Raw genomic sequence first — 142,331 nt, 5'->3', positions numbered from 1 at the left:
GTAGAGATACTGTTGGGCAAAGGGGAAGAATATATATAAATAAATTAAATAAATAACAATATGGGGATGAGGTAGTTGGATGTGCTATTTACAGATGGGCTACGTACAGTTGCAATGATCTGTAAGCTGCTCTGACAGCTGATGCTTAAAGATAGTGAGGGAGACATGAGTCTCCAGCTTCAGTGATTTTTGCAATTCATTCCAGTCATTGGCAGCAGAGAACTGGAAGGAAAGGTGACAAAAGGTGGAATTAGCTTTGGGGGTGACCAGTGAAATATACCCCTGCTGGAGCGCGTGCTATGGGTGGGTGATGCTATGTGACCAGTGAGCTGAGATAAGGCGGGGCTTTACCTAGCAAGGACTTATAGATTACCTGGAGCCAGTGGGTTTGGCAACGAATATGAAGCGAAGGCCAGCCAACGAGAGCATACAGGATCCCGTGGTGGGTAGTATATGGGGCTTTATTGATGAAACGGATGGCATTGTGATAGACTGCATCCAATTTGCTGAGTAGAGTGTTGGACGATATTTTGTAAATGACATCGTCGAAGTCGAGGATCGTCAGTTTTACGAGGGTATGTTTGGCAGCATGAGTGAAGGATGCCTTGTTGTGAAATAGGAATCTGATTCTAGATTTAATTTTGGATTGGAGATGCTTAATATGAGACTGGAAGGAGAGTTTACAGTCTATTCAGACACCTAGGTATTTGTAGTGTTCCACATATTCTAAGTCAGAACCATCCAGAGTAGTGATGCTATGCGGGTGGGCAGATGCGGGCAGCGATCGGTTGAAGAGCATGCATTTAATTTTACTTGCATTTAAGAGCAGTTGGAGGCCACGGAAGGAGAGTTGTATGGCATTGAAGCTCGTTTGGAGGTTAGTTAACAAACAGATCACCGACCATTTCGAATCCCAACGTACCTTCTCCTCAATGCAATCTGGTTTCCAAGCTGGTCATGCATGCACCTCAGCCACACTCACGGTCTTAAAACCTCTTGTACTACCCATCCCGGGTCCGGGAGAGTTGTCATCAACTGACACTAATTAGCATAACGCAACGGACATAAATATTACTAGAAAATATTCCCATTCATGAAATCACAAGTGAAATATATTGAAACACAGCTTAGCCTTTTGTTAATCACCCTGTCATCTCAGATTTTGAAAATATGCTTTACAGCCTAAGCAAGACAAGCATTTGTGTAAGTTTATCGATAGCCTAGCATAGCATTATGCCTAGCTAGCAGCAAGGCAACCTGGACACGAAAATCAGAAAAGCAATCAAATTAAATCGTTTACCTTCGGATGTTTTCACTCACGAGACTCCCAGTTAGATAGCAAATGTTCCTTTTTTCCCCAAAAAATATTTTTGTAGGCGAAATAATAACGTGTTCTTCACGTTTGGCTGAGAAATCAACCGGATATTGCGGTCACGACAACGCCAAAAAATATTTCAAATTAGCTCCATAATATCGACAGAAACATGGCAAACGTTGTTTATAATCCATCCTCAAGGTGTTTTTCAAATATCTATTCGATAATATATCAACCGGGACAGGTGGCTTCTTAGTAGGAAAGAGATGTAATGTTCGCATTTGTCCTTTACGCACAAAACACTCTGAGAGACTCCAGCTGACCACTGACCCAATGTTGTCGTTCAGGCTCATTTTTCAAAATAAAAGCCTGAAACTATGTATTGTGACACTAGACACATTAGGGAAGCCGTAGAAAAAGGAATCTGGTTGATATCTCATTCACTGCTCAATAGGGACGCATAGGAACGCAGAGCTTTCTAAATAAGAGTCCCTTCCTGATTGGATTTTTCTCAGGCTTTCGCCTGCAATATCAGTTCTGTTATACTCACAGACAATATTTTTACAGTTTTGGAAACTTTAGAGTGTTTTCTATCCTAAGCGGTATATGCATATTCTAGCATCTTGTCCTGACAAAATAGCCCATTTATTTTGGGGATATTATTTTTCCAAAAATGAAAATAGTGCCCCCTAGATTCAAGAGCGATATCATAATCGCCATCGACAAAAGACAATACTGTGCAGCCGTATCCATCTACCTGTCTAAGGCTTTCGACTCTGTCAATCACAGCATTCTTATTGGCAGACTGAACAGCCTTGGTTTCTCAACTACTTCTCAGATAGAGTTCAGTGTGTCAAATGGGAGGGCCTGTTGTCCAGACCTCTGGTAGTCTCTATGGGGATGCCACAGGGTTCAATTCTTGGGCCGACTCTCTTCTCTGTCTAAATCAATGATGTAGCTCTTGCGGCTGGTGATTCTCTGATCCACCTCTACGCAACGAACACCATTCTGTATACTTCTGGCCCTTCTTTGGACACTGTGTTAACTTGGCTTTCGAAGACCTTAGAAAGGCAGGGTAGGATATATATAGGTCTGTAACAGTTTGGGTCCAGAGTGTCTCCCCCTTTGAAGAGGGGGATGACCGCGGCAGCTTTCCAATCTTTGGGGATCTCAGACGATATGAAAGAGAGAGATTTATCGATGGTGACAGTGTTTCCTAGCCTCAGTGCAGTGAGCAGCTGGGAGGAGGTGCTCTTACTCTCCATGGACTTTACAGTGTCCCAGAACTTTTTGGAGTTTGTGCTACAGGATGTAAATTTCTGTTTGAAAAAGCTAGCCTTTGCTTTCCTAACTGCCTGTGTATATTGGTTCCTAACTTCCCTGAGAAGTTGCATATCGCGGGGGCTATTCGATGCTAATGCAGTACACCACAGTATGTTTTTGTGCTGGTCAAGGGCAGTCAGGTCTGGAGTGAACCAAGGGCTATATCTGTTCCTGGTTCTACATTTTTTTGAATGGGGCGTGCTTATTTAAGATGGTGAGGAAAGCACTTTTAAAGAATAACCAGGCATCCTCTACTGACGAAATGAGGTCAATATCTTTCCAGGATACCCGGGCCAGGTCAATTAGAAAGGCCTGCTCGCTGAAGTGTTTTAGGGAGCGTTTGACTGTGATGCGAGGTGGTCGTTTGACCGCGGACCCATTACTGATGCAGGCAATGAGGCAGTGATCGCTGAGATCCTGGTTGAAGACAGCAGAGGTGTATTTAGAGGACAGGTTGGTCTGGATGATATCTATGAGGGTTCCCGAGTTTACGGATTTGGGGTTGTACCTGGTAGGTTCCATGATAATTTGGGTGAGATTGAGAGCATCTAGCTTAGATTGTAGGACCGCCGAGGTGTTAAGCATGTCCCAGTTTAGGTCACCTAACATTAAAAACTCTGAAGATAAATGGGGGGCAATTAATTCACATATGGTGTCCAGGGCGCAGCTGGGGGCTGAGGGGGGTCTGTAACAAGCGACAACAGTGAGAGACTTATTTCTGGAAAGGTGGATTTTTAAAAGTAGAAGCTCGAACTGTTTGGGCACAAACCTGGATAGCATGACAGAACTCTGCAGGCTGTCTCTGCAGTAAATTGCAACTCCACCCCCTTTGGCAGTTCTGTCTTGGCAAAAAATGTATACACATACATAGAGGCATTTTTCAGCTATGATTTTACCACTCAGAATCCAGAATGGATATGACAATGGGGCCAGCACAGGATGTAATACACCCTTACAACAATCTAATTTTTGTTCTTCTTGACTTGTTATCTGGTGAACTGCTACTATGTGTCAAGAAAAGAGCCCCAATTAGGGGTTAGTGTACTCCAGTAAAAAAGGGCTGGTTTAGATGAAAAACTATTTCCCTGTGTCCTCGTTCATAGGGCCATGAAAGACTAGTCAGTGGTAGAATTGAGTTGGCACTTTATTGGCCCAAACACCCATAGACCCACAAGGTTGAGGTTACTCATGGACAGTAATACATGTTTTTTTTGTTGCATTGATGCATTTTGTCTTCTAACTGTCCAAGAATAGGATCCAAAGTGTTAGGAAATATTTGTTGCCATAAATACAAAGGAGGATGTCTCTCCTCATACCTCTGGCACTTTAGTCAGACTGCCAGACTGTGTAAAAACTTTATGATGGAGCTGGCAATGGAGTTCCCATTGACTAATCAATCAGGAGAGACTAGACCAATCAGGTACAGGTCAACGATGCCAATTGAAAGTCAAGGGGTGTGTCTGTCCCTTTTGGATTACTTTCTCTTTACAGAGAACCCCTGTGGTTCAAGTCTGCTCTGCGCATGTCTGAAAGTGACAGAGCCAGCAGCCAAGAGAGTTTTTCACAGTATGTCATAAAAAAGTATTACACTTATGAATGTTTGTAAAATGCTAATATGTATTAGATCCAGTACAATGGAATAACTAAGAACTGAATTTGAATACAGCGTGTTCCGATTCCTCCTTCTCTTTCTGTCCAGCAGGGTCAACCAAAAACACTTGGTCTGATGGTTCATGCAGATACTGGGGAAGCAATATAGAAATGTATTGATCCCTTAAATGATTTTACTATTAAATGATCCATATCACAACTCTCATACCTCTTCACAAAAATGTACCTAAATCAATTTTGGAAAAAGGATTTTACTCACAAAAGACGTAGGAATTTATTTTTCCAGTTAGAAATAGTAGGCCATGCATCAAATAACTATTTTCATTAGAAAAACTAACCCTCAAATGCACTATTGTCTGCAGGTGGCTTGTTGTGAATGGTTATGTAAACTACGTTCTAATACTCAACGTAGAAGGATTTGTCTTTATGTACAGTATATGAAAGTGATGCTTTTATAAGGATTATTTCACGTTATCACTGCAGATCACTGTGACCGACAAATCACTGCATATTACTGTGATTAAAAAGAGCACATGAAACAGTGTTTTTCATGAGGCCTACCTGTGTGCCTTCCTTTAAGCACCTCTGTTCGAACACCTCTCCTGTCCTTGATCCATTCCAGCAGAATTTGTGGATCTTTTCAGTGTCCATGTGAAAGATAGTTGTTGCGAGGATGGAACATTTGTTGACTTAAAAGTTTTTTTTAAACACCCATGTAAAATTAAGACCTGCAAAGCTTACAGATTTAAGTCTAATAGCACGAGATGAACATAGACAAACAGAGTGTGCAATGTGTAGGTCCACTGAGTGGACATTCTAAACCTTGTTTGAAGTCACTAGGTTACATGACCAAGGAGCTATTGAAATTCTACATTTTGAAAAATTCATGTAAAACCATGTGGGATGAAAATGGACAAACTCAAGGGTGTGCAATATAGACGGGTAGTCAATGGACATTCTGAAACTTGTTTGAAGTCACTAGGTCACATGACCAAGGAGCTATTGAAATTCTACATTTTGAAAAATGAGTGTAAAACCATGTGAGATAAAAATGGACAAACTAAAGGGTGTGCAATATGTAGGCCCACTCAGTGGACATTCTGAACCTTGTTTGAAGCCACTAGGTCACATGACCAAGGAGCTATTGAAACTTTACATTTGGAAAAATTCATGTAAAATCTTGTGAGATGAAAATTGACAAACTGAATGGTGTGCAATATAGAAGAGTAGTCAGTGGACATTCTGAACGTTGTTTGAAGTAAGTATGTCACATGGTCAAGGAGCTATTAAAATTTGAATGTACAAAAAGTTTGTACTTTGTTCACGCTCCCTAACTAATTCAACTTGGAATACAAGACGCTGCTCACATTTCCACGTGTTTATTAGCTTTGGAAAACAAATGGTCTAAATCGGGAAAATAAGATGCAATGTTTCCAACATCATGACACTTATTTTGGAGTCTGTGGCTCAAGTGGTTTGAAAGCTATTGAGGTTTGAACGCGCGAATATCCGTCGAATATCGAACTTGAAACTGTCTTTACCTCGGTGAGCAAATAGACGTTGTGCAGGAGTAGTTTTGGGTAGTGAATCAGTGTTTACCAATTGATCTGAGATGTCTTTACCGCTAGAATACGACCAAGGTAGGGTCCGAAAACATTACCGATACGGTCAACGGATCTTAGAATGTGCCAATGTTTGTGAACGATTCCCTTAATTTGTTCAGAGCACTTTGAAAAGCAGGTAGTGAGGACACAAGAATGCTTATTTTTGAGACTTTCTCAATGGCAGTATTAATCTGACAATTTTTGTACCCCCTCTCCTTGAATTTTCTTTGCGTCTCAGCCATATTTCTGTTCAAATCCGATAGTTTTTTTTAACCAATTATTGTGATTAGACAGAATTGGCTGCAGGGAAAACTGTTTTTCAACGGAAGCGGATGACAGCTATCAGCCTTCAACAAACTGTTACAATCAGTAGGTGTCCTGTAAAGATCCGTGTATAGAACATTATCCTCAGAACAAAAACAGAAGATATAGATAACTGATTTGACGTGTGTCAGATTGCATAGTACATTTCAGGTGCTACCTGATCATTTTAATTGTATGTCAAAATGTATTATCACCGTGATTTTATCACCAACCAACGATTTTGCTGTATTTATACATTGCAGGTTGTTGTATAAATGTCATATCAGCATTTTCGTTTTTTTAATCCAATTTTCAATTGACCAAGTCTGATTTGTTAAAACATCTTTAATAAGCGAATATTATAAATAAAAAGTGCATAGAAAAATTTAAAAGGTTTAGAAATATGTATACAATTATTTGCAAACTTAGTTTTTTTTTGTACAAGGTAACAAAGACAAGTTCACACATTTTCTTATGTCTTTTACACTTTGTTATACTTTAAAATAACCCTACCATATAGAACATACAGCTTTCTGAACCAGTTCTGGGAGAGATCGTCATGGTAACTTCAGGTTTCCAACTAGTGCTTTGTATGCTTCATCGAACACACAGGCCAGCTCTGCTGGATATTCATCAACGAGTGGTTGATGAAGCGCGCCGCATTGCCGTGCATGGTGGCGTCCACCACGTCAAAGTCATCGATACGGAACATGTAGCAGCCGATACCCTGTGGAGGAAGGAGGGAACAGAGACAGGGAACTTAGTTTTAGTTTAACGTATTATGTTGGTATCAATAACATTTATTCATTCAAGCCCACAATTAGTGGATTTTAAAAAAGTCCACCAACTAAGGTCTCGTTGGGACAAACCATAGTTATGTCGTCTCAACCACACTCTGGACTGATTGATCTCACCTTGCCATCGTAGTACTTCTCCCGCTTGTCTGTGAGCACTGAGCGAATGACGATGCCGGCATACTCGATGACCATCTCCTGAGCATCGATGTTCCTCTTGCAGAACAGACCTCGGCCGTGGATAGCAGACCTACACCAGACAGAGATGTCAAAAGAGGCCCAAGTATGAACAACAGTTTCCATAGCTAATCTCCTTGGCAATTAAAAGGATGCGATGATCACATTATTTATTTATTATCTGATCCTGAGTCAATGGGAATTCATGTTATTCATTTTGTAGCAGAATAACATAATAGCAGAAAAGGGAGAGGCAGGAAATATAAACCATGCCTCAGTTTCTAGTTTGCTGTGATAGCTGTAGAGAACCGCAGTGACGACTTCCTGTCCAGACAGACTGCAAATGATCTATTGTGGGGTCAGTTGGCACCCCACTGAGAAACACATGAGCTCTTCAGCCCAGAATCATGATCATAGTCACAGGCTCTGTCCATAGTAATGGCTTTGACCTCAGTGCCTCAGGGGGGGATGAGGACTAGTTGTGTGCTGACCTGTACACGCCTACAGCCTCCTTAGATGTCCTCTCCAGATGTCTGAAGCGCATGGCCATGGGGAGCTCCAAGCTCGTGGCACGTCTAGGAGAAAAGGGATAAGCAAAGAAGATGACGATGTGCTTCTGACCTTTCACGTTGAACTCTGAGAAAAGAGTCACTAGAGACTCAGACACAAGAGGGTAGAACATATTTTTAACGTTGCTTGTTAGGAGGTAGTTGCAGAAATGACGGAATGGTTTAGTCCAACCACAAAGATCACTTTAGGGGAGTTACAAATACTGAAATGGACAACATTTCAATAGTGAATTAGTTACAGCTATAAAAACGTTTATGTAAACCTGTAGTTGTACAGCTCCCTTGTCACTCATAAGTCTGAATGAGAACATTGATATGTTATGTATACAAACTTATACATGGATCATTTGTTGATGTGAAAGTTGTTTTTTAAAGGAACAACACTTGCGGCCATGTACAACAAGTTCTAAGAATGTTCCGCGAGACAATATCTTTCATGCACTAGCTCCTGCAGTATTTAAGCCAAAGCATCCTTTTTTAAGATGTTAGCATTTAGCTAGCTTCCTTTGCAATGGCCAGCATACAATAACTCTGTAATCCGACCTTGTGGATTTGAGTGGGACTTCATCTTCTTCCTCATCGTAGGGGTTGATGTCAGGCAGCTGGCGGTGCTGGGAAGCCAGGAAGTTGAACATGTCGAAGGTGGACTTCCTGTAAGAGAAGACAGGAACAAGGTGTCACGTTAAATGTTACATCATTACTTTCTTATTATTATTGCTTTCTTTATCATTGTTTTTCCCCCCAGCATTGGTGTAGAATTTGGGATGTGGACGTCACCCACACACTCTTCATAAGTTAATGAACGGAGCAGCATAGACGTCATACAGGTCTTATTTCTAGCTTACGCAGACTGTGGAGGTAGAGATGACGCTCACATAGAAACAAAACAGCCACAGCCCTTGTTCCTCTAAACCTGACAGATGTCTACATTCAAAACATACATTCCACCAATACTCTACACAGAGAGACTAGCTTCCACTTTGAAGTTGAAAACCACCTACAGAGGGGAAAACCCAGATTCTCCAGACATTTGCTAGACAGTGGTATGGGTTGACCAACTGCAAGGTAAGGACAAAGTAATACCGGTTCCCACCATTACACTATTGGTTAAAATGTTTACAAGATATTTAAGATGAATCTGTCAGACAACTCGGACTCAATTTCCGAATGACATTCCAAAATAATGACTTCCCTTATATTTTCTATATTTAACTTCCAGGGCTCCTGTAGTGAACAGACACCGGGACACTGACCTGAGGTGGACCTCAGAGCGGGCGCATCCAGAGGGGTTGACAGGCAGGTCCTCCTCTTGGCTGATCTGTTTAAAGAAGCGGAAGGCGTGGCTATGGCAGCGGCGGGCCCCCTGGAGCTGCTCCACCAGGAAGACCACTGTATCGTGGAGCAGGCCCAGCATATGGGCACCTGTCATCCCAGAGAAGGACAGCTGCCTAAACCTGGCCCCCGCCCACGCCTCCTGGACACAGTCTATCACTGCCCTCCAGGCCTCTGAGGAGGGAAAGGAGGGGGAAGAGGAATGGTGAGAGAGATAAGTAAGGTGTGAGTAACACAGCATAACACACAAATGTAATCAATCTGCAAATTAAGCCAACATTTTGTGCTAGATGGTTTATTACACAATTTCATTCTAGCCAAGTACGAGAAGGAGTATATTTCATCATGTTATGTTTACTCATATGTAGAAATAGTGGGTATTTGTGCAGAAATCATTGCCTTGAGTACTGGGTAATGTAATTATTTCTAAACTAACATTATACAGATAACAGACACATGAAGTCTATTCATTTGCCCTTTCCTCCCTGAAACCTCACCCTCTACGCTGTCTGCCTCCACACTGAAGCCGTCATCGCTTTTGATCTCAAAACGGAGGTGGGGCTGATCTCGGCTGGGGGGACACTCATCGTCTGAGGGCAGCAGCTCATCATCTGAGCACGATACAGCACCTGACAGGATGGAAATACCACAGGGTATTTTCAAATCAGGCACACTTGTTTACATTGTACAGGTATAAGAAGTATCATCAGTCATCATACAGACATACTGTTCATAAGGCACTATTACACATAAGTACCTGAGAATGTGTTCCAGTCAGGCAGGGCACTGGGGCCCACTGCCTGGGGAAAGAGTCCTGAGGTAGAGTCATGTTCCCAGGACATCGGACAGAGGAAGCACTTTGACCTCCGACAGGGCGGGCAGATGGGGAGGATATCAGTAGCATCGAGGGGAAACAGTGGAGAGGTGGGAACGGAGGCCTTGGGATACATGGAGCCCCCAGTGTAGAGGGTGATTAGTCCAGCTGCAGTGGAAGAGCCGAGGGGTGCTAGGACATGTCCCTGCGGGTTTGGGAGTGGGGGCTGTGGCGACGTGGGCATGCACGTCTCCTCCAGGTCACTGATGGTCAGGATGTGGTGGGGTTTGGACTTGGTAGCTCCTGCGGAGGAAAAACAGATAGAAGTAAGACAACTGAACGGACACACAAACAACCAATGCTTTCTGGGTAATATCCATAAATCACTCAAAACCTGACAATTAAAAGTCCTAACAAAGTTTTCTATTTTTTACCCAGAGGTGTCCTAAAAAACAACATTAGCCAACCACAGAACAGTTACCTGGGGAGGGCAGAGGCTGGAACAGTCCTCCAGCTAGTCTCCTGATTTTGGGCCTTGCCCCTTGGTCAGGTTTAGGGAGTGGAGCTGAGAAGCTGGGTGTAGTGGGTCGGGAATGTGCCACGTCAACCTCTTGGGCATCAGATTCTAGAGGTGAAACAACAACAACAACAACTCTGTTTCCTATGCCACGGCTAAGTCTTGGGCATCAGATTCTAGAGGTGAAACAACAACTCTGTTTCCTATGCCACGGCTAAGTCTTGGGCATCAGATTCTAGAGGTGACAACAACAACTCTGTTTCCTATGCCACGGCTAAGTCTTGGGCATCAGATTCTAGAGGTGACAACAACAACTCTGTTTACTATGCCACGGCTAAGTCTTGGGCATCAGATTCTAGAGGTGAAGCAACAACAACAACAACTCTGTTTCCTATGCCACGGCTAAGTCTTGGGCATCAGATTCTAGAGGTGAAGCAACAACAACAACAACTCTGTTTCCTATGCCACGGCTAAGTCTTGGGCATCAGATTCTAGAGGTGAAGCAACAACAACAACAACTCTGTTTACTATGCCACGGCTAAGTCTTGGGCATCAGATTCTAGAGGTGACAACAACAACTCTGTTTACTATGCCACGGCTAAGTCTTGGGCATCAGATTCTAGAGGTGACAACAACAACTCTGTTTACTATGCCACGGCTAAGTCTTGGGCATCAGATTCTAGAGGTGACAACAACAACTCTGTTTACTATGCCACGGCTAAGTCTTGGGCATCAGATTCTAGAGGTGACAACAACAACTCTGTTTACTATGCCACGGCTAAGTCTTGGGCATCAGATTCTAGAGGTGACAACAACAACTCTGTTTCCTATGCCACGGCTAAGTCTTGGGCATCAGATTCTAGAGGTGAAGCAACAACAACAACAACTCTGTTTCCTATGCCACGGCTAAGTCTTGGGCATCAGATTCTAGAGGTGAAGCAACAACAACAACAACTCTGTTTACTATGCCACGGCTAAGTCTTGGGCATCAGATTCTAGAGGTGAAGCAACAACAACAACAACTCTGTTTACTATGCCACGGCTAAGTCTTGGGCATCAGATTCTAGAGGTGAAGCAACAACAACAACAACTCTGTTTACTATGCCACCGCTAAGTCTTGGGCATCAGATTCTAGAGGTGAAACAACAACAACTCTGTTTACTATGCCACGGCTAAGTCTTGGGCATCAGATTCTAGAGGTGACAACAACAACTCTGTTTACTATGCCACGGCTAAGTCTTGGGCATCAGATTCTAGAGGTGACAACAACTCTGTTTACTATGCCACGGCTAAGTCTTGGGCATCAGATTCTAGAGGTGACAACAACAACTCTGTTTACTATGCCACGGCTAAGTCTTGGGCATCAGATTCTAGAGGTGACAACAACAACTCTGTTTCCTATGCCACGGCTAAGTCTTGGGCATCAGATTCTAGAGGTGACAACAACTCTGTTTACTATGCCACGGCTAAGTCTTGGGCATCAGATTCTAGAGGTGACAACAACAACTCTGTTTACTATGCCACGGCTAAGTCTTGGGCATCAGATTCTAGAGGTGAAGCAACAACAACAACAACTCTGTTTCCTATGCCACGGCTAAGTCTTGGGCATCAGATTCTAGAGGTGACAACAACAACTCTGTTTACTATGCCACGGCTAAGTCTTGGGCATCAGATTCTAGAGGTGAAGCAACAACAACAACAACTCTGTTTACTATGCCACGGCTAAGTCTTGGGCATCAGATTCTAGAGGTGAAGCAACAACAACAACAACTCTGTTTACTATGCCACCGCTAAGTCTTGGGCATCAGATTCTAGAGGTGAAGCAACAACAACAACTCTGTTTACTATGCCACGGCTAAGTCTTGGGCATCAGATTCTAGAGGTGACAACAACAACTCTGTTTACAACAACAACTCTGTTTACTATGCCACGGCTAAGTCTTGGGCATCAGATTCTAGAGGTGACAACAACAACTCTGTTTACTATGCCACGGTTAAGTCTTGGGCATCAGATTCTAGAGGTGACAACAACAACTCTGTTTACTATGCCACGGCTAAGTCTTGAGCATCAGATTCTAGAGGTGACAACAACAACTCTGTTTACTATGCCACGGCTAAGTCTTGGGCATCAGATTCTAGAGGTGACAACAACAACTCTGTTTACTATGCCACGGCTAAGTCTTGGGCATCAGATTCTAGAGGTGACAACAACAACTCTGTTTACTATGCCACGGCTAAGTCTTGGGCATCAGATTCTAGAGGTGACAACAACAACTCTGTTTACTATGCCACGGCTAAGTCTTGGGCATCAGATTCTAGAGGTGACAACAACAACTCTGTTTACTATGCCACGGTTAAGTCTTTGCCAATATCCACTTTGCAGTGTAAGAAAGCCAACAGTTACACATTCACACTAATATTTTAAACTGAACAAAAATAGAAACTCAACATTCAACAATTTCAAAGATTTCAATGAGAGACAGTTCATAAGGAAATCAGGCAATTTAAATAAAGCCATTAGGCCCTAATCTATGGATTTCACATGACTGGGAATACAGATAAGCATATTTTGGTCACAGATACCTTAAAAAAAGGTAGGGGCGTGGATCAGAAAACTGGTGTGACCATTATTTTTGCCTCATGCAGCACAACACATCTCCTTTGCATAGAGTTGATCACTAAGTTGCTGACGACATAACAGTGGTAGGGCTGATGACCGACAACGATGAGACAGCCTGGCAGTGTGGTGCCAGGACAACAACCTCTTCCTCAATGTGAGCAAGACAAAGGAGCTGATCGTGGACTACAGGAAAAGGCGGGCCAAACAGGCCCCCATTAACGTCCACAGGGCGGTAGTGGAGCGAGTCGAGAGTTTCAAGTTCCTTGGTGTCCACATCACCAACGAACTGTCATGGTCCAAACACACCAAGACAATCGTGAAGAGGGCACGACAACACCTTTTCCCCCTCAGGAGACTGAAAATATTTGGCATGGGTCCCCAGATCCTCAAAAAGGTCTACAACTGAACCATCAAGAGCATCCTGACCAGGTGCATCACCGCCTAGTTTGGCAACTGCTCGGCATCTGACCGTAAGGCGCTACAGTGGGTAGTGCGTATGGCCAAGTACATCACTGGGGCCAAGCTTTCTGCCATCCAAGACCAATATACCAGGCGGTGTCAGAGGAAAGCCCACATTTTTTTTCCAAAAGACTCCAGTCACCCAAGTCATAGACTATTCTCTCTGCTACCGCACGGCAATCGGTTTCGGAGCTAAGTCTAGGACCAAAAGGCTCATGCTCATTGGGTGACTTGTCTGGTTAATATTCAGTGCATGGAAGAACTGGGACATGTTCCGCTTCCAGGAATTGTGTACAGTTCCTTGCGACATGGGGCCGTGCATTATCATTCTGAAACATGAAGTGATGGCGGCGGATGAATGGCATGACAATGGGCCTCAGGATCGCGTCACGGTATCTCTGTGTATTCAAATTGCCATCAATAAAGTGCAATTGTGTTCCATGTCTGTAGCTTATGCCTGCCCATACCATAACTTCACGCCACGATGAGGCACTCTGTTCACAACGTTGACATCAGCAAACCACTCGCCCACACAACGCCATACACATGGTCTGCAGTTGCGAGGTTGGTTGGACGTACAGCCAAATTCTCTAAAACAACTTTGGAGGCAGCTTATGGTAGAGAAATGAACATTCAATTCACTGTCAACACGTCTGGTGGACATTCCTGCAGTCAGCATTCCAATTGCACGCTCCCTCAAAACTTGAGACATCTGTGATATTGTGTTGTGTGATAAATCTGCAAATTCAAGAGTGGCCTTTTATTATCCCCAGCACCTGTGTAATGATTATACTGTTTAATAAGCTTCTTGATATGCCATACCTGTCAGGGGAATGGATTATCTTGGCAAAGGAGAAATAATCACTAATAGGGATTTAAACAAACATTGCTATGATTTTTACATGTTGCGCTTATATTTTTGTCAGCGTAGCAGTGAGGGTTTTATGCAGTGTTGCATTACCAGGACTCTCACCTGACTGGGGGCAGGAGCTGTGTGCTATAGTGCTATTCTCTCCCTTATCAGGCATGTCTTCAGCAGGTTTCTCAGGGACAGGCAGTCGGATCTCATTTGCATCGCCACAGTGGTTTCACCATGCTCCAGTACCAGGAAGAACACCTGGGGAAAGGGGAGGAGTTGAAAGAAAGGAAGTCATACAAAACCATGCATATTTCTGTTTCATTATTAATTATGAATTGCTGCTACTTACTGGAAACCCACGGGAAGAATTGTCCTTGCTTTGCCTGAATTACACCAGGAACACACAATCCCTCCATCAGTGCTCAGACTGTCCGCAAAAGGCTGGACTGAGGGCTTGTAGGCCTGTTGTAAGACAGGTCCTCACCAGACATCATCGGCAACAACGTTGCCTATGGGCACAAATCCACCGTCGCTGGACCAGACAGGACTGGCAAAAAGTGCTCTTCACTGACGAGTCGCGGTTTTGTCTCACCAGGGATGGTGGTCGAATGAGCGTTACACCGAGGCCTGTACTCTGGAGCGGGATCGATTTAGAGGTGGAGGGTCCATCATGGTCTGGAGGTGGAGGGTTCGTCATGGTCTGGGGTGGTGTGTCACAGCATCATCGGACTGAGCTTGTTGTCATTGCAAACAATCTCAATGTGGTGTATTACAGGGAAGACATCCTTCTCGCTCATGTGGTACCCTTCCTGCAGGCTCATCCTGACATGACCCTCCAGCATGACAATGCCACCAGCCATACTGCTTGTTCTGTGTGTGATTTCCTGCAAGACAGGAATGTCAGTATTCTGCCATGGCCAGGAAGTGCCCGGATCTCAATCCCATTGAGCACGTCTAGGACCTGTTGGCTAAGGCCATTCTCCCCAGAAATGTCTGGGAACTTGCAGGTGCCTTGGTGGAAGAGTGGGGTAACATCTCACAGCACGAACTGGCAAACCTGGTGCAGTTTATGAGGAGGAGATGCACTGCAGTACTTAATGCAGCTGGTGGCCACACCAGATACTGACTGTTACTTTTAATTGTAAACCCCCCTTTGTTCAGGGACACATTATTACATTTCTGTTAGTCACATGTCTGCGGAACTTGTTCGGTTTATGTCTCAGTTGTCGAATACTATTATGTTCATACAAATATTTACACATGTTAAGTTTGCTGAAAATAAACGCAGTTGACAGTGAGAGGACGTTTCTTTTTTTGCTGAGTTTACATGCAGAGCTTGTCTGATGCTTTAAGCACACTGTTTGATAAAATAATTAGACGGCGAGTCTCTCTCTCCTCCCTGCTGCAGCAAACAGACACCACTGCACAGTAAGTGTTTATTGCGCTGTACGTGCCAAAGCTGCAACATCATTACAGCGATTTTGTTTCTTACTTGTTTCTCAAACTGAAAAAGGTTCTGTTCCCTATATACCATTTGTTTAGGAAAAACATATCGATTCCTCAAACCCTGATCTCTTTACGTGAAACATGTACAGTGGGGGCAAAAAAGTATTTAGTCAGCCACCAATTGTGCAAGTTCTCCCACTTAAAAAGATGAGAGAGCCTGTAATTTTCATCATAGGTACAATTCAACTATGACAGACAAAATGAGAAAAAAATCCAGAAAATCACATTGTAGGATTTTTTATGAATTTATTTGCAAATAATGGTGGAAAATAAGTATTCTGACAGCTATAAGAACCGTTCAGAATAATGATAGGGATCTGAAGGCTTTGTTTAAAGACTACAGACCTCCTGGAATGAGAAGAGATGAGAGCTCTCTGGCTGGCATCACTCACACTTTTTCCTGAGTATGGAGTATCATATGCGTTAGATCAAATTCAAGACATCTCCAGACACAGAGACAATTGGCAATGCTCCTCAAAATGCCCTGGACGAATTAAATGGGGAAATTAAATAATTGCATAAACAGAGAGCCCCTGACTATATTTTGGCAGGTCAAGGGGGCACTTGTGCAGTCATTGGTGATGAATGTTGTACTTTTGTCCCAGATCACTTTTCAAATGTGACTGATTTTGCCAAATACATTGCCACTGTTGCTAAGAATAATTCTTAAAAACCAGATTGGACGCTTGCAACTTGGTTTGAATCCCTGTTTGTAAATTGGGGATCCCAAATTGCCCAGGTCAGCATGTGTTTTTTGTTTAGTTTGCTTAATTGTGTTATTAACATGCTGTAAGGCGATTTGTGCCTGTCTGACTGGCAAGATTTCAGCCGTTATTATGTTGTTTTCTGCTCCTCCAGAGAATGGTGAAACTAATGAGCTGCCAACTCTGGATGACCTCCCATTTCCCCCTTGTAGATGCAGACGATAAGTAATGATTGAAGTTTGTTTTCTTTTAAGTTGAGGGTAAGGTCATCTAAACCCTTAATCTGTTTACCATTATGTGGAACACTGAGCTGATGATCAAGGTCTTTGCAGAATTGTTAAACAATAGGGTTTTATATCTTGACTAGGTTGATGTCCCAGGGACAATTAGTGAAAAACATCGGTCAATCCAACCAGATGGTGGAAAGAGGTATGGAAACCATGGATAACATTGAGAGTTGTTCACCTCTGAATCGATAGATCCCTTGTGTATGTATGTTTTTATATACTCACTCACGTTGGTTATAACTTCTTGATTGTAGATTTGAGCTTTATTATGATTTATGAGATCATTTTAGAGAACCTCCTTTGATAGAAGCTCAAATCACACAAGTGTTAAAAGGGTGGAATCTTGTGAATGAAATGGACTTTGTGCATCTTATCTTTGGTCTCATAAACAATCCTTGGTTCCTGCCTGTATCTGGTCAAGAGAAGAGGGGGAGGGCCCCCTCCAGAGGAACATCTGGCAGAACACCCAGAATATGTTCTTTAAGTGAAGATAGAGACGGAGCCATTCACATGTGTGAACCGATCCAATAAATCATGTTTATGTAGGTTTAGATGGCAGTATAGAAGGCTCTATGTAAGGATCGTCCTTTTAGAGCTCCCTTCAGACCGGTACTTATGCATCAAAGTTTGACTGTGACCTCTCCAGCTTGCTGACAATAAAGAGTGATTCATTTAATATTGACTTTGAGTGTCCTGGTATAAGAATTTCCACAACATATACTCAGCTCCTAACCACACTTTCCACGGGTCACTCCCCACCCAGCCCTCCCTTCGCCTCCCTCCCTCCCTCCTTCCGTAACTGAACACAGAGTGTGTGACCCACCAGTGGCCTCCACAATCCCTCCAGGAGGACAATGATCTCAAACTGCTGCTTTCTCAACTGTTCATGGCCATGTGGCCCTCCCTCAGGTTACCCTGTTGGAACATCAGACACAGCTGGTCATCACGGTTGGCGATGATGCAAGTGTGGCTGAAGAGCAGCGTCTCTGCTCTCTTCTTGGGCCGGGAGATCTGGTCTCCTGAGGCGGTTGGGCAGACAGGTGGAGTCCTCAGAAGAACCGGAGAAGAGGACCTATTCCCGGGCAGCACGCCACCTGGCGCAAGTTGAGAGCAAGGTTTGAAACCCGGACTCATCACACTCTCTCACTCAGAGAGTGACCCACCAGTTACCTGAGAGGCCTTTCATTTGTATATCTCCCCTCCCCCAACCTTTATTAAATAACTACTTTGTTTTGAGCACCATAAATCGGTCTCCTGCTGTCTTATTTTATTGTGAGTTTCACCTCTGACTCCCCTGGGCTGCCACATTTGGCGGAGAATGAGGGCACATCCCTCCCTTGCTCTGAAATCACAATAAAATAAGAAATCATTACGGAAGATGCTGTAACTCAGCTGGTGCAAGGCCAAACGCAGAAAACTCAAAGCCATTGCACTTCAGGAGGCCGTAACACAGCTTATCCAAGCCATGGTCCAGCCGGACCGAATGACAGAACCAGGCACGGTCCTCACCAAGCTAACTGCTGGAGAGGACATTGAAGCATATCTAGAGGTATTTGAGCACACTGTAGAAAGAGTGATGGCCCAAGGAGGACTTGGCTGGCCCAGAGGACTATAGAGACTTGGCGTTGGCGGACATCAACAACTATGCAGCTCTGAAAACGTGCATCTTGGCCAATAATGGGCACAACCTACCAACCCGGGCCCAAGGGTTTCCTTCCTGGGCCTATAATGGCCACGCCCCGGTGAGACCACACTGGGAGATACGATAAGTTACCCCACCAGCCGCGTGAAAGTGCAAACCCCTCAATGTAGCTTTGTGATTGTAGCTGGGGTAGTAGAGAAAGTGCCAGTAGATGTCCTACTGGGCCAGAAGTGCCAGATTTTCCAGAGATTCTGGAACAGAGGTGCCACAGCCCCTAGGAGAAGAGCTTAGGGGAAGAGAACGGTTTTCTGACATAGAAGCATCATACCAGTCTGTGCTGCCGCTTCCCCGCCCACCTCCTCAGACTCTGTGGAGGCCCCAGCCAGAAGCTTGAGGAGGAGAATTCCCCAGGTGAAATCTTTTCAGTTTCACTTTGTGGATGAAGGAAAAGGAACTTCACCGGGACAGTTCGGCACTGGGAGACGAAGTGGTAGAACAACTCTTAGTTCCCAAATGTTACATCTCAAAAGTTCTATACCTAGCCCACTCACATTTTCTTGGAGCACACCTAGGAGTGGAGAAAACCAATGATCGGATCCGGGCTCGGTTCTACTGGCCCGGAGTGAGGAGGGCAGTCCAGGATTAATGTCGGCAGTGCGAGGAATGCCAGAAAACAGCCCCAAAAGGTAACCTATAGTACAAAACTATTGAGATTTAACTTAGCGCATGCCATATACACGGATGTTTCCAGTTATAAATCAGACCCGTCCTGCAACTGTGGGCCTGAAGGAGGATTCAAACTCGGCCTGAAAAACAACTTTTTGGTGACAATAATGCCCTTATTGCTGTATACTTTGGAAGTTTTGGAATTAGGCACTTGGTCAAATGTCTTTATAGGTGTTGGCAGAATGTTTCATTTTGCAGTGACATTTGCTGTATCTGATGTTTCTGAAATACAAATACAATTGCAAATTGTTGTGGACCTGTAAACAGATAGTTTGAATTCAATAATGTTTTGCATTTAATTTTCCCCGAACCTATTAGTTTGGTGAACGAGGATGCCTGGAAGTATTTCTACAATATCCCTAACTCCACTGAGGCATTTATTTCCTCACGCGGGCGAACCAACAATCCCATGGGACAGATGGAAGTTGTCGTTTGAGGTGTACATGGTAGCTACCGGCCTGGATGTGGTTATCTCTGAGAGGAAAAGGGCCATTCTTCTCCACTGTTTCGGTGCCGAGGGCCTGCATTTGGAAGATGCGCTCGGGGAGGCACACACACATATGACGCAGCTGTTGGACCTTTGGATGGACATTTCGTGAAGAGTGTGCTTCTGAAGAGACTGCATTTTCGACACCGCACACAGCAAGTGGGTGAGTCAGAGACACAGTACGTCAGTGATCTTAAAGGGCTAGGGCAATCATGTCAGTTGGTTTATTTTAGAGATTAAATGATCAGGCACCGGTTTATTGAAAGAACCTCAAGCTCACTGTGTGGAGAGGCTTCTCCTTGAAGATGATGATCTGACTTTAGCAAAAACTGTTTCCCAATTGAAATCAGCAGCTCACTGTGCAACTAAGATCACTGAGGCACAGACACATGCTTCCAGTGCTGTTCAAGCTGTGCATCAAGCTGTGCAGCAGTCTCAGTGCTCAGACTGTAGCCGTCACTCAGACAGTGACATGAGTGCCTCAGTGCAGTTGATGAGAACCAAGGGCTGTCAACGTTGTGCCAACTGTTGTTCCAACTAATCCTCCACCAAATTTCACAGTGGGTGCGAGACACTGGCTTGTAGGCCTCTCCAGGTCTCGCACCCACTGTGATGGTAGAGGATCAGTGATGATCTGGGGGTGCTTCAACAAGGCTGGAATCGGACAGATTTGTCTTTGTGAGGATGCATGAATCAAGCCATGCACAAGGTTGTCCTGGACTAAAACATCCTTCCTTCTGCTCTGACAATGTCCCCCAACTCTGAGGATTGGTTTTTCCAGCAGGACAATGCTCCATGCCACACAGCCAGACCACCAGATCAAGACCCTGTCATGGCCAATCTCCAGACCTGAACCCCATTGAAAACTTCTGGAATGTGATCAAGAGGAAGATGGATGGCCACAAGCCATCAATCAAACAAAGCCGAGCTGCTTGAATTTTTGCGCCAGGAGTGGCATAAAGTCACCCAACATCAATGTGTAAGACTGTTAATAGAATAAAGCAAAAATGTTCATTTTACCCAAACACACACCTATAAATAGTCAAACCAGAGAAACTGAACATTTTGCAGTGGTCTCTTAACGTGGTCATAAAAATACTTTTTGACAAGTTATAAGCATGAAAATAAAGATGCTTAAAACATTTGACATTTTAGAGAGATTTTTGGACAATATAGGGGCCTCCTAGGCCTTGTTAAAGACAAATGTCTATAAGAAATTATTGGTATAAGATATCTGCCCCCTTTTTGGGGCACATGTTAACAAGATGTTGGGTAATCACTCGAGGGGAATTTTGACCAACTGAGCATCTCAGTGTACAGCTCAATAGGCATTTTGTAACATTTCGGTCTTCTGTTATGTATTTAAAGTGGCATATTGGGTTGCAAACTCAAAAATGAATACATTTAAACTATATCTGACATGTTACTGGTGTCTTCTTTTTTAAGTCCATAACCATGTGTGTGAGGTGTACACTTTTGTTTCACTGTAGATTTGTTTAAGACTACCATGAAACACTGTGTGCCCCTGATGTAGCCCACTGCAGTAATATGTTATTAAGGGGGGGGGGGTAAATTGATCTGTTTAAGACTACCAGGAAACACTGTGTGCCCCTGATGTAGCCCAATGCAGTATTATGTTATTAAGGGAGGGGGGGTAAATTGATCTGTTTAAGTCATAAGTAAAGGGCCCATCTTTTTTTGTAACAGCATTTTTATTGGAATTTCACAATTTTCACCCATATTAAGAGATACAAAGACAAAGCAAAAACAGCACTCACTTACACGTTCCTGCATACATATATACATACAATCTTCCTCTCCCCGCTCGGAGCTTCTTTCACTTCATCCCCATCATTGCGTCTCTCAATACACACATTTTAAACCAACATACAAATAGAAATTAAACACAAAAGCTCAGTTTAAATCAATAAGTTAGGTTCAACACATGGAACGTACAATGTCTGACATAAATAGATCACCACCATTCTAAGAGAATCCTTGCAGCACAATACCTGATACCTCAGTTTCTAGATCATTTAGATAAGGTTCCCATACTTTTTTTTAGAACGGATCTGTTTTAGAATGCAATGTACATGTCAGATATTCCAGTGGCACCCATTCATATAGTATCTTATGCCAATCTTTGATAGAAGGAACCTCATCACTAATCCACTGTAAGAGGATGTTTTTCCTTGCTGTGAAAATAAGGATGTTGTAAAGCCTCCTCTTACCCACAGAAGTAACATGTCTGCTATGGTCACCTAAACAGAAAATAAACTGGGTCCAATTCTAGATCAACCCCTGGGATCTTTTCAAATTCTTGCAGAACAACAGAACAGCATCTTTATATTTTAGAACATGACCATAAACAATGTGTTACGATGCCTGTATCAGTTTGACAATTAAGACACTGAGGAGAAGAGGAAGAGGGGATAAAGGCATGTCTGCGATTTGATGTAATTGAAGTCTCGGGACTAGAGATGAACATCATCAGTGTACAAGCTTATTTTATGGTGAACATCACCAATGAGAAGCCCTTGTATAGCAGGCGTTACTCTGGTGGCCTCGGCCAGTGGTTCCGTAGTGAGTGCAAATAGGAGCGGGGACAAAGGACAGCCATGTCTGGTACCTCTATGTATAGAGAAGCTATTTGACCTTAGCCCATTAGTAAGGACAGTAGCCTGAAGATCATCATATAAAACTTTCACCCATTTTTTATTGTCCCCTAGGCCAAATTTAGTCAGAGCAAATAATAGGTAAGACCACTCCACACAGTCAAATGCTTACCCAGCATCTAGTGAGAGCACAAGGCCATCCATAGTACTTCATTGGTAGGCTTGAATTATATTAAGAAGTCGCCTGACATTGTTACATGACTTTCGGCCCTTAATGAAGCCAGTTTGGTCTCCTTTCACAATTAGTGGCAGTGAGTCCTCTAATCTTGTGGCTATAATTGTAGAAAGCAATTTTCTATCCACATTCAGAAGGGAAATGGGTGTGTACGAGGAACAAGACTCTGGGCATTGTCCCTGTTTGAGAATAAGTGATATGTTGGCTTCTCAGAGTTTGAGGGAGGTGGTCTTTTGAAAATGAGTGGTTAAACATATGAAGCAATGGCTCAAGGATCAGACCATGGAACTCTTTATAGAACTCACTACAAAACCCGTCTGGTCCTGGGGCCCTACCATTTTTCAGATTCTTAATTGCGAACATTATCTCTTCCTCAGTAATAGGGGCATTAAAGAGAGGCCTCTGTTCTTTGGAGATAGTAGGGAGGTTTGGGTGCATCATTTGTCAGTTCTGAGGCATAAAGATTTGCATAAAATGTCTTAAATGAGTCATTTATCAATTTATTTTCATATAAATGATTGCCATCGGAATAAGTAATAGTAGCAATTGACTGTGAGTCTGCTCTCTTTTTAGCTAGGTAAGCCAAATACTTTCCTGGTTTATCTCCATGTTCATAAAGCTTTTGCCTGACAAATCTCATTTTCTTTTCAGCGTCCTGTGTTAGGAGAGAGTCTAACGTTGATCTAATGACTGATATTTCCTTTAATAGGGCAGGAGTGGGAGTTAATGTAGTCCTTCTCTTTAGTTCCTAATTTAGTTCCTAACATTTTTTGCTTTTCACTCTTTTTCCACCTCTTTGTGGCTGTGTATGACATAGTCAGACCCCTGGCGTACGCTTCACAGGTTTCCCAAAGGAGCGAGGGGTTATCTGTTGATTGAGAGTTAGAGAAAAATGCTTTAAACTCTAATAAAATAAGATGTAAATGTATGGTCTTTAAGAATGGTTGTGTTCAACCTCCAATGTCTTGACAGATTGAATGCCCCGTTGAGTTTCATGTCCAGGATCACCTCCGCATGATCAGATATGACTATGCTTCCTATCCTAACGGATAAAACAGACTGCATAGATGTCCTGGGCATAAAAAAGTAATCTATTCTAGTCTGACATCCATGAGGCACAGATAAAAAAGTGATCTCTGTTAGAGGGATGAAAGGTTCTCCAAACATCAGCATACGCCAGATCATCACAAATAGCTTTAAGCGACCTAGCTTGAGGAGAGAGTGAAGCTATACCGCTGGGAAACTTGTCAATAAGGGGCTTCAACAAACAATTAAAATCTCCTCCAACCACTGCAGTGTCTTGAGTTCAATTCTGAAAAGTCTATAAATACCTTAGTGAGGAAATCAGGGGGGTGGGGAGTAAATATCCATTATGGAAATGTTCTGCCCAAAGGGGCCCATCTTAAAGAGTACAATTACCCTTTCAAAAGGAGGATGGTGTGATTGACTGAGACAGCCACCCCCAGGACAACACATAACTGTTTTCAAACATTTGTTATGTGGTCTCCTGAGGTGTAAGGGTTGTAAACATTTGTTGACCCTTCATATAGATACGCCGAGAAGTCTTTTGGAAGGTCAGAGGTTTGACAGGTTTAAAAAAAAAAACGCTGGTACAAGCACACATACAGACACACACAACCATATGTATTTGTCTTAGAAAATAATGTTTCCAGTAAGTTTCTCTGCTTGTAACCTAACGCCCTGCCTCAGGTTCACACACACAGAGCCTTATATTTCATAAAAGGTCAATTACATTTTAAAACCCTTTATTTCTTTGAAAATGTTACCACCAACATTTAAACATATTACTATTATTAAAAGTTACTATGCAAAATTAAACTATACCTCTGTTTTTTTATTCAACCTTTATGTTTGTCATACAGAACTACAAAATTCATATTTAAAAAGTATAATTATTTTTAACTGTTGGAAAGACAGATATTTTAAAGGAAGACACACACACACGACAAGTCTAACAGTTACTTATACTCAGGCAGACCTACCCGGAAAATACCTTTTCATTTCACAAGCTCCCTTAACAGCAGCTCCATAAGTTCACCACAAAAATTCCCAACTGTTTCACATGTTCAACCTCAGGCCTCCCCAATTCACTATATAAATACCCATCTGTTTAAAATTGTCAAACTCAGGCCTCCCCATTGACTACATAAATTCCCAAATTTCCCAGCTGTTTCACATCTTCTTTCAGTTCAACAAGGTCACTACACATCAATCACCAGGACAACTTTATTGCAAACACATGATTTACCCAAAACAGCTGCACTATCAGGTTACATAAGCACTCACTCAATAGCTTGAGAACACCCAGACAGGATGTCATAAATCGCATAACTACGTGACACATAAAATAGGTCGTCAATCACTTTCGGACACATGCGCTCAACTATAACTCTTCTATTAGTATTAGTAGTACCTCTAAATCACTATTCTTCCATAAGTTGCTAGCAGGCTCTTGAGGTTTTAGCGTGCAATTTGAATTTCAGCTCAAATCTCCCATGACATTTGGGTGGTTCCACGAAATGGGTCCCTTTTGTGTCTTTCATATTTTAAGTAGAAATTGTACCCAATATTTAATTTTAAAAGCCTGTTATATTAAATGATGTGCCCTTTAATATAGACCACATGGATAATTACATAAATCAGGTCTTTCAAATGAATGAAGACTGAAAAGACTTTCAACTATTCCTTTTAAACATTTAATAGTCAAATCATAGTGTAAAAGCAGGTGAGCTGGTTCTACTCTTTTGTACATTTTCTGGTGTTTTGATGTTGAAAACTGAGTGGGTTGAGCATAACAAGTCAACCCTGTTACTCAACAATTTACGTTGTGAAGCTTACATTCAATTCCCCCTTCCTGTTGCACACAAACTTCCATTCCCCCTGTCAAAGGGGGTTCATAGCTGATTTAAGATGAAATCGTCATCCCTGTTACTTTATTAGCCACTTAATATAGTCATTATTTTATTGAACCTCTTGATATGGGAAAACATGTTTTTTATTAAGTTGACTGTGTGCTCATGATATAATGTTAAAATGATGTCAAATCAGGTTTTTCTCCAAGTTACACTACGCAAAAGGGACTCATTTCATGGAACCACCCATTAATACATGATTTACACATTTGTTCTAGAGGAACATGTGATCCTGCTGGACCCGGAGATCCCTGGGGTGAAGAACACCAGCCACCTAGAATCTCCCTGCTCCTTCCCCAACACCTGGATCACCTACACCTACTCCTTGATGGACAGAAAGAGCCCCCTGAGGGCTGTGCTGGAGGGGGTCAAAGGCACTGAAATATAACAGGAGAGCCAGTAGGAGGCATGCTTTCCTTAGGGACCCCAAAGTCGCAAGGCAGTGATTGGGAACACTGTTCTTTTGCATTAGGGTTCAAATAAGATATTTAACTGTGATAACATGGCGCTTACCACTTAAAGCAGGGATGTTAAAACCTCTTAGTGATCCCTTCACGCGCCAATCCCGTTAGCGGGATAGATTTGACAACATCCAGTGAAATTGCAGAGCGCCAAATTCAAACTACAGAAATATCAATATTCAACATTCACGAAAATATAAGTGTGATACACTAAAATAAAGCTTAACTTCTTGTTAATCCAGCTGCTGTGTCAGATTTCAAAAAGGCAAAAGCACACCATGCGATTATCTGAAGACAGAGCCCCGCATACAAACACATGAAAATCATTTTTCAACCAGGCAGGTGCGACACAAAAGTCAGAAATAATGATACAATAAATGCCTTACCTTTAAAGAGCTTCTATTTAATGCAATCCCAAATGTCTCAGTGACACAATGAATGATCGTTTTGTTCGATAAATTCATTCTTTATATCGCCAAAATGTCAATTTATTTGGCGTGTTTGATTCAGAAATACACCGGTTCCAACTCGCCCAACATGACTACAAAGGAATCTAAAAAGTTACCTGTAAACCTCGTCAAAACAATTCAAACAATGTTTCTAATCCAACCTCAGGTACCCTAATATGTAAATAATTGATCAATTTAAGACGGGATAATTTGTTTCCAACACCGAAGAAAAATAACACAGAGCGCGCTCCTGTTCACAAAATGTTATGTTATGTTTGTCATATTAGTTAATTTTTTTCCCCATGTGCTGGTATTTGTTTTGTGTTAAGATTATTGCGTATTAGTTCGATTGACAAAATACTAGAGACCTTCTGACACATGGAATGAATAGCACTACTTCTTCATTTCTCAAAAGAAAAACATCGACCAATTTCTAAAGACTGTTGACATCTAGTGGAAGCCATATGAACTGCAACCAGGTTCAAAATAAATAGGTTTCCTATAGAAAACCATTGACCTCAATGTTTGTCCTCGGGGTTTCACCTGCCAAATCAGTTCTGTTATACTCACAGATATTATTTAACAGTTTTAGAAAATTTAGAGTGTTTTCTATCCAAATCCACCAATTATATACATATCCTAGCTTTTGGGCCTGAGTAACAGGCAGTTTACTTTGGGCTTGCTTTTCATCTGGACGTCAAAATACTGCCTAGCCTAAAGAAGTTTTTTTTTTTTGCATTTTACCCCTTTTTCATGGTATCCAATTGTTGTAGTAGCTACTATCTTTTCTCATCGCTACAACTCCCGTAAGGGCTCGGGAGAGACGAAGGTTGAAAGTCATGCGTCCTCCGATAACACAACCCAACCAAGCCACACTGCTTCTTAACACAGTGCGCATCCAACCCGGAAGCCAGCCGCGTACACTGCGCCCAGCCCGCCACAGGAGTCGCTGGCGCGCGATGAGACAAGGACACCCCTACCGACCAAGCCCTCCCTAACCCGGGCGACGCTAGGCCAATTGTGCGTCGCCCCACGGACCTCCCGGTCGCGGCCGGTTATGACAGCCTGGGTGCGAACCCAGGGACTCTGATGGCACAGCTGGCGCTGCAGTACAGCGCCCTTAACCACTGCGCCACCCGGGAGGCCCAGCCTTAAGAAGTTTAAACCCCGGTGTCCTCAAAAAGGAGAGCCACACACTCCAGGAGCTCAGATGCAATAATGTAATAACCAACATTTTGACAGACAAGCTGTCCTCATCAGGGTATAACGACAAACGGTGCAGGTCACTAGTTTTTATAGTGTCAAAGGACACACACAGGTGTCTGTAATCATGACTGGGTGTGGCTTGACATCATTGGTTAATTTTCAGATATAAATAGAACATACAAAAAACATGAATGTATAGCATACAATCATAGATAACATTTATAATGAATAGCAAAATCACAATAATGGCTTCAGATCAAAGTCTACGTTGAGCCCGAGGGGAGCAAGGGTCTTTAAATTTAAGATCCAGGCAGCCTCTCGTTTTAACAATAAGGGAGGGTGATGTGTTCGATGCCGATATAACGTAGGGATGAAATTGAGTGGTTCACTTCCAAAAAGTGGGCCGCAACTGGGTACGTTGAGTTTTTGCACATAATGGTACTACAACCCTCACTTTTAATTCACCCTTGGTTTTACCCACATCATTTTACCACAAGGACAAGTTAAGATACATAATACAGTTGATTGGGATCTGTTTCCCTGTTTGGGGGTGTTTAAGGGATCTACATTTGTAAGTGACATTGCATTGAGCGCAGCCGTTACACTAGTAGTTTCCATCCAGTAGGGGCGCAAATAGACACTGTGCAGGGGTTAATCAGTTTACCAATTGAGATTTCTGTCCCGCAAGAATACGACCAAGGGAGGATCCGAAAACACATTTCCGATACGGTCATCGGATCTTAGAATGTGCAATGTTTGTGAACGATTCCCTTAATTTGTTCAGAGCACTTTAAATAGCGGGTAGTGAAGATGCAAGAATGCTTCTTTTTGCGAGACTGTCCTTGAAAGAGATTAAGGGACATTTTAATGTTTGTGCTTTTCTTAACTAATTTCTGTGTTCTCTATACATGTGCTGTTCTACAAACCAATTTCTGTGTTCATGCAAGTGGCTGACTGGATAAGTCACACCTATCAGTAACTGCAATTTGGCAGTAAGCCCAGAATGTGTTTTGAGAACAAAAATATCTGTTTCAGCTTAGAGAAAGAAGCCTTGTGAGGTGTTGGTCTGTCATGTTATGGAACAAAACGGTAATGATTAATGAATTATTCTAAATCATGCAAATGTAACTAGTCTGTGTATAGCCGTATATAAGACAACTGTTGGGACTGCCCCGGCAGAGTTTTTCCTGACAGACGGGAGTACTAATAGTGCAATGAGTTGGTTGGAACCTTTCTAGCGCGCTGACATATAAACTATTATTCATTTAAGATTGACATTCAGTGTCCCTGTGTAAATATTTGTTTTGGATTTGCTCAATGGCAGTATTAAATCAGACAATTTTTGTACCCTCTCCCCTTGAATTTTCTTTGCATCTCAGCCATGTTTTTGATGCGACAGAATTGGCTGTAGGGCAAACTGTATTTAATGGGAAGCGTGTGACAGCTATCAGCCCTCAAACTGTTACATCAATAGGTTTCCTATAGTGATCAGTGTATAGAACATCATCCTCACACGAAATCAGATCAAGGAAACTGATTTGACGTGTGTCAGATGGCATCGTACATCTCAGATGCTCAGAACAGGTGTTAAGTTCCCAACCTGGCCCTCATACAATCATTATCATCGATTGTCAAATGTACTATCACCAACCAATGATATTGCTGTACTTATACATTGCATGTTATATAAATGTCATATCAACATTTGTTTATTTACATTTTCAATTGACCAAGTCTGATTTGTTCAAACATCTTAACATCTTTATTAAGCAAATAACATTATAAATAAAAAAAGTGCATAGAAAAATTAAACGGGTTTAGAAATATGTATACAATTATTTACAAACTCAGGGTTTATTTGTACAAGGTAACAAAGACAAGTTCACACATTTTCTTATGTCTTTTACACTTTGTTATACTTTAAAATAACCCTACCATATAGAACATACAGCTTTCTGAACCAGTTCTGGGAGAGATCGTCATGGTAACTTCAGGTTTACAACTAGTGCTTTGTATGCTTCATCGAACACACAGGCCAGCTCTGCAGGACATTAAAACCAAGTTACTCTTATTATCATCATCATCCTCTTTTTTGCATTAGTATTCTTTAACATCTGTCAGAACTACTGAGGTAGAATCCTGGCAAAAGGTTGGGGAGTGGAGTGGGCATAGAGAAACCTTCTCCTCTGAGAATTGTTCCCACATCAGGTTTTAAGCAGAAAAGGAAGCTAGGTAAAGGATAGCCGTATCCCTGAAAACCAGATGCATCCTGTTAATGGCAAACTCTGCTAAGGGTGTTAGATGATTGACACATGGGAATACAGGCTCCATCTCACTGATTGGTCGCGCAGGCAGGCGGGCTTAAGCTCTTCCTTACTGTGTATTAAATTCCAAAAGGACAGTGCTCATTTCCTTTAGATTATTATCTCTAGCTTTGAAAGGTTCTCTGTGGCACGCAGATGGGAAGAATAGCATGGACTCGAATGCTTGCTATTCTTCTGTTATAAGGCCTGCCGATACTAAGGCCTGCTGTACTTTCTCCATGAAAATTATACCAGAACAAAGAAATAAAATCAAAAACAATTAAAAAAGACCTGCTTTAGAACAACGTCTTGTGTAAAGACTGAAATGTTATACACAACTTTCCTCAAACATCAAGGTTCAAATAAAAGAAAGAGGAAACAAAGTAAACAAAAAGAGGAAACGAGGGGAGGAAGATTTCCCACAAGACCACCACCATTTACACTAAGCAAAGCTAGTTTCACCAGTCCAAAATCTGAACAGAAACATGAATAAATACAACTATTCTAGAGCTCAAGCAATCTCCCACTGTAAAGATGTGAACAACAGTGTGTACATTTGATTTCCTAATATGTCTGACTGAACTGACAGCGTTGTCTAAAGTTGTACGACAGCAAACGTTAAGGTGCTGAGTGCATTCTCTCCCTATCTTGGTTTTACACCAAGACATGATTCTCTCTTAAAGCCATCCTACGGAGCAACATACAGTACAGTACTGGTCTAATGCTATGCTTGAGATCTCCAGTGCACAGGGGTGCTGTCAGTCCACACAGTCGGGAATATATAGAGTTTATAACACATCTCTTTGTGGTGTAACATGAACAGTGTTCCACCCTTTGTGGATTGCGGAGAATGTAAGAGAGAGAAGTCAGTTCTTGGTTAACTCCACTGAATGTTGAGAAATATGGAGTCTGGATTTTGTTAGTTCACTAAAGACGCGCAACTGTAACGCAGCAAAGTCGTAGGCCTAATATTATTGCAAAAGGTAATCAGCATCTGCCATGATAGTAATAAAATATATTTTAAAATAAAAAAAGATGCACTGAGGTTTCCAGCTAAACTCTTCACTCTTGGATTGGGTAGTGTTTGCAACATACAAAAATGGCGAAGGGAAAGTTCTTAAAGATATGATTTAGCTGCAGCAAACTCTTTAAGGGTGACACTGTTATCGAACCGTTTAACTGAACATAATGGAGGTCCCTTCCCCGGTCTGTGTGACAGGCGAGTGGAGAATGGATAGAAAAATAGGTATTATTTGCAGGGTCTCTGACCTAGGAGCCTCCAAGCCTATTGCCCATCATATCTAGCACCATGGTTCTATGAACAGTCAACGGAAAGCAAATATGTACAACCTGACGCATGATGAGCACTGTGAAATATGATTTCAAATAAATAAAACTATGATTACAGGATCAAGTAAAGATGGAGATATGGCTAAGGGATCAACTAGATAGCATGGAGCCAACATGATTATGGGTGTCAAAATTAAAAATCTACCCCCGCCACCCGACAACAAAAGAAAGAATATCTCCAAGTCTAGCTTTTCTGGTCCACCCTTATTTCAACAGAAAGGACTTGACGTTATGGCGTCAAGGAAAATACCTTCATGCAACATAGAACCAGCATAACCACAGCAGATGTCTGCAGGGTTTCTGTTCTCAAGAAAAAACCCACACTATAACGGTAGCTACTTCCACCCTTTCCTGTGTGAACTTGTCCAAACCTTGGCAAGTGCATATTGGTTAGAAGTCAATGTGAGCTTATGGATGCATGTCTCTATGTGGCGCTCCTCTTCCCTCTTGCTCCCCATCTCCTGGCCCTGGTTCCTCTCCCAGTCTCTTCGTAGTGGCTCATCCTTTCTTGTATTTTCTCTTCACCCACATCCCAACCCAGTAAAACCTTAATTTAAGGATTTTAACCTCTGTCTTCCCCTGTTGCCTCTGCTCTCACCCCCTTCCCTTGTGCCTTGTTCCCCCTGCAGAATATGTGGCAGTACCACGTCCTCCTCCTGCCCCTAGTTGAGGAAGCGTCTGCATTTCCGGGCCCCGCAGTTGCAGTTGAGCTTGCTTGCTGGGTCTTCGATGGGGAACTTGTAGTCGTAGGTGAGCTCCTCGCCCCGGTAGATCTTGCGCAAGGCGAAGATGACGATGTGCTTCTGGCCCTCCACGTTGATGACGCGCGAGTAGCAGTTGGGCTCGCACGAGTGGTTGATGAAGCGCGCCGCATTGCCGTGCATGGTGGCGTCCACCACGTCAAAGTCATCGATACGGAACATGTAGCAGCCGATACCCTGTGGAGGAAGGAGGGAACAGAGACAGGGAACTTAGTTTTAGTTTAACGTATTATGTTGGTATCAATAACATTTATTCATTCAAGCCCACAATTAGTGGATTTTAAAAAAGTCCACCAACTAAGGTCTCGTTGGGACAAACCATAGTTATGTCGTCTCAACCACACTCTGGACTGATTGATCTCACCTTGCCATCGTAGTACTTCTCCCGTTTGTCTGTGAGCACTGAGCGAATGACGATGCCGGCATACTCGATGACCATCTCCTGAGCATCGATGTTCCTCTTGCAGAACAGACCTCGGCCGTGGATAGCAGACCTACACCAGACAGAGATGTCAAAAGAGGCCCAAGTATGAACAACAGTTTCCATAGCTAATCTCCTTGGCAATTAAAAGGATGCGATGATCACATGATTTATTTATTATCTGATCCTGAGTCAATGGGAATTAATGTTATTCATTTTGTAGCAGAATAACATAATAGCAGAAAAGGGAGAGGCAGGAAATATAAACCATGCCTCAGTTTCTAGTTTGCTGTGATAGCTGTAGAGAACCGCAGTGACGGCTTCCTGTCCAGACAGACTGCAAATGATCTATTGTGGGGTCAGTTGGCACCCCACTGAGAAACACATGAGCTCTTCAGCCCAGAATCATGATCATAGTCACAGGCTCTGTCCATAGTATTGGCTTTGACCTCAGTGCCTCAGGGGGGGATGAGGACTAGTTGTGTGCTGACCTGTACACGCCTACAGCCTCCTTAGATGTCCTCTCCAGATGTCTGAAGCGCATGGCCATGGGGAGCTCCAAGCTCGTGGCACGTCTAGGAGAAAAGGGATAAGCAAAGAAGATGACGATGTGCTTCTGACCTTTCACGTTGAACTCTGAGAAAAGAGTCACTAGAGACTCAGACACAAGAGGGTAGAACATATTTTTAACATTGCTTGTTAGGAGGTAGTTGCAGAAATGACGGAATGGTTTAGTCCAACCACAAAGATCACTTTAGGGGAGTTACAAATACTGAAATGGACAACATTTCAATAGTGAATTAGTTACAGCTATAAAAACTTTTATGTAAACCTGTAGTTGTACAGCTCCCTTGTCACTCATAAGTCTGAATGAGAACATTGATATGTTATGTATACAAACTTATACATGGATCATTTGTTGATGTGAAAGTTGTTTTTTAAAGGAACAACACTTGCGGCCATGTACAACAAGTTCTAAGAATGTTCCGCGAGACAAGAGCTTTCATGGACTAGCATCCTTTTTTAAGATGTTAGCATTTAGCTAGCTTCCTTTGCAATGGCCAGCATACAATAACTCTGTAATCCGACCTTGTGGATTTGAGTGGGACTTCATCCTCTTCCTCGTCGTAGGGGTTGATGTCAGGCAGCTGGCGGTGCTGGGAAGCCAGGAAGTTGAACATGTCGAAGGTGGTCTTCCTGTAAGAGAAGAACAAGGTGTCACGTTACATTTTACAGTATGCAGGCTTGACTTTCTTTATCATTGTTTTTCCCCCCAGCATTGGTGTAGAATTTGGGATGTGGACATCACCCACACACTCTTCATATGTTAATGAAAGGAGCAGCATAGATGTCATACAGGTCTTATTTCTAGCTTACGCAGACTGTGGAGGTGGAGATGACGCTCACATAGAAACACAACAGCCACAGCCCTTGTTCCTCTAAACCTGACAGATGTCTACATTCAAAACATACATTCCACCAATACTCTACACAGAGAGACTAGCTTCCACTTTGAAGTTGAAAACCACCTACAGAGGGGAAAACCCAGATTCTCCAGACATTTGCTAGACAGTGGTATGGGTTGACCAACTGCAAGGTGGGGACAAAATAATACCGGTTCCCACCATTACACTTGTGGTGATGTACCAATTCTCTGAAATTTCCAAATTAACATATTTTTATTTATTAAAACTTCTTCCAACCAATAACGCATGATTAGTGTTGCACATTTTGGGGCAAATTCAGAGGTGGAAACTTCCGTGGAAATTAACGGGAATATACAGGAAAATATGCAAATTAATATTAACATAATTTAAAAGTAGATGTTTTTTGCATTAGATATATTTACCATATCATATGGAGACAGAAACAAACATTTTACCTTATCATAAGTAGACATAATTGCAAATGATTACCGGTAAATCCTTCCAATAGAAAAAAAAAAACTTGGTTACGAATTTAACTTTAATTAAATGAGTTGACTCTTCACATGGCATGATTTCACTGAACAAAACGAAAGGGAATATTGAATGATCAATCGCATCTCCCAAAAACATTTTCAACATACATCTGTAAAATGACAGTCTAGAAACTAAAGCTTTAGTTGTCTTCCTCTCAGGCTTCCATGTCTTCTCCCTGGACCTCCTCAATGTCCACCTCTTGAACATCAGATTCTGAGGCCTCATCTTCACTATCACTTTCCAACCTTGTTAAGGATTGTTCGTTGTCAGGCTCAAAAAGCCTCAAATTTGCCCGGCTGGCCACCAATTTTTCAACCCTTATATTGGTCAGCCTGTTGCCTGCTTTGGTGTGTGTGCTACCAAACAAGGACCAGTTGCGCTTTGAGGCAGCTGATGTTGGTGGGATTTGGAGGATGATGGAGACAACAGGGGAAAGAGCCTCAGATCCACAAAGCCCCTTCCACCAGGTGGCTGATGAGATATGTTGCCACGACTGCCATATTGCATCTCCATCCCAAAGCCCTTGCTTGGAAGTGTACTTCGCCAGACTGCCAAGAACCTTGCCCTCATCCAGGCCAAGGTGGCGAGGACACGGTAGTGATGACACCATAGGCCTTGTTGATATCTGCACCAGACAGGATGCTCTTGCCAGCATACTTGGGGTCCAACATGTACGCTGTGGCGTGTATGGGCTTCAGGATTTCAGAACTGCAGTTTCCTCTGCTCGGAGCAACAGTGAAGTGGGCAGGGCAGTACGGATTTCTTCTCTTTCATCTGCAAGCAGAGTCTGAACATCAGACAGGATGACATTGTCTCCCTCAATCCGTGCAATGGCTACTGCTATAGGTTTCAGGAGTTTCAGGCTGCTCACCACTCTCCCAAAATACATCCTCCAGGAGGATCCTCTTGATGGGGCTGTCCATATCGGCAGACTGTGATATGGCCATTTCTAGGAGAGACTCCTTCCCCTCCAGGAGACTGTCAAACATGATGACAACACCACACCAACGGGTGCTGCTGGGCAGCTTCAATGTGGGGCTCTTATTCTTCTCACTTTTCTTGGTGACATAGATTGCTGCTATAACTTGATGACCCTTCACATACCTAACCATTTCCTTGGCTCTCTTGTAGAGTGTATCCATTGTTTTCAGTGCCATGATGTCCTTGAGGAGCAGATTCAAAGCATGAGCAGCACAGCCAATAGGTGTAATGTGAGGGTAGGACTCCTCCACTTTAGACCAAGCAGCCTTCAAGTTTGCAGCATTGTCAGTCACCAGTGCAAATACCTTCTGTGGTCCAAGGTCATTGATGACTGCCTTCAGCTCATCTGTCCCTTGTGTCTGTGCTCTTATAGAATACTGGTTGAGGGGTGGAGATCATGTAGTTAATTATTCCTTGCCCACGAACATTCAACCACCCATCAGAGGTGATTGCAATACAGCCTGCTTTCTCTATGATTTGCTTGACCTCATCCAGCAAATGAGTAGATAAAGCATGTATGGTTGGAGGGGTGAATGCTAGGCGAAGAACATTCAGAAATCTCTTCCAATACACATTGCCTGTGGGCATCCGAGGTGAACCAGTTGCATGCACAGCTCAGGCAAGACATTCATCAGCATTTCTCTGACTACGTTCCTCCATTGAGTCAAAGAAACTTCTGATTCCAGGAGGACCATGAGCTGTTGCTATCGATAAGGTGTCTCATCATTTTCACCTCAAATAGAAGTAGAGGGACTTTTGTCAGAGGTTGCTTGTTGTGAGCGCTGAGGGAACTTTATGCACTTGGCCAGATGATTCTGCATCTTTGTTGCATTCTTCATATGATTTGGCACAGTATTTGCAAATGTGCACAACTTTTCCTTCTACATTAGCTGCAGTGAAATGTCTCCACACATCAGATAGTGCCTGTGGCATTTTCCTGTAAAGATTAGAAAAGAATTGTAAGAAAAACCAAAATACAATTCCATGTACAGATAAATAGTTAAACAGTTAGATTAAACAACTCCTTTGTAAGATAAATGTTTTAAAATGAAACATGTATGGAAACGGGTGAATTAATACTTCTCAGTTAGCAGGCTCAAGCAAGCTGAAACCCACATGGTAGCAAACACTAACTAGCAGAAATTGTTAACCAGTTAGAAATGATTTAAACACACTTTGCTGTAGACTACCATTTACTAAAAATCATGTTTGTCATATAAAATATATTCACCCCACCCAGTATTGTAATCTAAACTTACCAGAAAGCATGTAGTCCTTGGCTCAGACAGTGTAGTAGTGTGGGCTCAATAGCATCTCATTAGTGTGCAAGATCTTGAGAATCTTGATGGAAGAGTACACTGCACATGTGATGGAAGAATGCACTGTGCATGCAGAGGGTTGTAATTCCATTGAATTGGGGATAGTTTAACCAAAATATGCCACCAGACCTAGAATTGCCTTATGTGTATCCCACAAAAAAGGTTCATTGTTATAAGCTAACTTTTTTGATGAATTTAAGCAAAATTCCCAGGCTTAACTTCCCATGGAAAAATTCCCGAAAAGTTTGACACTTTGCAACCCTACTCATGATACCTAGGAAGTATTGGTGAAATGTTTACAAGATATGTAAGATTAATCTGTAAGACATCTCAGACTCAATTTACATGACAAAATAATGACTTCCCTTATATTTTCTATATTTAACTTCCAGGGCCCCTGTAGTGAACAGACACCGGGACACTGACCTGAGGTAGACCTCAGAGCGGGCACATCCAGAGGGGTTGACAGGCAGGTCCTCCTCTTGGCTGATCTGTTTAAAGAAGCGGAAGGCGTGGCTATGGCAGCGGCGGGCCCCCTGGAGTTGCTCCACCAGGAAGACCACTGTGTCGTGGAGCAGGCCCAGCATACGGGCACCTGTCATCCCAGAGAAGGACAGCTGCCGAAGCCTGGCCCCTGCCCGCGCCTCCTGGACACAGTCTATCACTGCCCTCCAGGCCTCTGAGGGAAAGGAGGGGGAAGAGGAAGAGAAGAGTAAAACGTGAGTAACACAGAATAACACACAAATGGAAAACATATGGAAAACAGCCAACATTTTGTGCTTGATGGTTTATTACACAAGTTCATTCTAGCTGATTACGAGAAAGAATGTGTCATAATCTTATGTTTAGTCATACAGTCGATGTCCGAAGTTTCCATACACCTTAGCCAAATACATTTCAACTCAGTTTTTCACAATTCCTGACATTTAATCCTAGTAAAGATCCCTGTCAGTTAGGATCACCACTTTATTTTAAGAATGTGAAATGTCAGAATAATAGTAGAAAACGATTTATTTCATCACATTCCCAGTGGGTCAGAAGCTTACATACATTCAATTAGTATTTGGTAGCATTGCCTTTAAATTGTTTATCTTGGGTCAAACGTTTTGGGTAGCCTTCCACAAGCTTCCAACAATAAGTTGGGTGAATTTTGACCCATTCCTCCTGACAGAGCTGGTGTAACTTAGTCCGGTTTGTAGGCCTCCTTGCTCACAAACACTTTTTCAGTTCTGCCCACAATTTTTCTATAGGATTGAGGTCAGGGCTTTGTGATGGCCACTCCAATACCTTGACTTTGTTGTCCTTAAGCCATTTTGCCACAACTTTGGAAGTATGCCTGGGGTCATTGTCCATTTGGAAGACCCATTTGCGACCAAGCTTTAACTTCCTGACTGATGTCGTGAGATGTTGCTTAAATATTACTTACATTTTCTTTCCTCATGATGCTATCTATTTTGTGAAGTGCACCAGTCCCTCCTGCAGCAAAGCACCCCCACACCATGATGCTGCCACCCCGTGCTTCACGGTTGGGATGGTGTTCTTCGGCTTGCAAGCCTCCCCCTTTTCCCTCTAAACATAACGATGGTCATTATGGCCAGTTCTATTTTTGTTTCATCAGACCAGAGGATATTTTTCCAAAAAGTACAATCTTTGTCCCTATGTGCAGTTGCAAACCGTAGTCTGTCTTTTTTATGGCGGTTTTGGAGCAGTGGCTTCTTCCTTGCTGAGTGGCCTTTCAGGTTATGTCGATATAGGACTCGTTTTTTACTGTGGATATAGTTACTTTTGTACCAGTTTCCTCCAGCATCTTCACAAGGTCCTTTGCTGTTGCTTTGGGACTGATTTGCACCAAAGTACGTTCATCTCTAGGAGACAGAACGCGTCTCCTTCCTGAGCGGTATGACGGCTGCGTGGTCCCATGGTGTTTATACTAGCATACTATTGTTTGTACAGATGAACGTGGTACCTTCAGGCGTTTGGAAATTGCTCCCAAGGCTGAACCAGACTTTTGGAGGTCGACAATGTTTTTTTTAAGGTCTTGGCTGATTGCTTTTGATTTTCCCATGATCTCAAGCAAAGAGGCACTGAGTGTGAAGGTAGGCCCATCCACAGGTACACCTCCAATTGACTCAAATTACGTCAATTAGCCAATTATCAGAAGCTTCTCAGGCCATGACATAATTTTCTGGAATTTTCCAAAGTCAACTTAGTGTATGTAAACTTCTGACCCACTGGAATTGTGATACAGTGAATTATAAGTGAAATAATCTGCAGTAAACAATTGTTGGGAAAGTAGACGTCCTAACTGACTTGCCAAAACTGTAGTTTGTTAACTTCTTTGGGGTAGGGGGCAGTATTTTCACGTCCGGATGAAAAGCGTGACCAGAGTAAACTGCCTGCTACTGCAGATCCTAGGATATGCATATTATGTGTAGATTTGGATAGAAAACACTCTGGAGTTTCTAAAACTGTTTGAATGATGTCTGTGAGTATAACAGAACTGATATGGCAGGCAAAAACCGGAAAAAAAATCCAACCAGGAAGTGGTTAATCTGAGGTTTGTAGGTTTAACTCTTTGCTTATCCAAGATACAGTGGAAATGGGGTCATGTTGAACTTCCAAAGGCTTTCACTAGATGTTTCGAACCTTGTTTGATGCTTCTAAAGTGAAGTGGGGCCGAATGAGAGGGGAATGAGTCAGAGGTCTGCCAGAGAGCCACGAGCTGATCACGAGCATTCACATGAGAGGTAGCTTGCATTGCATTGCTTTTCTACAGACAAAGGAATTCTCCGGTTGAAACATTATTGAAGATTTATGATAAAAACATCCTAAAGATTGATTCTATACATCATTTGACATGTTTCTACGAACTGTAACGGAACTTTTTGTCCGTACGGTCCGCTGGACTTGCACATGTGTCGTGAGTTTAGATTGTGTACTGAACGCGCGAAAAACGAGGAATTTTGACAAAAATGATGGACATTATCAAACAAAACAAACATTTGTTGTGGAACTGGGATTCCTGGGAGTGCATTCTGATGAAGATCATCAAAGGTAAGTTAATATTTATAATGTTGACTCCAACATGGCGAATATGTTTTTGGGTAGTTTTGTCGTCTGAGCACCGTACTCAGATTATTGCATGGTTTGCTTTTTCCGTAAAGTTTTTTAAAGACCTGACACAGCGGTTGCATTAATTAAGGAGAAGTGGATCTAAAATTCCATGTATAACACTTGTATTTTCATCAACATTTATGATGACTATTTCTGTAAATTGATGTGGCTCTCTGCAAAATCACCGGATGTTTTGGAACTACTGAACATAAGGCGCCAATGTAAACTCGGATTTTTGGATATAAATATGAACTTTAATGAACAAAACATACATGTATTGTGTAACATGAAGTCCTATGAGTGTCATCTGATGAAGATCATCAAAGGTTAGTGATTAATTTGATCTATATTTCTGTTTTTTGTGACTCTCTTTGGCTGGAAAAATGACTGTGTTTTTCTGTGACTTGGCTCTGACCTAACATAATCGTTCGGTTTGCTTTCGTCGTAAAGCCTTTTTGAAATCGGACACTGTGGCTGGATTTACAACAAGTGTGTCTTTAAAATGGTGTAAAATAAATGTATGTTTGAGGAATTTTAATTTAGGGATTTCTGTTGTTTTGAATTTGGCGCCATGCAGTTTCACTGGCTGTTGATGAGGTGAGACGCTACCGTCCCACATACCCTAGTGAGGTTAACCTCTTGCTTCTACTCGGGATGCTTGCGTCTCAACTAGAGCTCTGGAAATGCAAATGCGCTACGCTAAATGCTAATAGTATTAGTTAAAACTCAAAAGTTCATTAAAATACACATGCAGGGTATCGAATTAAAGCTACACTCGTTGTGAATCCAGGCAACAAGTCAGATTTTTAAAATGCTTTTCGGCGAAAGCATGAGAAGCTATTATCTGATAGCATGTAACACCCCAAAAGACCCACAGGGGACGTAAACAAAATAATTAGCATTTCGGCGTTACACAAACCGCACAATAAAATAGAAAACATTCATTACCTTTCACCATCTTCTTTGTTGGCACTCCTAGATGTCCCATAAACACTATTTGGGTCTTTATTTCGATTAAATCGGTCGATATAAAGCCTAGATATCGTTATATGTAGACTGTGTGATAAACGAAAAAAACATTGTTTCAAAACGTAACGTCATTTTTTAAAATTCAAAAAGTCGACGATAAACTTTCACAAAACACTTCGAAATACGTTTGTAATGCAACTTTAGGTATTAGTAAACGTTAATAAGCGATAAAATTCATCAGGAGGCGATGTAAAGATCATTAGCTGTCCGTCTGGAAAAATGTCCGGCTAGAAACTCAACGAAAATATCCGGTCCTAGACCTGAAGAAATACGGTGCCCTGCATGTGTTTGACCAAGAAAAAACCAGAAGGGAAATGACAAGACTCTAGACACCGTGTGGAAGCTGTAGGTACTGCAACCTCAGTCAATTAATTGTGGTTCACCTTTATCAATGGGTTCAAGTAGCGCATGGATATATTTTCCCATTTTCAGTGATCAGTTTTTCCTGTGCTTTTCGATGTAAATGCCGTTCTGGTAAAGCCACAGCAGTGATTTAACCAGTTTTATAAACGTCTGAGTGTTTTCTATCCACACAGACTAAGCAAATGCATATACTATATTCCTGGCATGAGTAGCAGGGCGCTGAAATGTTGCGCGATTTTTAACAGAATGTTCATAAAAGTAGAGGGTCGACTTAAGAGGTTAACAAGAAATTTGTGGAGTGATTGAAAAACGAGTTTTAATGACGCCAACCTATGTGTTTGTAAACTTCCGACTTCAACTGTATGTAGAAATAGTGGGTATTTGTGCAGAAATCATTGCCTTGAGTATTGGGTAAATGAACACTACAGGTAAGACACATGAAGTCTATTCATTTGCCCTTTCCTCCCTGAAACCTCACCCTCTACGCTGTCTGCCTCCACACTGAAGCCGTCATCGCTTTTGATCTCAAAACGGAGGTGGGGCTGATCTCGGCTGGGGGGACACTCATCGTCTGAGGGCAGCAGCTCATCATCTGAGCACGATACAGCACCTGACAGGATGGAAATACCACAGGGTATTTTCAAATCAGGCACACTTGTTTACATTGTACAGGTATAAGAAGTATCATCAGTCATCATCATACAGACATACTGTTCATAAGGCACTATTACACATAAGTACCGGAGTATTTGTTCCAGTCAGTCAGGGCACTGCGGCCCACTGCATCCCAGTTCTGTTGTTTACCTGTGTCCATCCCTAATCGAGGTATCGACAGGCGGTCCCAAAGCCCTGGCCTGTGAGGAATACAACAAGAGAAAACACTGAAATCGACTGGATACAGGCTGTATATCACTCACTGTATGAGATACACACTTCGGTTAGGGCAAAAATGCAGTGATGATAACCGTCACCACTCATTTACCAATCTCAGTTATGACTTCAAAACGGTTTCTATAGTTACTGACCTCTACAAAGCATATTGACAGTCCTATTTCAGGAGTAAAATGCCTTGTTCCATTTGTCATATCATACTATAGGTTACTAGTAGGGAGAGGAAGAGTTTAGCATAAAGGTTAAAAATAGCCAGATATGATCTTATCGACACTAAAGAGAAGAGGCCCACACTGGAAACATGAGTGACGTGCTAATAGTGAAAAAAAATCTATTTCAATATGATTCTGACCTTTAGCATAGTTGCAGATGTAGCAAGTTAACCACTTAATAAAAAAGGAACACTTACAGGAGACTCACTGGCTATCAAACATAAAGGCATGACTATTCTTGTATTATTCATTGAAAATAATATTTGTACATTTAGTCTCATTACTCATTTCATAAGATCACTGCCCTGATAAGTTCCAAAAAGACGAACCTTGTGCTTTCAGAGTCACTCAAGTGCTCCTCCTTTAGCTTGTCCAGGTCCAACACACCTTTCACCGTTGGGGTTTTAATGCGAACACCCCCAGCCCTGCTGGAGACAGCAGCAAAGCTGTCTTTGGGTGTCGGCAGGTCCTCCTTAGCACTAGGGGGCTCTGGCTCTTGGAAGTCTGTCTTGGACTTCTTTGTGGCACCAATGCGATCAGAAAGGGAGGACACCCTCTTCATACGGACATGGGCGCGAGGAGGGCGGGGTGTTGAAACAGACAGTGTGGTGGCTGCGGGCTCGGGTTCAATGAGTAGTCCTGGGGGCAGGACCACAGATTTCAGGGAAGGGTTGTTACGGAATGTGGAGGGACTCAGTATGCGCGGACCGGTCCGGTTGGGGGTGTAGTTACTGGCCATGGCTTGGTTGATGATGGCTTGGGCGCTCTCAGTCTTGGTCATGAAGGAACTCCCGTCCTGACCAGCAAACTCAAACAGGTCTGCAGCTTTGTCAGACTTTTTTCTCCCAGAAGTTGTGGAAGGTTCTTTCTTCTTTCTGGGTTTCTTCATCCCTGGTATAGCTCCATCTGCAGATACGCTTGCGTTCTTCCTGGGTTTCTTGACTGCTGCCACTGTCCCATTGCTGTTGTGAGTGAGCAGTTGAGTGATAGTACCTGGGTTGTGAACCACAGGCGTGGCCATCCTAGGGACATGGGTTGGCATGGCTGTCCCTGGAGCCGGGGTGGACATTGTACCAGCTGGAGCTGGGGTGGACATTGTACCAGCTGCTGCCAAGGTGGCAGACAGCGCATTGCTCTGAAGGAGGCTGGCTATCTGAGTGACACAATTATAGGAGGGAGAACTCTGACTGGGCAGCTGGAAGGTGTTGCTCTCTGGGTTCTTCACAAAGATCTGGCCCAGGCGGTTGACCAGCAGAACGTGAGGTGTAGGGTCCACGTTGGGACCACCCACTTCCTTCACAGTAAGGATAGCGTGGCCAGGTAGTCCCTGAGGTAACAGCGGCTGTTGGGGCTCCAGTGGCGGCCTGGGGGTGGAGAAGTTGATGGAGATGGTGTGTCCCATGGCAGCTTCCTTCTGCAGAGACGTGGAGCTGTATCCGTTAATCATCACAGGGGCAGAGGAGGGCTGAAGTGAAGAGAGCATGGGGTGACACTGGGTGGATAGAGCATTGGAGAGAGAGCATACGGAGGGAGAGGAGGATACAATGGTAATTGCTGTGGAGACCATGGCCTGGGATTGTGTGGAGAATATAGGCAGAGAGACTGATCCATAAGTTGGGAGACTGACGCTTGATGTTGCAGACAAAATGGGATCAATTTGAGAGGACAAATGTGGAAGGGCACTGCCTGGAATAGGTGCTGATAATTTGGTACAAAAGGTCTCCATGGGCGGCAAGACTGTTGACCCTTGGGAGGATGTCAGGGGTTGTAGTGAGATGCTAGTGAGAGGTGGCCTTGAAGGGTTAAAGCTAGGCAAAGAGGACTGCACAGAGGGACTCATTTGTAAAGGGTTCATCTGTGCTACGCTGGGGTTAGGGAAGTCCGAGGAGATAAGAGAAGAGGGTTGAAGAAGCTCCAACAGGGTGCCCTGACTACTGCTCAACGAGAGATCTCCGGAACTCTCGGTCAAGTGGTTCATGTAAATGGAAGATCCATCTGTGGGCAATACAAAGTGGCCGCTGTTAGAATCCAAGAAGAGGTCTTTTGGAGCTTGAGGCTGATGGGTTTCCATGGGAGCATCAACCTGGACAGGGACCAGTTCAGTGAAACAGGTGCTAGGGGAGGGAGGATCACACCTTTCAAGAACAAGTGGAGCCTCAGGGGCAAAGTCTAGACCGGAACCTTGGAATAAATCATCCGGGTAGACCGTATCAGGCACCTTAGTATGGACAAAGTCCGGCAGAGTTCCTAGAAGGGGTGCAAGCGGCACTGGTTCCTGGGCTTCTAAGGTGGGGATTGAGTTTTGTTGTTCAAGAGGAGTTGGGAAGGTGTATAACTGCAGGGGAGTAGTATTCACATCAGCAGGGCTGTTTGTTGTGGATGGGTCCACTGCAGCTGGTCTTGGAGCTTCTGGTGAGATCTCAATTGGCGCAAAGGTCACACTGTCCAAGTCAGTCCCAGCCAGTTGTGCGGCATTAAAGGCTTTGGATGGATCCTGGGGTATATACGCTGGGGGAGGTTTTGTAGAGGGGAGGACAACTCTGGTTGCTAAGCGGCGGTTGCTAAGGGGCGACTGATCTGAAACAGGGCTTCCAGAGTCTGCACTTAGACCATTTGTCGTCATTTCTACTTCAGGCGGAACATGCATTTGAGCTGGGTTCTGAACTTGACTGGCGCTCTTCAGTTTCTGAGCCCCGTCCGTTGTTGTCACGCTGGCATCACTCTCCGTCCCATCGTTCACGCCATCCAGTTGAGGGATAGATCTTGAAGAGGGAGAGGCAGGAGCCTGGGTTGGGTCCCTGGAGCCTGTGCGACTGACCACAGTCCGCGAGAAGTCAAAATAGTGCTCCATGTCCTCATCGGAGGAAGTGTTCCCCCAGTCTTGCCTGGCAGACGCAGCTGAGCGGGTTAGGGCTGTACGTGTCTTCCTCTTGCGAACCTCTGGCTCCCAGAACTCCTCTTGGTTGTCGTCGCCCTCCACGTCTATCTGGGCACCACAGTTCATGGCCACTCCCTCATTCACTAGCATCTCCTCAATCTCAAGCTCAGTCTTCAACTCGGAGCCCATGGCCACGTCAGAGTCCTCGCGGAATTGTGTGAAAGAGCCCCTAAGTGGTGAGGTGCTGTTAGGTGCAGGGTTATCCTCCGGTTCTGGGGAGGCCAGGAAGTTGTGTGGTACCTCCACTGAGTCTGACTGGTTCAGGTCGAAAGACAGCCTGGGTCTAGGAGAGTGCTGGATGGTGGGGGAGAGGGACAAGCCAGGGGAAGGGAAGCTGCCCACACTGTCTTCCCATGGTGGCTGGGGAAAGAGTCCTGAGGTAGAGTGAGTCATGTTCCCGGGGCATCGGGCAGAGGAAGCACTTCGACCTCCGACAGGGCGGGTAGAGGGAGAGGTCAGCAGGATATCAGTAGCCCCTAGGGGAAACAGCGGAAAGGTGGGCACGGAGGCCTTGGGATGCATGGAGCCCCCAGTACGGAGAGTAATTATTCCAGAACCAGTTGGAGAGCCTAGGGGTGGGGAGGACATGTCCCTGCGGGTTTGGGAGTGGGGGCTGTGGCGACGGGGCCTGCGTGTCTCCTCCAGGTCACTGATGGTCAGGATGTGGTGGGGTTTGGACTTGGTAGCTCCTGCAGAGGAAAAACAGATAGAAGACAACTGAACGGACACACAAACAATCAATGCTTTCTAGGTAATATCTATAAATCGATCCAAACCTGGCAATTGTTAAACAACATCAGCCAACTATGGAACAGTTACCTGGGGAGGGCAGAGGCCGGAACAGTCCTCCAGCTGGTCTCCTGATTTTGGGCCTTGCCCCTTGATCAGGTTTAGGGAGTGGAGCTGAGAAGCTGGGAGTAGTGGGTCGGGAATGTGCCACGTCAACCTCTTGGGCATCAGATTCTAGAGGTGACAACAACAACTCTGTTTACTATGCCACAGTTAAGTCTTGGGCATCAGATTCTAGAGGTGACAACAACAACTCTGTTTACTATGCCACGGCTAAGTCTTGGGCATCAGATTCTAGAGGTGACAACAACAACTCTGTTTACTATGCCACGGCTAAGTCTTGGGCATCAGATTCTAGAGGTGACAACAACAACTCTGTTTACTATGCCACGGCTAAGTCTTGGGCATCAGATTCTAGAGGTGACAACAACAACTCTGTTTACTATGCCACGGTTAAGTCTTGGGCATCAGATTCTAGAGGTGACAACAACAACTCTGTTTACTATGCCACGGCTAAGTCTTGGGCATCAGATTCTAGAGGTGACAACAACAACTCTGTTTACTATGCCACGGTTAAGTCTTTGCCAATATCCACTTTGCAGTGTAAGAAAGCCAACAGTTACACATTCACACTAATATTGTATGCTGAACAAAAATACAAACTCAACATTCAACAATTTCAAAGATTTCAATGAGAGACAGTTCATAAGGAAATCAGGCAATTGAAATAAATCCATTAGGCCCTAAATCTATGGATTTCACATGACTGGGAATACAGATATGCATATTCTGGTCAGATACCTTAACAAAAAAAAAGGTAGGGGCGTGGATCAGAAAACCAGTCCGTATCGTGTGGGACCACTATTTTAGCCTCATGAAGCGCAACATCTCCTTCGCATAGAGTTGATGAAGCTGTTGATTGTGGCTAAAATAGATTGCGGCTGCGCGAAGTTGCTGGATAGTGGCGGGAACTGGAACACACTGTTGACGTCAATCCAGAGCATCACAAACATGATCAAAGAGTGACATGTCTGGTGAGTATGCAGGCCATGGAAGAAATGGAACATTTTCAGCTTCCAGGAATTGTGTACAGATCCTTGCGACATGGGGTCGTGCATTATCATGCTGAAACATGAGGTGATGGCGGCGGATGAATGGCATGACAATGGGCCTCAGGATCTCGTCATGGTATCTGTGCATTCAAATTGCCATCAATCAAATGCAATTGTGTTCTATGTCCGTAGTTTATGCCTGCCCATACCCTCACGACACGATGGGGCACTCGGTTCACAACATTGACATCAGCAAACCGCTCACCCACATGACGCCATAGACGTGATCTGCAGTTGTGAGGTTGGTTGGACGTACTGCCAAATTCTCTAAAACGACTTTGGAGGCAGCTTATGGTAGAGAACTGAACATTCAATTCACTGTCAACATGTCTGGTGGACATTCCTGCAGTCAGCATTCCAATTGCACGCTCCCTCAAAACTTGAGACATCTGTGGTATTGTGTTATGTGATAATACTGCACATTTTAGAGTAGCCTTTTATTGTCCACAGCACAAGGTGCACCTGTGTAATGATCATGCTGTTTAATCAGCTTCTTGATATGCCACATCTGTCAGGTGAATTGATTATCTTGGCAGAGGAGAAATGCTCACTAATAGGGATGTAAACAAATTTGTACACTAAATTTGAGCGAAATTGGCTTTTGTACATACAGAAATTGCTATGATATTTTATTTCAGCTCATGAAACATGGGACCAACACTTTACACATTGCACTTAGATTTTTGTTCAGCATAGCAGTGAGGGTTTGATGCAGTGTTGCATTACCAGGACTCTCACCTGACTGGGCGCAGGGGCTGTGTGCTATAGTGCTATTCTCTCCTTTGTCAGGCATCTCTTCAGCAGGTTTCTCAGGGACCGGAGGGCGGACCTCACGGATCGTACACGTGTATTTGCATCGCCGCAGTGGGTTCACCGTGCTCCAGTACCAGCGAGAACACCTGCAGAGAGGAGTTGAAAGGAAGGAAGTCATAAAAAACCACATCTAAACATGCCAATTTCTGATTCATTATTAACTATGAATTGCTGCTACTTACCGGTAACCCACTGGGAAAAGTTTTCCTTGCTTTGCAGACAGCTCAGTCAGCATACCTAGCTTTTCGATCTGCAAAGAGCCTGAATTCAGAAAATAACAATGATTAGATGAGCAAAACCCATGACCCGTCCTGTGTCCACCCACTGTACTGTGACACCTGTACTCAAGGGAGCTAAAAAAATAACAATGTAATGTGTCGAGACAACATACCAATCATCAAATTGATGTTTTCTGGCTCCAGTCCGGTCAAGAACTTCCTGCGAAGACTGACCCCATCAAAGTCCACGTACATCCTCCGATTCACCTCAAACCCTTGGCCGGTGATGATCTGCAAACGAACAAGAACAATGTACACATGCGTGAGGAAACTCATTAAAAAAAAGTCTCACTACTGAGTAGTCCCAGGACTTTACCTTGCCACTGATGAGGTCTCTGTGTTTGTAGCAGTACACCTTCTTGTCGTCCTGGAATACACAGTTGCGGGAGCGGGCACACATGAAGTGGTAGTTGCTCTGGCAGGAGGTCAGACAGCAGCCCACTGTGGCACCTGTATGGTTACAGCGCTCACAGCGCTGAGAGAACAAAATACACAGACAGGTTAGATCAGTCCAGGAGGAGAGAATAGGGGTGGATAAGGCGTTTGAGAGAGACGGACGTTGGACAAAGATACACAAACTACAGCTGCTGGAAAAACAAGAACGTCACTGCACAAATAAAGTGAAGCCTCACCATGAAGCGCCCCCTAGCAACGGCACTGTGCACGTGCATCAGAGAACCATTGTCCTCCTCGAACACCTCGGCGGACCACATGGAGCAGTTGATGTGAGCCCATTCGTTCTGGCCCAGGTACAGCAGCCTGCCCGCCTCCTGAGGAACACACGGAGGAGGTTAGAAATACAGAACTGGTGGGTTACCTACTGTGTGGATTTGGTTGACTTAATTTCCTGATAGTCACGGGCTGTTATGTTGAACAAGGGTATGAAGGCTTAGTGCTCTGAAGTCAGTGTGGTTTGTGTTTCTTCCCACCATGCTGTGATTCCTTACCCTCTTGGTGTTTCCTTACCCTCTTGGTGTTAGGGGCAGTATTTTCATTTTTGGAAGAAAAAAAACGTTCCCGTTTTATACGGGATATTTTGTCAGGAAAAGATGCTAGAATATGCATATAATTGACAGCTTTGGATAGAAAACACTCTAACGTTTCCAAAACTGTAAAGATATTGTCTGTGAGTATAACAGAACTGATGTTGCAGGCGAAAGCCTGAGAAAAATCCAATCCGGAAGTGCCCCAAGTTTTGAAAGCGCTGCATTCCAATGACTCCCTATTCAGCTGTGAATGTACCATCAACGAGCTTACGCTTTCTACGTATTCCCCAAGGTGTCTACAGCATTGTGACGTAATTTTACGCATTTCTGTTGAAGAATAGCCGTAGGCGGCCACATTGCGTAAGGGGTCACATGGTGGCGCCGAGAGAGATTCTCGCGTAAAATACAGAGGTAGCCATTACTCCAATCGGTCCTAATGAAAAACGAATTGTCCCGAAGGATATATTATCGAATAGATATTAGAAAAACACCTTGAGGATGGATTCTAAACAACGTTTGCCATGTTTCTGTCGATATTATGGAGCTAATTTGGAATATTTTTCGGCGTTGTGGTGACCGCAATTTCCGGGCGATTTCTCAGCCAAACGTGAAGAACAAATGAGGCTATTCCGCCTACAAAAATAATATTTTGGGAAAAAAATGAACTTTGGCTGTCTACTTGGGAGTCTCGTGAGTGAAAACATCTGAAGTTCATCAAAGGTAAACAATTTAATTTGATTGCTTTTCTGATTTCCGTGACAAGGTTGCCTGCTGCTAGCAAGGCATAATGCTATGCTAGGCTATGATAAACTTACACAAATGCTTGTCTAGCGTTGGCTGTAAAGCATATTTTGAAAATGAGATGACAGGGTGATTAACAAAAGGCTAAGCTGTGTTCCAATATATTTCACTTGTGATTTTCATGAATAGGAACATTTTCTAGGAAGATTTATGTCCGTTGCGTTATGCTAATTAGTGTCAGATGATGACAACGGGATGGGGCGTTAAGTCACTTTTGACAAGGGCTTCTCAGAAGTGTTCTGAAACCTAGTTTCATTCAGTCTTACTCACATTGGACTTGGCATCTCCATACTTTTGGCACAGTGAGCATTGCCTCCCGTCGTCCTTGGACCACCCTGTGTCTAGGTCAGCCTTGGACAACCGTCCCTCAGACTTGGATGGCCATCCCTCAGACATGGATTGCCGTCCGGCTCTTCCCCTTTTCCCTGAGGGACAAAGAACAGACAATCATACCAAAACCACAACAATCCCCTTAGGAAATTGGTCTATTCAATATTTGCTTTCTCATTGTTTTTCCTCCCCTCAGTTGTGTAAAGTACCTTTAAGTTTATTAAGCCTGAAAGCCCTGTTTTTCCTGAAGTGGAGGCCCCTGGTTGGCTCTGTGGTCAGTGGGGTGGTGGGGTGAGGCACTTCTTCTTGTTTCACCTCCAGGCGTATTACGTTCTCTGTCTGCAGGGTCCCCAGAGGGATCCTGGACCTTAGCTCCTCCCTCTCACGCCACTGAGCGTACACATGCTCAGTGGTGGGGGGCTGAACCGCATGGGACAGCATCCCACTGGAAAGGGAATGGATGGAGAAATGGAGGGGTGAGGAGATGAAAAACAGAGTTAGTCAAGTTGTGTTAGAGTCATGCTGTGCCAGATTCCAACTTGAGTTACCAGCACGTAAGTCAAATTAGGATGGTTTAAGCAAACATCTGAGTTACATGCACACAGTTACACTCAAGTTAGAATTTGACTTGGAGTACACAACTGAGACAGGGACTCACATCTAGCTGATTATGATTACACTCATTTACATTCTCCCCAGAAGATAAGGTGACAGGCAGGTCAGGTCCTGAGCTTACCACTCTACCTTTACCACTCTGTGAATCACCCTACAATGAGCTAAATGAAGTCACTACTCTGGGTCCTCAGATGTGAACTGGGAATGTGTGAGAGAAGGGGACAGTCCTGGTTTTAACATCCAGAAGAAGAAAATAAGAAAATAATTGTAAGACTAACTTCTGTAACATTGGATTTTAATGACTGTTCCCCACTTTAAGGTTGTTGTTGACAGTATAGTATAATTGAATCAACTCATCATTTCCCATCAGGATGTGAACAACAGGGGTGTCATACAAATGTGTGGAAAACCAGAAAACATAAAATCAGTTGCTCCACTGAATGTAGGCTTATGCTGCTTCATGGGAAAATACATACATTCCTGCAGGGCAGTAGTGAAGAAATGTCACAACCCAACGTTAAACTGGAATTTCATAGAAATGTTCACGAGTCAATATCTGATGACTTAAAACATGGCAACTTCTTCAACCTATGTGGTAAATCCCCAAATCCCAATGTCTGAGAAATAACTCCCAGACAGATAACCTTCTAAGAGCCTTGGTTAATCGTACGCAGAGTTCACAAGCATAACAAAAACCAGGTTTAACAGACAAGGACAGGGATCATCAACTAGATTCAGATGCGGGTCGATTTTCTCTTGAGAAGATGGTCAGGGGGCCGGAACATAATTACACATCATTTGCAGGACTGCAAAATGATCGCAAGATCCCCAAACAGATATAATAATTTGACTAAAACAGCCATTTCAAAACATACATTTGTATAAAACCACTTATTTCTCTTTTATGCACGGGAAATAAAATCACTGTGGGCCACCAGTTGAGATACCCTGAACTAGGAGATACGAGGAGCAGATTGCTACTCACATAGGCAGGTCTTTGGATCGGGGGTCCCACACTTTGGGGTCCTGACTGTTGAACCAGTTGAAGACCTCCTCCAGAAGCTACAGAGAGAACAGTGAGGAGAGGGTGAATCTACACTCCTCTGTTGGCCATTTTAAAACATGTACTGCTTTTTTCTTTCCAATAAGCATTACAAATGGACTTGGATTCAACCATCTTCTATGACTTTAGTTTGAACCAAGTGAACCTATGACCACCAGGGGATCATGGCCACAAGAATCATAGCGCCCCATAACTCATCCCAATTACATACCGTTCTGCTGACTAGACAGCCATATGGAACAACTTAAGACACCACAAGACATTTTCTGAGGACTGATGTCACTGACTGAGTACAGACCATGTATTGTGTTAGGATGAGGGTATTCAAGGGTCTGTGTTGTCTAACTTTATGAAACTACAGTCTGTACACAATATTTCAAAATAAGTTGAGAATGTCTCAAGCAAGATGAGCGTAAATAGCTGTGTTCACAAAGTGCAGCCAAGTGTAGTGAGAACATTTGTTTATCCGTTTATTATCACGTGTGTGTGCTTTTAACAAAAAAGCTGTGTTTATGTAGCTAAAGTACAGGACAAACGCGATAACATTGCAGAAGACATTGTTCAACCAACTGTTTTTCTGTCATACTGAAAGTACTGTGCAACACGATCAATTAAATACTTCAGATTAGTTTCCTCCCAGAATGTTGCTGTCTGAGTACTCCGCATTACCTTCAAGTAGTAGGAGCGGGCCACGGCTGTGGGCCTTTCATCTTCCGGTAGAGACTCCTCCTGGTCCAGACGCCTCCGCACCACTTGCACCACATCTTCATGGAATGATTTCTACAACATAAATAGACATGGAAATATACAAACATAGTTATTTAGCGGACACTACTCACTCATCTTCCTTTGAAATCTGAGATCCTGTCCTGCCAATTCAGATGCTATATAGATACACACTGACCAGGGTGGTGTAGAGGCCTTTGTCAAACTTCTTGCCCACAGCACGGAGGTCACAGGCTGGCAGGCCCTCCGCTCCACTGTCAGGGACAACCTGGGTCACACACTACGAGGGGAATAAGGACAAATTTAGTACGCTACAGAGAAAAAACACTGAACATATAGCCACACAAGCACTTATGTGCAACAGTTCAAGAGGAACAGGCAAATATTCCTAGCAGATCTGTCTGCAAATGTACATCTGATATCAGCTAATAAACTTGTTTTTAAAGTGGAGAGTCGTTGCACTCGTTCTTTGAAATGATTTCTTCAGAAAAGCCACATCAAAACTAGACTACAAGTCATGATATGTGTTAAAAAGCCTGTTGCTATTTTCAGCCTGCGCATCCTGTCTCATTTAGCATCCTGTGGTAAGAAACATTGTACGGCCTGGTACCTCTCACCTGTGAGCAAGCAATGAGGTGCTGGGTGAGAGTGGAGGTGAGCAGGCAGGCCAGCACCTTCTCTACCCCGGCCCTCAGCTCCATGTGGAGCAGCTCTCTCCAGGCGCTGGGCTGGGACTGGCTGCAGGGCCGGCAGGAATACGCCACACTCTCTGGCAGGCTGGACAGAATCTCATACAGGTCACCTGGAGGGGAGGAGAGCGGAGAACAACCATAAGAACCATTCCTTGGCACTACATCAAAGCATGGGAGATAACAGCATGTGATAAACTTCAGATTTGGGCTGTCCCAGACAGAGGCGTCTGTTCCTTAGACAAATCACAATTTAAATATTTTCCCCACATAGACACACCCAATGCATTTGAATAAAATCAACTATATGCACCAAGATTGTCTGATGATTTAAGCTCAATGTTTGATTAAATCATTTAGACAAGGGAGCCCATTGGCCACACTGAGTAAAAACATTTATAATAAATGACAGCAAGTCTCTCCTCCCTGGTGCAGCAAGCAGCAAGTGTTTGTTTATTGCACTGTCCGCGCCAATGCTGCAACATAATAACAGCGATTTCATTTCTTACTTGTTTCTTAAACTGAAAAGTTCTGTTACTGAAATACCTACATTTTTTAAGGAAAAATATTCCCTAGACCCTTGTTCTCTGCGTGAAACATGTACGCACTGCATGCACGAAACCAATAGGGCCTCGCCTATAGCCTATCATAATCAGATCAATAAATTGGTTAACAAACTCTGAACACATGAATACAAAATGGATGTGAAAGAAAGGGTGTCAAGACAAAGGGTGGCTACTTTGAAGAATCTCAAATATAAAATATATGTGTTTGTTTACTACATGATTCCATGTGTTAGTTGACGTCTTCACTATTATTCTACAATCTATCAAAATAAGATTTCAGAGTAACAAGATCCTGAGGCCCATTGCCGTGCCACTCATCCGCCACCATCACATTTCAGAATGATAATGCACAGCCCCATGTCGCAAGGATCTGTACACAATTCCTGGAAGTTGAAAATGTCCCAGTTTTTCCATGGCCTGCATACTTACCAGACACGTCACCCATTAAATATGTATTGTATGCTCTAGATCGCCGTGTACATCAGCGCATTCCAGTTCCCGCCAATACCCAGCAGCTTCGCACAGCCATTGAAGTGTGGGACAACAATCTCATCTCTGTACCACACACAATCAATTCTCATCTCTGACCACACACAATCAATTCTCATCTCTGACCACACACAATCAATTCTCATCTCTGACCACACACAATCAATTCTCATCTCTGACCACACACAATCAATTCTCATCTCTGACCACACACAATCAATTCTCATCTCTGACCACACACAATCAATTCTCATCTCTGTACCACACACAATCAATTCTCATCTCTGTACCACACACAATCAATTCTCATCTCTGACCACACACAATCAATTCTCATCTCTGACCACACACAATCAATTCTCATCTCTGACCACACACAATCAATTCTCATCTCTGACCACACACACTTATCTGTAAGGTCCCTCAGTTGAGCAGTGAATTTCAAACACAGAATCAACCACAAAGACCAGAGAGGTTTTCCAATGCCTTGCAAATGACACCTATTGCTAGATGGGTTAAAAAAAGCAGAAATTGAATATCCCTTTGAGCATGGTGAAGTTAATAATTACAGTTTGGATGGTGTATCAATACACCCAGTCACTACAAAGTTGCCATAGAGGAAGGAAACCTCTCAGGAATTTCAACATGATGCCAATTGTGACTTTTTTTTTTTAAAACAGCTAGAGTGTAATGGCTGTGATAGGAGAAAACTGAGGATGGATCAACATTGTAGTTACTCCACAATACTAATTGACAGAGTGAAAAGTAGGAAGCCTGTTGTATATAATAAACATCCTCCAAAACATGCATCCTGTTTGCAGTAAGACATAACGTAAAACTGCAAAGAATTTGAATAAGAAATTAACTTTATGTCCTGAATATCAGTGGTGTAAAGTACTTAAGGAGTACATTAAAGTATTTAAAGTATTTTTTCCCCCCAGTATCTGTATTTCACCATTTATATTTTTGACAACTTATACTTCACTACATTCCTAAAGAAGTTATACTTTTTACTCACTACATTTTCCCTGACACCCGAAAGTACTCGCTACATTTTGAAAGCTTAGCAGGACAGGAAAATGGTCCAATTCACACACTTCTCAAGAGAACATCCCTGGTCATCCCTACGGTCTCTGATGGACTCACTAAACACAAATCCTTCGTTTGTAAATTATATCTGAGGGGGAGAGTGTGCCCCAGGCTAGCTGTAAATACATTTATTTTTTAACAAGCAAATTGTGCTGTCTGGTTTGCTTAAGGAATTTGCAATGATTTATACTTTTACTTTTGATACTTAATTATATTTAAAACCAAATAATTTTAGACTATTACTCAATTAGTATTTTACTGACTGTCACTTGAGTCATCTTCTATTAAAAGGTATCTTTACTTTTACTCAAGTATAACAATTGAGTACTTTTTCCACCGTTGATGAATGCCAATCAGTATGTTTGGGGCAAATCCAACACATCACGGAGTACCACTTTTCATATTTTCAAGCATGGTGGTGGCTGCATCATGTTATGGGTATGCTTGTCATCGGCAAGGACTAGGGAGTTTCTTAAAAATACAAATAAATGGAATAGAGCTAAGCACAGGCAAAACCCAAGAGGAAAACCTGGTTCAGGTCTGCTTTCCAACAGATATTGGGAGACAAATTAATTTTTCCGCAGGACAAGAACCTAAAACACAAGGCGAAATATACACTGGACATGCTTACCAAGTTGAATGTTTGAGTGGCCTTTTTAGTTTTGACATAAATCTGCTTGAAATCTATGCAAGACTTTAAAATAGCTGTCTAGCAGTGATCAACAACAAACTTGACAGAGCATGAATAATTTTTTTAAGAATGTGCAAATATTGTACAATCCAGGTGTACAAAGCTCTTAGATATTTACTCAGAAAGACACACAGCTGTAATCATTGCCAGAAGGTGATTATAACATGTATTGACTAAGGGGGTTGAATACATAGATAAGGTTATTATCAAGATATTTTTTATTATAAAAAAAGAACAACTACAAATAATCCATTGTAATCCCACTTTGTAACAACAAAATGTAGAAAGTCAAGGGGTGTGAATTATTTCTGAAGGCACTGTACATGCATTGTGCATACATTTACCCCTTTGAATTGTCTTTTCAATGTCTGTTCAGCCCATTGGCATCGGTTACTTCTATCATTACTTCATATTGAAGAATAATTACTTGGGGAAGGTAGTGTATAGATTATATTGTGGGGGAATAATAATGCCTCAATTTACAATGTGCTGGTCCTAGACATCCCTGTATGTAGCCTAGAGTGTTGATCACCTTTTCCCGCTTCTTCCTTTCCTCAGATAAGAGATCTCTCCTTCAACAGGAAGGGATTCTTCCTTCGTGTCCAGGGCCTCATCTGCACTTGTGAATTCCATTATTTGCTTTCCCTTCTAAACCCACATCATTGCCAAGAATCGTAGATAAGTTTTGATTTCACTTTTCTCCAGTGACCATCTGATCGGAATGAATTCATAGCGTTTTTTTCACAGCCTAGCAGACAAGTCTGGATGAATATAATGGATTGGCCATGGATTTGAATTTCTTTACACCCCTGTGCCTTCAGAATGTTGACTTTGGACCGAAAGTTCCACAACTTGAAGATTACCATCCAAGGGGATTTAGCTTTCTTCTATTTCACGCCGATCCAATGGAACCGTTCCAGATCTTCTGGTGATATACCCACATCAAGTTCCTCTGAAATCAGTTTGACCATGTAGCTGGAAAGGGCTTCTTTTTCGTTGTCTTCCGGTAAGGACAATATTCTCATGTTTCATCTTGTTCTACAGTATTTTCTTGTGTGGTCCAATTCATCGTCCAAAGTTCGCAGCTGTGTTTCCAAAAGGCTAATTTTGTCGTCTTGTTCGCCCATACACATGCCTTGTTGGTGCGTGTCTGGCACGATAAGACTACTACCTTTGAGCAAATCTACATTTTTAACCACAAATGGTTTGTTTGGTGAGCATCAAGAGCCTTTTAGGTACGCCTTCCTGGATACCCCTTAGATGTTCATTACTCTCCTCTGCATCTCCAAGTTGTTCCTTGTCTTTTCCTCTGAGGGAAGTCATGGTTGAGTCGCCACGTCGCTTTAACACCCGATTGGTTTGTTGTTATACAGTGGGGCAAAAAAGTATTTAGTCAGCCACCAATTGTGCAAGTTCTCCCACTTAAAAAGATGAGAGGCCTGTAATTTTCATCATAGGTACACAGACAAAATGAGAAGAAAAAAAATCCCGAAAATTACATTGTAGGTTTTTTTATGAATTTATTTGCAAATTATGGTGGAAAATAAGTATTTGGTCAATAACAAAAGTTTCTCAATACCTTGTTATATACCCTTTGTTGGCAATGACAGAGGTCAAACGTTTTCTGTAAGTCTTCACAAGGTTTTCACACACTGTTGCTGGTATTTTGGCCCATTCCTCCATGCAGATCTCCTCTAGAGCAGTGATGTTTTGGGGCTGTTGCTGGGCAACACGGACTTTCAACTCCCTCCAGAGATTTTCTATGGGGTTGAGATCTGGAGACTGGCTAGGCCACTCCAGGACCTTGAAATGCTTCTTATGAAGCCACTCCTTCGTTGCCCGGGCGGTGTGTTTGGGATCATTGTCATGCTGAAAGACCCAGCCATGTTTCATCTTCAATGCCCTTGCTGATGGAAGGAGGTTTTCACTCAAAATCTCACGATACATGGCCCCATTCATTATTTCCTTTACACGGATCAGTCGTCCTGGTCCCTTTGCAGAAAAACAGCCCCAAAGCATGATGTTTCCACCCCCATGCTTCACAGTAGGTATGGTGTTCTTTGGATGAAACTCAGCATTCTTTGTCCTCCAAACACAACGAGTTGAGTTTTTACCAAAAAGTTATATTTTGGTTTCATCTGACCATATGACATTTCTCCCAATCTTCTTCTGGATCATCCAAATGATTTCTAGCAAACTTCAGATGGGCCTGGACATGAACTGGCTTAAGCAGGGGGACACGTCTGGCACTGCAGAATTTGAGTCCCTGGCGGCGTAGTGTGTTACTGATGGTAGGCTTTGTTACTTTGGTCCCAGCTCTCTGCAGGTCATTCACTAGGTCCCTCCGTGTGGTTCTGGGATTTTTGCTCACCGTTCTTGTGATCATTTTGACCCCACGGGGTGAGATCTTGTGTGGAGCCCCAGATCGAGGGAGATTATTATCAGTGGTCTTGTATGTCTTCCATTTCCTAATAATTGCTCACACAGTTGATTTCTTCAAACCAAGCTGCTTACCTATTGCAGATTCAGTCTTCCCAGTCTGGTGCAGGTCTACAATTTTGTTTCTGGTGTCCTTTGACAGCTCTTTGGTCTTGGACCTAGTGGAGTTTGGATTGTGACTGTTTGAGGTTGTGGACAGGTGTCTTTTATACTGATAACAACTTCAAACAGGTGCCATTAATACAGGTAACGAGTGGAGGACAGAGGAGCCTCTTAAAGAAGAAGTTACAGGTCTGTGAGAGACAGAAATCTTGCTTGTTTGTAGGTGACCAAATACTTATTTTCCACCATAATTTGCAAATAAATTCATTAAAAATCCTACAACGTGATTTTCTGGATTTTTTCCCCCTCATTTTGTCTGTCATAGTTGAAGTGTACCTATGATGAAAATTACAGGCCTCTCATATTTTTAAGTGGGAGAACTTGCACAATTGTTGGCTGACTAAATACTTTTTTGCCCCACTGTACATAGATTACCACTCACTCTCTCCCAGGTACTTGGGAATATATTGATCTATCGAGTTTATGGGCTTAATTTAAACTCTGTTTTCTGGCTTCTATATATACAAACAGATTTGTCTGTAAAAAAAAAAAAATCTACTCACTCCCCATGCGTCCTAAACAGAGCTACGCACTCCCCATACATCCTCTCGGTACCCACATGCCTTTCCTATGGCGTAAATTCCAAGGAAAACTAACTGAAACTAGACAACAACAAAAAATGTGAGAAACATGTTCCTGAGAGCAAAGGTCAACTTCTTCATAACTGGAGAAAAAAACACTACAAAAGCACAAGATGGGAAACTTTGTAATTATATACAGTTGAAGTCAGAAGTTTACATACAGCTAAGCCAAATAGCTTCCCACAATAAGTTGGGTGAATATTGGCCCATTCCTCCAGAGCTGAGCTGGTGTAACTGAGTCAGGTTTGTAGGCCTCCTTGCTCACACACTTTTTTCAGTTCTGCCCACAAATTTTCTTTAGGATTGAGGTCAGGGCTTTGTGATGGCCACTCCAATACCTTGACGTCCTTAAGCCATTTTGCCACAACTTTGGAAGTATGCTTGGGGTCATTGTCCATTTGGAAGACCCATTTGCGACCAAGCTTTATCTTCCTGACTGATGTCTTGAGATGTTGCCTCAATATATCCACATAATTTTCTCCATCCTCATGATGCCATCTATTTTGTGAAGTGCACCAGTCCCTCCTGCAGCAAAGCACCCCCACAACATGATGCTGTCACCCCATGCTTCAAGGTTGGGATAGGGTTCTTCGGCTTGCAAGCCTCCCCTTTATCCTCCAAACATAACGATGGTCATTATGGCCAAACAGTTCTATTTTTATTTCATCAGACCAGAGGACATTCTCCAAAAAGTACAATCTTTGTCCCCATGTGCAGTTGCAAACCGTAGTCTGGCTTTTTTTAATGGCGGTTTTGGAGCAGTGGCTTCTTCCTTGCTGAGCGGCCTTTCAGGTTATGTCGATATATGACTCGTTTTACTGTGGATATAGATACTTTGTACCGGTTTCCTCCAGCATCGTCACATGGTCCTTTGCTGTTGTTCTGGGATTGATTTGCATTTATCGCACCAAAGTACATTCATCTCTAGGAGACAGAACGCCAAAGCTATATTTTGTTAACAAGAAATTTGTGGAGTTGTTGAAAAATGAGTTTTAATGACCACAACCTAAGAGTATGTAAACTTCCGAACTTCAACTGTATGTTTCTGGGTAACCCCGATAGCAAAAGGACAAAGCAAGAAAGCAGAACTCTAGTCGTGCATTTTTACTACTCCTTCAGGCAGAAAGTGACATCAGGGCATTACATTAAATAACTATTTTGAGAATCACCCACGTAATTCATTCGACCTTTCATACTAGTTCTCTATCGGAAACTCCTGTGCTTAATGTGATGAGTCATTTGTTGAATGCTCTTTAATGCTACTGGGCTCATTGCACCGGATGTTCTGACTTGTGTCAATATACAGTGTAGGCGTGTCACAATACCAACATTTTACAAACGATACAATACCAGGCGAAGTATCACGACACCGAGCAGTATCAGTGGCCTAGCATCCCCTGGATGCTTTTCTAAATGTTCTCCAAAAACCACACTTGTACTCAATAAAACATAATGAACTTAATAGAATACCGCATAGAATGGCTGATTTTCTGATATTTGCAAAGCCCTACCTGTGATTTGGCTGGAGGAATGGGAGGAAGGAATATATATCAGTGGAGGGTGCTGAAGGGAGGACGGCTCATAATAATGGCTGGAACAAGACAAATGGAATGGCATCAAACACATATAAACCATGTGTTTGATACCATTCCACAAATTCCGCTCCAGCCATTAGCACAAGCCTGTCCTCCCCAATTAAGGTGCCACCAACCTCCTGTGAAATAGACGCATAATGATCTGCATGTCATTGTGTCAGTAAGGAGAAGACACTGCATGAAACCTTCTTTACTCTTCAGTTGACACACACTCACCCTCCCTTCCTCACACACTGTCTCCCTCATGCTCAAACATCACTCTCTCCCACAAACACACATACACACACTGAGCCCAACTTAAAACATTAGGCACCAAACAGAATTTAAGGAGCACCAGAAATAGATGTTTTATATAGTTCAGGCTTACATTAGGTCTATATGAAGCCTACATTTAAAGCACATCTCATGAGTAGCAGACCCAAATTCCTTTCCTCGTATACCAATCAAATTTGCCCAAACCTACTGTCAAGTTACCAGGTTGTTAGGTAACATGACTGAACAACGTTATTTGATGTCAAATCAATGAGCAACCCGGGGTTTGTTCAAAACGTCCCGCGTCATGGTTTGTGATATATAAAATGCATGCGAATCCTGATACAAATAAAAAAGGCATCTCTGGTACTATGAGTCATATTTTTGTAACCGTTTAGGCTAGAGACAATTTGTTGGGGCATGGACTCTACAAGGTGTTTAAAGTGTTCCACAGGGATGCTGGCCCATGTTGACACCAATGCTTCCCACAGTTGTGTCAAGTTGGCTGGATATCCTTTGGGTGGTGGACCATTCTTGATACTGTTAGATTCTGGGTTCTGACTTCTTAAACTTGGAACATTGTTATTGTTAGAGACATGACACATCAGAAGTAATACTATAGTATCTGAGGAGTGAAACAGACTGGTTTTTATATCAGAAGTGAATGGTTATCTGTAGGAGCCAGATGGCTTTGGAATGTGCTGAGTAGAGGGGAGGCAATCACATGATTGCTATAGGTGGAGAGCTTTGGATTAGGCATCAAGGGGGTTGAGGTCAGGTCACCTTAAGGGAGAAGAAACGGTTTATTACCCCATCACTTCGCCTTCCTGTCGAACCATAAAAGATGTAAGGGTTGGAGAGAAGGAGGAGTGCATCTAAATTGGAGTATATATACACTTGTGTTGGTGGAAACATGTTTTGTCTGAATGATCTGTACTGACCCTCTGGGAAGAATAAAGTTGGTTAAGCTTTCATAGTATCGGTTGTGGGACGGTAGTGTCCCACCTGACCAACATCCAGTGAAATCCGCAGAGCGTGAAATTCAAAAATACCAAAATCAAATATTTAACATTCTAGAAAATATGTGTGATAATGGGATTTATATGTTCATAGGAATGATTAGAATATTCCACCCTGAAACCATATGATTGTATGAAATTGACTAGAATCATGAGATTACTCTAATGATGTGTGTGGTTTTAGTTAGTAGAATTATATATCCTTGTGTGTAGTTTATGTCTATTATTGTATCTTAAAAACAGATTGTCTGAGCAAGATTCGGTGCTGACCTTGGCTGGGGCCACAGAGTACTTCCCAGGGTCTCCCTATCTTGAGGGAGGATGGGGAGTAAGTCTCACAGATAGTCAGAGGATGGTTTGTCCTCTGGGTTTCGCCTGCCATATCAGTTCTGCTATACTCACAGACATTATTTTAACAGTTTTAGAAACTTTAGAGTGTTTTCTATCCAAATCTACCAATTACATGCATATCCTAGCTTCTGGGCCTGAGTAACAGGCAGTTTACTTTGGGCATGCTTTTCATCCAGAGGTGAAAAAACTGCCCCCTACCCAAGAGAGGTTAACTTGTCTCCTCCCCTTCATCTACATTGATTGAAGGTAACATCCATAAGGGCTCATAGCTTTCAACTGGATTCACCTGGTCAGTCAGTCATGGAAAAAGCAGGTGTTTAATGTTTTGTACACTCAGTGTATGTTCTCTATTGTGAAAGTGGGGATGTAAACTGTTGAGGGCCTAAAAAGGTGACAGAAATTCTTCGCACAGAAACGCACAAAAAAATACTACGTAAACTGCAAGAAAATATGCCTATTTTCAGAGTGGGGTTGTCACCACACCAACACTTTACTAAGGATGTGCTACCAGACCAAGTATCCTAATACAGAGTAATATGTATCTACTTCCCTTGCACTGCGAGCAGCTCCAATTATTTAACAAATGTAACACAAACCACATCACTATCTGCACACGCCAGCTCGCCATCACGGCTAAATAGCATTTTAAAAGTGATAGAGATGTGCAGAAAAAACAGATGGAGAGAGGCCGCTGAGCAGGCTAACGGCTGGTTAGTGGGACGCAGCTGGCTGCTCACAGCTGTCACACGTGATATTGGATGAAGCACTCGTTCTGATATGACATCACGATCTAAACCTTGGTATTCTATTTGTAGGACGCAGAGGTGATCACACAGGGAGAAGATCTGTTGGGGCCTCAACGTTATAACTCAATGAGTTATCTACGCACTTTTTGTCAGATCTACATGACTCACGTGGATGACCTTTATTCTGAGATCAAAAGGCAAATATCACAGAAAAGTGACGAGTTGGCATCCCTGTGAAAGGTACCGCTGAGCATGGGAGCCCGTTACACAGCAGAAGAAGTTGGGCGTAACACTGGAAGACCCACCTGTCAGGTCCTCACACTTGGCATGGACCCAGTGGTTACAGGTGGCACACTGCATCATCTGACTGTCGTAGTCACTGTCCTCATAGCACTTGAAGCAGATCGGACAGTAGTTGCCTTCAGAAAGAGATACCGTCAATATCCTGCCATTCCCATATGCACAGTGAAATCAAATAAATGAACTTGTCTTATGTTTTAACATTAGTGTTTGCAGATCAACTTCCCCAAAGCGTTCACTTCATCTTACCTTGGTCGTGGAGCTTGGTGCAGTCTGGACAGAGTCCTTTATCGTGGTTCCACTCGGTGTCCCAACTCTTCCCTGGTGTAACCCCACAGCTTTTACACCTGATGCACGTCATACACACCCAGGCCTTCCTCCTCCTGTTGGGTTTGGGGTAGTTAGGCCCCAGGCATGAAGGGTGATAACAGTTCTGACATCTGTCACACTCCAGCAGAGGCTGAGGAACACCAGAGAGATACAGTATTAGAGTTACACATACGATTGGTGGCAACACTGATGTCACTGTTTGGATATATGGTGGATATATGAAGATAGTTCACACTCAGGCCGTTAACAATTTAACAAAATGTCTGTTGTGGTCTACTTAAGTGTCTCTCCCATAGACATCAATAGCAGCTAGATCTGGTCTACTCAGTTCATCAACTCTCATTGAACCAGAAAATAAACAGAGTGGAGTGTCACTTCCTCTTCAGTCTATGGGTTAACTATAGACCCTAGATATAGCCTAAAAACTAGTGACCAGGTGTTTAAGTTCTCAGGAGTGACTGGGGCCTTGTGTGGACCCATACCTTGGAGTGCTTGTTTTTTCTACCACATATATGGCAGCACTTGCAGCGACGACAGCACCAGTTCTCCTTGTTCTCCTCGGAGGGCCGCTCCGTTGGCTCAAGGCAAAACCGGTGGAATGGCTCACAGCACACCTGGCAGTACAGCATTTGCTAGGATAGGAACAGATAACAGTCTGCAGGTTTAAGACCTTCCAATGGTGGATTCAAAAGATCCATCATGGCCATACATTGACAAAAACATCCTACATGTCAAAACATCCTATAGCAAATATCAGTGTTGAAAACAAAGACATTCCTCCAATGGGACATTGTAATAACAGAGCCATGTTGTGAGCCTTTACCTCTTGTTGTCCTTTACTGGCACACAGCAGGCAGACACAGGGGGGCATGATGGGTACAGAGGTCAGGATACTCAGGCCTCCCATCATCCACACATTCTGGAGGTCACAGTCCTCCTGCATGGCAGACAGGGGAGGCTTAGACACAGCTTTCACCTCTCATACTGAGGCCCGCAGGACAGAGTCAGACACAGGCGTGGGAGATACAGAGATGGGAAACAGCCTTCTGGACTCTTGATGTAGAAGAACACTGACATCCAGTGGATAGATAAGGGTATTACAGAAATAAACCAAACCAAAGACAAAACCTGATGATGATAATGGCTAATTTAACCATGGTTATAAACAGAGTAGTTTGGGTCCTGGATGCTAATAGGCTGAAACAGCATTCTTGTCGTGTATTTTGCATACAATATAGCACGGATATGACACAAAACAACTTATTTACTGTTATATTTATGTTGGTAACAGTTTATAATAGCAATAAAGCACCTCAGGGATTTCTGGTATATTGGCCATTATAAACTGGGTGGTTCAAGCCCTGAATGCTGAAAGCTATGAGCCCTGCTCTAACTCTGTTGGTAAATGGTTTATAATAGCAATAAGGCACCTCAGGGGTTTGTGATATATGGCCAATATACCGCGGCTAAGGGCTGTGTCCAGGTACTCCGTGTTGCGTCGTGCTTAAGAACAGCCCTTAGCCGTGGTATATTGGCCATATACCACACTCCCTCGGGCCTTACTGCTGAAATAAACCACACCTCCTCTGCTTTATTGCATAATTATAATGCAAGGCTCAAGTTCAGTTGTTTAAATCAATGCACTTGCGTTGGGCCTATATTTTTCTGGATTGGCTCGACAAGCAAAATCAGTAGCTAACTGGTAAATGAGATCTCTAAAAACACAGCTACAAGAGTCAGGGAAAAGCATCCGACCTTGAAGTCCACGCCGATCTTGTGCGTAGGCTCGGAGGGCTCCCTCTCCCTCTGGTCGAATCCATTGGCTAGGGCGGCCAGGACGCTGGGTGGCGTCTGTTCCAGAGGATTCTGGGAAAAATATGACGGAGGATGAAACCGGGCTCGTCCCCACCCCGCCTCCACCAACATCCTTCCCCTCTCACCCCCTACCCTGGCCCTTGGCCACCCCGGAGTGGCCCCAGTGTGGGATAGCAGGCGCCAGGGGTGGGGAGACCCTTGGTCCTCGGGGTAGGAGGAGGATAGCTCCAGGTCTAGCTGTGGGTGTCGGGGGGACTGAGTCATCTGTGCAAGTAGCTGCTCCGCCGACAGCCCCTCTGACTCTCCCTCTCCCTGGTGGTCATCGTCCAGCCAGCTGTAGACACCACCGCTCAACGGGCCTGTCTGCTTCTGCTGTGCCTGTGAAGGGTGGGACTGCTGAGGCCAAAGCAAAAGAGCACCAGCGTTATCTGCCACGAGCACCTATAAGCAAGCAGCAGCTTAACTCAGAATTAGAGAAGGAAGAGAGGACAGGGAATCCCACCATGAGGTGCAGCAGAGGGAACACGAAGTGAGTGGAAAGATGGAGAGATTGGAGAGAGAGAGAAGGGTGGGGAGTGGGTTGTGGAGATCCTTTGTGTTATACACCTAGGAGACCCAGAAACTGTCAATTCATGCACCGCCTGCTCAGTGGCATCAGAGCAGCAGCCCTGTTGTGATTCTTTACCTTGTCAGTTTTACGGCGACCAGGAGGGACTCGGTGGTGCAGCCTGCGATGTCTCACACAGTCATCCGACAGATCTCCCAGGAATCCATCCAGAGAGACAAAGTCTGAAGACGAAAAGGAACCATTGCAGTGGTCATTAGACATACAGCGTTAATACTTCAGAGTTAATGCATTACCTCACAGCTATGAACGGGATCTTCTAGAACAGTGGTTCCCAAACTTTTTATAGTCCCGTACCCCTTCAAATATTCAACCTTCAGCTGCACTAATACCAGGGTCAGCGCACTCTCAAATATTGTTTGTTGCCATCATTGTAAAGCCTGCCACACACACACTATACATTTATTAAAACACAAGAATCTATGTGAGTTGTTGTCACAACCCGGCTTGTGGGAAGTGACAAAGAGCTCTTTTTGGACCAGGGCACAAATAATAATATAATAATATTTGCTCTTTATTTAGCAATCTTGCATATAAATCTTTATTTGTTAATAGAAAATTGTGAATAACTCACCACAGGTTAATGAGAAGGGTGTGCTTGAAAGGATGCACATAGCAATGTTGGGTTGTACTGGAGAGTCTCAGTCTTAAATCATTTTCCACACCCCGTTCTGCGCCTGTATTTAGTTTTCATGCTAGTGAGAGCCGAGAATCCACTCTCACATAGGTATGTGGTTGCAAAGGGCATCAGTGTCTTAACAGCGTGTTTTGCCAAGGCAGGATACTCTGAGCGCAGCCCAATCCAGAAATTTGGCAGTGGCTTCTGATTAAATTAAATTTTCACAGAACCGCTTGTTGCAATTTCGAAGATGCTCTCTTGTTCAGATATCGGTAAGACGACTGGAGGCAGGGCATGAAAGGGATAACGAATCCAGTTGTTCGTGTCATCCATTTCGGGAAAGTACCTGCGTAATTGCGCACCCAACTCACTCAGGTGCTTCGCTATATCACATTTGACATTGTCCGTAAGCTTGAGTTAATTTGCACATTAAAAAAAACTACAATGACGGAAAGACCTGTGTGTTGTCCTTGTTAATGCAGACAGAAGAGCTCCAACTTCTTAATCATAGCCTCAATTTTGTCCCACACAATGAATATAGTTGCAGAGAGTCCCTGTAATCCTAGATTCAGATCATTCAGGCGAGAAAAAACATCAACCAGATAGGCCAGTCGTGTGAGAAACTCGTCATCATGCAAGCAGTATATACAAGTGAAAATTATGGTCAGTAAAGAGAATTGCACTTCTGTGTGTGGTTAAAACGTTACATGGTCACTGCCCATATCCTTGCATAGTGCAGAAAATACATGAGAGGTCAGGGGGCTTGCTTTAAAATTTAACCATTTTCACTGTAGTGTCCAAAACGTCTTTCAAGCTGCGCATTCCCTTGTTAGCAAGAGCCTCTCGGTGGATGCTGCAGTGTACCCAAGTGGCGTCGGGAGCAACTGCTTGCACACGCGTTACCGCTCCACTATGTCTCCCTGTCATGGCTTTTGCACCATCAGTACAGATACCAACACATCTTGACCACCAAAGTCCATTTCACAAGGCCCAGCATTGTCACAAAGATGTCCAGTACTTTAAAAATATCCTCTCCTGTTGTTCTGGTTTGCAGAAGAGGATGTCTTCCCCCATAAACGTAACGGACCTATACCAGAAGCTGTGCCAGGCCCACGTCTGTTGACTCATCCAGCTGTAACATATAGAATTTACTGGCTTGTTTGGGAAGCAGTAATTGTTTCAAAACATCTGCCATGTCATAGTTTATTTGGCCTTTCCCCCCAGCCATATCCACATCAGCAGGAAGAATTAAGTCCTTCACAATAGTATGGGGCTTGCCTTTCCTAGCCACTCTGTAGCTCACCATATAAGATGCTTCTAGCCCCTTCTTATAAATGGCATCTGTTGCTTTATACATGACTTACTACTCAAAAGTCATCTTAATTCTCACTCAAAAAACTGCTTTGGCTTATTTTTCAAATTGGTATGTTTTGTTTCTAAATGTCTGTGCAAGAGTGAAGGTTTCATTGAGTTATTTTACACATATAACACACAGTGGCTGAGGAAAAGCACTACTCCCAATGTAAATGAACCCCAAATCAATGTAGTTGTCATCATATTTGCACCTCTTCGATGGTCCAATGTCCCTGTCTGTTGTTCAGTGTTTTCCTGGGGAAGGGGGCAGTAGCTCTTCGGCTGCATCAGATTCACAACTGTCAGGTGCAGGTGTAGTACTACCAGTAGAGCTGGTATGTGTCTCTATGGACGTGGGCCTTATTAAATGGACTGTTTGAAAATGTGAAGAATTTTTATTTATTTATTTTTTAAAACTGAATCACATTTTTATTTGGCGTACCCCCCGACAGCATTGTGCGTACCCCAGTTTGGGAATACCTGTTCTAGAAGATCTGACAATATTAAATAAACAGAGGAAAATCCCTTTGTATGATCACTTCTCAATAATGTTATATTACTACCTTGGCTGCGTGGGCCGGGGCCTCTCCTCCGGCCGGGGGAGGCAGAGTTGGAGCCCACAGTGATCTCCAGGTCGGAGTCATAGTCCAGCAGGTCAAAGTAGGAGCGCGGCTTCACACAACGCCGCGGCTGCTTCCTCACAGATGGGCTCTGGCTGTCCCCCACCTCCATCCCATCAACTTCCTCATTGCTAGACTGACCCACGCTGAGGGAGTGCCGCCTGCGCTTCCCAGGACCTCTCGGAAACTTGCCACTCAGACGACGTGCCTTTCTGTCTTCAATCTGATCGCATCTTTTATATCTTTTGGAGAGAGAAATACATTTGTCATTTAGTTGTCTATTCAATCTATATAATTCAGTAGCATATATGCGAGTTGGTCACCTTTGCAATTCTGACGAGCAGTACACTTACACGCAGCACTGTCGCTTCGTATTGGGCCCTCCAAATTTGGGTTTGTCCAGGCAGTTCATGCACTCGCCACAGTCCTCCTCATGGTTGCAGCCCTTGCAGATCCCACACCTCCGAGAGCGGAGCCCGAATGGTCCAAGGCTCTTTTGTTTAGCAAAACCTGCTCCCGACTTCCTGACCTTGGTAACCTTCTGGTCCGGCAGCCCAGGGCTGTCTGGCCCAGAGGGAGACCGACCACCTGCAATAGGTAAGGTATATGATTATGATATCTTTCATAGGAAAGTCAAAGAAAGTTGTGGGGAAAGACAAGAACGCATGATGTCACTTAAAAAAGTTTGTTGAGAGATTTGCATTGATAATCCGTTTTGAAAGCTTGAAGCTCTACCTTGGTTCTTGCCAGAGGGAGATATGCCAGTTCTCTCATGCAGAGGCAGCGCACTGAGTCTGGGGATCATGTCATCGGGCACCAGTGCACGAGGTTGGCCCAACACCACAGCTGCTGCACGGCACACGTGTTTGATGCGTGGACCCCCCGCTCTGCGGAACTCCTGGTAACAAGGAGAGAGGGGGACAGGGAGGGATGCTGTTATGACACATTCTTTTATCACAATGAAAAATGTATTTATGACCAGAATAGGTGGGTCTTAGTGAGGAAGAAACAACATACTGATACTTTATTGAGTAAGAGAAAGAGACAAAGTTGCATTCAGACACATTGAAAAGCGAGAGACACTGAAGATAAAATATGCAGAGAACAGCACAGACCAGGATTGTGTTCATATGCCCATACCTGTGACAGGGGAGGGTCAGTCATGTTTGAGGCAACAGGCTCAAGCTGCTCTTTCGGTTTCCTCCTTTGTCTCTTCCCTGCTGCATCTCTGGAGCCAGCAGGCCCTGATAGAAGCTGCAGGTAACATGTTTCATCACTATGGGCTTACACAGGAAGCTCTCCAGAGATATCACAATAGATGTTAATGAATATCATCCTATTTAATGACAATGAGGGGAAACATAAAGCATATTCTGTATCAGAAAAAAGTCCCATCATGCATGTTGTTTAGTGCAAAGAAATAACTGTCTGCATGGCCATTTTAAAGTGTATTCTTTTTATGAGTGAGACAATTATTACCCCTGAGGACTTGAGTTGTTTCTGCTGGTCAATCTTGTTGAGCTGGACCTTGGCTTTCTTGAGCAGATTGAACATCCTCTTATTGGCCCCTGTGAGGCAAACTCTCTGGGTGGCTCCTTTCTCCTCAGCAGCAGCACGGTCAGGCTCAGCGATCGTGTCCAGATGCAGTTCCTGTGACTCAAGCTTTCCTGCTTCTGCGACAGAGAAAGTCCAAAAGGTATGTCACTTTACTTTCCAGGGTAGTTCAAGCAGTGAAAACATACATATTAAACCAAGTAACATACAAATAAACAAAAATACCAGGTTTACATAATGTGCAGTTATTTATCAAGCAAGCTAATGTTGAACAACTATACGCATGAATTGATTGTTAGCTCTTTTCTTACCTGCAATAACATTCTCAGCATTTGTTTTGTCTTCCTCTGTCAACTCCTCACGTTCTCCATATTGAAATGTTAAGAACTTTGAGTTCATAGTCCGAACACACACAGAGACTTTTCGCACAACCCCAGGGCTATCAAGGTCCTCAATCTTGATCTTGGATTTGCCTTGCTTTGATTTGGGTTTGCTTGGAGCTGTGATTGTGGGACGTTTCTTTAGACAGATGCTCTTGACTTCATCATCCAGACCTTCCGCTAGCATATGAACAGAAGATTGAAGAGTATTGCAAACACCATCTGTCATCACATTTTTTCTTCTCCTTTTGGGAAGTCCTGGTTGCAGCTTCTTCAGTCGCTTGTACATATTTAGGTGAGATGTTTGCTTGTTGAACTTGTAGCACCTTTTCTTTTTCTGAACCTCCTGGGGATCGGTTGATGGGTCAGAAGCAATTTGGATTTCTTTGGATAAAAGTAAAGTCTCATACTCGCTCTGAAGAGTTTTGTCCAGTGTATATACCTCCTCACCAGACTCTCCTGGCACATGCCACTTGAAACTGGGATTCCTCAAAAGGGACCTCCTCTTTCCAAATTGCTTTCCGGAGGATAAGCCGTCACTCATGTCAGTGGTTTCCTTTTCGAGTTCCTGAGTTGAGAACAAATCGACATCTAACTGCGCCTCATTCAGAAATTCTTCCTCGTCGACAGGCAGATCAGGAGTAAGCTCTCTACCTGTGCCATCTTCTCGTTTCCTTCCGGTGCGTGGGTGTAAGCCGAATAGTTGGCCTTTCTTCGGGGAGTTTCTACGGGGCAAAACGGACATGCCAGCATCATCCATAAACCTCTGCGGAGTCTTGATGACCCGTGAGGACCGGGCACTGACAACAGGCATGATGAAGTGCTTTATGTTTTTAAGGTACTTTGATTTACCATGCTGGTCATCAAAAGCATCAGACTGTGGTTCATCATCCACAGTGTCTTGTATATCCTGCTCCTCCAAAATTTGCTGGGCGAGATCAATTTCTACCTGCTTAGATAGAGTTTTAGGCCTGGCTCTTGGTCTTTTGCTACCAAGGAACTGAAGGCTTGAAGTGGGGACCTTTTTCCTTCTGTTCTTGGTCTTGAGGATACCAATAAGTTTAGAGCTTGCCAGTGTGGAAGCAGCCTCTGGGGAATAAACTTCCTTTAGGTCCACCTCTTCAACAGCTTCAGGTACCTTACTTTCAGGTAATTTACTCTCATCACTCGTGCTCCCTTCTGGCCTCTGCCTTTGTTTCTGCCTCTGTCCAATCAAGGCTCTTCGCTTCTTTTTGCCATGTTTGAACAGACTTCTATGACGGCGTCGTTCTGTCTTTTCAATAACAGAGGGCTCCAAAAGCAGCACCTTTCCACTCCCTATTGGCTGAGTCTCTGGCTCCACCTTTACCTCTGGTTGAGTGTCAGCCAAAGTCACAGGTTCAGATTGGGCTAATTCTATGTTTGGAGTTTCAGATGTTGGTGTCTTTGACTTCTTTCTAATCGAAAGGCTAGAAGTTCTTCTCCTAGGTTCAGAGACAAGAGACAATGTGGAGATCTCCTCTGTCTGCTGTTCAGATCGGGCCATCTCTGTGTTTGGAGTTCCAGATGATGTTGGTGTCTTTGACTTCTTTCTAATTGAGAGGCTAGAATTTCTTCTCCTTCGAGATTTAGAGACAACAGACAATGTGGAGATATCCTCTGTCTGCTGTTCAGATCGGGCCGTCTCGGTGGTTGGAGTTTCAGATGTTGGTGTCTTTGACTTCTTTCTAATTGAGAGGCTAGAATTTCTTCTCCTTCGAGATTTAGAGACAACAGACAATGTGGAGATATCCTCTGTCTGCTGTTCAGATCGGGCCGTCTCGGTGGTTGGAGTTTCAGATGTTGGTGTCTTTGACTTCTTTCTAATTGAAAGGCTAGAAGTTCTTCTTCTAGGTTTAGAGACAACAGACAACATAGAGACCTCCTCTGTATGTGGTTCAGATGGGGCCATCTCGGTGTTTGGAGTTTCAGATGATGTTGGTGTCTTTGACTTCTTTCTAATTGAAAGGCTAGAATTTCTTCTCCTCCTAGATTTAGAGACAACAGGCAATGTAGAGATCTCCTCTGTCTGCTGTTCAGATCGGGCCGTCTCGGTGGTTGGAGTTTCAGATGTTGGTGTCTTTGACTTCTTTCTTATTGAAAGGCTAGATGTTCTTCTCCTAGGTTTAGAGACAACAGACAACTTACAGGCCTCCTCTGTCTCTGGTTCAGATGGGGCCATCTCGGTGTTGGGAGTTTCAGATGATGTTGGTGTCTTTGACTTCTTTCTAATTGAAAGGATAGAATTTATTCTACTCCTAGATTTAGAGACAGACAATGTGGAGACCTCTCTCTGTTGTTCAGATGGGGCCATCTCTGTGTTTGCAGTTTCAGATGGTGTCTTCCTTGACTTCTTTCTAATTGAAAGGTTAGAACTTCTTCTCCTAGGTTTAGAGACAACAGACAATGTGGAGACCTCTGTCTGTGGTTCAGATGGGGCTAACTCTGTGTTTGGAGATTCAGTGGGTTCAGGTAAGATCTGCGTCTTCCCTGGCCTCTTTCTAACTGAAACACTCAAACTTCTTCTCCTTCTAGGTTTAGAAACAGACAATGTGGAAACCTCAGTCTTCAAAACCTCATTGGTCTGTGGTTCTGCTTCACTGGCAGGTTCATCAGATGGATGTTCCACATTTGGACTTGTTTGAAGCTTGTGTTTGTGGGTTGTCCAGGGTTTATGACTTCCACGCTTCTTCCGTGGTGTAGACATCTTCACCAGTCTTCTCCTCCTTGCTTTGGGAGTTGGCACAGCATTTGTGTCTGATAAAGACATTTTTTCCTCCAGAATTTCACTTGAATCTTTTGTGATTACCACGATCCTTTTTTCTTCAGGCGCAGGAGTAGTTTGATGGATCAGGAATGATGGTTTTGAGCGTTTAGGTTTACCGGGTGAGGAGACCTTTTTTATCTGAAGGGGTGGAACAACCATTGCCACAGTCTCACCACAGTCAGTTTGAGTGGCCTCCTCTGGATGTGGTTGCGTTCCCTGTCCCACCTCAACATGAAGAGATGACTTTTCCTCAAGAGACGAAGTCTCCTTAATCTTCTTCTTGGAAGACTTCTCATTATGTGTGTGCTCAGCATCTCTGGAAGTAGTACAACTCGTGGCCGCTTTCTCTTCAGGGTTCTCTACACTCTTGATCACACTGGGTTCAAAAAGAGAGTCTTTGTCTAATTCAGCGTTATTCCGCTGTTTCTCTGTTCCTTTGACAGTATTTCCAGAGCTCTGCACTTGGGTGTCCTTTCTTTTCCCCTTAACCAATGTAAGTGTCCACACAAACTTGCTTCGTTTCTTCTTACGAGATGAGCCCTTACTGTCAGCCCGAGATGAGCCTTCCAATTTGGGGTTTCTGATTTTAATCAGCTTAAAACTTGGAATCCCGATTATGTCATCATCATTTTTAAAAGCCAGACCGTCATTGGATTCAACAATTGGCTTTTCAGGTTCTGTGGCTAACGGAACATGGATTTCTGTGACAATCTTCTCTCCTTGATGTGCCTTGCTTTGTTTACGCCTACTCTTTCTGGGTGGTGTTTTGGCTTCCTCTATTCTTGAAACCTCTAACAATGACTCTGCCAGACATACTTTGTCATTGCTCTGGTTTTTTGATTCTGTTACAAGGCCTTCATGTGTTTCGGAGGGTGGATTAGTAGTTCTACTTCTTCTCCGGATCACCAGTTTATTGACTTCAGTGCTTACCTCTGTGGTTCTTTCTTTCCGTTTGAATTTCTTAATGTCTGTTTTTGGCGCCGCATTTCCACTTTCCAGTGCAATGTCCTGTTTGCCTGTTGATTTTCTACCCCCCTCTGATTTTTGGTCATCAACATCCCCAACTTTGGCCCCACTTTGAACACAGGGTTCAGTGATCTTGGAGGCAGATCTACCACGCCTCCTTGCCGGTATGGCTCCTCCGCCTCCCTCATCCTCAGTGCCATTCAGATGCTGTGCCTCATCAGCTTGTGTCTCGGTCTTTAATTTGACATGGGCACTGGAGATCTGGTCACCTTTGACGTCATTAGCCTTTGATTGAAAATGTAATCCTTTTACCTTCAGCTTCTCCACAGATTTTATACGTCCTCCCTTTTCCTTTCTCACCGTCTTCTTGGCCACCAACTTGATGGTAATCCTTGGAGTTAAAGCTGCCCCGTTTTTCGCAGGACGCCTCTCCTTTGCTGGGTTTGAGTGCTTGTTTTTTGAACTCTTCCTACCATCCTTGGAAGACACTGCATCTGGAGAAATTGCACAGTGGATTTCTTGTGAAGATTGTGCATCTTCTTCAGGAGTGGGAGACTCATCTGTCTCCTTTGGGGTGACTACAAGGGGTGGCTTCTCTCGTATCCTTTTTGATTTTGTTTGGACAGGATCACCTTATGGAGGAAAAGAACAAATGAGAGAAGAAATTACTATCATATCTAAGCTGATATACAATGGCTTCAGAAAGTATACATACCCCTTCTCTTATTCCACATTGTTGTTACAGCCGGAATTCAAAATGGTTGAAAATGAAATTTCTCACCCATCTACACACAATACCCCATAATGACAAAGTGAAAATACGAAAAAAAAAAGATTTGCTAATTTATTGCAAATGAAATACACAAATCTAATTTACATATATATTTACTCAGGGGTGTGAATAGTTGTCAGAATCACCGTTGGCAGTAATTACAGCTGTGAGGCTTTATGGGTGAGTCTATAAGAGCATTGCACCACTGAATTGTACAATATTTGCACATTACTCTATTTAAAATTCTGCAGGCTGTCATGTTGGTTGCTGATCATAGCTCGATGTCCATTTTCAAGTCTTGCCATAGATTTTCAAGCAGATTTAAGGGATAAGTTGTAACTAGGCCTCTCAGTAACCTTCAATGTAGTCTTCGTAAGCAACACCAGTATAGACTTGCAGTGGTGGAAAAAGTACCCAATATACCTGAACAGAAAATTACAAGTAATAGTGAAAGTCACCCAGTAAAATACCAGAGTAAAAGTCTAAAAGTATTGGGTTTTAAATATACTTAAGTATCAAAAGTAAATGTATAAATACATCTCAAAGTCCTTATATTAAGCAAACCAGACCACCATCTTATTCTGGATAGAGGGGCACACTCCAACACTTACACACAATTGACAAATGAAGCACTTTGTGTTCAGTGAGTCCTCCAGCTCAGGTAGTAGGGATGACCAGGGATGTTCTCTTGATAAGTGTGTGAATTAGACCCTTTTCCTGACCTGCTAAGCATTCAAAATGTAACGAGTACTTTTGAGTGTCATAGAAAATGGAGTAAAAAGTACATTATTTTCTTTAGGAATGTAGTGAAGTAAAAGTAGTAAAACAAACTACTTAATTAAGTAAAAATACTAGTACTTTACACCACTGTATGTAGGTACGTACAGTTGAAGTCAGACATTTCCATACACCTTAGACAAGTACATTTAAACTCAGTTTCACAGATCCTGACATTTAATCCTAATAAAGATTCCATGTCTTAGGTCAGTTAGGATCACCACTTTATTTTAAGAATGTGAAATGTCAGAATAATAGTAGAGAATGATTGATTTCAGCTTTTATTTCATCACATTCCCAGTGGGTCAGAAGTTCAGACTCAATTAGTATTTGGTAGCATTGCCTTTAACTTGGGTCAAACATTGTGGGTAGCCTTCCACAAGCTTCCCACAATAAGTTGGGTGAATTTTGGCCAATTCCTCCTGACAGAGCTGGTGTAACTGAGTCAGGTTTGTAGGCCTCCTTGCTCACACATGCTTTCTCAGTTCTGCCCACAAATTTTCTATAGGATTGAGGTCAGGGCTTTGTGCTAGCCACTCCAATACCTTGACTTTGTTGTCCTAAAGCCATTTTGCCACAACTTTGGAAGTATGCTTGGGGTCATTGTCCATTTGGAAGACCCATTTGCGACCAAGCTTCAACTTCCTGACTGATGTCTTGAGATGTTGCTTCAATATATCCACATCTATTTTGTGAAGTGCACCAGTCCCTCCTGCAGCAAAGCACACCCACAACATGATGCTGTCACCCCGTGCTTCACGGTTGGGATGGTGTTCTTCGGCTTGCAAGCCTCCCCCCCATTATCCTCAAAACATAACAATGGTCATTATGGCCAGTTCTATTTTTTGTTTCATCAGACCAGAGGACATTCTCCAAAAAGTAACATTTTTGTCCCCATGTGCAGTTGCAAACCGTAGTCTGCCTTTTTAATGGCGGTTTTAAAAGCACAGTCAACTTTGTATGTAAACTTCTGACCAACTGGAATTGTGATAGTGAATTAAGTGAAATAATCTGTCTGTAAACAAATGTTGGAAAAATGACTTGTGTCATGCACAAAGTAGATTTCTGAACCGATATGCCAAAACTATAGTTTGTTAACAAGAAATTTGTGAAGTTGAAAAACAAGTTTTAATGACTCCCACCTAAGTGTGTAACCTTCCGACTTCAACTGTATGCATGTATGTATGTATGCATGCATGCATAGTTCTCTCTACCGCATGGCAAGCGGAACCGGAGTGCCAAGTCTAGGACAAAAAGGCTTCTCAACAGTTTTTACCCCCACGCCATAAAAAACTCCTGAACAGGTAATCAAATGGCTACCCGGACTATTTGCATTGTGTGCCACCCCCCAACCCAACCCCTATTTTACGCAGATGCTACTCTGTTTAACATATATGCATAGTCACTAACTATACATTCATGAACACACAACCCCAATCAGGCCGACCAACCAGTCCCCCGAGAACATTGGCTAACCGGGCTATTTGCATTGTGTCCCACCACCCACCAACCCCTCTTTTACGCTACTGCTACTCTCTGTTCATAATATATGCATAGTCACTTTAACCATATGTAAATACTACCTCAATCAGCCTGACTAACCTGTATCTGTATGTAGCCTCGCTACTTTTAGACTCGCTACTGTATATAGCCTTTTTACTGCGGTTTTATTTCTTTACTTACCTATTGTTCACCTAATACCTTTTTTGCACTATTGGTTAGAGCCTGTAAGTAAGAATTTCACTGTAAGGTCTACACTTGTTGTATTAGGCGCATGTAACAAATATAAATTTGATGTACATATTTGTCCTTGTGTAGTAGGTTATTGTCTTGTTGACAGGTGAACTTGTCTTCCAGTGGCTGTTGGAAAGCACACCAAACCAGGGTTTCCTCAAGGATTTTACTTGTGCTTATCTCTATTCTGTTTCTTTTTGTCCTAAAAAAACTCACTAGCAGTTGCCGATGACAAGCAAACCCATAACATTGTAAATATGAAGAGAGTTACTCAGTGATGTGGTGTGTTGGATTTACCCCAACTTAACACTTACTTCCTAGGTGTCATGAGAAGGATTGCAAAGGGTCGGAAACTTTCCGGGAATTTTCCATGGGAAGATAAGCCTGGGACTTTTGCTTAAATTCATCAAAAAAGTTAACTTATAACAGTGAACCTTTTATGTGGGATACACATGAGGCAATTCTAGGTCTTGTGGCATATTTTGGTTAAATTATCCCCAATTCAATGGAATTGCAACCCACGGCATCTTCCATCACATGTGCAGTGCACTCTTCCATCACATGTACAGCTGATTCTCAAGATCTTGCACACTAATACACTGTCTGAGCCAAGGACTACATGCTTTCTGGTAGGTTTTGATTACAATACTGGGTGAGGGGATATATTTTATATGACATACATACATTTGTTAACTAGTAAATAGTTGCCTAGAGCAAAGTGTGTTAAAATCATTTCTAACTGGTTAACAAATTCTGCTAGTTAGTGTTTGCTACCATGTGTGTTTTATCTTGCATGAGCCTGCTAACTGAGGAGTGTTAATTCATCCGTTTCCATCCGTTTCATTTTAAAACATTTATCTTACAAAGGAGTTGTTTAATCTAACTGTTTAACTATTTATCTGTACATGGAATTGTATTTTGGTTTTTCTTACATTTTTTTCTAATCTTTACAGGAAAATGCCACAGGCACTATCTGATGTGTGGAGATATTTCACTGCAGTCAATGTAGAAGGAAAAGCTGTGCCCATTTGCAAATACTGTGCCAAATCATGTGAAGAATGCAACAAAGATGCAGAATCATCTTGCCACGTGCATAAAGTTCCCTCAGCGCTCACAACAAGCAACCTCTGACAAAAGTCCCTCTACTTCTATTTGAGGTGAAAATGATGAGACACCTTATCGATAGCAACAGCTCATGGTCCTCCTGGAATCAGAAGTTTCTTTGACTCAATGGAGGAACGTAGTCAGATAAATGCTGATGAATGTCTTGCTTGAGCTGTGCATGCAACTGGTTCACCTCGGATGCTCACAGGCAATGTGTATTGGAAGAGATTTCTGAATGTTCTTCGCCCAGCATACACCCCTCCAACCAGACATGCTTTATCTACTAATTTGCTTGATGCATAGTTCAGAGTTCAAGTGAAAGTCAAGCAAATCATAGAGAAAGCAGACTGTATTGCAATCATCTCTGATGGGTGGTTGAATGTTCGTGGGTAAGGAATAATTAACTACATCATCTCTCACCCCTCAACCGGTATTCTACAAGAGCACAGACACAAGGAACAACAGACACACCGGTCTCCACATTGCAGATGAGCTGAAGGCAGTCAATGAACGTGGACCACAGAAGGTATTTGCACTCCTGACAGACAATTCTGCGAACATGAAGGCTGCTTGGTCTAAAGTGGAAGAGTTCTACCGACACATCCATTGGCTGTGCTGCTCATGCATTGAATCTGCCCCTCAAGGACATCATGGCACTGAAAACAATGGATACACTCTACAAGAGAGCCAAGGAAATGGTTAGGTATGTGAAGGGTCATCAAGTTATAGCAGCAATCTACACCACCAAGAAAAGTTAGAAGAATAAGAGCACCACATTGAAGCTGCCCAGCAGCACCCGTTGGGGTGTTGTTGTCATCATGTTTGACAATCTCCTGGAGGGGAAGAGGTCTCTCCTAGAAATGGCCATATCAGTCTGCCAATATGGACAGCCCCATCAAGAGGATCCTCCTGGATTATGTATTTTGGAAGAGAGTGGTAAACAGCCTGAAACCTATAGCAGTAGCCATTACACGGATTGAGGGAGACAATGCCATCTTGTCTGATGTTCAGACTCTGCTTGCAGATGTAAGAGAAGAAATCCGTACGGCCCTGCCCACTTCACTGTTGCTCAAAGCAGAGGAAACTGCAGTTCTGAAATGCATCAAAAAGCGCAAAGACTTCTGCCTGAAGCCCATACACACTGCAGTGTACATGTTGGACCTTGATGTTCAAGAGGTGGACATTGAGGAGGTCCAGGGAGAAGACATGGAAGACAGAGGAAAACGACCAAAGCTTTAGTTTCTAGACTATATAATTTTACAGATGTACGTATGTTGAAAACATTTATTGGGAGAAGCAATGGATCATATATTCCCTTTTGTTGTTCAGTGAAATCATCCCATGTGAAGAGTCAACTCATTTAATTAAAGTTCAATTAGTAACTACATTTTTTAATTATTTTTTTTCCATTGGAAGGATTTAATAATTTGCTATTATGTTTACTTATGATGAGGTAAAAGGTTTATGTTTGTCTCCATATGATATGGTAAATATATCCAATGCAAAAAGCATCTACATTTAAATTGTATTAATATTAATTTGCATATATTTCCATATATTCCCACAGAAAGTTTCCACCTCTGAATATTCCCCAAAATGTGCAGCCCTATTTCCCCAGTCACATTTTTATTTATGAAGCATAACATCGTTTCCCAGAACAGCAGCCAGTTGTGTTCGGGAGCAAGCGGGAGCTGGTGAGTCCATTGTGTTCAATATCTATCGGTGACTCTCTGTGTGGCGCACATGAGGTGATAAAGTTACACTTGAATGCAATTCACTACTAAGTGTTAGACAGTTTTAAGATATCCGATGGCTAAGATGTGCTATACTCTCCAGCTGTGTATTTGGTTACTTGTTAGTTATCTAAGTAAGTGGCTGAATTAACAAGGAGACCGGCGGTTAACTTTCTGCCGTGTTTGATAAGTCAAAGAGCTATGGATGAATTATCTGTACAGTTGCCATTTCTTCTCTGTGCTTCCAACTATTGTTTTTTTCACCCTTTCTGTTCTCCTCCCCTCTTCTCAGCATACAGATGCTGTTCTTCCTTCAGACAAGCATGCATTACAAATTTGTTTATTTGCACAATTTCTCTCGTTCACTTTAGCTTGTAAATGTCTACACCAGAAATTACTACTAGCTATACCTTATTAGCTGGATTTGCCAGTCTTTGCAATTGGTTTGGTTGTTTGTGCCCGTTAGCATTCAGCTAAAAGCATCCATGAGAATTTGCCATTAATTGTGCTAATTTTGTTGTAATTCTGGTAATAGACTGCCAATGGGCCTTTTTTGTGTTTTGAACCTCTTGTGTGCTATACCAGTAATACCGTACATCCCGGTATGGCAGAATAACAATATGAAAATCTCGATTCCGCCCAAGAATAATAGATCAGTGGCAAGGGATGGGAATAGGTTTAGAATAGGCTAATACTTACTTTTGGAGGGATTATGTCTGGACCGTATGGGACCTTTATATCCTTTACGATCAGATTCAAATCCTGTGAAAGCATCTCCCTGAAAGGCAAGGTCAGATTATTAACTTTGGACACCCAACATTCTTTTTCCCACTGTTTCACAATTTTACATAACCTCACAACAGTTTGATACCGAATATGCATTTGAAATTGATGAATAGTAGTTTACATGCAACAATTAGGTCTAAAAGCTTTGACAACAGTGACAATAACCTAACACACACACACCTGAACACAACTAGGCCTATGCAATTGAATGTTAGTACTAATACTGTTGACCACAGGATCTTGTTTTATATCCCAATCTTGAGGGAGAACAGTGGCAGGGCAATCAAAAATGATATTGTGTAATGTCATGTAGTGAGTAGGTTATTCCATGATAACAGAATTACGTGGAGACTCCTATTTTTTACATTAAAATGTATGCGAAAGAAAAAAACATTGATTTCAAAGTTGAACAAACCGAACAAACTCTATGCACAAGGACTACTTTGAACAAATTGCACAGAAAATTTCACAAAAATACATTTATATCTGTGCAGATGCTAAATTTGGTAACAGTAAAATCTCCCTCTGTTTATGCAACCACATTTTCCAAAAACGTCAGATTCAAAGATGTCTGCAGAAAGAATGGAGTGTCAGCTATGACATGACACCTCGACTTTGAAAATCGATTTTGGTTATTGAATACACTATGTGAAGTGAATTTACAACCGGTAACAGAACAATGATTGCGGAATTACCTAATCGGTCTCTGATCTGTACAACACAGAAATGCATAATTATGGATATGATTTTCACTCTTCATGGTGATGTATCCTGAATTAGGTACACAAAAGGTCAAAAAATATGCAATATCTTACTTGGCATATATGGGTATTATTCTACACACTGGCCATTATTCTCATGATCTCTGTCACCAATTAAGACCAAATTTGGTTGGTCCAGAACAAATCTGAACCAATCATAGACTTCCATGTAGGGTACAGTACAGCACAGTTCAGTACTAGGATTGCAAATTTTGGTAAATTTTGCTGCCGACTATCCGACCATCATTAACCGGTCAATAAAACAGCTACATTGTTACAAACAGTAAAATGGCATGACCAACTGAAAATACCATGCATTAAAAAGGAGAGGACATTTTTTCATTAAGAGCTTAAATGCAAACTCTACCACACCTATTGTTTAAAGTCAAAATGTTATAGCCTATTATGGAACATGCAACTCTTGTAATGAAGCAGCTAATAACACGTCATTTTCAAACATTTGCCAAATGCATTATGCGGGAAAGAGCCGTTCTAAAACTGTGCACCTAAAGCGAGCCGATTCATGTGTGACAGGGATTCAAATCTGTCACACAAAAAGAGGGGGAATCTAAAAGCAACAACTAGGATGGGTTGTTAATATGACTAGGATTGTGCCTTTTGCTTCTAGCCAACAAAAGAAAGTTGATATGAAAATCAATAGAACATTAGAGAAATTAAAGTTAATGGCATGAGGAAGTCTATATAAAATAATTGCCTGTTTTTATGGTTGGATTTTCTCTGGGCAACCTTGAAGCCAGGTAAGAAATGGCTCATTATTTGAAGTAAAGTAAAACTTTCAGGTTTCAAACAATTATACTGCCTAAAGTTCATGTTGCAAAGTGGTGGGTGATAGCCTGACTATCGTTGACTATAGCATATGCACTCGAATGGGAAATGGGAGGCGAGCTTAAATTACGAGTTGAGATTGAGAAATAAAAAGTAATATATAAAAGCACGTTTTACTCCAGTACCATCTTTTGAGGAGCTGCTCTCTGACAGGTGATAGGCTATTCTCTGTATGCTGTGCACATGCGATAAATAAGATACAGGAGAACCAGTGAAAATACAAAAGGACAATTTAATTCCCCTAAATTATGCCAATTAACCTATAGACTGATAAGCATGAGCGGTCAACTGTATTTTCGGCGGCTAACCAATAAACTGTTAAGATCCCTATTCAGTACAGTAGACTCTACTGTACCAAACTTTACTGTACAAGGGATCACGTTAGAGTTCAGAAATCTGCATTTTCATCCAAATCTGCGTTTTAAACCATTTCCCACGTGTTATGTTGAAAGAGTGCCTTTTTGTTTCAATAGGGTGATCAGTGGAGTGCAACTATAGTTGTTCTTCACAGAAAATACATTAGTGCAACACATTCATCAGAAAATAGCTTCATTTTCATCAGATGACAACAGAAGTGCAACATTATCTGGCTTACAGCCGCACAAGTAAATTAGCTTACAATGAAAAAAATCAAGGTATTTGTTGCAAAAACGATGTATGGCCATCATATTTCAATTGTTTATTATCATAGAAAGAGATTAGCTAGCTACATTTCCTAATGTGTCTCTTGAAGTTAATCTTGCATTTTACCTGAGAAAAATAGGCTACACTGATAAAATTACCAGAGAAAAGTACCTACATATAAATCAGAGCACAATGCCTGTTCGTGAATTCTCATTCGAGTGAAGTGCAACTGAAACACAAAATTAGTCTGATGCCGAGCAGAAATTACAATAAGCATTTTAGATCTGTGCTTATAAAACGCAGCAAGATACAGCATCTTAGGCGTTCTCTTTTTCGGAGGGAAAAATGCAGAATTCTGCATTAACGCGTAATGATCTATACTCTTTACTGTACCCAGTTGTGCTTCACTGTACTGTGCAAACTTGTGAAACAGACGTCTATGATCTGTGATCAGACCAAATCTGAACCAATCATGGACGTCTATGTTTGGGCTAAATCGAGGCCGGTCTAAACCGACCAAAAAAAACTATGTCTGTGGACGTTGAAATCAAGGCCATGGCGGACTGACCAAATGTCAACGTCCATGGACGTATGGTGTCAGTCGGTTCAGATGCCAGTGCCAGTAAATGGAAAGCAAGTGGTCTCGTGGGTAGTTGTCAGTAAGAGCTGGGAGAGGTAACATTTACTGGAGGGGGGGGGGTAAATCAGACCCTTTTGACTTTTTCCACAACAACAAAAATACATTACAACCTTATTCTAAAACGTATTACATTTCCCCCCCAACATTTACATAAGTATTCAGACCCTTTACTCAATACTTTGTTGAAGCATATTTCAGGTCTCTCCAGAGATGTTCAAATCGGGTTCAAGTCCGGGATCTGGCTGGGCCACTCAAGGACATTTAGAGACTTGTCCCGAAGCCACTCCTGTATTGTCTAGCCTAGTGGTTAGAGCGTTAGGCCAGTAACCGAAAGGTTGCTGGATCGAATCCCCGAGCTGACAAGGTAAAAATCTGTCATTCTGCCTCTGAGCAAGGCAGCTAACACACTGTTTCCTGGGCACCAAAGATGTGGATGTCGATTAAGGCTGCCTCCCGCACAGCTCTGATTCAAAAGGAGTTGGGTTAAATGTGGAAGACATTTCCGTTGAAGGCATTTAGTTAGTACTACTGACTGGGTATCCCCCTTTCCCTTTCTTGGCTCTTTGCTTAGTGTCGTTGTCCTGTTGAAGATTCAACCCAGTCGGAGGTCCTGAGCAGGTTTTCATCAAGGATCTCTCTGTACTTTGCTCCGTTCATCTTTCCCTCGATCCTGACTCCCAGTCCCTTCCACTGAAAAACATGCCCATAGCATGCTGCTGCCACCAAATAGCTTCACTGTAGGAATGGTGCCAGGTTTCCTCCAGACCTGACACTTGGCATTCAGAGTAGAGGTCGACCGATTAATCGGAATGGCCGAATAATTAGGGCCGATTTCAAGTTTTCATAACAATCGGAAATCGGTATTTTTGGGCGCCGATTTTTTAAATTAGTTTTTATTTATATTTACACCTTTATTTAACTAGGCAAGTCAGTTAAGAACAAATTCTTATTTACAATGACGGCCTAGGAACGGTGGGTTAACTGCCTCGTTCAGGGGCAGAACGACAGCTCGGGGGATCCAATCTTGCAACCTTACAGTTAACTAGTCCAATGCAATAACGACCTGCCTCTCTCTCGTTGCACCCCACAAGGACTGTTACGCGAATGCAGTAAGCCAAGGTAAGTTGCTAGCTAGCATTAAACTTATCTTATAAAAAACAATCAATCATAATCACTAGTTAACTACACATGGTTGATGATATTACTAGATGTTATCTAGCATGTCCTGCATTGCATATAATCTGACTGAGCATACAAGCATCTAAGTATCTGACTGAGCGGTGGTAGGCTGAAGCAGGTGTGTAAACATTCATTCAAACAGCACTTTCGTGCGTTTTGCCAGCAGCTCTTCGTTGTGCGTCAAGCATTGCTCTGTTTATGACTTCAAGCATATCAACTCCCGAGATGAGGCTGGTGTAACCGAAGTGAAATGGCTAGCTAGCATTTCAAACATCACTCGCTCTGAGCCTTCTAGTAGTTGTTCCCCTTGCTCTGCATGGGTAACGCTGCTTCGATGGTGGCTGTTGTCGTTGTGTTGCTGGTTTGAGCCCAGGGAGGAGCGAGGAGAGGGACGGAAGCTATACTGTTACACTGGCAATACTAAAGTGCCTATAAGAACATCCAATAGTCAAAGGTTAATGAAATACAAAATGGTATAGAGGGAAACAGTCCTATAATTCCTATAATAACTACAACCTAAAACGTCTTACCTGGGAATATTGAAGACTCATGTTAAAAGGAACCACCAGCATTCATATGTTCTCATGTTCTGAGCAAGGAACCGAAACGTTAGCTTTCTTACATAGCACATATTGCACTTCTACTTTCTTCTCCAACACTTTGTTTTTGCATTATTTAAACCAAATTGAATGTTTCATTATTTACTTGAGCCTACATTGATTTTATTGATGTATTATATTAAGTTAAAATAAGTGTTCATTCAGTATTGTTGTAATTGTCATTATTTTGGTCCTCCAATAATCGGTATCGGCGTTGAAAAATCATAATCGGTCGACCTCTAGTCTTTACTTCAACATTGTGTTTTGATTTATTTCTAATACTTTTTATGACTTTCTGGTAGATATTTTTAAAGACCCGTTTCCATCTTTTTTTTTGCCAGAAATCAATTCCTAATTTGCAAAAAAATCTGTATTTTCTTTAATGCATTTGTACCTTTATTTTCCAAAAATATACTCTTCGCTTTCATTTGACACCCAATTTGATATGCTCCTACGAACTTCACTTTGGTGCTCATGGGTTCTTTTACATGGAAATGACCATGTATAGTGTTATAGGTTACTGCCTACTTGGAATAGGTCTCCCATGTCAAATGTTTACCATCACTGGGATGACCTGTAGATTATTGTGTTAAGTCTTGAGCACCAAACTATACCATTACAAACCCAACACAAGTGCACTGGACAAGCCATTACATCAACTAGTTAAGTTAATCATTCAAAAACAGTCCAAGCACATCTTTGATCTTCTCCTCCAGGTAATGCATCTTTGTTCATGGATGGCGAGGCATTACCAAGAAACCAGCAGCAATTTACCCAGTCATGCCTGGGAACTGGGGAGGGGTTGCAGGCCTCTAACTACATCTGCTACATGCCTGTTAATATGCAAATAAAGTCGATATTGTGGCAGCAGCATTTTGTCAGCTAATGTGGAACTTGGGTCCAAGCCAGATTATTAACATATGAATACTTGCAGTCATTAGGTAGGCCTAGGTCATTTATATTTCAAATGTAAATATCTAATATGCTTGGTGCTCCTCTCTTGCTTGTAATTAAATAGAAAATGGACTGCAATAGCAGGCCAAGTAACGTTAACATCTCACATCATGACAAATTTACCCACTACCGGGTTTCGTTATCAGTTTCCCTCCAATGACTTCAACAACCTAGTTACATTAATTGACTCAGTGACAGCGACAAAAAAAAACTGACCTGGTGACATTCTGCAAGCCTTGTTCTTGAAAGGAACGTGAAATGATCCCTATACACCGTAGTTAGTTAGCTATCCTAGAGTAGGTATCTGACGTAGCCCCTCCCCCTCTTGAATCCATAGAAACATTTATGTAGCTACGTTCGTTACTCACTGCAGCAATTACAGGCATAAATACTAATTTAAGACAAATGCCTGACTAGCTAGCGTGGGTGTAAGTTATTCGTGGTAAATCGTATGTCTAACTAACCATAGAGTTCCAATGCAGACAAATATTACATTAGCCTTCCCCTTTGTTAGCTAGCGCTATTGACGAACATCTCATGAAGTCGCTACTGCTAACGTTAGCTGGCTAGCTAACTAATGTTGACACTTAAAGCAAAGTATTATGAAACGGGGCCAACTCTACATGACACACACACACACACAAAAACTACACACCAACACAGGTAACCAAAATGGCATGATAAAAGAAGCAAAAATATACTAACTCCAGCAGCGATTTGGGCTCTCACCTCTTCGCTCCCACTTGAGCTGTACCCAGCCTCCGCTAAGCTCTTGTGGTTCGACTCTATCCCAAGTAAGCGCAAGTGAGACTGGTCCTCGTTTAACGAGAGAACCAGGCTTGTGGGCCTTGGGCCTCCAGCATTAATCACATCGTCAGCTTCTGCCCCTGATCGGTCGAGTTGCCATCGCTTCTCAGAACGCAAGCGGCTGCGAGACGACCATGGCCGACCAGGGAAGCGACCTCGGGGTGCAGCAGTACCAACTTGGCCTCCTATGGCAGCCGCGGTTGCTGATCCGCATCCCGCTGCCGCCATCATAGCTTCAAAAACAACACCGATAGCAACTTGAGGTGAGACAAGAGGGAAGGCGCGAGAAAGGGAGGGGGGACCTGCAAGGCTGCCGGGAAATGAAGTATGTCCAAGGAAAGCTTCACAGGGTAACTTGCAAATCTTTATTTAAATTATGATTGGAATTTATATGGGTGGTGTGTGCAATGCATTATGTAATACAAGTAATAAACCCATTTGATATTAAACAAAGGACGCATTGCTCGATCATCGTTTCATTACAACCATTACGTTTATTGATAATTAACTACAAGGCCCAGCTTCCCTCCATGCAAAAAAATACACATTTTGTGAATGGCCATCTACCGCTGTACCAATATTTTTAGGCTTGTCCCTATTCCTCAGAGCGGCTTGTCCTCGTCTTTTGATATGATCATACAAATTGCACCACTATACATTATGTGCGCGCTCCTTACATGAGAGAGAGAGTCTATGCACTTAAATCAAGCTCTAAACATAATTTGAAAAGAGGAATTGAACATATCCACAAGTCTAGGCCTATATTATTTTGCATTGATAAGAGGAGAATTATGGTTGTATATTGTAGTAAACTTCCCTGATGGAAATTATTCACAGAATAAGACAGGCAGGTTAACAGTAATTTTGCAACTGCAAGGCACATATTTTGCATTGCAATTCACATCATCTGCACTGCCAGCAATCATAGGTGATTTACTACAAGCAAAAGTGAATTACACTGTTGAAATATATTTTAATTTAAATGCCAAAACATACGTTTCTATGTACGCTATCTGAACTACAGTACCCACAACGAACGGGGGGGGGGGGGGGGGGGGGGCAATATGGACGTCACATCCCCCTCTTCAGAAAACTGGAGTAGGAAGCGGAAATGAACAAATTGACATTCTCTTTTGTGTGTATGTTTTGAGCTGTTGAACGTGAAGTTGTCAAGCAGTTTAGAGGTATTTGACATCTATATAATTAAAGATTACAGGTAAAAGCCTCGGAAAATATTATTAATGATGTATTTTCTGTAATAGAGGACAATTGCTGTTAACATTGTAGCATATATTGTTAGCCATCCAGTACGCATTATTCTGGACTGCTTTTTCAAAACTTATCTACTAGCCTACACATTTCGCCTTAAAATACTTCATTTCGCAAAATTGGTGTTTAAATATGTTATCGTGTCATCTGGGCAGATAGCCAGGCAAAAGTTCGGTGGAAACACAAGACTTGTTCCATTCTTATCGATAGAGGGCACCCTCGTATTTTACAGACTGGCAGTTCCATGAAGCCGAAATGTGCCAGTCTTGATCTTCAAAATACCCCCTCACTTTTATCCTCTTCCATCATACTTCAAGGTCTCTTTGAAAAGCTGTCAATACGAAGGGGGAAATAACAGGAAATCAACATGAACCTAGAGCGCCTTCCTAATGAGGAGAAACTCACCCTCTGTAGGAAATACTATTTCGGTAAGTTGGTAAGTCTGAACCACCAAGTGTTGTTTTTCTCTAATTATAAGCCACGTGACCAGGGGATTTCTGTCCCCTGGCATGGTTCAAAGAGAAAAACATTGCATGAGCTCTCCAATGTTAGTGTTTACAACATGTGTGTATATATATAAGTAATGCAAGAATCATGTAGTAATACTGTAATGACTTTCTATCTCAGGGGGATTTGCATTCCTTCCGTTCCTGTGGCTGGTGAATGTGGTGTGGTTTTTCAAAGAGGCCTTTGTAAAGCCAACATATACTGAACAACTTCAGATCAAAACATGTGAGTGTCAATCATCCAATCAGAGTCAATGTACACAGAGAAAGTGCTGTTAATTAATGTAACTCAAGATTCCTGTACAAATGATTAGTTGTTCATATTTGTTGTGGCAAATCCACATACTGGATAAATAATACATTTGTTACAGGTTGTGTGTCTTATGAGATGTAGGCCTATGATCCATGATGAGATAAGATGATCCAGCTAAAACATAAAGTTGGCTTTGTATTAGTTTAATTAACATTAGTGTAAGTATTAGTGAAAGCATGCAGTTTCTATGCAAACACGACTACAATACATTACATCTCTCTTTCAGATGTAAAGCGTTCAGGGCTGGGGTTGCTACTGTGGGTTGCAGTACTCACCACATGGATAACCATATTCCAACACTTCAGAGCAGAATGGGGTGAGGTGGGCGACTACCTCTCCTTCACCATTCCACTTGGCATTCCCTGAGACAGACAAGGCGGGAAACAAGAAAGCTTCCTACTGTATAAAACTTTACCATGACAGAATTAATAGGCTAATCTAACATAGGTTGAAATAGTTAAATGTGTAGTTTATCTCAATGGATATTCATGGTAATTTTCTTCTGGGCTTTAATGAGTGGGAAGATGTCCTATGAACACTGCACCTTTTCCCCAAATTGTGTGTAGTGTGTGGATGTCTCAACACGTTTGAGTAAATTTGGAAGGTTATACAGGCGAATGGTATGTATGACAAAAATAGCAAATTCATTAACTTTCTAAATGAAATGGAAGTGTATGCATTTTTTATTTGCTGTAATAAGGTTTTGAGTTTAGATGCCAGATTGTGGTCTAGTGTGCATTTCATTAGACATTTGGCTCCTATGGATAATATGAATGGTATGAGCATAGCTTTGGATAACAATATCCAATTGGCTTTGTGTTTAATATGTCAGTATTTGTGTAACACTGCTCACAATAACAACATACTTATTCCAGATAATAATATTCATAGTATCCTTTGTACTCTCGGTGTAAACCATTCCAACAGTGATGAGATATTAGCCAGTAAAGTACTTTATGATTGCAGAATTATGATTTTTTTAAGTGCTTAAATGAGTTCCGCTTCTGGCCAATCTCTTAGGCGCCTATTATGAAACTCAATCCATCTGTAGCAAATGTTACCCCCCCTCTTCAGGATCATGGTTGATGCCATTTTTAGGTACTCGGAGTCAGACTCTACTTCTATTACCAACTGACGCCATGGCAGGAAGGACATGTCACCCAACCAGCTCCAGTACTTAAGTCCATTGAGTCTGCCAGGGTTGTATAAGTCACACGACTGTCTGCTCTAAATGGGGTCAAGGGGCAGTGGATGTAAACCCAAATCAGATGTGTGTGTGTGATGGATGGTCATAAAATACCCAATCGATGAGGTGCTAAGACCTGTGACATGCTGGAGGCGTATATGACATTGTTGTGGATGTGGTGTCAGTGTAATTGTAGAACATGATGTTCACCCTGCATGTCATGATGACCTAATTATTATAAGGTCGTTTTAATCACCAGGACAAAGTGGCTCGGGGAGACTGGCCAACATTAATCACAGATTTGTTCATCCCTCTCTTTGGGATTATGATCATCTCTGTAGAAATTATAGAATTAATACAAATATTGAATCATTTTTCTTTCTAATAGAAAGACTTCCAAATAAGGCCAATGTGATTGAAGATTAGTGTGCTTAACACCTGCTTCACATTGATCAAAAGATCATTACATAAACAATGTAACAGAAAAATCTGAAGTATGTAGACCTATAAAATAAATATTGTAACATCTTAAACATTCCAGTATTTGGTCAAATATTGTTACAGGGTGTGACATTGACAATGTTTGCGACCTTGTTCAACCTCTGTTTAATAAGTGTAGGTAAAATAAATCCTCATGCCCCAGTTGATAACCCGGGATAAGCACAGTTTATGCAGTGTAGGCCTAATGGATACCATCATTCCAATTAAGGCTGTCAAAATAAAATTGCAATATTTAATCAGTTTTCAACTAATTTGTTTTAGCAATTATTGAGCAGTCCAGTCAGTTATGCAGTGTATCCCTAGAAGGAAGCGTCTGAACTGTTGCCTGGCAGAACACTGTATTGAGATTACCGCTTTTGGCAGTGTTGAATGTCAATTGCCAAATCACCAAAAGGGGCTCCCAACAGGTGTCAAGGAAAACGACCATGTAAGCTTAATTAAAAAGGTGCACTATCACACGTACACTATATGATTATAGTGGAGAATATGGTAACAGTTCTTCATATTTAGGTTGATATGATAGGGAGGAGTGTTCCTTAGGGCAGGTCCCCACGTTATCAAAGCATTTGATCACAACTAAAACAAAATCATAATTCCCAGGGGGTCTGGTGGTGAATCCAAAGCAAGCAGGGTGCCCCACAGCGAAGTTCCCGCCTCATTATGTAACTCCTGCTATCATAAATACAGACCTTAACTGGCACTTCCACAGTTTGTCAGGGAAAAGGGAAGAGTCAGATACACGGACGCAGCAATCCATCCTATTGGCAGTCAGAACATAATAGGACTTGCAGGCATCTCATAACGGTAAGTGCTAACGACTCTACGTCTCAAACGGGATTTTACACGGTGACCCTTCCCAGCAACAATTTGAAAGGTCTTTGAGGTTCAAGCGTATTCGGTATTATTTACAATATTCCAGATTTGACAAGGACTATACAAACCATCGCTGTAGTCTTTACGAATCAATCACTTTCTGAACCTCAGCAGTGAAGACGCGGGTATATTATAGTTGAATTATTTATTGCTTCATTCTAACAACTTCTATTAGGCTAATAGTTTCTCGAATAGTCCAATAAATGTAGGTCTATCATTTTTCCCATGTGCGATTTCTTCATGTGGCCTAGAATATTCGTAACATCCCCGGCCCATACTGGTGTAAAAGGCTGTAGTAATCACTGCATATTTTATTTTTTACCTCAGACGCGAAATGGACTTCGATCTGCCACCCACTTTTCCAGCCAGCGGTATCGCATGGGAGAGGGTCCTGCCGCCTCTTCTTCCCGGGCTGAACGGGACATTCGGGCTGTACTCATTCACGCCGTCGGAGCTGCTCACCCCAGTGACGGAGCAAACTGGCTCTGCACAGGTAGGTTTATTCCCGTTACACTGCACGCATGCAGTGTTCTAATTTCTCACTGATCAAACCATTTCTGGATTCATTTTTCATGACTTTGTTCTGTATCAATGAGGTAGCCTTGATTAATGAATTTTATCTGTTACTTTCTATATTCTACTGACACTTTAATGAATGCCCATTTACTGCAGGTGCTCTTGCCTTTATCATTTGAATATAATTACATAAAAGTAGATTAAACCAGCAGTAATAGAGTCAATTTGAGTAGTAATATTGGTATCTTCCCCTGTTGCCAGGTGTGTTGTGACCACAGTCGATTCACAGTTCAGGTTGATGTAAAACACTTCAACCCAGAGGAGCTGATGGTCAAGGTGACCGGAGACTTTGTGGAGGTCCAAGGGAAACACAAAGAGAAAAAAGTAAGCAACTACTGTGTTACATGTATTATGCAAGAGTTCTCTGTTCATAATCACACTGCCATAGTGTGATGACAGACATTGAATATAGCCTGGTTGCTAAGCAGTCTGTTTCTGCTTCAGACAACTACTGACCAAACAGACTGGAAACCAGGCCACTTGTTAGCCTGAAAACGAGCATTCCTCACTGACTGTGTTCACTATAACGTATGTTTGCAGGATGGGTCGGGGCTGGTGACACGACAGTTTAACCGGCGCTACAGGATTCCAGAGGGAGTGGACGCCATGGCTCTGGAGTCGGCGGTGTCGCCTGAAGGCATCCTCATCATATCGGCCCCTATGCTGCAGGGGGAGAACTCCAGACACCTGTCCCACTCAGAATCATGAGCATACACACCATAAGAACAAACACACAATAAATAGGAACCAGTGTTGGGGGTAGTAGTAAACTACATGTAGTTCAACTAGTAATTTAACTACATTTTGCAGTAGCTTGGTGGCAGTTCATATCTGGTAGTTTGCTACACAGCAAAGAAAAAAGTAGTTACCTACTGGAACTACACACTACTTCTTTTGCAAATAGAAAACATGGGTGAAGTAGGCAATCATTTCCTTTCTTTTTCAATATTACTCCTTTCTAATTCTCACTTGAAACAGTTGTTTAATATGCTAAATTACACATTCTGTTAACATCTTACTCCAGAGTGATCTGTTCTTGCAATTTGTAGTCTGACATTTCACATTTAAAATAGTTTATCGCAAAGAAGTTTGCCATTTTTAATATTAACTTTAGTTAAAGAAAATAAAAATGTTATGGGTATCTTAACTTCTTCCAGTGTGAAGTAATTGGTAACTTGGTAAACTGTACACACACAAATAAGGATAGAAGCAAAAATACAGGCACATTCTCCTCCAACAGACATATCAAACACTCACCAAGGAGCTGGTGCCTGCCTGTACCAAAACACCCATTAACTAAGCAGTCACAGCATTAATATTCCCTGCCCTCTCCCTCTGAGGTTTGTACATATTAACAGGACAGTTCTCTCATTTAAAATCATCCCTCATCCTAAAGAATCCCATTTAACTCATCAATCTGAATATTCATTGTAAATATGATATAAAACCATTGAAAATGTTGATTTGATTGTGTGGCGTGTCTAATGCCCTCTAAATCATGTGTAAAGGTTTTAACACTCAGATTATCAAGTACGTTCACAAAACCCAACAGTAAGGTTTTTGTATATTTAACTATTCATTGTAAAAAGAGAATTTGTTAACAAAAATAAATGCACTATATTTCAGTACAAAAATAAAAATGCTTTTGAATTGGTTGTTTTTGTTCCATGTGTGTGCTCACCACCAGTGATCACGCTTCCTGGAATTCATCCAACAGTAAGTCCACCTCGCTGAAAGAAAAAACATCTATTTTTAGAGCATGTTCCAAGGTTGCTTCAACGCTTTGCATAGCCAAATATTATATCACTCTAGGATCCATATGATATTTACATAAGTATTCAGAACTTTCCAGTTCTCTGCTGCCAATGACTGGAACGAACTACAAAAATCTCTGAAACTGGAGACACTTATCTCCCTCACTAGCTTTAAGCACCAGCTGTCAGAGCAGCTCACAGATTACTGCACCTGTACATAGCCCATCTATAATTTAGCCCAAACAACTCTTCCCCTACTGTATTTATTTATTTAGCTCCTTTGCACGCCATTATTTTTATTTCTACTTTGCACATTCTTCCACTGCAAATCTACCATTCCAGTGTTTTACTTGCTATATTGTATTTACTTCGCCACGATGGCCTTTTTTTGGCTTTTACCTCCCTTCTCACCTCATTTGCTGACATTGTATATAGACTTATTTTTCTACTGCATTATTGATTGTATGTTTGTTTTACTCCATGTGTAACTCTGTGTTGTGTGTGTCAAACTGCTTTGCTTTATCTTGGCCAGGTCGCAATTGTAAATGAGAACCTGTTCTCAACTTGCCTACCTGGTTAAATAAAGGTGAAATAAAATAAATAAAAACTTTGTTGAAGCATCTTTGGCAGCGATAACAACCTAGTCTTCTTGGGTATGACGCTACAAGCTTGGCACACCTGTATTTGGGGAGTTTCTACCATTCTTCTCTGCAGATCCTCCCAAGCTCTGTCAGGTTGGATGGGGAGCATCGCTGCACTGCTTTTTTTCAGGTCTCTCCAGAGATGTTCGATCAGGTTCAAGTCAAGGCTCTGGCTGGGCCACTCAAGGACATTCAGAGACTTGTCCCGAAGTCACTCCTGCATTGTCTTGGCTGTGTGCTTAGGGTCATTGTACTGTTCTAAAAATCTGTTTTTGCTTTGTCATTATGGGATATTGTGTGTAGATTGACGCAAATGTTTATTTATCTATTTAATCAATTTTAGAATAAGGCTGTATACAGTGCCTTCAGAATGTATTAATACCCCTGGACTTATTCCACATGTTGTTGTGTTACAGCCTGAATTCACAATTTGATGAAATATTTTTTTCCTCAACCATCTATGTTTTTAGAAATTATTCCACATTTATTGAAAATGAAATACAGAAATTTGTAGAAGCACCTTTGGCAGTGATTACAGCTGTGAATCTTTCTGGGTAAGTCTCTAAGAGCTTTTCACACCTGGATTGTGTAACATTTCCCCATTATTTGTTTCAAACTCTGTCAAATGGGTTGTTGATCATTGCGAGACAACCATTTTCAGGTCTTGCCATAGATTTTCAAGTCGATTGAATTAAAAACGGTTACTCAGCCACTCAGGAACATTGACTTTCTCCTTGGAAACCAACTCGTGTAGATTTGGCCTTATGTTTTAGGTTACAATCTTGCTGACAGGTGAATCGGCGTACACATCACAGACAAACTGAAATGGTCCACCCACACAGATAGCGTCTCTTCAACCTCAGGAGGGTGAAGAAATTTGTCTCGTCACCGAAAACCCTTACAAACGTTTACAGATGCACAATCGAGAGCATCCTGTCAGGCCTGGTACGGCAACTGCTCTGCCCACAACCGTAAAGTTCTCCAGAGGGTAGTGAGGTCTGCACAATGCATCACCGGGGACAAACTACCTGCCCTCCAGGACACCTACAGCACCCGATATCACAGGAAGGCCAAAAAGGATCAAGGACAACAACCACCCGAGACACTGCCTGTTCACCCCACTATCACCCAGAAGGTGAGATCAGTGCATCAAAGCTGGGACCTAGAGACTGAAAAACAGCTTCTATCTCAAGGCCATCAGACTGTTAAACAGCCATCACTAACAGAGTGGCTGCTGCCAACATAGACTCAAATCTCTAGCCACTTTAATAATTCATGTAATAAATGTATAATTTGTCACTTTAAACAATGTTTACATACCATACATTACTCATCTCATATGTATATACTGTACTCTAAACCATCTACTGCATCTTGCCTATGCCGCACGGCCATAGCTCATCCATATATTTATATGTACATATTCTTATTAATTCCTTTACACTTGTGTGTATACAAGGTACTTGTGAAATTGATAGATTACTTGTTAGCTATTACTGCACTGTCGGAACTAGAAGCACAAGCATTTCGCTACACTCGCAATAACATCTGCTCACCATGTGTATGTGACCAATAAAATTTGATTTGAATTCATCTCCCAGTGTCTGGTGGAAAATAGACTGAAGCATGTTTTCCTCTAGGAATTTGCCTGTGTTTAGCTCCATTCAGTTTCTTTTATCCTGAAAAACTACTCAGTTCTTAACGATTACAAGCATACCCATAACATAATGCAGCCACCACTATGCTTGACAATATGGAGAATGGCACTCAGTAATGTGTTGTATTTGCCCCAAACATAGCACTTTGTATTCAGGAAAAAAATTAAATTTCTTTGCCACATTTTTTGCAGTTTTACTTTAATACCTTATTGCAAACATGATGTATCTTTTGGAATATTTTTATTCTGTACAGGGTTCCTTCTTTTCACTGTCATTTAGGTTAGTATTGTGGAGTAACTACAATGTGGTTGACAAATCCCCAGTTATTTCCTATCACAGCCATTAAACTCTAACTGTTTTAATGTCACCATTGGCCTCATGGTGAAATCCCTGAGCCAATGGATTCTCCTTCCTCTCCGGCAACTGAGTAAACAAGGACACCTGTATCTTTGTAGTGACTGGGTGTATTGATACACCATCCAAAGTGTAACTTCACTATGCTCAAAGGGATACTCAATGTCTGCTTTTTTCTTTCTCTTCGTTTACCTATCTACCAATATGTGCCCTTCTTTGTGAGGCATTGGAAAACCTCCCTGGCCATTGTGGTTGAATTGGTTTGAAATTCACTGCTCAACTGAGGGACCTTAAAGATAATTGTATGTGTGGGGTAAATAAACACTATTATTGCACACAGATTGAGACCATGCAACTTATTATGTGACTTGTTCAGCACATTTTTACTCCTGAATTTATTTAGGCTTGCCATAACAAAGGGCTTGAATACTTAACGCAAGACATTTTTCAGCTTTTAATTCATTTGTAACAATTTCTAATAACATAATTCCACGTTTGACACTATGGGGTATTATTCTTAAGGCACTAATTACCCTGAAAATATATTAAGTTCATTATCTTAATGAGTAATGGAAAGGTCAATGAAATAAATGACGAAGGATGTACTGTATCTAGGGAACATATACCAGTTCTTTACCTGATTTGCTCCTTCACCCATCCTCTGCTGCCTTAAGACATTCAGTAAGGGGTCATCTTTAAACTCCTGCTCGTCTGAATCTTAAGGGGGAAAAATTACGCAGTTAAAATGTCACTGTGCAGATAACAAAAGTAACTTTAGGAGCAGTTGATTACATGACCAATTATTTTTGTTCTAACTTTAGTTACTTTCCAGCAAAGCTATGCCAGGTGTTCATAATATGTTATATTAGATCACATGTTAATTGTACAAAGGTATAAATAGCCAGAAATGTACACATGAACAAGAGCAAGGTGAAGTAAAAACCAATAACTGTCACTGGTCCACACCGTCAATGTACTCCTGTAACAGAAGACTATGGCATCACTCAATTGTTATGCTGCCCTATATAGTTAGCAAAAGACCCCTTTAGCATTTAGGGCAAAATCCTAACTTATTATTTAGAGTAAGTAATGCATGTATAGAAATGAGATTTTCAGGAAAATGTTTGTTTGGATTCAGTCCCGGTGGAACTTGACTGGAGGCTATAAATACACACACTGTATTATACGGCCAGAGTCTATTCCACCTCTGCTACCTAGAGAGTTAAGGTCAGCAGTTCCCACTGCACCAGACAGTCTCACCTTCAGCCTCCTGCAGCAGCTGAGCTACGACCTCCCGGGGCTGCTGTGCACTGGGAGGCAGAGCGGGGGACTGTGGGGGCGCATATCTGGGAGAGTCAGAGGACACAGGGGTTCTGGGCAGGTCCGGGGAGTCCATGGTCGGTAACATTATCTCTGAAACTACCTGCCAAGGTAAATTAATATGCTTTACTCATCTAATATCTTTATCTAAATTAAACTAACCTGGATAAATTAATAAAGTAAATGAATATTATTGTAACAATGAAAAATTAATAACTGTCTTTCTTCAATGTATTAATGGCATCTAGCATCGGTGATGCTGATGACCCACGGTGTTAACTGACCTGTCCCAGGGTAATGTGTATGGGAGAGGGTGATGGAGTACGATCTCCAGGGCGGCCCTCTCTCACTACCCCTGGCCTGCTTTCCTGTTGCCCCCAGTCTCTGTTGGGCTCCTCTCTCCATGGGGTGACCCTGTCTTTACATCTGGTGCTGTGTTGGCTCACACTCCAATCTGTATAGCTGGGCCTCTCAGAATGGTCCGCATCAAGACGAAGAGACAAGGCGGGCGGTGGTGAAGAGGACTCATGTTTACTAGTGGGCTCCTCAGTGGATGGTCCGGTCGGCCCTAGAGACCTCCTCTTTGGGCTCCTCTGGTGGCTGGGTGGAGGGGAGAGGCGCTGAGCGGTATAAGGAAGGATGTCACAGAGGAGTTGCATGTGGGGACAGACGGGGGTATCCGGCTGCAACTTGGAGACGGTGGGGCTGGAAATGGGGAGGGCAGCTGCAGGGGAGAATGGTCCATGGGGGACACTGGTCTCCTGGGGGGCTGGGGTGAAGGAGCGGGTAACTATGAGGGGAATATGCAGGGTGGGGATTCCGCTGTACCTAACGAAGGGAAATAAATCCAATTATCTGTGATTAGCTAAATGCATTGGAAAATACTATCACACAATAGCAGACATTTCAAATTGACTTCGAAACATATTTCTAATAGCAGGTGTAGTAGACAGGAGGGTAAGTACCTTGTGTGCCTGCCAGCTGACAGAGTGCCGATGAAGGGTGTGACCACCGACTGGCCTGCTCCATCTTCCTCCTCAGGCGCCACTGAAACAGGATGTCCTCCTCTGGGCGTGTGCATGGGTCAGCGGGACCAACCACAGACAGTTTGGGCACGGTTCCAGCATAGAGGTCTGCTGAGCTTAGGTTCCCCACAACTTGAGGAAGCGGTTGCACAAGAAGAGTTATTGCAATATGTGTGAGAATTAAGAAAGTTGCAAAAGGAAACTAAATAGTGACCATGAGAAATGAGGGACGTGGCAAGAGCACAGAATAACAGTGGCTCTGGGAGTTTGAAAAGCAATATAATGTGGTTGAGACCAGGGAAATTCATGCAAATCAGATGTTTTGAACTTCCCAACCCACATGACTCACCAGTGGTTGAGTTGATAAGACTGGTAATTATAGGCCTTTGGACTGGCTCATCCATGCTCACAGAGGAGGACAAATTGGAGCAGCCCAGGCCCTCAGAGCTGATGAGGATAGATCCAATACTGAGTGAGTGCTCACTGAAAACATAAAAAGAAAAATGTTGTAAGACTAATCCAATTCTCCACATTGCAACTGACTGAATTACATTTAATTGACCCCAACCCTGCTCAGTGTATTCTATTACTCCCAGCATATCCACCTTCTGTGTAGCAGTCTACTGGCCTTCTCCTGTAGATGCAGTATCTCAGAGTCTCCAAGGTCACCGTGAGAGGAGTCTGACAGGCCCTGCCAGGGCATCAGAAAGAGAGGCCAGTGAGTGCATCAGAGGCATCATCTCCTGTCACCATTTCTATCACCAACATTCTAGAACATTCACAATGTTGTGTAACTGTGAGCCCTCAGCGGGTTTCGTTTTGAAAACGCTTTATGGATCAGGTCTATAAAAGCTCACGTCAGTTGCATAGAGTTTAGCTCATTCCCTCAGGGATATGCAGCAAGCTGGATATGGAGCGGTGTTTTGACCAGAAGGGGTATCAACAAAGGCATCAAACACAGTTGCATAATCAAAAGGAACAGCTTCTACCTAGTTCATATAAACACAGTGGTTGGGCAGAACATGTCGTCTGGTGTTGGTATGCAAATATTTATGAGGAGAGGCACTCTGCATGGGTAGTCTTTCTTCCAATAGATCTCAACCATTCTGGCTCTTGCACACTTGACAGCATTACATAAACCTGTCCAATACATCTCAAACACAAACTCTTACCAAAACATAGCATGAACAGAACAATGCTGTTCCGATTAACACCAGTAGATGGCTACACTTACCCCACCAATTCAATGTACAACTTGTAACAACAAGGTTCATCACACACAATGGCACTAAGATCAAGGAGTCCCCTGCATGGGGAAAGGGTGGTGCCATGCCAAAACTACCCAACTGGACCGAGGGTGGTGGCTGAGTCTTTTCTAAGGGAGAGGCCTGTGTACATAAAGAAATAGGGAATTAATAAGAAATTGTATTTTACTGTTTATACACACAGCATATTTATTTATATACTGGATTCTTGATATATCTCACCAATATATCTACTGCTGTACATATTAATCCAGTGTATACATTTCATTTTGATGGTGCTATTTGAGTTGTTAGATGGATTTGTCCTTACATTCTTGATTTCTTTCCTTAAAAAAAAAAGTTTTAATTGTTTGACATTTTACTGCATTGTTAGGAGCTAGTAACATAAGATTTTCGCTGCACCTGCTATAACACCTGCTAAACTGTGTACACGACCAATAAACTTTGATTTGAAATGGAGAGCAGAGCAAGACAGTTGGTCAAATGCATCACAACGGTCACTAGATTCATTGTTTTATCGAGCCAGCAAAACTTTTAATGAGTTTCAATGAGATGTAAAGAACAATGAATGAGCCAAGTGAAGTACCTTTGTCAGTGGTTTGAGTGAGTGTAGAACTGGAGGGTAGAGGGGAGAAGGACAGCCACCAGAAAGGCTGCTGGCCCTCTCCCACCATTGCCGACATCTGCAGACGTTCCTCTCGACTCTGCGGCCTTCCGTGATGAAAGCGTTCAATGTTCCTGGAAATAGGAATTATTGTAGTTACTAATGAGACATAAAGGGCATAACACCATAAAGCAATACAAAAATCCTATATTCGTCACTTGCAAGCTTATTGTGGATATCATTATACACACTACAATGAAGACATACATGAGGATGCAGGGTCACAAATGCTGTATGACACATCAAATAAAACAAATTACCATCATGTAATTCTAGAAATAGTATTAAGCATACTTTGCCAACACTGAATCTTCCTGCTCTCCTCCCCCAGTGGAAACCAGGGACTTTCCCGATGTTGGGTCCCGTGTCAGTGTGTCTGTGTTCGGGGAGGCGGCAGTGTTGGCCGGGGAGGACACAAGATCAGTGGAGGGCCAGGACTCTTAAAAACTAGGCTGGGCCTAGTGGCAGGAGGAGGACAGAGGACAAAGTGGTTGGCTGCTCCAAGGAAGCACGGGTCCTCTGGGCTCAGTGAGTGTGTCTGGAGAGGAGGGCTGGACAGCTGGGCAAGGCCAACAGGGTTCAGGGTCTAAGACAAACCAGGAAAAAAGTTAGTTTGATCAGGAGACTATACTGACAACACATGTATTTACTGTATTGGAGTATGTGTATTTGGAAAAGACCCCGACAGCCCCATAGTTCAGTTCTTACGGTTTTCCTCTGTTGCTTTGGAAGCTTCTTGGTGCGTGAGGGGTTGTAAATGTGTTTTTGCCCAGAGGTGGGTCTGGCGGAAAGGGATTGTTCCTTGTGAACAGAGCAGCACCACTAAGAGATCAAGAGAGACAAAAGATGACCATTTTCATTGTGGTAAAAAAAAACACATCGTTCTGGTTTTGAAAACGTTAGTTCTGCATTCATTTTTATTTGTTCCACGTCTCACCTGGATTTCATGTTGACAGTACCACCGGCACCAACTCACACAATGGGCAGCGAAGTGTTATAGCCCACATGTAGACTACTCTTTGCTATAATCATAGGATGAGAAAGTGTTAAAGTGTGTGTCAGGTAAATAGCTAGCACACATGCATTTGATTTAACAAGAGAGTGAAAAGAGCTAGCTGGCACTGCAAAACGTTTTCCCTGTAACTTAGCTAGCTAACAGCATTGCAGTTTAAAACTAGTTTGTTCATTTAGAAAGGCTAGATCACTGACACCGATAACGTATTAACTTTTTAAAAAGCACGTACTTTCCATGTAAATGTTAGCATCTCGATGTGATCACTGCCTGGGTTGATTCAATGAAAGAAAAGCATACTGTGCCTTCCGGGTTTTTATCTGGCTTGGACTTGTGTCAGTTACCAGGCAACCAAACGGCTAAATAAAATAGTTAGATTAGGAAAATATGCATAGTCTAGACAATTAGTTCTACTTTTCTAAATGTTACATTCATCGTAGGATAACTTTTTATTCAATTATTTGACAGATTCGATAATGTTGAGTTGATCTTTTCCGAGAACGTCATTATCGACAACAATCGTATCTGGCCAATCTACAGAAAGTTGGTAAGTGACAGACATCGATCTGGACCAATGATAGTCGTGTAGTCGACTCCGCATTGCCCAACCAGCAGAAAGGAAACGACCTGCGCGCGGAAGAGGAAAGTCTACTGAAACAAATCCGACCACCGCGCTAACCAGGCAACTAGCTAGCTAGTTGTTGGAGGGTAACAAAACTACGTTCTATGTATAGATACGTGGCCTTTAGACATTAATTCAACAATAATGTTCTGCTGATGAAAAGTGATGTATCAAATAGACACAAGTCGAATAATGCGGCTACACACGCGTATTCAAGAAAAGACTGCTTCAATTAGCTAACGTTAACTAGCTACTTAGGTTCGGTATCCAGGCACAACAACAGTGTCCCCTTGAGTCATTTAACGTTAATATCTAGAAACATTTTGAATCAGTGTTTCCCCTTATATAATCAATTTAGCAAGCTTGTCGTTGTAGCTAGCTACCAACTAACTTGTATTTTATCTTTGTTTTGGGGATTTCTGAATGTCAGTGTGAACGGGTAGATCATGCATCACGTCAAGATCAAGACTGAGAAGCCAGGTGAGAGCTTGAACATTTCAAAACCAAAAACCCATTCAGCTGACGATACAGTGGTACCTAACACTATCTACTGGAATGATTATATCTCTCCTAAGTAAAGTCGACTGTTTATTTATATATGACAGATGCAGAGGGGAGTGGTGCACGCAGCCGACTAGATGCAGTATTACAGGGGCTGGTAGAGAAGAGTGACAGTGAGAGGTTGGTGTTTTTATTTTATTTGTGAAGATGCAGTACATTAACTGGCTTGACATTGAAACGTACAGCTTCAGGAACTTTTCATTTTCCTCTAATCAAGCTTAGGTGATGGGAAATGCTGTTTTTGCTGTTTTACAGGGAGCAAAATGAAGACGAGACAAAGATGGCAGAAGAGTCTCTGAGCAAGTATGGCCATTTTTTTCTTTCTTTTCTGGTATTTTATTTATATTAAAAGAAGTATGCTATTTAGACTTACTCAATAGCCTATTGTGGTTCCGTTAGTCCCACTACTTCTGTAGTAATTCCGATTGCCTATTTCTTCCATAGGGATGTGTCTCCATCTTCTGCTGGGAAGCGGTAAGCCTTATTTGATTTTTTTTAAACACATCTGACTGTGTGGCTGTTAGACTCTGAAAGGCCTTGACCTATCCCCTTTCCCTTGTTGTTGATGTCATAGGCCATCGTCACGGTTTCCACAGCACCGGAGAAAGAAACGGAAAGAGATGGATGATAGCTTAACAGAGAGCAACCAACATAAACAAAGTAAGTCTGCTGCAGATGTCAATCCTCTGCCAAACACAGATAGGTGGACTTTTAAAAACCTTTTGTCTCTCACTCACTGACTCTACCGTTCACGCTCTAGATATTCACCTACATATACAATCATTTGTTCTCCTCCCTCTCTGCTAGATGCCTACATTATCAAGTTGTTTGACCGCAGTGTGGACCTGGCCCAATACACCACGAGTACCCCACTTTACCCCATTTGCCGGGCCTGGATGAGGAACAACCCGGCAGTGAGAGAGAGAGCTGCATCCCCAAGCCCCCCACACAGCATGGGGGAAGAGGAGGTAAGCTCACACCCAAAAAGCAGGACAAAGATGCCCACAATGTGGGCATAAATATATATATTTTTCAATAGAGCTCTCTGTTCAGTATTTGTTTTCACCTGCATCTTACCAGGCTGCAGACATGCTCAATGGTAAGGGACAAAATGTGTATCGCCTCCCTCCGCCCACCACCTGTCCTCTCAACTCTTCTGGAGATCCTGTCAATCTGAGGATCCCATCCACAGAAAAGCCTATCGTCAGCAAGGTACTGTATAACATCTGCTACGCCTAGCCATCACTTTCATATTTGCCACAGTAAAACGGTTGATTGTTTCAATCGGTCTGTCTTTGTCACCAGTCTACAGATACAGCTCTTGTCTCTGGTCCCCTCATATACAACCACATAGAACGCTGGAAAAAGATAAGGCAAAAGTAAGTCCAAGGCATCTAAATAATCACAAAGCTAACTTAGTTGACATGGATAGATTGGGGAGTCGAATATCAACTATTGATCCGAATGTAATCTTGATTGGAAAAAAAGTTGATACAAATTCTGTCAGTAAACATTGTTTATCTAGCTGCGATCAATCTTAATATACATAACTGTGTTCAGATGGAAAGAAGCGTCCAACAAGAATCAGCTGAGGTATAGCGAGAGCATCAAGATCCTGAAAGAGATGAAGGAAATGTACGACCGCTAGCTGGGAATCCTCCAGGTAGTATCCCACAGCAGAGGGAGGAGAAAAGAATAGAGCAGGTAGGAGCTACGAGGAAGTCATCTACCCCAGGACGCTGCCCTAGTCCTCTCCCCAAGGAGGCCATTGCGTGTGACAATGTCAGAGGAGCCTCATGGAGCCCATTTTTCCCATATACTGCCACATTTAAGGACCCAAAGTCCTCGTTTTGAAAATGTAGCAATACTTTCAGCAAGTTGATGCTTCTGGTGGGCCCAAGTTCACCTGTGACTGGTGTATTGGGATTCTTGGATAATAATTACATTAATGTTTTTTGTCATATTACAGAATATCTGGTAATGCATTATATAGTCTGTTGTCGATCCCACAATGTGTCATGAAAAGTTTGTAAACAGGTTAAGTAGTGTACAACATTTGTCTAAATTCTGGGATACTCTAAATCAATTCCAATGGTAAATATTAAGTCTCACACACGTCTCCCTAATTTAAAGTAAGTAAACTGTGTAAAAAGTTATAGAGTATTGAGCTATTGTAATTTATTTATCGCTATAATAAATCTGCCAGAGTGCTGTTTTTACAGTTGATTGATTTCTGAAATGTAATTCAAAGGATTTCTCCACAGCAGTTATTTTGGGAGAGGATTTTTCCAGAGGGATCTTGTCATCTGCAGGTCAGAAAACACAGTCCACATGGATGAAATAGGTCCAAGATATTGATCACATACAGCCAATAAATGTTCAGTTTGTTTTAGATCACAAAGGAATGTCGTCTGAAGTTAAACCTTTATCTGACCAAAGAAAAACACTTACGAAGAGTCCTTTTAGGAGTCAACTCTTTTATATTAGCTACAAACAAAATATAAACACAGAAATTAATAAATGACCGTAAGTTACCTTCAGTTAATAGATCCGTCTGGTCGAACAGTCTTGTAAGATTTTGAAATTAGAGGTTTAGGAGTGTTATTGTCTTATTTGTGTATGATAATGTCCCCATTTCCCTATAACGTCAACATAGCATCCCCATAATTTTCCCATAACATCAAAATAAGGTCCCCATAACTTCAACATAACATCACTATAACATTAGAAGTTAAATCCGGTAACTGCATTTGCATTACTTGCACTTTTGAGGTTTTAGGCTGGGTATCTGTAAAGCACATTGTGACAACTGATTGAAAAAGGGCTTTATAAAAGACATTTGATTGATTTGATTAATACCACAATGACCACAACTACTGACCATTTCAAGTCTCATAACTACAGTATAGATACAGTGATATTACACTGTAATACAGATGTACTAGCCCTGTCTTTTGCAGACATCTCACACCTCGGTTTCCACTTTACCATCAGACTGGTCACCAGTGAGGCGTAAATGTCATTCTCTGGAGTCAGAGACTTAGACTTAACGGGAGAGATGGGAGCGCATTGATGACACAAAGTTCATCCCCTGGTCCTCTGGAGAAGCGTTCTCGAAATACAACCAGCACGGACTGACGCAGCTTCTTCTGGAACTCGTCACACATGAAGACGTACAGGATGGGGTTCAGGCAGCTGTTGAGGAAGGCCAGGCTAGCGGACAGGGGAATTCCAATATGCACGACCAGGTTGAGGCCTGGGCTGCCATTTGTCATGATGTCCAGAAACTGTAAGACGTGGAAGGGCATCCAGCAGATGAAAAAGGCCAGGACAACGGAGACGATGATCCGGAGGGATCTGCACGTTTCTCCTCGCCTGGTGCGTATCATATGGCAATGTAAGAGGCTATGGTGACCAGGAAGGGGATGAGAAAGCCCAGCAGGAAGCGGAACACAACCATGTTCCTGTAGGTGGAGGAATCATGGGAAAATTAATAACCGCACATTGTCCTATTACCATAGTACATGATCTGCCGAAAGATGGTGAACGGGAGGCTGCAGACCAATGAGGCTAACCAGATCCCCACACAGATGACCTCGGCCCTGCATGGCGTGCACTTGTTATGGGCCCACACAACCACCCACATGGACAGACAGCGGTCCAGACTGATGGCCGCCAGGAGGAAGATGCTGGCGAACATGTTGAAGGTTACATTTTGGTAATTTGTTAGCCCAGGTTTTTATACATTTCCCACCTATGACCAGGTAGGACTTGAAACAAATAAAGTCATTAGATTTATAGAAGACATTTAGTACATGACTTTGCCCTCATATGGTCTTTATTCACACATAATGCAACAATTCTAATGCATATGAGTTTCTAAAAAAAGCAACTGACAAATTGAGATGACATTAGGAATTGCATGTTTGTCATGAAACTACATCTACAAATGAAGCATAAGTCTGAATGAAAAGTTAAAGCATCTGAGGTCAGAGACCATAAGGGTAGAAAATAAGATTAAAGCGTCTTACCCATTTCCATCCTATTCTCTATAGCAATAAATATTATCCACTCTCTCCCACCAAATGAAACAGCTCTCTCTCACATGCGCGCTGTTGCACTCTTCCTCCCTCCCTTTCTCTCCAAACATCCTCTAAGTTTAATGTGCCTTTAGTCAGTATTTAGTCAGCCACCAATTGTGCAAGTTCTCCCACTTAAAAATATGAGAGAGGCCTGTAATTTTCATCATAGGTACACTTCAACTATGACAGACAAAATGAGGGAAAAAATTGTAGGATTTTTTAAATGAATTTATTTGCAAATTATGGTGGAAAATAAGTATTTGGTCACCTACAAACAAGCAAGATTTCTGGCTCTCACAGACCTGTAACTTCTTCTTTAAGAGGCTCCTCTGTCCTCCACTCGTTACCTGTATAACTTGTTATCAGTATAAAAGACACCTGTCCACAACCTCAAACAGTCACACTCCAAACTCCACTATGGCCAAGACCAAAGAGCTGTCAAAGGACACCAGAAACAAAATTGTAGACCTGCACCAGGCTGGGAAGACTGAATCTGCAATAGGTAAGCAGCTTGGTTTGAAGAAATCAACTGTGGGAGCAATTATTATGAAATGGAATACATACAAGACCACTAATAATCTCCCTCGATCTGGGGCTCCACGCAAGATCTCACCCCGTGGGGTCAAAATGATCACAAGAACGGTGAGCAAAAATCCCAGAACCCTACGGGGGGACCTAGTGAATGACCTGCAGAGAGCTGGGACCAAAGTAACAAAGCCTACCATCAGTAACACGCTACGCCGTCAGGGACTTAAATCGTGCAGTGCCAGACGTGTCCCCCTGCTTAAGCCAGTACATGTCCAGGCCCGTCTGAAGTTTGCTAGAGAGCATTTGGATGATTGGGAGAATGTCATATGGTCAGATGAAACCAAAATATAACTTTTTGGTAAAAACTCAAATCGTCGTGTTTGGAGGACAAAGAATGCTGAGTTGCATCCAAAGAACACCATACCTACTGTGAAGCATGGGGGTGGAAACATCATGCTTTGGGGCTGTTTTTCTGCAAAGGGACCAGGACGACTGATCCGTGTAAAGGAAAGAATGAATGGGGCAATGTATCGTGAGATTTTGAGTGAAAACCTCCTTCCATCAGCAAGGGCATTGAAGATGAAACGTGGCTGGGTCTTTCAGCATGACAATGATCCCAAACACACCGCACGGGCAACAAAGGAGTGGCTTCGTAAGAAGCATTTCAAGGTCCTGGAGTGGCCTAGCCAGTCTCCAGATCTCAACTCCATAGAAAATCTTTGGAGGGAGTTGAAAGTCCGTGTTGCCCAGCAACAGCCCCAAAACATCACTGCTCTAGAGGAGATCTGCATGGAGGAATGGGCCAAAATACCAGCAACAGTGTGTGAAAACCTTGTGAAGACTTACAGAAGACGTTTGACCTCTGTCATTGCCAACAAAGTACTGAAACCTTTGTTATTGACCAAATACTTATTTTCCACCATAATTTGCAAATAAATTCATTAAAAATCCTACAATGTGATTTTCTGGATTTTTTTATTTCTAATTTTGTCTGTCATAGTTGAAGTGTACCTATGATGAAAATTACAGGCCTCATATTTTTAAGTGGGAGAACTTGCACAATTAGTGGCTGACTAAATACTTTTTTGCCCCACTGTATGCCATATCTAAATCTGTCTTCTCTGGAAAAAGTAAAGAGACCCTAATAGAAAAGTTACTCAAGTGAAAGTCAGCCAGTAAAATACTACTTGAGTAAAAGTCTAAAAGTATTTGGTTTAAAAAATACTTAGTATTCATACTTTTCGATACTTTTCTAATTGCTTTATATTAAGAAAACCAGACAGCACAATTGTTTTTTATTATTGTCGGAAAAGCAGGGAGCTCTCCAACACTCAGAGATAATTTACAAACAAAGTATGCGTGTTTAGTGAGTCCGCCAGATCAGATGCAGTATCCCTGGTTATCCCTATTCTCTTGATAAGGTCAGGACCATTTTCCTGTCAAAATGTAGTGAGTACTTCTGGGTGTCAGGGAAAATGTATGGAATAAAAAGTACATTATTTTATTAAGGAATGTAGTGAAGTAAAAGTTGCCAAAAATAATAAATGTCAGGCTGTCGAGCCTTTTACTGAGGAGCGGCTTCTATCTGGCCACTCTACCATAGAGTCCTTATTGGTGGAGTGCTGCAGAGATGGTTGTCCTTCTAGAAGGTTCTCCCATCTCCACAGAGGAACTCTGGAGCTCTGTCAGAGGGACCATCAGGTTCTTGGTCACTTCCCTGACCAAGACCCTTCTCGCCTGATTTCTGAGTTTGGCCGGGCGGCCAGCTCTAGGAAGAGTCTTTGGGTTCCAAACTTCTTCCATTTAAGAATGATAGAGGCCACTGTGTTCTTGAGAACCTTCAATGCTGCAGAAATGTTTCGGTACCCTTCCCCAGATCTGTGCCTCAACCCAAACCCATCTCGGAGCTCTACAGACAATTCCTTCGACCGCATGACTTTGCTCTGAGATGCACTGTCAACTGTGGGACCTTATATAGACAAGCGTTTGCCATTCCAAATCATGTCCAATCAATTGAATTTACCACAGGTGGGCTCCAATCAATTTGTAGAAACATCCCAAGGATGATCAATGGAAGCAGGATGCACCTGAGCTCAATTTTGAGTTTAATAGCAAGGAGTCTGAATACTAAATAAGGTATTCCTGTTAATTTGTAATAAATTAGCAAACATTTCTAAATCTGTTTTTACTTTGTCACTATGGGGTATTGTGTGTAGATGAGGATTTTTTTTATATAATCCAGTTTAGAATAAGTCTGTAACGTAACAAAATGTGGACAAAGGGAAGGAGTCTGAATACTTTCCGAATTCACTCTATAGCCTATAGATCTTTGAGCCTACCTGTTTCAGGTAATACATTAAATGCAGTATTAGCCTTATTTAGCTAATGAATGATGGGTTATGCATAGGCTAAGCTTCCAATTTATAGCTCCTTCACTTGCATAATCCACACCTAGCTTCTCTCCTTAAAAAATGCTCCTTAGCTCTTGGAGTCCCAGGAAAAGCTACACTAAAATAATAGCTTGCTGGATATTTTTTTACGCATTATTAGACTATCAGTAGACTATTCGAAGAGGGATGCAGTCTCTTCTTTGCTTAATGTTAAATAGGCCTACAGCATCCAATAGAACTTGCATGGAGTTTAAAAGAAGAGAGAATGCACGATGGTAGGCTCTGGCAGTTATTTATTCAGACCCATAACTGGTCAATCTTCATGGAGTGAATAGATAGCCATCTGCATCTTATTCTGGTCCTATATTTATTATTCAAGGATGTCATTACAATGGCGAAGATAAGGACAACAAAACGTATTTCATTTAACTGTTGAAAGCAAAGAAGGAATGACGCAACAATGGAGAAAGAGTAGGTAGGCTAATACACACATGGTAAAACATTGGGGAAAATATTATGAAAGGTATATATGTCAGCCTGAAAATTATACACATTTTAAAATAGGCCATATTATATTTCCAAATATAATTGTGACTTTGTAGGCCTCATGTCCTGCACCAGCATCACATTCTCTCCCAGCTTCATGTTTTGAATGAGGTCTGTAATTCCAGTCCTTATAATACAATACAGTATACTATTACAGTCCACACTCAAAAAGATTAGGCTACTAGGGCTTGTTTCCTTTATTTACCCAAGAGAGCATGTATACTTTTATGTTTTTGTGTCATGTGCGGTAGCCTATATCATAAACAATGTATTAGATTAATGGCACGATCATTTGGGCTTTTTTGGGCTTGGGATCATGTCTCTGATGTATGGCTCATCAGTCTTGGATGTTCATGCTGATCAAAGCTCTAATCAAATCGAATCATTTATATTCTTTATATATTTTAGAATGGCACTTCTGGTTTTGGCATGAAATACCGGGTTCGTCATGTGACAAGTAATTTATTTTTGGGATGGAACATTTGTAAAATCCCAGGAAAATATGTAACCCTGGTATGGCTTGCTTGCTTGACATATGTTTTTTAATTCTTTCCATATTTGCTGTTTGGGGAAAAGTTTTGTGGAAAAAAACTTTACTTTCCCCAGGACAGTTCACACACTTAAAAAAATAACCGTGCCAAATGTGTTTTAGTAAGACTCCAAGGGTTACTATTAATGAATGCTCCGTTTTTGTTGTATGTGTGTGCTTTGTTTTGTTGATGAATATTTTTTTCCTGAGTGGTCTCTCGGCACTGTTTTGACTTCAAACAGAAACAACTTTTTTATACAACTTTAATTGAATGCATCTTTTTCAGTTACATTGAAAACAATTAGACAGTGGCAACACAGTGAGCGGCTGTGCATGAGACAGGTTGAAATGTCACTTGCTGATGGGAAAGCCTGTATGACATCAAACACTCATCTATGGGACCACTGTTTGCAGGAAGAAGAGTTTGTGTGCGGAGACATGGCTGCTATTGCAGCTGGGGTCCACTGTGACTAGTTGGAAGCGACGGTCTGGTCAATCCAGCCACGCAGGTAGGCGACACGGGAGTAGACGGCAGGGGTACCGACGTTGCAGTTGCTGGTGCCCCAGGACACGATACCCACCTGAAACCACACGCCACTGCTCTGACACACCAGAGGACCGCCAGAATCACCCTGGAGATGGAGGAGAGGTTAGGAGCACTGGCACTAGTGGAGATTATTGTAATAGGGGCTGAGTGGTGGCCTATCTGACTTCCATTGTCATGCCATTGCCAGAGAATTTGGTTAAACAAATCTGTATCTGGCTGCTTTAAGATGGCGTGTGTGTTGGGGGAAAGGTTATTGCCGGACGGAATGATATCAGAGTGATATGTTCAGAAACGGACTGGAGAAAGGTAGCCTTAACTTGCTCCAGGAGTACAGTCAGTTACCTGGCAAGAGGACACTCCGGAGGCTCCGGCGCAGATCATGGCGTCAGTGATCCTGTTCTGGCCCCAGTACTGCTTGCACTGAGCAGGGCTCAGCAGAGGAAGGGCCACCTGCTGGAGGATACGGGGGCTTGCTGGGGACGGGGATCAGGGGACATGGTTAGGAAGGAGCTCAGTGCTCTAATGAAAGCTGAGGTGGAAACATTGGCATCCATTTGCACATACTCTTGTATTAACTGTAAATCTATCATGTATCAATAATGGTTCAGTAGCTTGTGTGGCCACTCACAGGTGGTGCCAGTCTTGCCCCAGCCAGTGGTGACACAGCGGGTTCCAGAGGGGAAGGAGGTGCTAGAGGTGGCCAGGCACACAGGGGACACGCGGGCGGTGATCTGGACAGGGGAGGACAGCTTCAGCAGGGTCACGTCGTTGTTAAAGTTCTGGCTGTTGTAGTAGGGGTGGGTGATAGCCTACAGGGATCAAGGAAAGATGTAGACACATAGTGAAGTGATTCAGAATCTCAGAACTCTGGTAAAACCTATGAAGCAGGCAGGCATGTTGTGGTTAAGTGAGTGGATCTCTCCCCAGGCTCCTGGACTTACCCTGGAGATGCTTTTGACCTGGATCGGCTCAGCATTGGACTGACGATCGTGCTCCCCCAGGATCACATGGTGACGGCCAGGACTGGAGAGAGAGAAAACAGATTACAGTGTGTATGAATGATCACAGCTCATCTGAGTGAAACTAAGAGGAATGTAATATGTACTTATGAACATGGTGCTAATAAAGCACTATGGAATTAAATGCACTTACGTGACACGGCAATGGGCAGCAGTGACAACCCAGTTCTGGCTGATTAGGGAGCCTCCACAGAAGTGGAATCCAGAGGCATCCTGAAGGAGAAAGGGAGAGGTGGAAGACAGTACATAGTATGGGTCGGACCATAATGTGAAGACAGTAGATAGATAGTATGGGTCTGACCATAATGTGAAGACAGTAGATTGATAGTATGGGTCTGACCATAATGTGAAGACAGTAGATAGATAGTATGGGTCTGACCATAATGTGAAGACAGTAGATAGATAGTATGGGTCTGACCATAATGTGAAGACAGTAGATAGATAGTATTGGTCTGACCATAATGTGAAGACAGTAGATTGATAGTATGGGTCTGACCATAATGTGAAGACAGTAGATAGATAGCATTGGTCTGACCATAATGTGAAGACAGTAGATTGATAGTATGGGTCTGACCATAATGTGAAGACAGTAGATAGATAGTATGGGTCTGACCATAATGTGAAGACAGTAGATAGATAGCATTGGTCTGACCATAATGTGAAGACAGTAGATAGATAGTATGGGTCTGACCATAATGTGAAGACAGTAGATAGATAGTATGGGTCTGACCATAATGTGAAGACAGTAGATAGATAGTATGGGTCTGACCATAATGTGAAGACAGTAGATAGATAGCATTGGTCTGACCATAATGTGAAGACAGTAGATAGATAGTATGGGTCTGACCATAATGTGAAGACAGTAGATAGATAGCATTGGTCTGACCATAATGTGAAGACAGTAGATTGATAGTATGGGTCTGACCATAATGTGAAGACAGTAGATTGATAGTATGGGTCTGACCATAATGTGAAGACAGTAGATAGATAGTATGGGTCTGACCATAATGTGAAGACAGTAGATAGATAGCATTGGTCTGACCATAATGTGAAGACAGTAGATAGATAGTATGGGTCTGACCATAATGTGAAGACAGTAGATAGATAGTATGGGTCTGACCATAATGTGAAGACAGTAGATAGATAGTATGGGTCTGACCATAATGTGAAGACAGCACTTCCCAACATTTCCAACATACATTTACTCTAAGTGACTAACAATAATCATCAGTGATTACAGCATTGTGGTGTGAAAAAACAATGTATAGAATGAAAGAGTGGAAATGGGGATACCTGAAGGGACACTTGCCAGGGCCAGGAGCCAGATACGGCGTTCTGTCCGTTCACAATCTTCAAGCCGCTCACCTGCGGCGGGATGCTAGGCACTCCGCAACCTAGGGCACGAACACACAGTCTCAAACAACACCCTATCCTCATATATAATGCACCATTTTTGACCAAAATCCTACATAGTTTTGATTGGCCTCAGAGTATGGACTGACATGCCTTCAGTAACTACCAAAGTATAATAAAACACTTCACCTCCTTGTTGGCCAGGGCTTCTTTTAGCTATTCATCTCAATAGGACTTACCTATGTGAATAAGTCAAGGATCAAAAAGATCAAATCAGTTCATGTTACCAGACATTGACGATGACACCACTCACCCAGGGCTGAGGCCACCAAAGCGAGACAGCTGACGATCCAGAGCATGGCCATAGTGTAGTAGACGGTGCTTGACGTCTCTTTGTCCCTCTCCCTCTTATACCCTGGCAGGCCCATCAGTCATGTCACCCACAGGTTCCCCCAAGGTCTGATAGAGCTGGGAACAGTCAGGTGGAACAGGTGGGAAAATCTCACGCCTCAGGGACAGTCAGATACATGCTTGTTTGCCATGTAGTGCACTGTACTCTGTAGTGCACTGTACTCTATGTGGGATAGGCCTAAGCAAACAAGGCTTTGCACAATGATTCCAGGGAAAGTCATAATTCTTTATCTTTATGCTGAGTGGAATATATGCCCAGACCCCAAATTTGGTCCTCTGAAATGCCCTTAATTTCTTTTTTTCTGGTTTCTTATCACGCTGTCCAATTGGAGTTCTGATGATGGTCAGAACAATAACATCTTGTAACCGTGTGTTGCAATCCCACAAGCAGGGTGGAAAACCATGGTCTGACCGTTCTGTTTCTATGCAGCCGTACATGACAGCAAAACAATCAAAAACAAAACACTTGATTAACAATATGGATTCAGATCATATGTTTTATGGACCTCTTTGTGACAAAACATTTGTTTTATTAAGAAAGGAAGCTATTGGGATTCATTCATCTATACAAAGTAGCAGTAAGGACATGTGTTCACATTGCTATTCTAGTTCATACTTTGACACATTTAAAATGTCACTACATTTGAGGGTTGTAACAGAGGACCCACCACCACGAGGTTGAGGCCCCTGAGAGAACCTCCAGAAAATAGGATCTTATCCCATTACATTTTGAGAAAGAGACAAGTTTATCAACCAGTCAGGAACAACATCTGAATCTGCACATGGTGCTGTCTTCACACATCATAATCACATACATAGCTTTTCCTACTTCTTCATAATAAGATTGCTACAAGATGAATGCCACTTTTGAGGGAACTTTTCTGATGAGCAATAGTGCAGATGTTCATACAAGTAATGTACATTAACTCTGTTATCTCTGTTAATGTACAAAATGCATTTGTCATCTCAAACCTAAGGGAGGGTATTTGGTGGGATGTTAAAGAAAAACACAAAAAATGCTTATCAGAATCCATCTTTATTGGTTGTGATATATTCAATCTGATTAAAGTGAAGGTTGTGTGAACTGTACAACAATACAAAGCTGTAGGAGCCTGCCGTAGATATAAATATTACACTGGATGTTCTCAAGAAGGGAAGTGATGACACAAGCCAGGTCTGCAGTAGGTGATGTGTGAAGCCTGGGAGCTGAGATGTGGACAGGATGTGGATTCTCTCCTGTAGAGGTTAGGGATTTTAGTCCACCTCTTCGATGGTTGGACCAGAGGAAGAGCCAGCTCCAGCGCCTCCAGGCATACCGCCTGGCATACCTCCTGGTGGGCCTCCGGTACCCTGATACAGATTGGTAATGATGGGGTTACACACCTTCTCCAGCTCCTTCTGCTGGTGCTCATACTCATCCTTCTCTGCTGTCTAGATAAAGACAAGGGGGGAGACGAGAGATGAAGAGAGAGATTATGAGAGGGTAAGAGACACAGGTGGTGATCACAAGATTCTATCTTATATGATTTACTTACTGTGTAGCCTACTTTTACCATGGGAGGAAATGCCACAGTGTGAAACCAGTGCTAACCAACTGATGTTGCACTAAGAACACTCAATCTAGGTGGAACTCTAGACCAGCCACCTGTGGTTTACCTGGTTCCTGTCCAGCCAGGAGATAACTTCGTTGCACTTGTCCATGATGGTCTTCTTGTCCTCCGGGCTGATCTTTTCCGCGAGCTTCTCGTCGTCCACGGTGCTCTTCATGTTGAAGGCCAGGGACTCCAGTGAGTTCTTAGCTGTGACCTTCTCCTTCTGAGCCTCGTCCTCAGCCCTGTACTGGTCAGCCTCTTGCACCATGCGCTCAATGTCCTCCTTGGTCAGACGTCCTGGGGATAACAAGATACCGACATCATTATATAATTTCCCATATGTGACATATTCATTATCTCCGACTCGCACCTGTTGTTTCTCTTTCTTTTTGGGACTCTTTTCTTTGAGGAAAGGGTTGGAAATCAATAAGATTGATCATATCGTGAGGTTCAAGGTTAAGGAGGCATACCTTTGTCATTGGTGATGGTGATCTTGTTCTCCTTGCCGGTGCTCTTGTCCACCGCAGACACATTGAGGATGCCGTTGGCGTCAATGTCAAAGGTCACCTCGATCTGGGGGACGCCCCTTGGGGCAGGGGGGATTCCGGTGAGCTCAAACTTGCCGAGGAGATTGTTGTCCTTGGTCATGGCTCTCTCCCCCTCATACACCTGAGAAAGAAATTGTGGGAATGGATTAATACCAGATAGAATCACAGAGGGTATAGGTGATCTGGCTACTTTACACAGACGTTGGCCTTGTACAGCTGATAAAAGACTCACCTGGATGAGCACTCCGGGTTGGTTTTCTGAGTATGTTGTGAAGGTCTGGGTCTGCTTGGTGGGGATGGTGGTGTTCCTCTTGATGAGCACGGTCATGACCCCTCCGGCTGTCTCAATACCCAGGGACAGGGGTGTGACGTCCAGCAGCAGCAGGTCCTGCACGTTCTCTGACTTGTCACCCGCTAAGATGGCAGCCTGCACAGCTATGGAGGACAGAGAGGAGATGTTGGATGATACATTGAAACACATACACTTGACACAGTGACATTTTCCTGAAACACACAGTGAGATACCTACCGGCACCATAAGCCACAGCCTCATCAGGGTTGATGCTCTTGTTGAGGTCTCGGCCATTGAATAGGTCCTGCAGAAGCTTCTGGATCTTGGGGATACGTGTGGAGCCTCCCACCAGGACGATGTCGTGTATCTGGGCCTTGTCCATTTTGGCATCCCTCATAGACTTCTCCACAGGTTCCAGGGTACCACGGAACAGGTCAGCGTTGAGCTCCTCAAAGCGAGCCCTGGTAATGGAGGTGTAGAAGTCGGCACCCTCATAGAGAGAGTCAATCTCGATGCTGGCTTGGGTGCTGGAGGAGAGGGTGCGCTTGGCCCGCTCACAGGCAGTACGCAGGCGCCGCACCGCCCGCTTGTTGCCGCTGATGTCCTTCTTGAATTTACGCTTGAACTCACCGATGAAGTGGTTGACCATGCGGTTGTCGAAGTCCTCGCCTCCCAGGTGGGTGTCGCCAGCAGTGGACTTGACCTCAAAGATGCCATCCTCGATGGTCAGGATGGACACGTCAAAGGTGCCGCCGCCCAGGTCGAAGATCAGGACGTTGCGCTCACCGCCGACCTGATAAGATAAGAGAGAGCAATTAAGTCCGTAGGACTTTCAAAGGACTAATCAAGCAGATCTAGTGTGAACCGTACAACCCAGTGTTTTCTTGTTTGTTTTGGGGTTTTTGTACCTTCTTGTCCAGGCCATAGGCGATGGCTGCAGCAGTGGGCTCGTTGATGATGCGCAGGACGTTGAGTCCAGAGATCACTCCAGCATCTTTTGTTGCTTGGCGCTGGGAGTCGTTGAAGTAGGCAGGGACTGTGATGACAGCATTGTTCACTGGCTGAAGAGGGAAAACACTATTAGTTAGATTTAGTGTGTATCATCCCTAAATAGACTGTCAGTTTGAGTTATTAACATATAATGTATACCCATCCAATCTTTTCAAACCTACATGGGGTGCATGGAGTGGGTAGGAGCTAAGAGTAGATTTGGAATTTGGTTTGTCAGACTCCCTACCTTGCCCAGGTAAGCTTCAGAGATCTCCTTCATCTTGGTGAGCACCATGGAGGACACCTCCTCAGGGAAAAAGGTCTTCCTCTCTCCCTTGTACTCTACCTCCATCTTGGGCTTGCCACCATCGCTCACCACTGTGAAGGGCCAGTGCTTCATGTCCGACTGTACCACGGCATCATCAAACTTACGACCAATTAGACGCTTGGCATCTTTGGACACAGGGATGGCAGAGTAGGGTTGATTTTCAAGAGTAGGATGAATTTGTCTGTGGACACTGGTCTAAGGTCAGTTTTGCATTTCCCCCTACTGGAGTCGCGCGTTGCTGATGGATTTAAATCTAGTACTTTTAGGCCCTCAAGTGGGGACTACTGATAACAACAGGCAAGAGGCTACATCGCTGAGCTTAAAGTAAACTTTGATTTGGTTCCCTTTGTCCACTAGAGGCTTCATCTAACTACCCACTGTGTGTCAAGGTGAGGTTATGTGCTTACCGAACACAGTGTTGGTGGGGTTCATGGCCACCTGGTTCTTGGCGGCGTCACCGATCAGCCTCTCCGTGTCGGTGAAGGCCACATAGCTGGGTGTGGTTCTGTTGCCCTGGTCGTTGGCGATGATCTCCACCTTGCCATGCTGAAAGATGCCCACACAGGAGTATGTGGTCCCCAGGTCAATGCCTACTGCTGGTCCTTTAGACATCCTGCAACAACAAGACCAGAATTAGAGTTCATTAGTGAGAGGAGAATTACTTGAATTATTTGAGAATTACGTAGGCCTACAGTATCATACAAGAATGTTGAAAGATACTTTTCATGAAGGCGATATTGTTATAAAACCTTCTCTTTTGAAAATGATCAGTTATTAGTAGTTAGCAACAGGTAGTTAGATGACAACAGTCAAATGTTTCAACTTGTGTTGAAAGCCTTTGGGGTTAAAGGTCATCATGTTCATGTATGTGCACAGGTGTGTATGCGTGCCACGTGCACGTCTTTGACAGTGTGTGTGTTCCTTCCCTGTCATTCACAGAGAGCAGATGCAGTCCCACGTGAGCCCCCAAATTGGAAGTGATCTCCGGGGCTCAGCTGTTCTAGAAAGTGCTGTCTTGGCAACATGCCAACCAGTGGAGTGGTACCAACACCACAACTCCTTAAAGCAGCAGTACCACCAGTAGCATGCCACCAGAGCCAACAGGCCACCCTCCCTCACCCTCCCCTCCCCTCTCCACAGATCATTCTGGCAATACAACACCCAACTGTTACCAGCCAGGCTAAATCAATGTGACGTATTAACACAGTGGCTTTTTTCCAACAGCTGAATCACACAAACTACCAACACATTCTATTAATATGGCTCACAGATCTGTTCTTGGAACACGGGTTGGATTAAATTAAGTGATTATTAATGAGCAGTTAAGTAAAACTGGACTTTGCCAATATCATATGTACTAGGCAGTTACCTTGTTGAAATACTTACTACTCTACTTCACTATTGTGTAATATGGAAGTTATTATGGGCCTGGACTGTAATAACAGTAAAGGCCTTAGAAACCTCACTGCTGGAGAAGGAACTATGATATATTTTAAAGCTGTTACCTCACAATTAACTAATACATTAAGTCAGTGGGGAAACAAGTGGGGATTGTTGAAATGGTGAACATGCTAGACAGGGCCAGATGAGGTGGTGAGGCCCAAATATTTTATCGTTAAAAACAAAAATGTTTGGCATGTAAATACTGTACCTAATTATGTTATACAGCCACTCACTGTATTCTTGTGAAAGGATAAAATTAGCATTTCTCATATTCAGGATGGATTAAATAGATAAAGCCACCTCACACAAACAACTGGTACTGGTAAATTCCTTATCACTTATGATCTAATTCTGTTACTCCTGGTATATTCATTTAATTTGAACAAACCCTTGTTAGCATCCTTTTTATCTATTTAAAAAAAAAACGTATCTAATAACTATCGGTGCTAAGCATACCATTCATACCACTGTACCCATATTTAGATCAGCTGTGCATATGTCATATGTGCATGATTAGTGTTCAAACTGACAGAGAAGCATCAAGCATGGATCAAGCACAGGAGAGAGCTGGACAGAGCTGACACCATTGGGTGTGGTTTGTGACATACATTGAGACAAGGCAGGCCACAAAGGGATTACAGGCACAACTTCCACTGGTCAAGCATGTCACTGGACACTGGACAACATGTGTACCCAGAAACAGAAAGTCATGCAATAGACAAATCATTCACACAGGCTTTACAAGAACTTTTGGCTTCATGCTACTTAAAAAAAACACTACTTAAACCATTTGAGATAAGCTTTATGCTAGCTCTTAATGCTCCTCCGACAGCCAATAGTTGACATAAAGCATGCTAGCGTCATTATGAGAGTGCGGTCATGTCCCTTGAGTTGTACAGGAGCTGGCAAGTCAAAAAGCAGAGCTGAATGCAACGCTTCTTAGAAAAGGAGTTACCTTGCTCAGTCAGTTGTGCAACGCTTCAAAGATTACCACACAAACCACAGAACACCGGCTGCTCAATTCCACTGAAGCACTCCTCTCCTTTTCCTGGACAGAAAGACTAAGAGGACGAGTGTCAGGTCTCTCCAGAGTATATAGCCACAGACAGACAGACAGCACACGGCTCACAGATTCCATCAGGGAATCAGGTGACTCAGCCAGAGAAAGTTCTAGGCCCACATATCTGCCTGCATGTGCCCATTCAGGGCTAGCCAACTAACTTTATCTGGTATAGGAGTTATCGGAATTGCTGTATGCCCTTTTCAGTGAATAAAAATAGAAATTAGAAAAGACTGTTGTATTTTCTCTCTACACGTTATCTTAATTCCTGTTTTATAAAAAAAAAGTGAAACAAGTTTATCTTGTTCAGAGTAAGGAGGTTTTCTCAGGGCATGTTAAATTTGATTCACATGGTCTGGGGGCTGTTCAGTGAGATAAGCACTGTGAGAAGACTACAGATATCTCCTACCAGCAGCCGGCCTGTGGATTCACATTCATTAGAAAAGCAGGACCGCAAGCAGCAAAGCACATTCTAGTTTGTACAGTAAATTACATGATGTAATGAATTTAAAGTATTTTGGAATAAATTAAGCATATTTTTTTTTATATATAGTTGTCTGAACCTTTCATAGCATGCTCCATGAAAATACTACCCTAACCATGAAAGCATTCACCAAGGGCTTACGTCAAGGTCACACTAAGGCTATTCTAAAAAGGTTAAATGAAGAAAAGATTCACACATCTTTAATGTCCCACAGTTTATTACATTTAACCCTTATATAATAACAGTCCGTACATACAATGACAAGCCTGTCCCTCCAACATGTGGAAACCTATTCTTCACTCTAACTCGCAGGTCGAGGAACTGAAATGTCAAGCAGTGAAACATCTGGAAATAATCCTCCTCCTCACTAGTGGCCTTCGTTTGTAAAGATTTTTTTAATGAATTGCTCCAAACCCAATTATACTCGGAATTACATGTTCACTATCTGCCTAAAAGCACTGGACACCTGAAAGTGACATCTCCTTCAATGGCAATTAGCTGGATCAGAATAAAACATTTAAATCACCAACAAACTAACATCAAACTTTCACTAAGCAAGATTGTGACAGACATGCTCAGAACTGAACCAACGAACAGCTACTCCTGTCACACAGGTCCACTATGACACATAGGTCAGCTGGCGTCCTATTTTATACCTTTAGAAATAGACTGACTAGAACAGGCATCCCCGTAATTATATTTCTATGTTTACCAATAGCAGGGAGTCACAACACATGCAAACTGTTGCTACATGTGGTCTTGATGTAGTTCCAAGACTTGTTTTCTTCCAGTAGTATCACATATTATATAGTTGAATCTCAGATCAAGGGTGAGAACACCTTTTGGCCACATCATAGTCCTAATTATTATATCATTGTGTAAACAGTGCTTTCTTCTAAACTCACCAAGAAAAACATAGAAATCAAGACGGCCAAACTCCAGGTGATGTAACCAATTCAGCGTTGCACACTTTTCTACCCGTTCATTGACACCTTTCTAAATAATAAATAGATATGTTTTAAATAGATAGAAATTAGCATAATCAGACACAACAACAAAGACAGTCCAAATTGATAGAATTGTTGGTAAGTAAGCAGCATCACTCACTCAAGGTAGATCCCACAGAAATATGAATGCTTCAACATTAATGGACAAGACATGTAAATAGCACACACTCATCTTAGGAAATATGTCCCTTGTTTTGAGTCCACCCCACAGTTACTACAGGTTGTAGCTGAATGTTCAAGAGGTTAAGTTAAAGACTGATCTGGGTTCAGGAGAAGAAGCTGCGGAGCTGGAACAAGAAGTGTCCCTCCTTGTTTTTACTTGTCCTGCAGCGGCCGTTCATATAGTCCCAAGCAGAGCGCTTACAGTAGTTGTAGAAATGCTCCTCTGCTTTCTTCAGGGTGAGGTTCAGGTCCAGAGTTCCCTGCAAACTGCACAGAGAGAAACACGGAGCGAAAGACTGATGAGTCTGGTTGTATTGCTTTGTAATGACAAGGCGAATATTTTTGATGATGGACAGACGCAGATACACACACACCTGTTGGTGAACTGGATGAGCTGCACATCGTTCCTACACCTCAGCAGGGCATCTCTGTTGTCCAATAATATGGTGGCACAGATGAAGAGTTCAAAGGTGAATTCTGTGTTGACGGCCTGTGCCTCAGACACTGGTTTATCCTCTGGAACAATCCCAGAGCATTCGTTACAACACAAACAAATCACAATAAGGACAACATACCATTGTTATAAGCAAATACAGAAGGACCAAAACGGGCTTCTGTAAATTCATATGACCAATTGTATGGACATATACACTACATGACCAAAAGTATGTGGACACCTGCTCGTCGAACATCTCATTCCAAAATCAGCACTCGGTGGTCCTGTTCTGTGAGCTTGTGTGGTCTACCACTTCGTGGCTGAGCCGTTGTTGCTCCTAAACATTTCTACTTGACAATATATTGTGTATTTGGAACCATGCTTTGCAGTGTTTATGTACTGTCACACATGTGACATGTCACTGACTCACTAGCCTGGAACTTGGAAGGATGGCCACAGGAGACCACGGTCTCACCTATACTGTGACTACGGTCTCACCTATACTCTGCCTGCGGGCGATCCTCTCCTGGTAGCGGGCGCGGTCCACCTGCTGGGAGATGAGCTCCAGGTGGTCACAGCTCAGGATCTCAAAGAGACGCAGGGCATCACAGTGCTCAAACTCCCTTTGGAAACCCAGTAGCAGCCATCTGGGAGAGGGGACACACATAAATGTAAGTATACACATTTCATGCAAATACACCCCTTCAAATTAGTGGATTCTACCATTTCAGCCACACCTGTTGCTGACAGGTGTATAAAATCGAGTACAGTCATGTAATCTCCATAGACAAATATTGGCAGTAGAATGGCCCTTACTTAAGAGCTCATTGGACTTTCAACGTGGCACCGTCATAGGATTTCACCTTTTCAACAAGTCAGTTCATCAAATTTCTGCCCTGCTAGAGCTGCCCCGGTCAACTGTAAATGCTGTATTGTGAAGTGGAAACGTCTAACAGCAACAACGGCTCAGCCGCGAAGTGGTAGGCCACAAAAGCTCACAGAACGTGACCGCCGAGTGCTGAAGCGCGTAAAAATTGTCTGTCCTCGGTTGCAGCTCTCACTACTGAGTTCCAAACTGCCTCTGAAAGCAATGTCACCACAATACATTTTATTTGGGAGCTTCATGAAATGGGTTTCCATGGCCAAGCAGCTGTACACAAGTCTAAGATCACCAATGCCATGCGCCGGCTGCAGTGGTGTAAAGCTCGCAGCCATTGGACTTTGGCGCAGTGCAAACGTGTTCTCTGGAGTGACGAATCACGCTTCACCATCTGGCAGTCTGGAGGATGCCAGGAGAACGCTACCTGTCCCAATGCACAGCGCCAACTGTAAGGTTTGGTGGAGGAGCCATAATGGTCTAGGCCCCTTAGTTCCAATGAAGGGAAATCTTAACACTCCAGCATACAATGACATCCTAGATGATTTTGTGCTTCCAGCTTTGTGGCAACAGTTTGGAGAAGGCCCTTTCCTGTTTCAGCATGACTTTGCCCCCATGCACAAAGCGAGGTCCATTCAGAAATGGTTTGTCAAGATCGGTGTGGAAGAACTTGACTGTCCTGCACAGAGCCCTGACCTCAACCCCATCGAACACCTTTGGAATGCCAACTGCGAGCCAGGCCTAATCGCCCAACATCAGTGCTCGACCTCACTAATGTTCATGTGGCTGAATGGAAGCAAGGCCCCGCAGCAATGTTCCAACATCTAGTCGAAAGCCTTCCCAGAAAAGGTGAGGCTGTTATAGCAGCAAAGAGGGGACCAACTCCATATTAATGCTCATGATTTTAGAATAAGATATTCGACTAGCAGGTGTCCACATACACTACATGGTATGTGGAAAAAGTATGTACTGCAAACACATACAAATGCAGTATATGCGTGTGTGTTGTGTACCTGTGACAGAAGGTGAAACTCTCCATGCTATCTGTTATCAGGTGGGTGTGGAGCTGAGGGTCTAACTCCTTCAGCAGTGCTGCCTCCAGCTCTGAGTGACAACAATCAAAATGTTAATAACATTACCTTATTATCAAGTCTACCATATTATTACACATGTACAGAGAAGACAGACAAATAAATAAAAAACAACAATTAAAACTAATAACAAACCTATCTTCCTGTGCAGGCCGTCAGCGCGGAAGTCCTTGGAGAACTTCTCCATGTAGTAGGAGAAGCTCCAGTAGGTGTCCACCTCAGAGTCCAGCACCTCCAGGAATCGGCTACAAAGGTCATTCATCCCCTGGGCATAGCTCACCTCTGACCCCCATCACATCAGCATGAAGAAAGTAAGTAAATAGTTACTTTAGCTTCCTACTAAGAATAAGGGGATAATCTGAACATGCGTGTAAATTTCTCATAAGTTATGCATTTACTTCCATAGCAGATAGGGGCGAAAACGTACACACACATTTGTCAAGTTAGGATTGTGTGACATGTTACTCCGCCAACATATATTTCTCCACTAGAGGGCTCTCTAACGAAACATCCTTTCAGTGGTTGGGTGACAACCGGCTCATGACCAGTATACAGTATTTGCAGCACTAAAAACTGAGATAGGCAGGATCAAAGATAAACAGAGAGTGAGAAAAGAAAGAAAGAGACAGAAGAGAAAGAGACAATAGGAGAGAGAAAGAAAGATTACCTGGGTGAAAAGCAGCATATGTGATGAGAATATCCCTCAACACCAGCAGATTGCCCAAACCTTCACCCCTGTAAAAGCAAACAAAACAAAATCACTAGGGTTGCAAAGGGAGAAAAGGTACTTTACCAGTACACTACTAGAACACTTTCTATGATTTTAGGTAATTTTCATAACATGTAACAGATAAAATAAGATGTTTAAATGTGACAAAGCTGTTAAACATAATCCTTAATAAAACCCATTCATTTATGAATACAGTTAGTATTTAATATGAGGGTTTCAGCATGGAATGTCCTTTATCTTTTTTTATATGCTTTTATTTACTATGGGTATGTCGATATGTCTTTGTTGTAAATGTTTTGGGGCCGAACTGGTGGCAGTTGTGAAAAAAGTAAATAGTTGGAAGAGTTGAAGAGGTAATTGCAAACAATGTCATTCTATTTAAGATGCTTTTTCTCCCATTATGTACGCCATTTTCTCCTGAACCATATGGTCTATCCACTAGAACAGGGTTTCCAGAACTCTCTTTTTGTTTTGCAACCCAACCATGTAAAAACAGTGATGTAATCAAAGGCCAATGTTGACTTTTTTTTTTAAATTGGGTCTATGGCAGTCTATTACAAATCAGTTTGATAGTACTTCAATCTAAAGGAAGTATGGTTTGAGGTGACAAATGCATCAGAAAAGTATTGGGAAGTTCAGAAGATCATCAGGCAATCATTTCTTATGGTATTCTGTGTAGAAAAGATCATTGATATTATTTTCCCCCCAGTCTGATTTAGAGCCTGGTCTTGTCCACTCTGTTCTAATGAGTCCTGCGCAGCTTGAGGGAAACAGAAGTCACATACGTATTCCTTATCTTTCAGTGAAGGGGTCATAATATTTTGTAGCTTAAACCGTAAAAGATGTTGAGACACATTTGTAGGAAGAAAACAGAAACTGCGCTGTTTATTACAACTGTATCTAGGAGGCTACTGACAGAACCCCAGTTCTACGAACCAAGAGCAATTATGATTATTTTTTCTTTCAGTCGCAACCCCTAGTTTGGGAAACGCTGCACTAGAAACTAATGGACAATATGGACACACAGATGTAAAGATTAAGAAAAGATCACTATTTTATATTATTTTTTTTAAAGTTACCATAGATAAAGTAATTTTGGTAATTAAATCAAATCAAATTGTATTTGTCACATACACATGGTTAGCAGATGTTAATGCGAGTGTAGCGAAATGCTTGTGCTTCTAGTTCCGACAATGCAGTGATAACCAACAAGTAATCTAACTAACAATTCCAAAACTACTGTCTTATACACAGTGTAAGGGGATAAAGAATATGTACATAAGGATATATGAATGAGTGATGGTACAGAGCAGCATACAGTAGATGGTATCGAGTACAGTATATACATATGAGATGAGTATGTAGACAAAGTAAACAAAGTGGCATAGTTAAAGTGGCTAGTGATACATGTATTACATAAGGATGCAGTCGATGATGTAGAGTACAGTATATACGTATGCATACGAGATGAATAATGTAGGGTAAGTAACATTATATAAGGTAGCATTGTTTAAAGTGGCTAGTGATATATTTTAACAGTTAATTTGACAAAATCTGATAACTTTGGTAAATTACCAGTAGTTTTGCAACCCTCGTTAAAACAAATAAGATCAAATAGACTGATACCTCACACAAAAAGACTGATCCTTAAAATGAGCAGCTACATGTAGCCTACTGGCTTTATATGGGTTGTAATGTCAAGCTAAAAAAAACGAACGTTGTAACGACACAGCCTTCTTATTCTAAAACCAACTGGTAGTCAGTGTGTCACTGCTTACACATGTTGACAGAACGAACACCTAAGGCCCTACTCCAATATGCCCTGTTGATTTAAGTGTTGAACTGTTTGTAGCCGACAGCCTGACAGAGGAGTTTAAACAGAAATCCTGTAAAGCTTCCTGTTTCTGTATTGAGCAATGTTCCCTGTAAAGGCATCAGCATGCTTTAGTTCGCCTGGCAGCTAGCCGAGCTCGGCTAACCGAAACCAAACTAATGTGATCACTTACTCCAATAAAAAACATCCGCTTGAAAAACGAGAAAAAAACGAGAGAAAAAAAAAAAAAAAGTGGCAAGAGTTGTGTTTGTCCATTTTGAGACGCCGTAGCCAGAGTACACTTCCTCAAAAAAGTCAGGATTATTTAAGGTAACTCAAGAAATCTGTCATTAATTTTGAGGATTTCCAGAAGAGATCTTAATCGTGCAATTTTGTATCTGACTAGAATGTTTGGTGCAGTATTTCTCAAGTGAAAGAAAATGTGCATGAGGACGAGTCATCTCTCATTGAATGACAACAAGCACTTCATTGAAGAATCCCTACTGGTGACCAATCTCCGACGAAGGGGCGTAGACTCTGGCTACAGACTTACTATTTGATCACCACAAAGTACTGAGAATTCATCGGTGAGAATTTCATTGGCGCTCTGTCTCTGTACAGAGACTGAAGTTGATAATGAACTAAAGCCACTCACGAGTAGTAGGGTAGGTCTCTGTCTGTCCGAGGCACGTCCTTGTCGATGATTCGGATGGCCTCTTGGAGCTCCTCCAGATCAAAGGTCACCCGCTCAAACAACACCTGGGTTCAGAGAAACAAAGATATTAGTGGTCAGATGGACTATGTCATCATCTCAGACTTCAGTCTGTAACATACTGTAGACTGTAAAGGTATGTAACAAGACATGTCAACCTCTGAGAGTGTGACCAGCTGTTAAGAGATTGTAAAATATAATAATATATATAATATTCAGTAATAAAATGACAGAGTGGATTATATTGACATGTTCATGACTAAAACACACAGTTTGTAGCCTAACACCCGTATCCTGGTGCAATATAAACTGACAACAGCCCCAAGCTAAATTACCTTAGTACATTTTCAACGCATAGCACTTCTGCTGAACATATTAACTATGAATAGTCAATAGGGAAGGTGTATGGTAATTTTGATCTCTTACACTCAAAAATGTAAAGAGGAAGAAGCAGTTAAACCATGTACTTTTCAGGGGGTTCTGTGTGTACTTTCTGAGGCTGGTGGTTTACCTGGGCCTGTAGCTCCAGAAAGGACAGCCTCTCCTTGACCTCGTCACTCTGGATCTGAGTCTGCAGCTGGACCCTGTCCTGCCTCACATCGAAGTACCGCACCGCTGCCACCAACTCAGCTAGAAACACACACAGGGAGGGAGGAAGAGAATGGGAGGCAGGTGAGCGTGAGTGAAGGAAGCAACTTTACAGGAGGAAACCAGGGAGAATTTACTAAATTGGTTGAGCTCATAGATTCCAGCATAAAGTTGATGAGTCTAGAATGAGGTGCTGAACAACAATAGATAGCAAGAGAGAGAGAAAGGAGTATAAGTTGATCTACATCCGGGCCCTACCATCGGTGCCATTTATACGCAGTCGGACGGCGGCAGGAAAAAGCTGCTGCCACTTCCTCTTCATGGAGTGGTAGCGGACGTTGAGCTGCTCCTGCAGTAGGGGGCGCTCCAGAGAGGTGGAGCTGCAGGGGTACATCCCAAACAGGAAACGCCACACCTGGCCACGCCCCGAAGGGGACATACCACCTAGACACATACAGCACAGGTTGAGTCCAGATACTTTACAATGGCTTCTTTCCTCCTGCGTGTTCCTTTTCCTCACTGATGGGAAACAACTGGACAGGTGAGAGAAGGACAGCCTCTCCACTTGGTGTTCTGGACTGGTAGGTCTCTAGCTTTTCAGCAGAGTTGACTCAGGTTATAATGTTGAGACAAGGACTTCTGCATAATTTTACAGGAGGGTGAACACTAGACTAGATCTCAAATTTAAAAGATAAGCTATTGGATCAATTGGCCTCTGACTAGATTTTTTTTTATTTTTTTTATTTAGCTAGGCAAGTCAGTTAAGAAAGAATTCTTATTTACAATGACGGCCTACACTGGCCAAACCCTAACGACGCTGGGCCAATTGTGCGCCACCCTATGGGACTCCCAAACACATCCGGTTGTGATACAGCCTGTAATCGAACCAGGGTCTGTAGTGATGCCTCTAGCACTGAGATGTGAAGCGGTCTAAGACACTACAACTCGGGAGTCGCTCTGGATAAGAGCGTCTGCTAAATGACTTAAATGTAAATGTGAGATAAAGTGGCTAATTTATTCCTTCTAGCGAATTAATCCCTAAACAAACTAGGCTTCTCAAGGAATGAGTGGCTTATAATGGTTAGTGTGCAAAACAAGTCTTGATCCCCAGCATGGAGACCTTTAGCCCCCTTAGAACTCTGACAGGGATCGTTATATAATGTTTTTGCACCATAGTCATTTCAGCTAATGATATCGCACCAGAGGAGAGAAGGAATGTGCATCAATGAAAGAGGGGGGGGGGGGGGGGGGGTCCATGTTCCTGATTAAGTGTTTTGATAAACACACAGTCACAGTAGTAACCCCTCTGTAGCAGTGTACCATGTACCTAGCTCACAGAACTCTACCTTTGGTGCATTGGAAAACTCATGACTCTCTCTGAGCTTTTCAGCATGACGAAGCCCTGGGGGTTCAGTGTTTAGTCAACCCTATGCACTCGGATTCCTACATCTTGGTCATATACTGTAGCTGTCCCCTAACCACTGATACATGGTCAGATATTTTGTCATCCCTAAATGGTTAAGATTATGATTGGTAGTTGATAATCTGATCCTAGATCTGATGTTAGGGTCCATTTTCACCTTGAGCTTGAAAACATGTGAGTGAAGGCCCTGAGTGTACCGGTGACTGCAACTTACTTATGGAGCATTGATGCAGATAGAAGCAATTAAGTATACAGTCCCCAGCTATTCACCCATTCATACACTCCCCTCTTGTTTTCCCTCGGGAGCAGATGTGTGTAGACTGTTGATGTCATACCCACAAACCATGACTGATGGATTTCATGTGAATCATGATTTTTCCTCCCTCTGTAAATAATCTGTCAGATCACACCAAAGGTCTTGACTGGTAACTGTAAAACCAAACCATTGTCGGTTTCTAAACGTCTTTGCTTGAGGCGTCTCAGTGAGGTTTGATTACATGGCTTTCTGGAGAATGGTTGAACTGTAGTGCAGTCAGCTAGCTCCTCGGGCAAACATCACTTGACTTCCTCTTGACTTGTAGATATTGATAGAGCAATATCTGGGAAACAATTTAACTTTACTTAATTTAAACTGGCACCAGCTTACTGGCCCATAATGTTTGAATATTAAATCAATTAATGTTGAATTATGAATTGGCAGTGATTCATGCCCATCAATTTCTCTTTAGGATATCGTATCCCATCCTTACCATTCTTGAAAATGTGCATCCGCAGCCTGGACTCGTCGACTCTCCCCTCTGCGTCCATAACGCCAGGTAATTCGAGTGGTGTCGTGGGTAGTGCAGGTGCGTTTACCAGTGATACTATCTGTTGGTTCCCAGACTCCGCCGTTACATTATTGACTGGTGAACTTATTTTAGTTGTCCCATGCTTTCCCTTTGTTTTAAGGGGAGTCCCATGTACTCCGTGTTCTTTGGCCGTACTTTCACGACCGGGAATATCGAGTGCAGGTGAGTGCTGTAGCCCGTTCTCCTGTAGAGTGTCCATGATGTATATTCTCACTAATGACACGAAGTGTAAAACACAAACATCCCTCCTCGTGAAAACGGTGTGCCCGCTAAATTTGTTTGTTATAAAAATAAAGTTCGTTTTACCTTCCTTTCAATATTATGTTTATGATGCGCTGCGCTCCGACTTTCAATGGAATATCCTTCAATACACAGGAGTTAGGACATTTCCCAGTTCAGGCAGGAATCCATGTTGTGTGAGACTGTTATGCTCTGCCCACTTTAAACCTCACGACCAAAGTTCTTCCTGTGAGTCAGTCATATGACTGAACCTTACTGTTTTGTGTGTGGCCTACATTCGGGTTTTTATGTCGGGTTGAAAGCCGCAATTCCTAGGCAACAGGAGCATTTTAACACCACCTAGGGGTTTTACAAGACAACTATTTCTACTGTATAAAGCTAGGCTACACATGGTCAGTCTGGCATAAGCGTTTGAAAGTGAAACGCCTTCATTCATATTCGTGGCTTCTTATGATGGACAAGGCTTACAGCTAACTAGTCTAAACTGCTCTTTTATCATGCTACACCCAAACCTAACTCTTCACATTTCCTCCCACACTATGATTTAAAAAATATTTTATTTATCCGTTATTTTACCAGGTAAATTGACTGAGAGAGAAAACGTTCTCATTTGCAGCAACGAACTGGGGAATAGTTACAAGGGAGAGGAGGGGGATGAATGAGCCAATTGTAAACTGGGGATTATTAGGTGACCATGGTGTTTTGAGGGCCAGATTGGGAATTTAGGCAGGACACCGGGGTTAACACCCCTACGATAAGTGCCATGCGATCTTTAATGACCTCAGAGAGTCAGGACACCCGTTTAACATCCCATCCGAAAGACGGCACCCTACACAGGGCAGTGTCCCCAATCACTGCCCTGGGGCATTGGGATATTTTTTTAGACCAGAGGAAAGAGTGCCTCCTACTGGCCCTCCAACACCACTTCCAGCAGCATCTGGTCTTCCATCCAGGAACTGACCAGGACCAACTCTGCTTAGCTTCAGAAGCAAGGCAGCAGTGGTATGCAGGGTGGTATGCTGAATGGAAGTGGTCTGTGAAATGCAGATTCAGTGCAATACTAAAAGTACAAACTAATACAATATGTTGGGCCTTTTTCCATTAATGAATTGAATAAGTACTTAACATTTTTTAAATTGAACCTTTATTAAATCCTCCAAATGAAATCTTTAAGAACTGATTGTGAGGCTTCCAAGCACTATGATGACCAACAGCTTCACTGCCAAAAAGGAGAAAAAGAAAAGTTGCATCTCTGAAGTATTCTCTTCTGCACCTTAAAAAAACCAAAATAATTTTGAAAACATTAACTACAAAGGGAAGGTCAACATCATCTGTATGATAACGTGATACATTTTTGAGCAATACAATAGTAAGGGAATAAATGTGATATTTTTGGGCCTAATATGTGAAAAATGTTGTGTTACCTGGGATAACTGAGGTAAATATTAACCCATAAGGTGTGTGTGTGTAGCCTCGCTGAGCAGGAGTCTTGTCCCATTGCCATGGTACTGCTTGTCCTTCCCATTGACGCAGCACTGCAGAGTGCAGAAGTAATAGCCTATGTCATTCAGCTCTAACCAGGTCATCAGGAGGCTTGTATCTGTTGTGTTCAGGTCGTAGGTTTTCTGAAACCTGCCCTTGAATCGGGGCAAGTCACCCATCTCCCTCCACACCTTCCTCTGGCCATGTGTGGCCGTGTTGATGTACCACTCTGTCCTGCAGCCAGTGATCAGCTCCCCGCTGTCCGACATGACACGGCATCCCATGGAGACTTTCTGGCCCAGTGTGCTGGTCACCACAGGGTTCTGGTCCACCCATACACGGCAGAAAGCTTGATGAGGGACTGGACAACAGAATAGACAAATACTTGTGACAAATATTCTCGTTATGGTATAATTAAGCAATAAGGACCAAGGGGGTGTGGTATATGACCAATATAGCACGGCTAAGGGCTGTTCTTACGCACAACGCAATGCGGAGTGCCTGGACACAGCCCCCTTAGCCGTGGTATGTTGGCTATATATCACAAACCCCTGAAGTGCGTTATTGCTATTATAAACTGGTTACCAATGTAATTAGAGCAGTAAAAATACATGTTTTAACATACCTGTGGTATACGGTCTGATAAACCACAGCTGTCAGCCAATCAGCACTCAGGGCTCAAACCACCCATTTTATAAATAACTAGATTCCTGTCAAGAGGATGACTTTCTTTGCCATCAAGACAAAAGAGTGAAACTAGATGCACCTGTTTAGATCTCTCCTATAGTTAACATTGGGGTTTGTGTCTGCCAACTGCACAAAACTCAATTAAAACCCAAACAAGATAAAACCATTACCTTTGAGAAGGATGATCACAATTAGGACAATGTGAAAGGTAGTCATTCTTTAGCATGTTGTATGATACTAAAAGTTTCATCCAGATAAGAGATTCAGAGAAGAAATATACTAAATTTGTCATTAAAGTCTTACCTTATGCCCCCAAATAGTACTGCAAAACAATTACAATAACCAACTTTACTTCCTTAAGTTCATTTCCTGATGCTCTACCTACACTCTGAGGTTTAAAAAAATATATAGATATGAGTCAAACCCACTGTGGTTTCCAATGTAGGTTTGTGTGAGCAAATGTCAATTGGATGTGGATATCAGAAATACTTAATGTGTATGTTTACATCATTGACCTTGCAAAGGCCTAAACAATATAAAAGTGGTTTTGTTTTCCTACTTTAAAAGTTCCAGAGAGGGGTGAGCGAAAGAAAGAGAGGGGTGAGCGATAAAGAGTTGAGAGAAAGACAGAGAGGTGTGAGGGATAGAGAGATCGAGACAGGGATGAGAGAAAGGCAGAGAGATTATATGAGATAATATTTTTCTGCGTTCCTGATCATGCGTCAGTTACATTCATACTCACTACCCCACAATCCCCACCCCGTGGTAGCCCCTCTCTAGTAGAACACCATGTACCTAGCTAACAGAGCTCTACCTTGTGTGCAATGGAAGCCTCATGACTCATTTTCAGCATGACAAAATCTCTTCAGCAACCACAGGTTAGAGATGATTGTGTTTACAGTTCAACACTGTATACCCTGTGTCATATCTCTCTTTCTCATATCTCCCTTACTGATAGAGATAGAAAGACTCATCAGCACATTTGGTTCCTTGAAAGTTGTGGGAATGTACATTTTTAGTTACCCATTGGTTCTGGGAACGAAGCCATACGTTTCCTGACTGGTAAAACGTTGTTTTTTAAACGTTCTGTTAACGGAAGAGAAAATGTAGCCTGTTCTGGGAATGTTAATTTTTAGGGTACAGGGAGGTTCTGAGAATGTTTCATTTTGGAACCCTGAAAGTTTTCCTGGGAGGTTTTATTAACATTTTGAGAACAAAAATGATAGGCTATTTGAAGGTAATTAAATAACATTCTGAGAACATGTTTCAATAACACTGTTGGCCTAGTTTGGGTTAACTGTTTTGAACACATGGAAATTCATTTGTTTAGGGATTTTTATTGTTATAGCAAGGCATCGTTGAGATTCAAACCTATGATCTTCTGTTTTCTATTCATGGAATTAGTCCACTGCGCCACCAGGATGTACAAACAGGCCCAATTTCAAAGGGAACAAGCGCTCATTAAGATTAGGTGTCGATAGAAAGAGTTTTGTTGACGTTGAGGACGGAATGTTTTTACATTTAAAAGATGTATTTTGGTTTTTATGTAAAGTTTTCTTAATGTTCTGAGAACATGACTTTAAATAGAACCATGAGGAATACCTGCAGAAAACATTATGTTGAAGTACTGAAATTCCCACAGAAGAACGTTGTTTCTTAACATTCTCTGAAAGTTCTGAGAACTTGAGTTTAATAGGACCGCGAGGAAACCTGTAGAAACCGAAATGAAATTCCCACCTAAGAAACATACGGTTCTCAAAACGTAATGTGCCATCTGGGTATCCTGCAACGTTCCCAGAATGTTGTGGGAAGGTTGTATTCAAAATAACCATAGGACAACCACACTCTCACCAAGCTCTAAGAAACATATGGTTCTCAGAATGTTATGTGCTAGCTGTTTCTCAAGTAATTAGCCAACAGTCACCTTCAGTTTACACATTTACACAAAACTTCCTCTAATTCCTTTTTTTTCAATCACCATCATTGTTAAGTAACAGGAAATATACATGCAACACTTTTGACACCACTCTCGTTATAACTGCTTGTCACTCATTTTATTGGAACCAGTTGGCTTTTAAAATGTGTGCCGGTGCCATGGTCACTGCTGGTGTTTTCCTTGGACCTGTAGCCTCCTGTTTGGGCACCTCTTTTCACAACACAGTGAGTATCCTCCGTAGATTTGGGTTTTTATTTTGTTGTTGCTGAACCAACATTATTTCCCAGTGCTTTACAGTCTATGCTATGCTTGTTGGTCAGTGGTAATGTTGTATTTGGTTGACACAATTCTGATGGGAGTGCCATCTGACACCAGGCATCTTTAACACAACATGTAAACGATATTAGGAATCTGGTGCGTCATTAGTTAGAATTAACTTTCAAATCTCTCTGTTGGACCAGATGAGCCCATTGATATGGATTGAGATTATGCTAATTTTGTCTCAGGCCTCTGGCACTAGTGGTATGTGATTCATTTGTATGTCAATATGCACTCAGTGTTTTTTTAATGCTATGTCTAAACAACATGAACTGAATAATCCTAATACTTTTGTTGTTAATTCAAACACAGGTGTGGATTGGAAAGCTGATTACCCGAAGGTTGTTTTTACCAATAAGGGAGATGATGTGACCATTCCATGCAATTTTACCTCTCCCCCGTCCCCATCTAAAGAGCCTATCCAGGCCTACTGGAAACGCCTGGGAAATACTAAACTTAACATCAATGACAATGACAAGAATGAATTCCTCTATCACCCCAACAACACATTTGTCATCAAGAGTTTTCAGAACAGGACCAACATGACAGGAAATGTCACTAAGGGAAACTGCTCCCTGAACATCAAGAGAATTGACGAAGGCGACATGGGGCCCTACTACTTGAGAATTGCCACTGGAGCCAACAACTTCAGTTTTATTAATGAACTTGTCTACATTAACGTATCTGGTAAGCAGTAGAGGATGCAATGTAAAGTGCTTTTGTTCAGTGAAATGGGTCATTCATTTGATATGGAGGAAACTAATCCCTACTGTATTTTTTCCATTCAGGAACCTCCGGGACTATTTCAATCATACCAATGGACAAGTCAAACACAGGTGAACTATTCAGCTTAGAATTTTCACATACACACAGAATTTGAACTGTTTTTCTGAATCAGATATTGGTTTACTTTAGAAATGACCAGTGAACCTGCCTGACACAGTTGATAACAGCAATAACAATGTATTTGTCAAAGTTAAAAGATGGGCTGAAGTTGTTTTGTCTCCTTCTCAGTTGATTCCACAACTACAGTCCCACTAGCCACCACAGAATGTAAGTAGACTCTCAGGGCCAGTTTCCCAGACCCGCATTAAGCCTAGTCTTGGACTAAAATGTATGCTATATATACAGTGCCTTCAGAAAGTATTCATACCCCTTGACTTATTACACATGTTGTTGTGTGACAGACTGAATTCAAAATGGATGAAATATTTGTTTCTCTCTCACCTATCTACACCACAGGAGGTTGGTGGCACCTTCATTGGGGAGGACAGGCTTGTGGTAATGACTGAAGCAGAATTAATGGAATGATATCAAATACATAAAATTTAAATCAAATAAAATGTATTTATATAGCCCTTCGTACATCAGCGGATATCTCAAAGTGCTGTACAGAAACCCAGCCTAAAACCCCAAACAGCAAGCAATGCAGGTGTAGAAGCACGGTGGCTAGGAAAAACTCCCTAGAAAGGCCAAAACCTAGGAAGAAACCTAGAGAGAAACCAGGCTATGAGGGGTGGCCAGTCCTCTTCTGGCTGTGCCGGGTGGAAATTATAACAGAACATGGCCAAGATGTTCAAATGTTCATAAATAACCAGCATGGTCAAATAATAATAATCACAGTAGTTGTCGAGGATGCAGCAAGTCAGCACCTCAGGAGTAAATGTCAGTTGGCTTTTCATAGCCGATCATTAAGAGTATCTCTACCACTCCTGCTGTCTCTAGTTGAAAACAGCAGGTCTGGGTCATGTAGCACGTCCGGTGAACAGGTAGAACAGTTGAAACTGGAGCAGCAGCACGGCCAGGTGGACTGGGGACAGCAAGGAGTCATCATGCCAGGTAGTCCTGAGGCATGGTCCTAGGGCTCAGGTCCTCCGAGAGAGAGAAAGAAAGAGAGAATTAGAGAGAGCATACTTAAATTCACACAGGACACCGGATAAGACAGGAGAAGTACTCCAGATATAACAAACTGACCCTAGCCCCCGACACATAAACTACTGCAGCATAAATACTGGAGGCTGAGACAGGAGGGGTCAGGAGACACTGTGGCCCCATCCGATGATTCCCCCAGACAGGGCCAAACAGGAAGGATACATCCAACACATGGTTTCCATTTGTTTGATGCCATTCCATGTACTCCATTCCAGCCATTATAATGAACCAACCTCCACTCAGCAGCCTCCACTGATCTACATGCATTACTCCATATTGAGAAAGAGAAAACATATTTTTAGAAATGTATGTAAAGTTATTGAAAATGAAATACAGAAATATCTTTAAATATTCACACCCCTGAGTCAATAAATGTTAGAATCAGCTTTGGCAGTGATTACAGCTGTGAGTCTTCCTGGGTAAGAGCTTTGCATGCTTGAATTGTTGATCCTTGCTAGACAGACATTTTCAAGTCTTGCCATATATTTTCAAGCCGACAAAACTGTAACTAGGCAACACAGGAACATTCAATGTTGTTGTGGTAAGCAACTCCAGAGTATATTTTGCCTTGTGTTTTAGGTTATTGTCCTGCTGAAAGGTGAATTTGTCTTCCCGTGTCTGGTGGAAAGCAGACTGAACCAGGTTTTCTTCTAGGATTTTGCCTGCGCTTATCTCTATTCTGTTTATTTTTATCAACAAAAAAAACTCCCTAGTCCTTTCCGATGACAAGCATACCCATAACATGATGCAGCCAACACCATGCTTGAAAGTATGAAGAGTGGTACTCAGTGATGTGTTGTGATAGATTTGCCCCAAACATAATGTTTTGTATTCAGGACATAATGTACTTGTTTGTTTTTTTGCTAACAGGATGCATGCTTTGGAGTATTTTTATTCTGTACATGCTTCCTTCTTTTCACTCTGTAATTTAGGTTAGTATTGTGGAGTAACTACAGTGTTGTTGATCCATCCTCAGTTTTCTCCTATCACAACCATTAAATTCTGTAATTGAAATCACTTCCTCTCTGGCAACAGAGTTAAGAAGGACCCCTTTATCTTTGTAGTGACTGGGTGTATTGATACACCATCCAAAGTGTAATTAATAACTTCACCATGCTCAAAGGGATATTCAATGTCTGCTTTTTTTACCCATCTACCAATAGATGCCCTTTGCAAGGCATTGGAAAACCTCCCTAGTCTTTGTGGTTGAATCTGTTTGAAATGTACTGTTTGACTGAGAGACCTTACAGACAGTTTTATGTGTGGGGTACAGAGATGAGGTAGTCATTCAAATATCTTGTTAAATAGTATTATTGCACACAGTGAGTCCATGCAACTTATATGATTTTTACTCCTGAACTTATTTAGGCTTGCCATAACAAATACTTATTGACTCAAGACATTTCAGATTTTCATTCTTTATTAATTTGCAAACATTTCTAAAAACATAATTCCACTTTGACATTATTGTGTATAGGCCAGTGACACAAAATCTCAATTTAATCAATAAAAAATTCAGGCTGAAACACAACAAAATGTGGAAAAAGTCAAGGGGTGGGAATACTTTCTGAAGGTACTGTATCCATTTCAAATCAAATATTTTGAGAGAGGGTCTCTTGATTTTGCATTGGGAGGCAGGTTGTCTAGCAGTTAAGAGTGTTGGGCCGGTAACCAAATGGTAGGTGGTTCGAATCCTTGAGCTGTGAAATATCTGTTGATGTACCCTTGAGAAAGGCACTTAACCGTAGTTGCTCTGGATAAAAGTGTTGACTAAAATGTAAAAAAAATATTAATTTAAATGAGTAATGGAATGAATAAATATTCATCAGTCCTAATCAGAATGTTTTTCACAGTGTGTGAGGAAGCGCTATCCACGACCATATATATTGCCACCACGGTCCCAGTGGTTGCAGTTCTACTGGTTGCTGTATTGGGGATTGTTTGGTTCTTCAAGTACAGGAAAAGGTGGGTCTGGTTGATGGGTGTCCCCAGAGGGATGCACTCAAGTTTGACTGACATTGATCAATTTCTATAGCAACATGATGTCCTCTGCCTTCTATTAGTCATTGCAGATACATTTTACTCACATTCGCTAACATAACAACTAATTTGATTTTCTAGGTCCAGGTGTGTCACTATGCAAGTGTCTGGATATTATGCTAATTTCACCATGACTCCAATGGCCAAACCTGAAAGGTATGCTTAAAACTATGAAACATCCTTCAGTAAATTGCTAGTTTGACATATTTCAGTTTTACTTCTGAATGTTACTCTAAAATATGTTCTTTGATTTGACCTACAGTGTCAGTGAGATACTTGTCTTCCCCTATCTCCACAGAGTCAAAATTACAAAGAAAGATAACACCCAAGTTCCTCCTCCAAGGGTCATTGATGAGCCCGTCTATGGCAACGTCCAGGTACATTACAGCACCCTGAGCAGATCTGTTTTAAACTGACAGTACTCTTTATAAAGATAGTACATGTAGACTGTTGATAAGTCATCAGCTTTGGACCTAATGTTCTTTACCCACTGGGCACACACTGGTTGACCCAATGTTGTTTCCTCGTCATTGAAATGACATGACAATGAAGCAACGTGAAATAGATGTTGAGTTGACGTCTGTGGCCAGTGGGTACTATATATGTTTAGCATGTTGGCCATTTAGTGTTGTGCTCATAGCTTCTTGATAGACCTTTCCCTACCTTCCCTGCCTGATTTCTCCATTTCTCTTTACAGGATCCAAACGATCCGATGGACAGTATGGATCAAATGGACAGTGTATATGCAAATGTGGATCATGTAAAACAGTGATGAGGCTGCATCTCAGATTTCGTCACTGTTTAATAATACTTGTTGAGTGTGTGCGCGCGTGTGTGTTTTTATCCTGATTCTTTTCTTGTCAAAAGGCAGTTTACAGAGTGTCAGCCCTCATTTCTCACATCCTGTTTGACTTTCACTTGGTTAGACAATAATATGTGCAGCTTGTTTGTTAAATGTAAAATACATAGTTCAGTATGTAACTATTTTTGAAAGGACTGGCTTTCAAATAAACATACTTACTGAGATGATATGCTACCGGTTGTTTGATTCGATATCAAAACAATTCACACAAAAACAGCTCTCGCAGTCCTATATTGATAAGCATTCGCAACTAAACATAATGTTTGTGCTGAGTTGGACAGAAACATAATGTCAAAAAGCTATGTTTTTTGACAAAGGCTTTCTGGGTAGTCATGAGTGAATGAAGTCATACACATGAGATTCACGTGTCAAAGTGAATTAAGTTTTTAAGTTTTGAATGGTTGAGTGTTAAGTTTTCTATGTTGCATATGTGAACAAACTGTATCTGATAAGAAACTTTGCAGACAATAACTGCCATTGTTAGTTGTTTTAGGCCTTGATATATAGGCCTTGATTTTGGTACTCAAATGCAACGTCTCAGGGTAAGAGTGGGTGAATCTCTGGCATATTACTGGGCATGAACTAAGGAAACACAGAAAAGGTACTTCTGCATTCTTATTTTTTCAGTTCAAACTCATACATTGTATTCTGTGTTTGACGAATGAGAGCTGTTCCAATTTCCTTGGTTTTAGGATTTCATCTCTACGGCATCTGTTTTAATGCATTTCCTCTCTTTTCTTCCACAGTCACCTGTGATGGAGCTCAAACTGCTGTTTCCTGTTTTGCTGTTATATGGTACCTCCTTAATTTCCTGATAATATTACAGCAGTCATGTTTGTGCAAGCTGTCTATGTACACAGGATACAGGAA

The 142,331-nt window shown here is 42.5% G+C and overlaps 9 protein-coding genes and 2 pseudogenes across 16 annotated transcripts; 4 read left to right on the top strand and 7 right to left on the bottom strand.

Moving 5' to 3' along the window:
- Nucleotides 1-6,511: 6,511 nt before the first annotated feature.
- LOC115142134 (histone-lysine N-methyltransferase 2B-like) lies at nt 6,512-14,465 on the bottom strand. Its single transcript, XM_065027186.1, has 9 exons — nt 14,411-14,465; nt 10,324-10,467; nt 9,977-10,145; nt 9,526-9,701; nt 8,950-9,202; nt 8,240-8,347; nt 7,619-7,702; nt 7,071-7,200; nt 6,512-6,883 (listed from the first exon to the last, which is right to left on the bottom strand). Exons 1-9 carry the CDS (start codon nt 14,463-14,465, stop codon nt 6,737-6,739), a joined length of 1,266 nt encoding a protein of 421 aa, XP_064883258.1. The 3' UTR covers nt 6,512-6,736.
- A 14,821-nt stretch (nt 14,466-29,286) lies between these two features.
- On the bottom strand, nt 29,287-88,317 carry kmt2bb (lysine (K)-specific methyltransferase 2Bb). Of its 3 annotated transcripts, none has more exons than XM_029679207.2 (34): nt 87,934-88,317; nt 81,539-81,617; nt 70,900-75,351; nt 70,514-70,707; nt 70,175-70,288; nt 69,770-69,932; nt 69,388-69,622; nt 68,978-69,276; nt 66,503-66,606; nt 65,758-65,868; nt 64,826-64,939; nt 64,485-64,634; nt 63,922-64,132; nt 63,678-63,791; nt 53,321-53,505; nt 52,882-52,983; nt 52,647-52,757; nt 51,900-51,976; nt 50,509-50,744; nt 50,240-50,394; nt 48,815-48,952; nt 48,499-48,657; nt 48,296-48,413; nt 48,087-48,165; nt 47,830-47,990; nt 46,010-46,153; nt 42,582-45,879; nt 41,891-42,003; nt 41,628-41,759; nt 37,070-37,322; nt 33,472-33,579; nt 32,874-32,957; nt 32,326-32,455; nt 29,287-32,138 (listed from the first exon to the last, which is right to left on the bottom strand). In XM_029679207.2, the coding sequence occupies exons 1-34, from the start codon at nt 88,264-88,266 to the stop codon at nt 31,863-31,865; spliced, it is 12,732 nt and encodes a 4,243-aa protein (XP_029535067.2). In that variant the 5' UTR covers nt 88,267-88,317; the 3' UTR covers nt 29,287-31,862. The 3 variants fall into 3 exon arrangements, with proteins under 3 accessions (XP_029535067.2, XP_029535069.2, XP_029535068.2); XM_029679209.2 differs by having other exon boundaries at nt 41,954-42,003; XM_029679208.2 differs by having other exon boundaries at nt 87,958-88,317.
- A 796-nt stretch (nt 88,318-89,113) lies between these two features.
- On the top strand, nt 89,114-91,091 carry psenen (presenilin enhancer, gamma-secretase subunit). The gene is made up of 4 exons (XM_029679303.2): nt 89,114-89,219; nt 89,622-89,732; nt 89,932-90,036; nt 90,350-91,091. Exons 2-4 carry the CDS (start codon nt 89,672-89,674, stop codon nt 90,487-90,489), a joined length of 306 nt encoding a protein of 101 aa, XP_029535163.2. The 5' UTR covers nt 89,114-89,219; nt 89,622-89,671; the 3' UTR covers nt 90,490-91,091.
- An 849-nt stretch (nt 91,092-91,940) lies between these two features.
- Nucleotides 91,941-94,914, top strand: hspb6 (heat shock protein, alpha-crystallin-related, b6). 2 transcript variants are annotated; one of them, XM_029679300.2, is made up of 4 exons: nt 91,941-92,614; nt 93,011-93,176; nt 93,461-93,583; nt 93,800-94,914. In XM_029679300.2, the coding sequence occupies exons 2-4, from the start codon at nt 93,018-93,020 to the stop codon at nt 93,965-93,967; spliced, it is 450 nt and encodes a 149-aa protein (XP_029535160.1). In that variant the 5' UTR covers nt 91,941-92,614; nt 93,011-93,017; the 3' UTR covers nt 93,968-94,914. The 2 variants fall into 2 exon arrangements, with proteins under 2 accessions (XP_029535160.1, XP_029535161.1); XM_029679301.2 differs by lacking the exon at nt 91,941-92,614 and adding an exon at nt 92,625-92,808.
- On the bottom strand, nt 94,330-102,888 carry LOC115140850 (proline and serine-rich protein 3-like; annotated as a pseudogene).
- A 681-nt stretch (nt 102,889-103,569) lies between these two features.
- Nucleotides 103,570-106,359, top strand: lin37 (lin-37 DREAM MuvB core complex component). Of its 2 annotated transcripts, XM_029679297.2 has the most exons (10): nt 103,570-103,660; nt 104,005-104,054; nt 104,180-104,255; nt 104,391-104,438; nt 104,580-104,609; nt 104,710-104,795; nt 104,943-105,103; nt 105,216-105,347; nt 105,441-105,514; nt 105,696-106,359. In XM_029679297.2, exons 2-10 carry the CDS (start codon nt 104,021-104,023, stop codon nt 105,781-105,783), a joined length of 729 nt encoding a protein of 242 aa, XP_029535157.1. In that variant the 5' UTR covers nt 103,570-103,660; nt 104,005-104,020; the 3' UTR covers nt 105,784-106,359. The 2 variants fall into 2 exon arrangements, with proteins under 2 accessions (XP_029535157.1, XP_064884029.1); XM_065027957.1 differs by lacking the exons at nt 103,570-103,660; nt 104,005-104,054 and having other exon boundaries at nt 104,203-104,255; nt 104,358-104,438.
- Nucleotides 106,360-106,437: 78 nt separating this feature from the next.
- Nucleotides 106,438-107,835, bottom strand: LOC115140870 (C3a anaphylatoxin chemotactic receptor-like; annotated as a pseudogene).
- Nucleotides 107,836-112,456: 4,621 nt separating this feature from the next.
- LOC115140853 (chymotrypsin-like protease CTRL-1) lies at nt 112,457-115,552 on the bottom strand. The gene is made up of 7 exons (XM_029679283.2): nt 115,443-115,552; nt 115,070-115,170; nt 113,910-113,989; nt 113,699-113,780; nt 113,386-113,566; nt 113,100-113,230; nt 112,457-112,842 (listed from the first exon to the last, which is right to left on the bottom strand). Exons 1-7 carry the CDS (start codon nt 115,492-115,494, stop codon nt 112,681-112,683), a joined length of 789 nt encoding a protein of 262 aa, XP_029535143.1. The 5' UTR covers nt 115,495-115,552; the 3' UTR covers nt 112,457-112,680.
- Nucleotides 115,553-116,560: 1,008 nt separating this feature from the next.
- On the bottom strand, nt 116,561-121,833 carry hsc70 (heat shock cognate 70). Its single transcript, XM_029679236.2, has 9 exons — nt 121,689-121,833; nt 119,698-119,903; nt 119,210-119,415; nt 118,881-119,033; nt 118,210-118,765; nt 117,913-118,115; nt 117,603-117,801; nt 117,197-117,429; nt 116,561-116,971 (listed from the first exon to the last, which is right to left on the bottom strand). Exons 2-9 carry the CDS (start codon nt 119,900-119,902, stop codon nt 116,795-116,797), a joined length of 1,932 nt encoding a protein of 643 aa, XP_029535096.1. The 5' UTR covers nt 119,903; nt 121,689-121,833; the 3' UTR covers nt 116,561-116,794.
- A 643-nt stretch (nt 121,834-122,476) lies between these two features.
- si:dkey-238d18.4 (TBC1 domain family member 15) lies at nt 122,477-132,467 on the bottom strand. 2 transcript variants are annotated; one of them, XM_029679250.2, is made up of 10 exons: nt 131,866-132,462; nt 129,952-130,137; nt 129,617-129,735; nt 129,049-129,152; nt 126,518-126,585; nt 125,986-126,132; nt 125,773-125,863; nt 124,381-124,529; nt 123,821-123,962; nt 122,477-123,713 (listed from the first exon to the last, which is right to left on the bottom strand). In XM_029679250.2, exons 1-10 carry the CDS (start codon nt 132,161-132,163, stop codon nt 123,551-123,553), a joined length of 1,467 nt encoding a protein of 488 aa, XP_029535110.1. In that variant the 5' UTR covers nt 132,164-132,462; the 3' UTR covers nt 122,477-123,550. The 2 variants fall into 2 exon arrangements, with proteins under 2 accessions (XP_029535110.1, XP_029535112.1); XM_029679252.2 differs by having other exon boundaries at nt 123,595-123,742; nt 131,866-132,467.
- A 3,197-nt stretch (nt 132,468-135,664) lies between these two features.
- LOC115140852 (myelin-associated glycoprotein-like) lies at nt 135,665-141,625 on the top strand. 3 transcript variants are annotated; one of them, XR_003865300.2, is made up of 9 exons: nt 135,665-136,533; nt 136,940-137,314; nt 137,416-137,463; nt 137,642-137,680; nt 137,870-137,908; nt 140,413-140,524; nt 140,681-140,755; nt 140,898-140,976; nt 141,297-141,625. XR_003865300.2 is itself a non-coding variant. In XM_029679281.2 (8 exons), the coding sequence occupies exons 1-8, from the start codon at nt 136,771-136,773 to the stop codon at nt 141,369-141,371; spliced, it is 864 nt and encodes a 287-aa protein (XP_029535141.1). In that variant the 5' UTR covers nt 136,582-136,770; the 3' UTR covers nt 141,372-141,625. The 3 variants fall into 3 exon arrangements, 1 of the variants encoding a protein (XP_029535141.1); XR_010465752.1 differs by lacking the exon at nt 137,870-137,908 and having other exon boundaries at nt 135,928-136,533; XM_029679281.2 differs by lacking the exons at nt 135,665-136,533; nt 137,870-137,908 and adding an exon at nt 136,582-136,831.
- The last annotated feature ends 706 nt before the right edge of the window (nt 141,626-142,331 follow it).

This window comes from Oncorhynchus nerka, linkage group LG14, assembly GCF_034236695.1.
Source record: "Oncorhynchus nerka isolate Pitt River linkage group LG14, Oner_Uvic_2.0, whole genome shotgun sequence".
Taxonomy (NCBI): Eukaryota; Metazoa; Chordata; class Actinopteri; order Salmoniformes; family Salmonidae; genus Oncorhynchus; species Oncorhynchus nerka.
The sequence above is the reverse complement of the archived record's forward strand: the minus strand, read 5'-3'. Positions and strand labels throughout refer to the sequence as shown.

Coding starts and splice junctions, on each gene's coding strand:
- LOC115140852 (XM_029679281.2), top strand. CDS start 136,771: ATGAGCCCATTGATATGGATTGAGATTATGCTAATTTTGTCTCAGGCC. Junction 137,464..137,641: donor AATGGACAAGTCAAACACAG/GTGAACTATTCA, acceptor TCTCCTTCTCAG/TTGATTCCACAACTACAGTC. Junction 140,977..141,296: donor CCGTCTATGGCAACGTCCAG/GTACATTACAGC, acceptor TTCTCTTTACAG/GATCCAAACGATCCGATGGA.
- hspb6 (XM_029679300.2), top strand. CDS start 93,018: ATGGACTTCGATCTGCCACCCACTTTTCCAGCCAGCGGTATCGCATGG. Junction 93,177..93,460: donor AGCAAACTGGCTCTGCACAG/GTAGGTTTATTC, acceptor CCCTGTTGCCAG/GTGTGTTGTGACCACAGTCG. Junction 93,584..93,799: donor GGAAACACAAAGAGAAAAAA/GTAAGCAACTAC, acceptor GTATGTTTGCAG/GATGGGTCGGGGCTGGTGAC.
- LOC115140853 (XM_029679283.2), bottom strand. CDS start 115,494: ATGGCCATGCTCTGGATCGTCAGCTGTCTCGCTTTGGTGGCCTCAGCC. Junction 113,990..115,069: donor CCTGGCAAGTGTCCCTTCAG/GTATCCCCATTT, acceptor TTTCTCCTTCAG/GATGCCTCTGGATTCCACTT. Junction 112,843..113,099: donor CCGGAGTGTCCTCTTGCCAG/GTAACTGACTGT, acceptor CTCCATCTCCAG/GGTGATTCTGGCGGTCCTCT.
- kmt2bb (XM_029679207.2), bottom strand. CDS start 88,266: ATGATGGCGGCAGCGGGATGCGGATCAGCAACCGCGGCTGCCATAGGA. Junction 52,984..53,320: donor ACCTCATTGCTTGCTCACAG/GTGAGAGGTACC, acceptor TTCCCCTCGTAG/TGTGTGACCCAGGTTGTCCC. Junction 33,580..37,069: donor CGCTCTGAGGTCTACCTCAG/GTCAGTGTCCCG, acceptor CTTCTCTTACAG/GAAGACCACCTTCGACATGT.
- hsc70 (XM_029679236.2), bottom strand. CDS start 119,902: ATGTCTAAAGGACCAGCAGTAGGCATTGACCTGGGGACCACATACTCC. Junction 118,116..118,209: donor GGCTGTGGCTTATGGTGCCG/GTAGGTATCTCA, acceptor TGTCCTCCATAG/CTGTGCAGGCTGCCATCTTA. Junction 117,802..117,912: donor AACCCGGAGTGCTCATCCAG/GTGAGTCTTTTA, acceptor TTTCTTTCTCAG/GTGTATGAGGGGGAGAGAGC.
- psenen (XM_029679303.2), top strand. CDS start 89,672: ATGAACCTAGAGCGCCTTCCTAATGAGGAGAAACTCACCCTCTGTAGG. Junction 89,733..89,931: donor CTGTAGGAAATACTATTTCG/GTAAGTTGGTAA, acceptor TTTCTATCTCAG/GGGGATTTGCATTCCTTCCG. Junction 90,037..90,349: donor ACAACTTCAGATCAAAACAT/GTGAGTGTCAAT, acceptor TCTCTCTTTCAG/ATGTAAAGCGTTCAGGGCTG.
- si:dkey-238d18.4 (XM_029679250.2), bottom strand. CDS start 132,163: ATGGACACTCTACAGGAGAACGGGCTACAGCACTCACCTGCACTCGAT. Junction 126,586..129,048: donor AGAGACCTACCCTACTACTC/GTGAGTGGCTTT, acceptor TTGCTTTTACAG/GGGTGAAGGTTTGGGCAATC. Junction 126,133..126,517: donor ATATGCTGCTTTTCACCCAG/GTAATCTTTCTT, acceptor GATGGGGGTCAG/AGGTGAGCTATGCCCAGGGG.
- lin37 (XM_029679297.2), top strand. CDS start 104,021: ATGCATCACGTCAAGATCAAGACTGAGAAGCCAG. Junction 104,256..104,390: donor GAGAAGAGTGACAGTGAGAG/GTTGGTGTTTTT, acceptor GCTGTTTTACAG/GGAGCAAAATGAAGACGAGA. Junction 105,515..105,695: donor TGGAAAAAGATAAGGCAAAA/GTAAGTCCAAGG, acceptor AACTGTGTTCAG/ATGGAAAGAAGCGTCCAACA.
- LOC115142134 (XM_065027186.1), bottom strand. CDS start 14,465: ATGCCTGATAAGGGAGAGAATAGCACTATAGCACACAGCTCCTGCCCC. Junction 10,468..14,410: donor CAGCTCCTGCCCCCAGTCAG/GTGAGAGTCCTG, acceptor TTTCACCTCTAG/AATCTGATGCCCAAGAGGTT. Junction 7,201..7,618: donor GAGGCTGTAGGCGTGTACAG/GTCAGCACACAA, acceptor TGTCTGGTGTAG/GTCTGCTATCCACGGCCGAG.